General features: G+C 37.4%; 3 protein-coding genes across 3 annotated transcripts in view; 1 reads left to right on the top strand and 2 right to left on the bottom strand.

The window, feature by feature from the left end:
• Window positions 1-32,980: 32,980 nt before the first annotated feature.
• On the bottom strand, window positions 32,981-80,714 carry LOC140157552 (tubby-related protein 4-like). Its single transcript, XM_072180783.1, is given in 15 exon segments — window positions 32,981-35,472; window positions 36,334-37,220; window positions 37,223-37,294; window positions 37,297-37,530; window positions 39,811-40,051; window positions 42,435-42,625; window positions 46,569-46,757; window positions 47,595-47,649; window positions 53,804-54,028; window positions 56,505-56,641; window positions 57,720-57,851; window positions 72,108-72,291; window positions 76,280-76,441; window positions 79,655-79,783; window positions 80,227-80,714. Coding segments are annotated over 15 exon segments (3,207 nt in total). The 5' UTR covers window positions 80,479-80,714; the 3' UTR covers window positions 32,981-35,355.
• Window positions 80,715-83,676: 2,962 nt separating this feature from the next.
• On the top strand, window positions 83,677-85,792 carry LOC140158053 (uncharacterized). Its single transcript, XM_072181300.1, has 2 exons — window positions 83,677-84,073; window positions 84,681-85,792. Exons 1-2 carry the CDS (start codon window positions 83,677-83,679, stop codon window positions 85,790-85,792), a joined length of 1,509 nt encoding a protein of 502 aa, XP_072037401.1.
• Window positions 85,793-121,588: 35,796 nt separating this feature from the next.
• Window positions 121,589-131,113, bottom strand: part of LOC140157551 (sacsin-like) — a 38,441-nt gene continuing 28,916 nt past the window's right edge. The window contains 6 exon segments of the mRNA XM_072180782.1: window positions 121,589-122,929; window positions 122,932-123,494; window positions 123,496-124,571; window positions 124,574-127,860; window positions 127,862-130,370; window positions 130,373-131,113. The exon segment at window positions 130,373-131,113 is cut by the window's right edge and continues 778 nt beyond it. Coding sequence (XP_072036883.1) covers window positions 122,207-122,929; window positions 122,932-123,494; window positions 123,496-124,571; window positions 124,574-127,860; window positions 127,862-130,370; window positions 130,373-131,113 — 8,899 coding nt within the window. The 3' untranslated portion in view covers window positions 121,589-122,206.

Below are 131,113 nucleotides of genomic sequence, written 5' to 3'. Positions count from 1 at the left end.
TACTACACCTGTGGTAAATTGTGACTATTTTTGCATTTTTCTCAAAAGTAATAACACACTGGTAACAAAGGTTATGTATATTATTGGGGCAAGGAATCCAATTACTACACTGAAATTTCAGTGACTCAAGACAAGCGGTTCAGTATATATGACAGGAAATGAGGTACATCCTAGCGGTACCTTATTTCTTATCATAAATAGCGAACCGCTTGTCTTGGGTCACTGAAATTCCAGTGTAGTAATTGGATTCCTTGCCCCTATAATATACGTAACTTTTGTTACCAGTGTGTTATTAGTTTTTGAGAAAAATGCAAAAATAGGCACAAATTTATCGAGGGGTGTAGTACCCCCTTAAAACCATAAAGTCAAGTCATAATATATCTTAAAGCCATAATGTACGATCTTAAAATATGAAATTGGCTAATTGTTTTCAAACTTGATTTTTGTGTGCATATATTTGTAATATTTACACATATCCCAACTTGCACCCAAATGGAATCGGTCAAATTTGTTGTCTTTGTAGGTCAACAGAGTAAAGTTCAACATAAAGTCATTATGACTTAATGTCCTCCCATAGAACAGCATGGCCAAAATAACCAGTGGGATGTATTTCACTTTACCTTGTTATAAAATGGACAGCAAACCTTCCCAGCAGTTACAACTAGTATTATTTCAATATTTTAAAGAATAACAAAATTAAAATTTGACGGAAATCGTACATTAAGGCATTAGTAGTGGTAGAATAGAAAGTAGCTTTTTTAGTTTAAGGTTTATATCCCAGATGACATTTAAGGTGCATCACACTTGCAATCTCATTAGTGTTTTGGCTTGTTCAGCAAAGAACTAGACCATAGAAGCAGTAGCTTATGGGATGGAGTGCCTCAGACAACTCATAGGCCTCAGATCCATAGGCTGTTCCTTGTGGTGTTTTGTTCCGTGTTTACTTTTCCCATGTGACCTACCACACAGACAACGAACCGTAGCGCCACTAAGCAAAACAAAGGTTCGTTGTCTGTGTGGCAGGTCACATGGGAAAAAGTAAACACGGAACAAGGGCACACGCCACAAGGGAACAGCCTATGGATACGAGGCCTTACTGGGTACACCAGCTAAATGTACTGAACATCTACCAACATTTCCTGTGCATGTTATTTTTGGCTTATTTAACACCTAAATGCACCCTGATTATAATTGGCCAGAGGGTATACAATTGTGTGCGCAAACTGTGCCGATAAAGTCCTTTTTTAACTAGGTCAGCGGGAAATCTTTATTGTCCGCCTACAAATTTGCCTGGTTTATGTATTCATCAATGAGCATACCTGGGGAGGGATGTTTGCATGTTTCCCAAAGGGATGCCATGCACCTAATCTATTCGGACTGAGATTCATTTGTGTTGCAATTGTGTCATCAGACAGCTTGTATATACTTCTTGAAATACCAACATTTATGATAAATACCTCATTTTGAATCCATTCCATGGATGCACGAAAACATGGGGGTACTGTGGGTATAAGAAAGGGGAATGCTTTACAAAAAGAAACTCTGCACGAGCTACATACATATCTTTTTTATTCTGTTTATTTTGTATACTACGGTAATCAGATACTTTTTTGGTCAAAATAGAAAACCCATTCTGTGCTTTTATCTTACCATATTGCACCTAAAGGGCTGTGTAATGTATACCCCAGGGTTGTGAATTCTCAAAATGGTTATATAGCTAGGAAGCAATTTTAGACTTCTACGCTACTCAATTTTAGTACACTCACCGGAGCGCTTTCACCGGGTCAACCGGCGTCTTCAGCGGATGTTATTGCTCTGAAGATTTGTTGTTGCTAGTGATGTTGTTGGAACACCTCCGATGACGTCATAGATGTAGATGACGTCAAGCTTGAAGATGTGGTGGCGCATAAATCCAAAGCGGCCAGTTCTAAGTCAGCAATCAAGGAACATATTGACAGGAGCAAAGGGCACCAGATTGACTGGGAAAATGTTAAAGTGTTAGAGAGGGAGTCTAAGGACTTCCCTCATAGGGTCTTGGAAGCCATCCATATCAGAACCAAAAGACCCAGACTGAACCGTGACAAAGGGTTAGACATCGACCCTGTTTGGGACAACCTCCTGACCCCCGGAACCAAGGGGGCGCCACCACATCTTCAAGCTTGACGTCATCTACATCTATGATGTCATCGGAGGTGTTCCAACAACATCACTAGCAACAACAAATCTTCAGAGCAATAACATCCGCTGAAGACGCCGGTTGACCCGGTGAAAGTGCTCCTGTGAGTGTACTAAAATTGAGTAGCGTAGAAGTCTAAAATTGCTTCCTATTTACGTTTACCGCTACGTATGAATATACATCATTTATAGCTGTTTTATAACTCAATTGCTATTGGACATTAAAATACTCAAAAAGTCAATTCATTTGTCCAACAGTAATTTACTCAAGTGTAATGCCGGCATTGTAGGAAATAGCTACTTAATAACGTTATCAAGTATTATGATGGAGTCCCTGGATAAAGCCTCTATAGTTAGCCTTGCTTTTTGTGATGGTGCTGCTATGCTTGTTATAGACATGACTGTCATCATGTCTTATATTGCTGCAAATTAAAGATTATCATACAACCTTGTATTGGTTGGAACTGTAAGTGAGTCTATGTTTCCCTTTGTCTTGTGTCTTAGATGTCAAAGAGTGTTTAAGAAAGCGCAGTGATTTATAGTGCGCTACGCACAGGCACAACGCCTAGACGTTGATCCACAAGTCTCAGCACACTTTACAGGTTGTCGCTGACCACTACGGCCCACATCATTCCACAAACCATTTAACAGCATTTCAGGGACTTTGCTGCTTCAAGAGCACACACCCTAGAAATTCCACAAATAACCTTCGCAACCAGGATCAGCTCCCCGAGTTTCGTACGGGTTACAACGAGACAAATTAGCAGTGAGTTCCTTGTCCAGGGAATTTCAAGCTAACTCAATTTTTCCACGAGAGCGCATTAGGCACCGCCAGGTTCGAACCCGCAACTTCTCGCACCATAGTCGAACGCCTTATCGATTGAGCTAACTTGACTGCTTTAACAATGTATACTGCACACAAAAGGTATCTGTACACTTAAAGCAATTTCTTAAAGACATTTATACTAAATTGCAAAATAAAGTGGTCTCAATGTGGAATTGTGTTCTGCATATATTGATACTTCATTCGGCACAATTTAACTTAATTTGAATAAAAAAGAGAGCTTTTCAAAAGTGGCACAAATTTACATTGACTTTTCCCTTAAAGGAGGATTTCGTGATCCTAGCATCCTCTTTTTATGACATTTTTCAGTACATATCCATGAAAAAAGCCTATTCCCAAAATTTCAGTTGATTCCGATTTTGCGTTTGCGAGTTATGCATGATTATGTGTATTACACTGCTCCATATACAATGCGTTGTAATTTCGTTCTGGTGGACCAGAACAAAATTCAAATTTCACGATATCTTTGCAAAACAAATTAATCTGCAAGAAATATTTTGTACATAAACATTATGTAGGTTTCCAGTGATATAAAAATCTCAACTTTTTTTGAGAAAAGTGGGGGATGAGGCTGTGGATCACGAAATGCCCCTTTAAAGCACACAGATATTGAACACAATGTAGGTGTCCATCAGTCAGGCTGTTATGAGGCTGTAACAAAAGGAAGCAGACATTGCCTTGAGTAAATATTGAAACTCAAATGTGTATAGCTTGGTAGAATAAAGTCACATCATGCTGAATGAGGTCGCAAAGTACGCTTTGTTTGAAGTATATGGATACTTTTTGTACACTGTATATTACAAATATACCAACTTTGTACAGTAGGGGAGCGGCGGGTAATCCTGAATGCGGGGTAAACCGAACGGTGCTGTTGTAGCCGAGAAAGGTGACGCTATCACACTATGCAGTAAGGGAGGACAGTTTTTATGGTCTACTTAGCTCAGCAATGCTTTGCTGTCTTCGATAATGGTTCATATACGCTAGAGCGTTCGATAGGAACAAGCGAACAGTATACGAGTTTGCTGATATCTATCGGAGCAGAGCAGCAGGATTATAAACACAGTCGATGGTAAAACCAAAATCAATTTCCTTTGTGTTCAGTAAGTACATAACGACCCACTCATCAACTACTCAAGTGGTCATTAAATAAGCATGTCGTGTCTGCGGTCAATAGAAAGTAAATAATGTGTGTAAGTTTATGTTTACATAAAGTGGTGTAATTAGGTTTCAAGGGGTTGTTAATTCAAGCATGGTCGTAAAATTGATTCAATCGATATTTTGGTCAATGCGTTGTATCGGAGCCGAGTTGTCAATTGAGCGGAGCCTAAAAGAGTTTGCTACATGTACAGGCTTTAATGGGTTTGGGCTTTGATAAAACCCAGGTACCTCTCCGATACAATGCGCTATCAAAGACAGCAAAGCATTGCTGAGCTCAGTAGACCATAAAAACTGTCCTCCCTAAAAGGCTACAGAAAAGAGTAATGATTACGTGTGCGGGGTAACAGTGTTATCAACAGCTGGATATCAACTTATCTTTCACTGAGGTTCTAGAAATATATTAAAAGTTATAATCAAAACAATTCTTTTTAACACTCCAAATTGATTCTTCAATACGACTCATTTTATTTGTTTCATCATATATTCTAACTAATTAAGGTTGAGCTAATGAGAATGTGCTTATAATTATTACCCACTCTTAATATTGGTATGGTTTATTTGATCTCACATTTTTTTAATGTGTAGTAACAGGCTTCAATGAAAAGGTGTTCGGAATTAACCCACTCTCCCTACTGATCAAAGGTCTTCAACTTTTTTGTGGCATGGCAAGCGAGGCAAATAAATGCCTTACCGTCACACATGTTCATTTACTATGGTCTCCACAGTTCACCATTGGATGCAAATGTGTGGTACTTGACATGAAGTTAACTTTGCGTGTAATGGTGTGTACAATTGACACACCATGCAAATCTTAAATCAAACCAGTAGATAGCATACCATGTATGTCATCCACCCCCTTATCAGCAGTAAATAGCATACCATGTATATCATCCACCCCTAATCAGCAGTAGATAGCATACCATGTATGTCATCCACACCCTTATCAGCGGTAGATAGCATACCATGTATGTCATCCACCCCCTTATCAGCAGTAGATAGCATACCATGTATGTCATCCACCCCCTTATCAGCAGTAAATAGCATACCATGTATATCATCCACCCCCTTATCAGCAGTAGATAGCATCCCATGTATGTCTTCCACACCCTTATCAGCAGTAGATAGCATACCACTTATGTCATCTACCCCCTTATCAGCAGTAAATAGCATACCATGTATATCATCCACCCCTAATCAGCAGTAGATAGCATACCATGTATGTCATCCACACCCTTATCAGCGGTAGATAGCATACCATGTATGTCGTCCACCCCCTTATCAGCAGTAGATAGCATACCATGTATGTCATCCACCCCCTTATCAGCAGTAAATAGCATACCATGTATATCATCCACCCCCTTATCAGCAGTAGATAGCATCCCATGTATGTCTTCCACACCCTTATCAGCAGTAGATAGCATACCACTTATGTCATCTACCCCTTATCAGCAGTAAATAGCATACCATGTATATCATCCACCCCCTTATCAGCAGTAGATAGTATACAAATATATACTGCCATGAGAGGGTCTGGTTAAAACTATGGGCCCGAGGTGAGATCAATAGTACTATTTTCCTGAGGGGCGAGCCCGAAGGAAAATAGTATTAATTGATCTCAACGAGGGACCATAGTTTTAACCAGAACTTCAATAAAGGCAGTATATATTTGTTTTATATACTTCATTAATATGTTCTTTGTTCATTGATTTGGTTAAAAGAAAATTATTTGACGTTTTGACTCTCCAGCTTCTATCCTGAGTGAACAGCACGGCCAATTTAAGCACAACCTATATTTTGCCCTTCAAAAAAATCGAATAGGCTAAATCGGGCTAACCAATTACAGCAGCGCCGAATCACGCTATGGCAGTTTCAAGCGTGGCGTGAACTGTTCCGTCAAGATCGAATGCGCCGCACGCCGAAGGCATGGTCAAAAGTACTATTTACGGCTTGGAGGTACTATTTTACGGCTCATCCGGGATATTGAAAATACTATTTACGGCTTAGAGGTACTATTTACGGATAGGAGTACTGATGGTAGAACTATTTTTGGTCATGTGATCCACTCTTAACCAATCAATGAACAAGAATATATTAATGAAGTATATAATATACCATGTGTCTTCCACACCCTAATCAGCAGTAGATAGCATACCATGTATGTCATCCATATCCTTATCAGTAGTAGATAGCATACCAAGTATGTCTTCCACACCCTCATCAGCAGTAGATAGCATACCAAGTATGTCTTCCACACCCTTATCAGCAGTAGACAGCATACCAAGTATGTCATCCACACCCTTATCAGCAGTAGATAGCATACCAAGTATGTCTTCCACACCCATATCAGCAGTAGATAGCATACCAAGTATATCATCCAACCCCCTTATCAGCAGTAGATAGCATACCATGTATGTCATCCACACCCATATCAGCAGTAGATCGCATACCATGTATGTCATGCACACCCTTATCAGCAGTAGATAGCATACCAAGTATGTCTTCCACACCCTCTTTGTATGGGATGATCCCATCCCAATCCCATGCAAAAGATGGGAGTATGTTTCAGTAGCCGATGTTTCACGCCATCTTTTTAGTATTAGAATTATATGCTTTATGTATCCCATTTCTGTAAAGATGGAGTAAGGATCGGGGCTGGCCCATCAAGGTTGTGGTTTTACTCTCTATTGTACTATGCTTTTGTGCCAAAATCTTATAAATACCAAGGGACAGATATACACATCAAGGATAGTACTGCAGCACAATCGACAGAGTGATACACATTGGTGCTGGTAGTAAATTCCCATTTCTTTGCTTTACCTCAGTTGTTCGGCTCAAAATTAAAAGGGGACATATCTGATAATAAAAGCTAACATTTTATGGCAAAGAAATACTTATCTATTTTGTAAGGAAATGTTATAATATGGCTTTAACCAATTTCATATTATGGCTTTGAAACAATCCTGATATCTGTTCAAAATGGGTTATTCCAGTTGAAATCCATACAACCCCTGTGGAAAACATGGCCTTAATTTCCCACATAGGGAGTGTGTAGTTTCAATGGGGTTACCTGAATGGGTGACTCCATTTGAAATGTACATCCCCTGTGAGGAAGATTAAGGTAATATGTCTTCCATAGGGTGTATGGATCAGTGTTCAAAATATGCCTTAAAAAGTTACCGGCCAGCCGGGCCGGCAACTAGATGCCAGTCAGAAAAGTTACCAGCCAGGACAAAAAGTTACAGGCCAATGGCCGGCTGACCGGCCCTATTTCGAACGCTGGTATGGATTTCAACAGGAATAACCCAATACAATAGAAACAATGACACCATATATTTACATATTGGCATATCAAACAATGACACCATATATTTACATATTGGCATATCACATTTATTCAAAGAATTCACAGCTCATCAAATAATAGAAATGATTCTCCTTTAATTTACACAATAATGTAATTATCACATGATTTGTGACTTGCAAATACAACAAAGAGTACAGTCATGACATAAATTCATTATACATATTTGATTTACATGTAATTTGCCACATGGAATTAAAACAAGAAACCATATCAGATAATGATATTGTTGACATTTCTAGCAACCTTTTCATTGTTTCATGATTGAACAATTTTATATTATATGTGTACATCCATATCAAAAGCGATGACTTATGAAGCTTGCTACATGTGTCTCATTTCACATAATAGCTAAAATATAAACAGACTCATCTCAAGTGGAGATCACTTCAAATAATCCCCAAGTCACATTGTTAAGGAATGTGCTCCGTATTCCTAAACCATTTGACTTTAATGGGATGATTTGAAGTGACCTCCAATTGAGATGAGTCTGGTATTTATTCCTAGCTCATGTAAAATGAGACACATGTAGCAGCCGACAAGTGCATCGTTTTGATATGGATGTACACATATGTAGGATTCACAAAGAGCCACAATGGCCAGTTGCAATATACATGTATACATGAAGACATAGCCTTAATCTCCCACACAGGCCTGCCTGGGGTATATATTTCAAATGGAGCTCAGGGTTTGCACTGCATGGGGTTTGAAAGTGAGGGGCATTGAAAACCCCTAAAAGGCTCATTCAGTGATTTACTCATCCTGACGATAGTAAAAATCATTTATAACTGTGCTAACATAGCCTCCTAGTGGTTCAGCTGAAAGCTGTGCATTTAAGACTAATTTATATACCGAGGTGTGGTTTAGTGAGAACAATCTCGCTAGAACATACACTGTGTTATTTAATTAAACAAAAAGAATGTGTACCTGGTAGTTGTCATGGATATAAATCAAGCTCGAACAGAAAGTCTCAAAATTTTGCTCGCCAGACAATCCCTTTGCTTCATCAAAATCCCGGGGTCACTCCCATTGTGGCCTGTACACCATCCGCGATAATCATCTTTTGAAAAGCACCCTAAACAAGGATTTAACCCTTGGCTAAAACGACACCCTAAACAGGGATTTCATTCCTAACATCAAATTTCATACCCTAAATTTCATTTCCGCGTATTTAGAAATTGCAATTTTGCTACCCTTTTTTCCAATTTTTCATGTTTTTGACACCCTAAACGCGATACGCGCGTATCGTGCCTAACCACGAAAAACGACCCTTTTTACGCATTTTCATTATCGCGGATGGTGTACAGGCAACAATGGGAGTGACCCAAAACACAACTTATCGGAACCCCTGATGGAGTCTACCATTCAGGTAACCCTATTTAAAATTCACACTACCTGTGTGGGAGATTAAGGTCATCTCTTCCATAGGGTGTATGGATTTCAACTGGAATAGCCCAATGCATCATAATGGGTTTACATGCATGATGGATTCAAGGGCTTGGTTAGTGAAATGACCCATGGTTACAGGACCACACCCACAGAATTCAAACCAGAATCCCTATACCGCATTGGCGCCATCAGCTATAGGGTGAAAATTGGGGGTATTTGGGTCCTTGCTGATGGTGCATGGAAACGAGTGAAAACAATAAATGCGTCTCATCTGAAGTGTTTAGGTATCGCGTGCATGTCTCCTAATTGCATCTTCATGCAATATCGCGTTTACATGACAACGATTATCTTGAGCACATTCCGAGCTAAACCGAGTGAAATTTTTGCTCCATGCGTGCATCAAGATGGTGGTCCAGTCCGGGTTCTCTGGTTTCAATTCTGTGACCACACCAGACAGCTTTGCAGTCACACACATCAAATTTCAAAATCATATACCGTATTGGTCCGAGTATAGTCCCACTCGCTTTTTTAAAATAATTTTTTTTCGGTTTTGGAGTGTCCCTGGACCTAGACCTGAATGCTAGGATCATTCATGGTTGACCTAAAAAAAATTTTTAATTTCAAGATATTTTGTATTTTGAATTTGAATGCATTTTGATATCATTAATAGAGTATGACATGAAAACAAAGTATCAATTTTCATATTAAAAAATACAAAATATCTTGAAATTTTTTTTTTTTTTTTTAGGTCAACCATGAATGATCCTAGCATTTTTTTTTTTTTTTTTACAATTTCTGGAATTTTTCGAAAAATGGTTGGTGTGACTATACTCGAACGTGGGACTATACTCGGACGAATACGGTACATGACTGACTGGTAGCAATTCCAAATCATCAATTTGCACGCAACTTTTTGTACCGCCTGGGTCTGCCCACCAACACAGACCTAACCACCTATTCCCAATCACAAAACAATTACAAAATGATTAATAATCAATGGCGAAAACCCTTTTGTGACCTGGATCAAGTTATAATATTATGATCACCACACTATACTTGACACTCTCAATGCTCAACCATCCCACTAACCCTGTGGAAGATTTAGTCTTACACAGAGGGAATATCGGTTTCATATAGAATAGACAATTGGGTAACTCCCATTTCAAATTCTTACTCCATTTGTGGAGGATATATATATATATAGGTAATGCCATGTACAGGGGGAGTATTGGTTTCAAAATAAATAACCCCAGCCAATTTCATTTGACAACTCTCCCTCTGTGAAAGACTTGTGGCATCAAATGGAATAGCATGGTTCATGTAGCATTCATTGTAAGGTGTCACATGTGCACTATAGCAATGATTGACTGAATCACAATATCAAAAATCACATCTGTGTATACCGTATTTCGTCAAATAAACGCCCCCGGGGGCGTTACATTTTCCCAAGGGGGGGGGGCGTTTATTCAAGGTCAATTTTAGAACGATAATTCCAGTTAAAATCATTAGGTAAACTTAAAACTCACGCTAAAATGACGAACTATGAACTAGAAACACTGACTTCTGGTTCACTTCCGGGTTTCCAATCCAGATTTTCGCCCAAAAGTGACGCTATTATCGACCATGTGGGCAACTTGGTAAGCTTACCACACAAGATAGCATGGAAATATCGGCATTTTTGAAATATCTTGGTTGAAAAAAGTGGTGGGGGCGTTTATTTGAGGGGGGGAGGGGCGACTATTTGAAGAAATACGGTAGTTGTGCCACTTATATACTCTAATGAAACATGGCCAAAAGTGGTTAACTTATAGGATAAGATTTCAGTCTATTACAACAACACACACTTGAATGGGCATCACATTTTTTCAGCACTGCTGTTTGCCTCATGTTTGTCAATTTATCACATGAATAAATACTGTGAAACAAACCATTTTTCCTCATTTACCTATTCCTGTGAATTTAAAATATTTTTATGCTTCCCCCAAGATCACTAACAGTGCCTTGAACCCCGTGTACACTACCAGCCAATTATCAGCTCAAAGAACTATTTTGATTGGCTACAAAGAGGACAATATCATGTATTGAGCCAAACAGATATATGGTACAGGCAGTATGGCTAGAGGGATTAAGCTTAGAATTGCTATAAGAGATCTAAAAGCTGTATTTTGATTGGCTACTCAGATGATCATATGTGACACGATCTGGTCCATGGGGGCCAAAGGCGGCAGATTTGAAACTGAGATAAAGGTAAAAATATGTAGAAAAAAAACAATATAATACATAAGAAAATAGACATCAAAAAACTTCATAACTTTAGAACCAAGTATGCTAGACCTTTGGTGTTTTCAGTAAATGATAGCCTATTGTATGTATAATGTAATAATTACAGTAACTCAATTTTCAAAAATGCCTCCTTTGGCCCCCATGGACCAGATCGTGTCACATATCATGTAATTAACTAATAATAAGAAGCTCTCTAAAAAAAGGCAGTAGTGCTAACCCATACATTATGAGTATGAACCTGAAATGTCAACTGAATACAACTGTTTTACCATTGAAATGGGCAAGAAACTAGATACACTGTGATAATGGAATGAACACACCAAGGGACTGGCAGGTAAATGAGAACCTATATGGGCTATTCCATTTAAGATACATACTACCCCTGTGGAAGATATTAAAAATAACTCCCACGGGGGAGTAGGAATTTCAAATGGAATGAACACATAGGGCAGCTCCATTTGAACTTCATATATATACCGCATGAGATAAATTCAACCTGAATTTTTCAGAGGGAGGGTAAGTTTTATGCAGGTATGGTTAATGTGCTAATTCTATTTGAAGTTTATACTCCCCCTAGGGTAGATATTTCCAAAATCTTGTACAGAGTGTGTGTTTAACCTATTAGTGAATAGGTATACTTGGATTAAGCGCTACATTATTTTGTGCTTTTTGCACTCCAATCATCTGCCACAAAAAATTTAACTTCCAAATATACCGTATTGTTTGTAATAAACGCCCCGGGGGCGTTGCATTTTTCCAAAAGGGGGGCGTTTATTGGAAGTGAATTGTCAGTGATAAAAGCTTAAAAATTGTGTTCAATTTCCCGATGGTGCGCCTATTAAAAGGAGGGATTTACGCTATACATGATGGCGACGCCCACGGAATGATATTTTCGTGGGGAAAACAACAAAATTACACCTGTAAGTGCATGGAATTAGTGAAATTCTACCATAATTAGGCAATGAAATGGATGGGAGTTGAGTCATAATAGGTTTTGTCCATTCAATATAGCGATCGTGACTGACATGACTGATGCAAGTTTTAAGCTTACCTACACGATATGTCATGGAAATGTTCGCATTTTTGTCAATTTTTCACAGAAACATTGGAGGGGGCGTTTATTAGAGGGGGAGCGTTTATTACAAACAATACAGTATTCCTTTTTTGTATAAATGTAAAGACGCATAAAATCATGAAAATGAAAAGAAAAACAGTTCAAAATTGACAAAGCACTAACAACTTTTACAGATTGGTCAAATTAGCAGGCCGACTCAAAGCATACCTTAAGTGTGCAATATTTAAGAACAGCCTTCCACAGAGGGAGTAAGTTTTTCACACAGTTGGGTGAATTATTTTGAAACCCATACTCCCCCTGTACATGACAATAACCATATATTCCACAACTGGAGAGAGTATCTCATATGGACGTTAACCCATTGTTTATTTGATTTGAAACCCATCCTCCCTCTGTAGAAGAGTTTAGCTAAATCTTCCACAAGGGGAGTGTGGTATTCAACTGGAATAACCCAATTAATATCCAATGTGACTAAACCAATCAGGTAAACCAAAAGCTCACAACATTGCAACAAACAATGCTACAGATGTTAGGATAATACCTTTCTGAGGCCAAAAAAAAATTGTTTGTTTGTCCTCCACAGCTTTGAAAGAGGATGTGCGGATGCGGCGGCGATTTTTTTTTTTTAATTTTTTTTTTTCGGATTTGGCGTATTTCTGGACCTTGCTAGAGCTAAATGCTACAATCATTCATAGTGACTTAAAAAAACCAATATTTTGTTTCTTTAATATGCAGTTATAATTTGTGTTCATATGTCATAGTCTTTTAATGATTTGGTGGGCTTTTTTAATTTTCAACCATGAAAGATCTTAGCATTTAGCTCTTAGCTAGGTCCAGAGATACTCCAAATCTGGAAGAAAAAAAATTGAATTTTACTTAAGGGCTGGGGTATGAGCGTTTGGACAGTATTTATTTTGGGACATTAGAGCACATCAGACATATCGAATTGCATTCTGAATACGAAGAATGTCATTCTGATATCAAATAATTTTGATTTTTGAAATTAGCAATTTAATACACATTTTATGGCAAATCATTAAAAATTGATATTTTTGATATTTAACAGTACTTGAAGTAAACTTTATAAATCTGATGATTTATACTTAAAGTGTATGTAGGTGGGATGAAAAGTTGACGATCAATTGAAAATTTTGACCTTTAGTATTGAAGATATGGATTTTTTTACAAAAAAAAAAAAAAAAAATTAAGCCTTTTTGGGAAAAATCCATATCTTCAATATGAAAGGTCAAAATTTTCAATTGACCGTCAGCTTTTCCTCCCTGCTACATACACTTTAAGAATATATCATTAGATTTATATAATTTACTTCGAGGACTGTTATATATCAACATTTTGAAAAATATCAATTTTTTATAATTTGTCATAAAATTTGTATTATATTGTGATTTTCAAAAAATGAAAATTATTTGATATCAGAAAGACATGCTTCGTATTCAGAATGCAATTCGATAGGTCTGAGGTGCTCTCATGTCCCAAAAAATACTGTTGAAACGCAATAAACGCTCATTTTAGATCCCTTAAGTTTTATTTAAAAAAAAAAATTAAAAAAAAAAAAAATATTGGTCAGGCCTTCATCTGAGGAGCGGGCGGTGGAGGACAAACAAACAACTTTTTTTTTTTTTTGGCCTAATAAACACCTAAGAAATGTTGGTGCATATATGGTTGCGCTACAGCCCATGTGTGCAATTGATTTTAAAGTGTAACAACTGCACCAATATCCACCTCTTTACTGTACACGCTTACACCAAGTAGTGCATTATTATGTAATGTTTTAATTGGCTTCTGGCTTTGTCATATTTGACAAGGTTAGTTATTTATATATGTGGTACATGAACATGTCAATTGGTTACAGCCACAACACATCATCAAATTGATATGAACATGTGATGTGTCACATCATAGTATTACACCTTTGCCCATTTCTTTTACACAAATGCTACTGAAATGAGCACCATAGTAAGTCAAACCAATTCACTCCAATTACAATCCAAATTTAATCTTCATTCTTCTTAGTACTAAACGCATCCCAAAAAGAAAGTATCCAGCTTGATTTTGGTCCATAAATCAAAGATGGGGTCTTAAATCAAGACGTTCCAAAAGTATGTTACAGATGAATTTATTCCGCACAGTTTGATACCTCATTTGTCCAAATCAATGCAGAATTGATGACACAGTGATCTTTTAAATGCAATCACCCCAATTTTAAAAGTTGCAATAATCCCTATTGATGTGGTTTTCCTGCTTCTCAAAATTCTTCATAAAGGTACACAATAACAGAGACTGTTTGACTTCACTTCATGTGTTTTATGTAATACAGATACTTTTTTTACTCCTTCCTCAATGTTTTACCCTTCACAATTAACAGTCAATATCTGGTATGTCCTCCTGCTGCATCAATGACTGCCAGACATCTGCGGCGCATGCTCTTGATCTATCGCTACACATGTTGAGTAGCAGGACCAAATCAATAGGAATTTACTGCAACTTTTAAAATTGAGGTGATTGCATTCAAAGAGTCATTGTGTCATCAATTCTGCATTGATTTGGACAAATGAAGTAACAAACTGTGCGGAATAAATTCATCTGTAACATACTTATGGTAGGTCTTGATTTAAGACCCCATCTTTGATTTATGGACCAAAATCAAACTGGATACTTTCTTTTTGGGATGCGTTTATAATCAACACATCAGGTTACTAAGGCCAGTATACATCTCATCATTTTGTGTGGATTTTTGCAACTAACAAACTCTGTGTCACAAATTGTGCTGTTGCAGTTGAAATCCATACACCCCTATGCAAGACATGACCTTGATTTTACACAAAAGGTGTAGATATCAAAATGGGAGTCACCTGTTCAGGTAACCCCATTTGAAATTTGCACTTCCTGTGTGGGAAGATTAAGGTTATGTCTTCCATAGGGGGTGTATGGATTTCAACAGCCCACTGCTACTGCGTTTTTTGCAAAAAATTTTTGCTGTGACCAAAATCTGTCACAGCAATAAACTGTTGAGAAGCTCAACAACCTGAAAGCAAAATATTTGTGACGGAAATAGCAGAACTGAAAATTGCAATGGAGAACAAAAATCTCAGTGAACCAAAATTTGCAGCTTAGAACACAAAAAGCAGCTTTTGTTGCATCATGCACCCTCGGAAATCAGCTTCTAATCAATGTTTCTAGATCAGATAAAATGTGTAGAAAACGATAGGCAATGTTAACTAAATTCAAAAAGTGTCCTAGGGGTCAAAAGGGATCAAATTTCATACTACAGGGGTAAAATTTCAAAACTGTTCAGATTTTTTCCTCGGTATAGTTTGACCTATCTGTAGCATCTCATTCTTGATGTATGAGTAAAAAGGTCACAATTGGGTTTTTCTTGTCTTTTGCCCAGGGGTCAAAAAATAGCAATGCTCAGATTTCAATGAAAATGGCCTCAAATTGTTAGTCGTATAAAAAAAGGAATAGTTTGCACTATCTAGAATGCTTTGTTATTGCCAAAACCCAACAATAAAGGGCAACCCCATTGCAATCCCATAACATGGCGAACAATTTGAGACCATTTTCAATGAAATTGAGCCCTTTTAGTTTTTGACCACTGTGTGGCCAAAAACACTGACCACTCCCAATTTTGACTTTTCTGCTTATAAACTCAAGAATGGTATGTCCCAGATAGGTCAAACTATACTTTTTCTGAATCGTTATGAACAGAGACATGGTTTTTGACAAAATCAGAGCACTTTTGACAAAATCAGAGCAATTTTTAAATTTGAACCCTGTTGTATGAAATTTGACCCCTGCTAACCCCTAGGGACATTTAAAAAAAAAATTCAACATAGCTTATTATTTGCTATGCAATTTTTCTGATCTAGTAACATTGATTAGAAGTTGATTTATGAGGAGGGTGCATGATAGGCCCTTGTACCAACTGAACTAATTGGCCTGAAGCCAACTGCTGACTGACTTTTTTCCTCAACCCATGTCACAATATTGAAAATAGAGTTACCAATCAACATATGAAATAAATTCGAAGGAATTTTGAATTGTCAATTTTGCATAGCTTAAAAAATTCATTATCACATCGCATAATAACCAGTGCTGAGTGAATACTGTAAAAGTCAATATTTTCGCGATTTTGTCAATTGCGCAAGAATTAAATTTCACGGTTTTGATATTGATACAATAGAAACCTAATGCAAAAGGTTATTTTCGCGATTTTATGTCCACTCGCGAAATTCGCGAAAATAAAAACCTCGCAAAAATTTCTACTTTTACAGTAATTTAGCAAGAAAAGTAGTATCACTCAATGGTAAATACACCAATGGAACTTAGAGTTGTTTACAAAACAACAATTTTATACAAACTTCACATGATATGGCAATTTATTAAGCAGCAAACTTATCAGAAGTTAACTTTCACTCGCAGAACAAACAAACAACTAAAAATACATTCCAAGATCGTAAATCTTGTTTACAATTAAAGTTTCATAAAAATGCATCACACAAGGGGAAGGAAACCACTTAACTGTTGTTTAAAAAATTGTGACATCTTGTTGATGTCTTCTAATTGCATTTTACCCATGGCTTGGTTAAAAACTATTTACATAAATACACTGCACAAATCATGCATGTCATACCTCAACCAGTTTAAAATAAGGGGTTCATTGATAGAATTATGGGCATGATCCATTGTTAATGCCCGCAATTCTATTGATGAAATCTGTGCATACATTCCGCAACATTCGCTGATTTGATTATATCAAAATAATAACAAAATATAAGATGCATCAATGATGACACATTTTTCTATGCATCCTGCAATTGACACACTAAACAGGCTCTCATGCCTGCCATCAGATAATGCACATCAACATACTCATTCTTCAATTCTTTCACATTCTTATTCAATGGGTGCGTCTTGTAAAGAATTCACATAATTTGATTGGTTTTCTGGTGTATAATATCTCACAATAGTTGATAGTGATATTAGTCAGTGCGCGCGCCGCCATGCAACGGCGGCACGCTTGTTGCTCCTCAATGATCGCGTGATAATGCGTTAAGCGTAATACACGTGCAAGAACTAAAACGCGATTCGCTGCTTAGATGTTCGTGATGGTTTCGTTCATTTAAAACAACGGGATGTCCTCACAAAAGTAACTTTATTTTTTTCTGAAAAAAGGCAGTTTTTCCCGTAAAAATTACATTGAATAAGAATGAGAATAAAAGATAGGATTTTGTCTTTTGCCTATCCAATATTGTGTCATAATGGATGGGCTGGCCAATATTTTTATCGTAGTGGATACCGGCTGCACCGGCATCCACTACTCAAAATATTGGCCAACATTGAATCTTTTATTCTCTAAATATTGGTTTGAAATAAGTGACCTGTAACAGCAAAAAGTACCTTTATATATTATGCAAATTAAGAGTAATTTAATGTTGGTTTGGCACACAATGAAATAAGCCATCCTAGTTTCCATATCCATTGTGAATATATTTTACACATTAGTCTGGCCGCTATCACATCAACTCCAATACTAAACTGAGCTCAAAAAGAAACTTATAATTTTTCCACAAGGTCATATCTTGAAATCCTGTCCATCAAATTGAACCAAAATTACACACAGGTTTACTTCAATACTCTACTACTAACACATGTCAGTAACCAAGCAGTTATCCAACTGACACAACAGCAAAATGCACTGACATGGAACAGCTTCCTGGACCACATTCACAACCCAGCCCTGTTTCATGAAAAAAGTGTATGAAATGCAGAAAGCAGCACCGTTTTATCATCTGTGCAAGGATCTTGTGAGCATTCTCACAGATTTTTTGTCCTGGGTGCCAAATGTTGGGCTGTGAAAGTGAAGGAAGTCCAGGAAGCTGTCCCATGACAGTGCATTTTGCTGTTGTGTCAGTTGAACAACTGCTTGGTTACTGACATGTGTTTTGAGTAGAGTATTAAGGTAATCCTGTGTGTAATTTTGGTTCATTTTGATTGACAGTATTTTAAGATATGACCTTGCGATCACAAGTTGTAAAAAATTATAAGTTTCTTTTTGAGCTCAGTTTATAATACATTACCCAACTCACTTCAAATGACAGCCTCATTGGGCAGGCTATTCCACTTGAAATCCATACACCCCCTATATGGAAGACATGCCAAAATCTCCCATACATGGGGTGCAGATTTCAAATGGAGTCACCCATTCAGATAACTCAATTTGAAATTGACACTCCCTGTGTGGGAGATTAAGGTTGTGACTTCGAAAGGGGTGTATGGATTTCAACTGAAATATCATGGCAGATAATTTTGTTCTGAACTCTGTATACTGACAAATATGATTTGCACGTCTGTAAAAAAAAATTCCTTACTAGATGCATTCAATGTTATTAATGAGCTACTGAGGGCAGCATATAGGGTTAGTTTACTATGCCATCAGATCCCTGTTTACTAATTCAGTAGTAATTAGTGGGTTTTAGAGTAGAGATTCTGCGGATCAAAGTTAGCCGTCGGACAAGTTTAGAACTGTCAAGCTTTACGTCAAGATCTCTGCTTCTTCAACAGAGTACCTAAGAATGATACATGTGAACCGCCCCTTGTCTACTGATGACTCTGAAAAAGGGGCGTTCACTGAACTGCCCCTTGTCAGCAGAGAAGTCAGCAGTCTTCAGTGACGACTCTTTCAAAGCTTGACAGTTCTAAACTTGTCCAACGAACGAACCCGCTTAAAAACCCACTAATTGTTATGAATTCCCGTCGTAAAAGCCTATCCCACAATTTATTCAGTAGTATTCATGTGTAACATGATTTTTGCATGATGAATCACTATTTGTCATTCTGCAGAATTCACAATGTTATGCATCATCTATTCAATAAGATTGATCAAAAAAACATGAATACAACAGAGCAATACTTTATGGACAAATGAAATGTGAACTGAATCCACCAAGAGGGGTAAGCTCAGACTTCCCATAGACTCTTCCTTCATTCTTGAATATGGGTTGAGGTCCTTCAGCAGTGTCCAACTGCTCTTCCAGATAAATCACGAAAAAGAACTGGGTCAAGCCAGGGTCACGCGATGCTACAAAACTTGCCCGGCGAATGAGGTGATGATGTGATTCAGTTAGCCAATCAGAACCCCACTTCCATGTTTACACTGTAAACAAACACCAAATCGGTAGACTGCTGAAGAACCTTGTTGAAAACTAAAGTGTGTGCTTAAGGGATCTGGAATGAGCGTTTTAAACGTTTCGACAGTATTTTTTGCGGGACATGAGAGCACATCAGACATATCGAATTTAATGATTTGCCATAAAATGTGTATTAAATTGCGAATTTCAAAAAAATCAAAATTATTTGATATCAGAAGGACATTCTTTCGTATTCAGAATGCAATTTGATATGTCTGATGTGCTCTCATGTCCCACAATAAATACTGTCCAAACGTCATAAACGCTCATCCCTTAAATGATCATCTTTGATTGCATTCATGGCATATCATAGAACTTTTATACTTCACTTTTACCTGAGTTTGGTCTTGAAATAGGTACATATTTTATCTATGTTCTGGGGCACCTATACACACACATATTACCAAACTGTAGGTGTAAAGTGATTTGCTGTTCAGTGAATACATTGCACCACTAAGGCACCACAACCAAATTTGTTCCATCTTTACATCCACCGTTGATGCTGCTTCTACATTTTGAGTGCTTGTGTAGTATGTTGCTTGCACTATCTCTTCTTTATTTAGGCCTAAAAAAAATTTGTTTGATTGGCGTAACATAAAAAAAAAAATTTAGGGTAGGTAGGTCGGGATTCTTTTTTTTTTTTTTTTTTTTTTAATACTTTTTAAGCTGTAAATTTTGTTTGATAAAGGCTTTGGAACTTTTTTCCTTCTTTTTGTTTAAATTTATTTATTTATATTTATTTTTTTAAATTTTATTTATTTTTTTTGCAAAAAATAAATAAAAAAAGTTAGGGTCGCGTCTAATTTTAGGGTAGGTCGCGTTACGCCAATCAAACAATTTTTTTTAGGCCTTAGATACTGCTTTCACATGTTTCAGGCACTCAGATACATTGGGCTATTCCATTTAAAATCCACACTACCCCTGTGGAAGATTTCGGAAATATCTGCCACGGGGGGGAGTATGAATTTCAAATAGAATGAACACATTAGGCAGCTCCATTTGTAACTCTCCTCCTCAGTGGAAGATTCAGGTTGAATCTTTCTCAGAGGGTGTATGAAATTCAAATGGAGCTGCCTAATGTACTCATTCCATTCGAATCATACTCCCCGTGGCAGATATTTCCAAAATCTTCCACAGGGGAGTGAATTTTAACTGGAATAACCCATTTGTATCTTGAGCTATTAGTCAGATCATGACCTCCAAATAGTCACCAAAGTCATTGTAGTCGTGACTAATTTGATACCAACTAGTCGACTAAAATAAGGCCAAAAAAAAAAATTGTTGTGTTGCCCTCAACCGTCCTACCCTAAATCCTGAAAAATCAGGGTCGCAATTTTTTTTTTTTTTTTTTTTTGAATGATGATTTTTACCGATTTGTTCAAAAACTCAATGTTTTTCACTTAAAATTAATATTTTATTGTAAGACTAGTCTTTAATTGTTGTCTAACAGGTATCCAGAAGTCAAAATTGACAAATGTCCCTAATTGAACAAGCATTATTTAATATTTGAGGGGATTTTAAAAACTGAAGGTTTAAAAAAAAATTAAAAAAATAAAAATAATAATAATCCGACCGTCCTACCCAAATTTCCCATTTTTCCACTTGAGGGCAACACAACAATATTTTTTTTTGGCCTAATCTTAAGTCCTGCAACCCTAGAATACAACATTGCTTGTTCTGTGATCTCCTGCAATCACAATAATACCTGCAAGTACTTTCTTACCCACTTCATCAAATCAATGCTATTACTGTCAAATTTAAACCACATTATTAAAAAGATAAAATATCATTTTTACGCCTGTACCATACACAAAGTTACTGGGACCCAGGCTCTCTTGCAAGTACACAGTAAATTACAGGAAGTGAATATTTTTGTCACATAAAATCAACGGTATAAAAAATGACCAGTTTTAAAGCTAAATTTCAAATATATTATGTTACACAGCATAGACACATATCACTCTCATTCTTAATGCTTTATAAGTACAAATGTCAATTCTCAAGGATAAAAGCTTTCATAAAATGTACACTGACACTTTCTTTGGACACACATTTTTACAATATTAAGATTAGCCAGTTACAATGATGCCTCCTAACCAAACTAAGTTTGGTACGTTTACATTCAATCAATCCATCCATTGCATGGATAAAATTGCTGTCAAATTGCAGAGTATTACAAATTACACATTGAACTTTGCAATATGGTTAAATATTAACATTGACATTACAAAATTTGTCTTATGTGTACATTCATCATTGATTACAATGGCAGCACTTGTACAGAATCACAAGTGTTAACAATGTTTACACTTGTTACAATACTGAGAAAAATTAACAATGTCTGAATTATAATGACACCAACTTATTGTTTGGTTGAGACCGGTAGACGCAAGATTTGGCACACCTGTGGTGCTAAAGAGGAAGCCCCGCTTGGCCACTTCTGTGAAGAACTGACTTACACCTGTTACTTTGATGATAGACAGAACAGAATTTACATGGATACATGTGAAGAACTGACTTACACCTGTTACTTTGATGATAGACAGAACAGAATTTACATGGATACATGTGAAGAACTGACTTACACCTGTTACTTTGATGATAGACAGAACAGAATTTACATGGATACATGTGAAGAACTGACTTACACCTGTTACTTTGATGACAGACAGAACAGAATTTACATGGATACATTTTAACCTTGACTAATTCCCTAAGGAACTTAGACTAAAAGTGGGGCTTCATCTTTAAGTACAAACTTGCCAACTTTGTGCACACATTAACACTGCATACTGACGAATCTGAGTTTACTGTAAACCGTCCCTCTACATCCTGTGCCTTCTGAGATTCATCTAGTGTACTGTCAAAATTTGGAATAAGTTGAGAATATACTTGATATATGTGACCCCTCGGCACAACTGAGCCCGGAAGTCGCCAATCATCATTTTTGAGATATTCAACCAAAATATCCTGCTTGAAATTAGCTTTAAAATGATGTATATCATGTCTATAGTATTTACTTTACCACATAGATTAATCTTTATTTCTCCATGTCTATAGTACTTGACATTTAAGTAGTGAAACATCAATAAAACAGTCAATAAATCCTTTGTTTCCTATTGTTTATTGTTAAGTTCAATGGAGCATATCTCAATAGTGGCACTGGCGACATCCGGGCTCAGTTGTGGTGGATGTTCACATATACTGTACATTTTATTGGTGTGAAGGGTATTCAAGAGTTATGCAAACAATTGGATAACATTACCTGCACAATCAGAATTTGACTGTTGCATTTGTGTGGCTTATCTAAGCATCATTTCAGCACCGATATGGGTGTTGCTAGTAGACAAATTTCTGTGAATCGAGTCATGTGACTGGGAAGACGCACAACTTTTTCTGAGAATATAGATTAAAGAGCTAAAGATGGTGCACAGTCCCCATGCTTTATTATATGCACTGAGAATTCTTGCATATTCATAAGGGCTGATTATACAATTGACCGTGTCACTCACACACATGTTGCCTGCATTACGTTGACACAATAGAGCATTGTGTGCCTTTACGTCGATGGGGAAAATATGCGGTATGTGGAATAATTGGCCCTGATTAACAGATGATGCTGGTCCCATTGATGAATCGGTTATTATAAGTCAGGATGCAGACATATGGTTTATAGTTGTCTCTGCTATTCGTCAGTATATGACGTTTTCATGACGATAATTACGTTCATGATTCAATACACTGTTTAATATTCTGTCGATTGGAAAACACACATTATACTGCCTCAAAGATGTAATAATCACCTCACATCTCACATAGATACAAAGCAACTATCATAATTACTGCATTAAAAATTGTAATACATCAGAAATAGAAAATTGTATTTTACAATCCAAGGTGTTTTATTTGGTAACTTTGATACAGGAGGAATTTTGGAAATAATACTGGGGCTTACTTTTTGCAACTTTGCAATATTGTATCTGGAACCACCAGACCTCAAATGCCTTGCTGGACTGTCATGTGATAGACGGCTAGGTATCATCTTTCTTATCTAGTGATGGTTACTCTCCCAGATGGTGTTTTTGATGTGTCTCCTATGCCACTGTTCCTCCTGATCTAGGACAACAACTTGTTAATTGAATGTCCTGTACCCCTTGAATGGAGGTTGTGATGTGCCCTGAGTAATTTGATTTAATTTAATTATTTAACTTTGTTTACAAGCTGAAAGTATTTCATGAGATGGGAAACCCCTTGTATTTTGGAATTCCCCCAAATTATTGTAAACAAAGTCAGAGCTATGTTTAGAACTTGGAAAGCCCCAGTTCATTATTGCACCATCAGGAAAACCCCCCAGGAAGTGATGTAATGTGAATGTGTATAATTAATCTTGGGAAATCCCAAGATTGCAGCAATGTTGTGAAAATGTGATTGAAGTAATGGTTTATTAATAGATGATGGTTTTTTTGGTATGAGTACTGATATAAAAAGCTGGAGGTTTTTGTTGGGACTTTACAGAATGTCATGTGAGATTGAAAACTCCACATGTGTGTGATGGTCTTCGTGCTTCAAAAAAGAAGTACATTTTAACCAGTTTATATAGCCAATAATTGAGCTAATTTTAATACAGCAACGAAGAAGACAGCGAGCACACAAAAGTGCTCTTCCTCATCAAAGGATTAAAAGTTCTTCTGTCAAATTGCTGGAGTTTGCTGGGTTTGTGAAGGCAACGCATCTGTCAAAAAACAGTGGAGCTGTGTTAAAGAAACCTGTTCCCTGGAAAAAGAGGGGTTGGTGAAAGAAACACCATTTTTGGAGAAAGCAGCGCAAGGAGATATATTTGTGGAGAAAGCAGCGCAAGGAGATATTGTGGAGATAGCAGCGCAAAGGAGATTGGAGGAAGCATCATCATTTTCGTATGAGGATTTTATGTGCAAGGATTTATAAATGCAAGAGTACGATGGACTTCGCTGATTTTCGCAGAACAAGTGAATAAGGATATATTACATCAGTCGTCCAGAATATTGCAAGAACTCTAGAATCACCAACAAGAAGACCGCTGGTTAAGTACCTATAGAATAAAACTGATTGTGTGATTTTATTGTAATTGTTGTTATATGTACCGAGCATACTTTGTTTTCAATTAAAGACTTAGATTATGTTAGCTTAATCAAACAGTGTATTTGTGTTGTGCATTCGTGTGAGTTCGGGTAAAAGGTGATTTTGGCCTTGAGTCAAGTAATGCTCAGTAACAAAATTGGGGGCTCGTCCGGGATAATACACTGTAAAAAAGTTGACATTCATTTACTGAGTCTTAAAAGTGAAAGTACAGTATGGCAGAGTTCAAAGCTGAAGAGTTTCTTGAAACTATAGATTGGGAGAAATTTGATAAGTTGAAGAAGCCTGATTTATTAGCACTTGCCAAACATTATGACTTGAAAGTAAAGCAAACTACAAGAAGACAAAAAAAAAAAAATGTCTTGATTGAGGTTTTAGTTGATGAAGAGTATTTTGATGAATCCATTTTGGGCAAGAGAAAAGAGGTCTAAACTGAAATCGGTGGGGACTCTGCAGTTAAATTGAAAGAGTTGGAAATTCAATTAGAACTGAGGAAAATAGAAATGGACCAAAAAGAAAAACTGGAAATGATCAAGTTAGAGAATGAAAATAAAGAAAAACAAGAAAGGCTAGATATGGAAAAACAGAAAATGTTTATTGAAGAAAAGGAAAAGGTGGCAAAATTGGAACTTGAGAAACAGAAAATGGCAATGGAAGACAAAGCGCCATGAAAAGATGGCGTTGGAAGCACATTTGAAAGAAAAAAGAAATTGAGTTTGAACAAGAGAAGTTGGCTAAGCTAGGTGACAAATACTCATCAAGTTTCTCCTCAAAGTCAAAGTCAGGCTTTGATGTTACAAAGTATGTAAAGCTTGTGCCTAAATTCAAAGAGAAAGAAGTTGACGAGTACTTTCAACATTTTGAAAAGGTAGCTACAAATTTGAAATGGCCTCCAGAGCATTGGACCCTACTGTTACAAAGTAGTTTTGTGGGGAAGGCCAGGAAACTTACTCAGCTCTACCAATAGAGAAGTGTAATGATTATGAAGAAGTCAAACAGGCAGTTCTCAAGGCCTATGAACTGGTGCCTGAAGCATACAGACAAAAGTTCAGAGATTCAAGAAAGCAAGCAGATCAAACCCATGTAGAATTTGCTAGAGTGAAAGAACAAATGTTTGACAGGTGGCTTGGTTCAAAAGAAGTCAAAGATGATTTCGCCAACTTAAGCAATTAGTTCTTATAGAAGAGTTCAAGAAATGTGTCCACGTTGACATTAAAACCCATTTGGATGAAAGCGCTAGCAAAATTAAGACGCTAAATGAGGCGGCGACAATGGCGGACGACTATGGCTTAACTCACAAATTGAATGGGAGTAGATTTGGTCATAACAGAAGTTATTCAAACAGGTTCAGCCATAATCAACCTAGAACAAATCAGGGTGGTACACAAGAAGTGAAACCTCAGTCTAATTCACAGCATAGTGCTGGTGGTAGAGGGACCCCAGGGAGTTCAGGTAACAGAGCAAAATTTGGGACTGAATTTAAAGCCAAAGTAACTTGTACTCATTGTAAGAGACCAGGGCATACGATGACCCAGTGTTATTTCTTAAAAGGAAGACAAGACGCACAAAAACAGCAGCAAACTGCTAGTAATACTGTAGGATGTGCAGTGTCACTTGTGTCAAAGAAACAAGTCAGTCAAATCAAGAAACAAGAATTCCCACAAAAGGGAAGTGAGACAGACAAGGTGTGTGAAGAATTTGAACCATTTGTGTTAGAGGGAGTGGTGTCACTTGGTGAGAATGGTAGTCCAAAGCCCATCAAGATTGTGCGAGATACGTGTTGTGCACGGTCTATGATTCTGGAAGGAACTTTGCCCTTTAATGAGGCTAGTTCAGCAGGTAATGCTTTGATCCAGGGTATTGGGATGGAGATAATTAGTGTACCTCTCCACAAAATTAACTTGACATCTGACTTGGTTTCTGGTCCTGTAACCATAGGAGTTAGACATGAATTGCCAGTCAAGGGAGTGTCCATGTTGCTAGGAAATGATTTGGCAGGGGGAAGGTTTTCCTGACCCAATAGTCACAGATAAGCCCTGTATACAGGATGATAATAGTGAGGAAGAGGAGATATTTCCTGCATGTGCAGTGACACGGGCAATGAGTAAGAAGGCCTCATTAGAAACAATTGAGGACAACCAAATTGATGACTTAGGCTACAATTTGGAAGGCACATTTGTGTCACAGTTGAATGAGAAAGAAGATAAACTTCCTTCTCCTGGGGATAAAAATACCCCTAAAGATGACACAGCCTCTGAGCATGAACAAATTGGGGAAACCATGAAAGACCCATTAAGTCATGACAAGCTAATTCTGGAGCAACAAAATGACCCAGAACTCAAAGAAATCAATCAAAGGGCATTGACCCTAGAGGAAGCAGAACAAAATTCTGTCTGTTTTTACAAACAAGATGGAGTGCTAAGAGAAATGGCGCCCACCTGATGTGCCTGCCGATGAAGAGTGGAAGGTAGTGCACCAAATTGTTGTACCAAAAGTCTACCACACTGAAGTTATTAACATAGCACATGATAGTCCCATGGCAGGGCATTTGGGTGTTAAGAAAACTCATGAAAGAATTCTGAGACATTTCTGGTGGCCCACTCTCAGAAAAGATGTTTCTGAATATTGCAAAACATGTCACATATGCCAAGTAGTAGGGAAGCCAAATCAGAAAATACCTCCTGCTCCATTAAAGCCAATTCCAGCCTTTGATGAACCATTTAGTAGGGTTATTATTGATTGTGTAGGCCCCCTACCAAAGACTAAGTCAGGTAATCAATACCTTCTGACAATTATGTGCGCAGCGTCAACACGTTTTCCTGAAGCCATACCTTTGAGAAATATTAAAGCAGTGACAATAGTGAAAGCTTTAACCAAGTTCTTCACATTTGTGGGGCTTCCCAAGTCCATACAGTCAGACCAAGGATCAAACTTTACTTCTGGAGTATTTCAGCAGGTCATGTATCAATTAGGTATAGAACAGTATACCTCAAGTGCTTACCATCCAGAATCACAAGGTGCACTAGAAAGGTTCCACCAAACATTGAAAAACATGATCAGGACATACTGTTTGGAATTTCAGAGGGACTGGGATGAGGGAGTACACTTGTTGTTGTTTGCTGCTAGGGAAGCTGTTCAGGAAACTTTAGGATTTAGTCCTTTTGAGTTAGTATTTGGACACACAGTGCGCGGGCCCTTAAAGTTGTTGAAAGAAAAGTGGCTCAATGAGAAATCAGATATCAATTTATTGGATTATGTCTCCAATTTTAAGCATAGGCTTAACAGAGTAACTGATATCGCCAAAGAGAACTTGAAACAGGGTCAGGCCAAAATGAAACAATGGTATGATAAACATGCCAAAGAGAGAGTGTTCAAACCAGGTGACAAAGTTCTAGTACTGTTTCCAATTCCAGGACACCCATTACAAGCCAGATATCATGGTCCATGTGAAGTAGAGTCCAAAGTGGGTGAAGTAGATTATATTATCAAGACTCCTGGTAGACGCAAGAGCAGGCAGTTATGCCACATAAATATGCTCAAAGAGTATGTTGAAAGAAGTGACAGTGGCATTCCAAAACCTGTGTGTACAGTAAAACATGCTGATATTAATGTAGACAAACATGCCGATGTAGACAAAATCGCCAATGTAGACAAGAGTAAAGATGACAATTCTGATGTCACATTTGACCAGGATAGAGAGCTGGAGCACAAAGAGTATAATGTAAAATTGAACAATTCTGATGTGCTCACTAATTTGGACTCAAAGTTAGGTCATCTTTCTCAAGATCAACAAAGTCAAATTGCAAATTTGATTCACAAATTTGACAATATATTTCCTGATACGCCAAGTAGAACAAATGCTGCATTTCATGATGTAGATGTTGGTGATACAAAACCAATCAAGCAGCATCCTTACAGAGTCAATCCATTGAAAATGGAACATCTCAGAAATGAGATCAATTACATGCTAGACAATGATATCATAGAACCAAGTAGTAGTGAGTGGAGTTCACCATGCATTCTTGTTCCCAAGCCTGATGGTTCATACCGATTGGTCGCATGACATGAGAGCTGCAAATGTTCATTCAAAGACAGACTCGTACCCAATTCCAAGAATTGATGATTGCATTGACAAAATTGGGAATGCAAAATTTGTTAGCAAATTTGATCTTTTGAAAGGGTACTGGCAGGTTCCACTCACAGACCGTGCCAAAGAGATTTCTGCTTTTTGTACACCATTTGGTCTTTACCAATACAAAGTTATGCCATTTGGGTTGAAAAACGCACCAAGCAACCTTTCAGCGAATGGTAAACCAAATTGTGGCAGACATAGAGGGATGTGAAGCGTATGTAGATGATTTGATTGTTTACAGTCAAACTTGGGAACAACACATGGAACAACTCCATCAATTGTTTAAGAAGCTGTCTGAAGTACAGTTGACAGTCAATCTGGTAAAAAGTGAGTTTTGCCATGCCACAGTCACATACTTAGGATATGTTGTAGGTCAAGGTCAGGTGAAACCTATCAAAGCCAAAGTTGAAGCAATTGAGCAATACCCCACACCTGTAAACAAGAAGGCACTCATGAGATTTCTAGGAATGGTTGGCTATTATAGAAAGTTCTGTCCAAACTTTTCAGAGATAGCAAGTCCTTTGACTGATTTGTTGAAGAAAGATGCAAAATTCATTTGGTCAGAACAATGTGAAAATGCTTTTCACAAAGTCAAATCAATACTCATGAGTTCACCAGTACTTACTGCACCTGATTTTCAGAAGCAGTTCAAGTTGACTGTTGATGCCAGTGACATAGGCTGTGGAGGTGTTGTGATGCAAGAGGGTAAAGATCAAATAGATCACCCCATTTGTTACTTTTCAAGGAAGTTCAACAAGCACCAGAGAAATTACTCCACAATTGAGAAGGAGTGTCTAGCATTGCTATTAGCATTGCTACATTTTGATGTGTATTTGGGTACCACAGTATACCCTGTGCTTGTTTTCACAGATCACAATCCCCCCACCTTCATCAACAGGATGAAGAACAAAAACCAAAGACTGGTGAGGTGGAGTTTGACCTTGCAAGAGTACAATCTGGACATCAAACATATTAAGGGAAAAGACAATGTAATGGCTGATGCCCTGTCCAGAATTGCATAAAACCTGACAAACAAAAATTTCCTTTAAAAGGGAAGTTGTATGTGACAAGTAGTCACTGTGTATGATGAGTTAAATACTCAAAGTTGATAAATGTTGAAGTTGATGTAAAAGAAGAAAACATTTAAGAAAGTTTTCATTGCATTCGAACTTTCTTCTTTTAAGGGGGAGGGTGTGATGTGCCCTGAGTAATTTGATTTAATTTAATTATTTAACTTTGTTTACAAGCTGAAAGTATTTCATGAGATGGGAAACCCCTTGTATTTTGGAATTCCCCAAATTATTGTAAACAAAGTCAGAGCTATGTTTAGAACTTGGAAAGCCCCAGTTCATTATTGCACCATCAGGAAAACCCCCCAGGAAGTGATGTAATGTGAATGTGTATAATTAATCTTGGGAAATCCCAAGATTGCAGCAATGTTGTGAAAATGTGATTGACGTAATGGTTTATTAATAGATGATGGTTTTTTTTGGCATGAGTACTGATATAAAAAGCTGGAGGTTTTTGTTGGGACTTTACAGAATGTCATGTGAGATTGAAAACTCCACATGTGTGTGATGGTCTTCGTGCTTCAAAAAGAAGTACATTTTAACCAGTTTATATAGCCAATAATTGAGCTAATTTTAATACAGCAACGAAGAAGACAGCGAGCACACAAAAGTGCTCTTCCTCATCAAAGGATTAAAAGTTCTTCTGTCAAATTGCTGGAGTTTGCTGGGTTTGTGAAGGCAACGCATCTGTCAAAAAACAGTGGAGCTGTGTTAAAGAAACCTGTTCCCTGGAAAAAGTGTGGTTGGTGAAAGAAACACCATTTTTGGAGAAAGCAGCGCAAGGAGATATATTTGTGGAGAAAGCAGCGCAAGGAGATATTGTGGAGATAGCAGCGCAAAGGAGATTGGAGGAAGCATCATCATTTTCGTATGAGGATTTTATGTGCAAGGATTTATAAATGCAAGAGTACGATGGACTTCGCTGATTTTCGCAGAACAAGTGAATAAGGATATATTACATCAGTCGTCCAGAATATTGCAAGAACTCTAGAATCACCAACAAGAAGACCGCTGGTTAAGTACCTATAGAATAAAACTGATTGTGTGATTTTATTGTAATTGTTGTTATATGTACCGAGCATACTTTGTTTTCAATTAAAGACTTAGATTATGTTAGCTTAATCAAACAGTGTATTTGTGTTGTGCATTCGTGTGAGTTCGGGTAAAAGGTGATTTTGGCCTTGAGTCAAGTACGGCTCGTAACAAGGTATACAGACCAGTCCAATGGGTCAGTTGCCTCATCAAGTCTGCTGCTTCCAGATGCAATGTAGCAAAGTTATAAAAAAGTAAATTCCAGCATTTGATTTATTTCCCAAATTCTGTTTATAACTACTAGGTGACTAAAGAACATTCACTCATTTGATACATTGACTACGAATTCAAATTCCACTCCTATAGTCATATTTCAGGTATCTATAGTGACATGTGTCATGACAGATTGACCTGTTTTATGGGGATCAATGTACAGCAATGTTTCTAATCAAGTGATAGATTACCAAGGCAATTCTATCTGTATTCTGGACTCCACTGTGTTTGTGTGTCGTATTTCATATCCAGCAAACTTTGATTTCATGTGTGTGCTTTTTTATGTTATATGTTGTGTTGATAATGCACACAAAGCACTATATGTAGAGACCTCTTAAGCTTACACGTGACAATCATCTTTTCATTGTGGGTTTTTGAAACTATTTGGGTCCCATGCATTACAATCCAATATGGTACATTTACCATAGGATTACTGTAGAGGTTATCCGTGTTCTATAAGCTGCATATCCTACCAGCGACTCCTATACCTTGTTTAGGACTTTCAAAAGAAGTACCCGCATGTGCAACCATGACTATTTCAAAATAGCCCGCCAAAGTCATGCAGGTAACTCCTAGGTCGTGCATTGAATTAGTTTGAATGAGAAATACTACGGGAACCAGTGCCTTTTGTTAGAAGTCACGCATGAGTAAAGTGGATAACCTCTATTCTCAGTTTGGTCTACTCTCTTTGACTTCAAAGTGGTAGTTTGAGTGTAAGATTTTGGAACATGTACAGGTATGTCTTGAAGCGATCAGTTGGGTTGTATCACACTTCTTAAAGCATCTACAGATTTTCCAGCAGTGCACACTTCTGGCATCAATGTGAACTACTCTTGCATGCACATCACGCCATGAGCACCCTACACACACTGTAACACACTTACAATACACAATCATTTCCCAGACACCATGCAGACAATTGCTATTATTGCTGCGCATCCAAGAAGTGCACAATGATGCGATGGATATCTCTCCCATGTGGAGTCGCCAGTAATAATGCTAGTTTGTTTTTTCTTGACCTTTTGTCCTTAGCCTGGATGTAATCAAAACTCAACCGGCAGTTGACCGCCGGTTCCCTCCTGATTTCATCCCTTAATAGTTTTTATCAAACATATGTGACATGATCAAGGGGAATGAGTCACATGTCGACCTTGGTCGAAAACAAGTTTTACATAGGCTCCTAAAGAAGACATTTGGAGCTTTCAGAAACTGAAAACCCTATGTTGATACGACTTTCCTTTGCGAAGTTAGGTCAATTTATCAATCGCTGAAAACAATGTAAAAAAAAAGAATTTGAACACTTTCTTTGCCAATATCTCGAAATCAATATTAGCGACATGCGACTCATTTCCCTTGATCGTGTCACATATTAGTTTCCTTGTAAGAGTTCTACTGTGTTTGGATGAATGATCTTTAATAGATCCTTTCATGAATTTCTATGAACCAATGAGAATTCAAGAACCTTAGGCAATAGAAACAAATTAGTTGCATCTTTTCATCGGCCATTGATGCTTGTTTGATCCTTAATATTTATGAAATCAATTAATAGACTATTGTGATCAAATCTTTGCTGCCATTGATATTGACCATTATTAGTTGTTACTTCATTAGGCAAAAAAAAAAAGGTTTGTCTCAAAGGTCACAAGAAATTTAAAAATAAATGCGAAATGCGATTTTTTTAAATTTTTTATTCCCGACTTTTTTCATGGTATTTTGAGAAAAAAGTCTTATTTTCGCCGATTTTTTATGGAAAAAATTAAAAAAATTAAATTTTTGAAATAAAAAAAATTTCCGCATTTCTTTTTTGTCAAATCGATGCGATTTTACAAGCAGCTGCAAGCTTTGAGACAAACCTTTTTTTTTTTTTGGCCTTAGTAACAAGCAGCATCAACGGTTGATCCAAAGAATTAACAAATTTGTTTCTGGTGCCTTATAATTGTATTTCATCACCTTACCACTCTCAAGACAAAATATGTTGCAAGCAGGATGTAACATATCCGGGGCGGCTACTGGATATTCCCTTGAGAAAACCTTTCAAACTATCACTCTGACCTCATTTCTATCATTATATAGTGACAGGACATAAGTAGGGCACCACTTTGACACCTATAAATGTTATGTGTCTTAAAACTAGTCTCTGTGAGGATGGAATCATTCCAATGGTGGCAATCTCGCATTAAGTAGAGTTTGGCTGATTTCTTTTCAAACATTACACAATATTTATTGTAACAACAAATGGGCTATTCCAAAAAATAGGTGCACACCCCTATAGAGGAGTAAATTTTCAATCTAAGAAATGTCCGGATTTCCAAGTTTGCTTTCTGAAACGACCGGATTTCCAGTTGCCAATGTTACTGGAAAAAGCTTGGAAATCCAATCAAATGAAGGAAAAATCACGGAAATGTTAAAAATGAGCTCTCGAATTGAGGATTTCTGATTTTTGAACTATTGTTCTGCCGGATTTTTTTGCCTTTGGGCACTTTAAAAGTCTGGATTTCCAACAGTCACGACTGGACAAAAAGTCCGGATATCCGAACTCCTCTATTGGGGGTGTGCATCTATTTTCTGGAATAGCCCAATGATTAAGTCTTGTGATCCATAAGTTAGGCCAAAAAAAATAAATTGTTTGTTTTCCACAACAACTTTTCCAGAATTCGGTCGGTCAGTCAGTTTTTTTCTATTGAATTTTTTAATTTTCAAAGGCAGAATACACTACCTTGTACTGCAAAATCAACTGGCAATTGCTTGCTTGTTGTCCAGAAGTGCAAGTAATTTAAAACTTATATTAAAATTCAGTGTTATAAAACTGTTAAACCTTATTTGGAAAAGAAAATGTAATATCAAAGTAGTTTAAGAAAAAAAAAAATCTTTTTTCAGAATTTGACAATTTGGGTCGGTATTCTTTTGTACAGTAAAAACTTTTTTTTCAAATTTTGAACATTAGTGTCAGTCGGTTGTGGACAAACAAAGAACTTTTTTTGGGCCTTACAGTAAGCCTGACTCATAACTTAAGAACCACATATACTTATGAATTGGGCTACACCATAAATCCCTACACCAAATATGAAAGATATATGGCCTTAATCATCCACACAAGGAGCCAGGTAACTCCATTTGAAATTCACACTCCCTGTGTGGGAGATTCATAGGAATAGCGTATTTTGAATACAAGTGTACCCAAAGTCTGAGACTTGCCACCAGATTCTGGTGGCAAGCCTCGGACTAATTTTGCTGCCTGAAATGGCTGCTTTATTTAAAATTTGGAGCAGCTATAATCTGATAACTGGAACTGTGGAATCTTAATTCATTTTATTAATATTGTTTTTCTTAGAAAATTTAAAAGTGGCTGGGCGAGTGAGATTAAAAAGACAATGTGAATATGATTTGTAAAGTACATATTTCAACATGAAAAGGTTCAGTAAATAAATTTTGTTTACACAAAACCAGAAATTTACTCACGATTGACGGTTTCGTCTATCATGGGCGATAGACATCTTCAGAATGATGATGGTAGATCCTCACCACTTCCGGTTTGCCGGATCCCGACTGTAGATGGTGTATCAGCCAGGAGAGGATCATAGACGTGACTTAAGAAGTGGGCGCCCTCGTCTCTATTCATGACGCTGGCTCCCCTTTTCCTGATCCAGATGGATTCCTTTATGTGTCTTGAGTTGGGGTCACACTCTTTGCAAAGTATCCTCTCCTGGCTGATACACCATCTACTGTCGGGATCCGGCAAACCGGAAGTGGTGAGGATCTACCATCATCATTCTGAAGATGTCTATCGCCCATGATAGACGAAACCGTCAATCGTGAGTAAATTTTTGGTTTTGTGCAAACAAAATTTATTTAATCTGTATATCTACAAACCTGATGAATCTATTCAGTGATTTAAGGTTCAGTAAGGTTAAAAAGTCAATACGCATTTACATTGTACCTGTATTATAGTGTACACATGAACAATAAATATCCAGCCTATTTATTTTAAAAAGTGCATCACTTGTGTTAACCACAAAATAAATAGATAAAAATTAAAAGCAACTATTACATAAAACATAGCTTTCCGATAATCATCACTTTAAAATAGAATAAAAAGACCCTTGCCTAGCTCCACACACCTTATATAAATATGCCATAAAATAAATAACAGCCTCAAAAGGGGCTTATGTATATTAACAAATTACGTTTACAAAAACACCAGGATGATAAATTACAAGAGTATATAGGGTTGAGTTGATCATTTAAGACGCTGCGTAACATTGGCAAGAGCCACAGAGAATGCTTGTAAGGCCGAAAACGGGTACTGGAAGTCGAGAGTATAGGCGTGGCCATCAATGCGACCAAACTGCATAACCTGTGATAAAACAAAAAAATGTGTAAAAATAAGTTTTTTCAGATTGATCATTTTTGAAAATGATGTCATTTATTGATGCTGAAAATATTTGAGATTATTTGTGCTATCAGTCACATCCAAATATGACAGTTGTCATTTGTGATGAATGCAAGATATATACACACCCCTACATGCATAGTAACCCACACCCAAAACTGCCATTTTGTTTTCTTGTTTTGTGGTTTTTTTTAGCAAACGTGGCATAGCTAGGGGTTTTATGGCACCCAGGGGCAAGGATATACAATGGCACCAATACACCCAAGCCTAGTCAATGCGAAGTATGCCTAGGCCTGTCCTTTTTTTTAATTGAAAACGCATAGGTTTTATTTTGGTTATTAGAATAAATTGTTTTAATTCTTTCTAATTTATTGTTTGTTCAATACGATAATAATATAACACCAGCATACATCCATACTATATGTGTTGCGTTTTTGTAATCGGCCTACATTTTCTAAAAATGGGGGTTTTTTTTGCACTAATGCGCTTATAGTGGCCCGTCGCGCGGGATAGGCCTACAGCAAAGAAATTCAAGTAAATTTTAAAAAGATTCTTAATGTCTCATACTTATAAACATGCATCACATTGGTTTGCCATTTTTGTTATTATTGTAATTGTTTGATTTGTCTATATTTTATTTTTAGCCTAAATTTGTATTTTTAATTATATTACTATCAAACATTAAAAAAAAATACGATCGAATGTAATTTGATATTTTAAATGTGCGTAAATCTGATTTTTACAATGGCATTGTGAGTTTTTACATCTGTGCCTGTCAAGGGATTCCCTTAACTAAACTGAACTAGATTCAAAACTTTGACTGACCTGTTTCTGATGCAACTCCACTTGGAAATTCTTGGCAGATTCTTGGGTTACTCTTCCTCCAAAATCCAACTGATAAACTTGTGTATTCTCATTCCATAAAGGAGCTTTATTGTGCATCACAAACACTTTGGAATTACAGTCAGCATATTGCCGCATTAATTTGGCTTTGCGTGTTTTGGCAGTGCCTGCGGGTGATTCGTCCTCACTTGCGTTTCCTTCCGCTTCGCTATCAGACGTGTCTATTCTGGGTTTCTCTTTACACCCCCGTGATGGGCTACTACTGCAACTGGAGCTACGCCGCTTTGGTTTCTTGGATTTCTCGTGTTCTGAGGAGACAGCCTCCGACTCCGAGTAATGATTAGACGATTTGGGGGCTGGGCTGGCACTGTGAGAGTTACGGCGACTTTTAGATTTGGTCCGCCTTGGTTTTGTTTTGGGTGAAATTTCACCATTACCACAAGGACTTTCATCTCGTGAGCTAGACCTGTCTGTTGAATTTGCCCGACTATTATGATGCGGAGAATACGATCCCGATTTTCTACATTTGTTCTTAATTACGCTAGTTTTCTGCGACACTCCTGCCTCTCCCCCTGAACTAGAAGAAGTGTCGGTCCCCCTTCCACTTGGAATCACTTCTTTTTTCAAATCAACTAATTCTATTCCTAATTCTGGTGTTTCTACTGGTGATAATGAATCATGTCCATTCACTGCCACTTCTGGCGTATGAGCAGATGGTATACTTTGCAGCAACTTGGTGGCGCTATCCGCCCACCTCGGTAAATCCGCTTGTAATTCGCAAGGCTCGCCATCTATGATGGTCCCATCTACTATTTCAGTAGATCCATTCATGATTTGCGCATTGTCAACAACATCCAGGGCCCCAGTCGCCCAACAACTGCACTGCCAGCTTCCAAAGCGGCCTTACACCTATTTGATGCTCTTCGCTTTGGGATGGCTCCTGTTTAATATACTGGTCTTTATCACAGTCAGATCTAGTAGGGATGGACATGCCCGACTGACTTGCTAGTTCTGCTTTAGTTCTTGTAACACTAGGATTAGTGGCTGGGATGGTGGTAATTATCTGTGGCTCCTGGTCTATAAAATTGAGATCCTGGCTGGAGAAGCTCCTATTTGTGGTTGGTATAGGCGCTATTGGAATCGGATTGGCTCTCTTTGGAACTGGTGTTGTTGAGATGTCTGGGAATGGAAAGCAACACATATGAGTTAGAATAGATGCACCAAGTCTACACACTGGTTTAGCAATCATGAGTTAGAATAGATGCACCAAGTCTACACACTGCTCTAGCAATCATGAGTTAGAATAGATGCATCAAGTCTACACACTGCTCTAGCAATCATGAGTTAGAATAGATGCACCAAGTCTACACACTGGTCTAGCAATCATGAGTTAGAATAGATGCACCAAGTCTACACACTGCTCTAGCAATCATGAGTTAGAATAGATGCATCAAGTCTACACACTGCTCTAGCAATCATGAGTTAGAATAGATGCATCAAGTCTACACACTGCTCTAGCAATCATGAGTTAGAATAGATGCACCAAGTCTACACACTGCTCTAGCAATCATGAGTTAGAATAGATGCACCAAGTCTACACACTGCTCTAGCAATCATGAGTTAGAATAGATGCATCAAGTCTACACACTGCTCTAGCAATCATGAGTTAGAATAGATGCATCAAGTCTACACACTGCTCTAGCAATCATGAGTTAGAATAGATGCACCAAGTCTACACACTGCTCTAGCAATCATGAGTTAGAATAGATGCACCAAGTCTACACACTGCTCTAGCAATCATGAGTTAGAATAGATGCATCAAGTCTACACACTGCTCTAGCAATCATGAGTTAGAATAGATGCATCTAGTCTACACACTGCTCTAGCAATCATGAGTTAGAATAGATGCATTAAGTCTACACACTGCTCTAGCAATCATGAGTTAGAATAGATGCACCAAGTCTACACACTGGTCTAGCAATTTTTTCCAAAATTTCTACATTTTTAGATAACTGTGTCAAAACTTTGACAAGTTGCTAGTTTTTAACAGTTCTGACAATGTTAGAATTGTCAAAACCTTGTTAAATCAAAATGTTCTGTTTTTGTCTCTCTCTCTAGTAGTATACTGTCCTCTAATATAATGGTTCTGGTGTTTGATTGTTTTGTAATGCTTTCCCCCTCTTCTACCATACACATGATCAGCAGTGTGTTTCTATTGGTCATATGGTATTATTCTAGATGAAAAGCAAACTGCCAACCACTGAAGGTGTGATAAAATACCATGGAAATGCTTCACACCGCAGACTTCATAATTACAGGAGAAAGGATACCTGCAGATCTATGGCCATACATTGTGTATGCACCGGACCCTTAACAGTTAACCAGCTTTTTCCCAGGTGGTGGCCGCATTGCATTCTCTAAATTCAGTAAATTTTCATCGTCAACCGTGTAATTCAATGGAATTATTTTGAAATTTTAAAACGCTTGAAATATCACAAACAAATAGGCCTATGTTGATAAATAATATAAATACAAGCTAAAACCGTTGGGGTTCGATAATGAACCCCACAAAACTAACGGACTATATTGGAAAATGCCATATGGCCGGGCGGTTTCACAAGTTGCCAGCTCGATCATGTCATCCGCCGTCTGCTTTTTCCTTCTGCATTATTCTACTTTTTGAAAGATAAATTCCAGAGAAATACCTGAAGAAGATCATTTGTTGCCGCAGGATAGGTTTTTTACTGGGCTTTTTTAATCTGAATATAAACCTCTCTTATGCGGACCTCTTTTATATGGATCTCTCTGTTATCCAGATATGTTATCTTCAGACATTCAATGCAGAATTACATGTTATTCACTTATCCCGCCAATGCTTGGTCCCATCATGGCCTGATATTGCATTTTTTGACTTCATCCAATAGTTAGAGAATAAACGATAGGAATTTTTATTTTGCCTATCCTCTACCGTGTGATAGACGACAGGCAGGTCCAATATTTTGAGCAGTGGATGCCGGCACAGCCGGTATCCACTACGATAAAAATATTGGACCTGCCTGTCGCCTATCATAGAAGAGATAGGCAAAATAAAAATTCTATCGTTATTCTCATTCTTAGTCAGTTAAATATTATTTTAATAACTGTAACTTATTTTTTAAAGGAAAAATTAAGTTACCGTCATAAAAACTCCCCCTTTTCTAAAATGAACGAAACTTGTTTACAACTTCACATCTTTTGTTGCTTCTGCTAAGCGGCGTGCAGTATTCCGCACTGCGTCTCGCGCCTGGCAACGCGATACGTCGCAGCGCACCTCTATGAGCGTGTTACGGCGTTATCAACACTCATGATGGCGTGGGGTCGTCTACCGCCTGATAGACAACACCTAAAATCACGCGATTGTCCAATCAGATTATGTGCCTACTAATAGACCACTCCCACTGACTAAGAATGTTTACTCACCTCCCTGTTCATCTTCATCTTCACTGAACACATTGGGGTCAAAATCTTGATCTTCATCCCTTCTTGGTTTAGCCCCTGGTCTTAATTCTACCAGTGCAATGGTCATTTGGCGTGGTTGAAGGTGCAGAAGACTGGTACGATAGTTAACTTGACCCAGATTGGTTGGCAAGAATGGTGCTAGGCCGTGGATCTTGAACTTGGTGCCCCAAATGTTGGATGTCACTTCCACGAGCCTATTTTGCTGTATATGCAAATTAAACACAACAAAAATATTGTGAGCTTGGGGAATTTTTTAGATCAGTGTGCATCAAATATAACCAAGATACGGCTATATTAAATAAATTGTTTGTCTCAAAGCTCCTGCGCGCATTAATAAAATCGTGCCGTACATGTTATGTTCAATGAAAAAGTCAGATTTCATTTTTTGTACATTTTTTTAAAAACATTTTCTGTCCTGTATAATAGTCAACATTGTATCATCATCATATTCACATTTGTTCGTGATTCATTCTGGGTATACTTTTAAACTACGCTCATACCCTGTCTACCCACACACAAAAGATAGAGACAACACAAGATGAACCAATGGACGTAGTGCACCATCAGAGCCTGTCATAAAATTTTATATTAAACAAAAGGGATAAAAACACATTCCGCATTAGGTTTTTAAAAACTGAAGAGCAGCTTTGAGACAAGCAATTAAATTAATATAGCCTAAGTGAAAAGATCAAAGTGAGAAGGATCGGATTTGCTGACCACTGCTCAAGAAGTGAAGAACTGGTATCCAATCTACTTGACTTCTTCAGGACAGAGTACCTAAGAATGAGACATGTTGGCTGCCTACACTGAAGACACACCCTTGCCAACAGAGACAGAATACCTAAGAATGAGACATGTTGGCTGCCTACACTGAAGACACACCCTTGCCAACAGAGACAGAGTACCTAAGAATGAGACATGTTGGCTGCCTACACTGAAGACACACCCTTGTCAACAGAGACAGAGTACCTAAGAATGAGACATGTTGGCTGCCTACACTGAAGACACACCCTTGCCAACAGAGACAGAGTACCTAAGAATGAGACATGTTGGCTGCCTACACTGAAGACACACCCTTGCCAACAGAGACAGAGTACCTAAGAATGAGACATGTTGGCTGCCTACACTGAAGACACACCCTTGTCAACAGAGACAGAGTACCTAAGAATGAGACATGTTGGCTGCCTACACTGAAGACACACCCTTGCCAACAGAGACAGAGTACCTAAGAATGAGACATGTTGGCTGCCTACACTGAAGACACACCCTTGTCAACAGAGACAGAGTACCTAAAAATGAGACATGTTGGCTGCCTACACTGAAGACACACCCTTGTCAACAGAGACAGAGTACCTAAAAATGAGACATGTTGGCTGCCTACACTGAAGACACACCCTTGTCAACAGCGACAGAGTACCTAAAAATGAGACATGTTGGCTGCCTACACTGAAGACACACCCTTGTCAACAGCGACAGAGTACCTAAAAATGAGACATGTTGGCTGCCTACACTGAAGACACACCCTTGTCAACAGCGACAGAGTACCTAAAAATGAGACATGTTGGCTGCCTACATTGAAGACACACCCTTGTCAACAGAGACAGAGTACCTAAGAATGAGACTTGTTGGCTGCCTACACAGAAGACACACCCTTGTCAACATGGGTGTGTCTTTCTCTTTGCACACAACATTGGTTGGTTGAATGGATAAAGCAGTAATGGGCTATTCCAGTTGAAATCCAGAAGTTATCCATCAATGACTTGTCATGTTTCAATGGATTATGTAGTACAATGACTTCGCCATGCACGTATCCTTTGTGCAAGAATATTTTACGCTCACACAACTACCATACTTGCAAATGGCATGATTTTGCACTGCTGTAAGCATGTTTTAGCCTGTTTGATTTTTTGAAGGGCGAAATGTAAGTGAATAAAATTGTTTGTTTCAATAAATTAATTAATTTCATAGAATAAAATGTTGATATTTGGAAGTGATGAGTTAAAAAGTGATGCTTTTGAATTTGGTTAATAACTTTGCATCAGTTATATGCCGCACATTGTGAAAATCAATTGCAACTCGGAATATCCCTTGGGACATCAGGATATTCCTCAGTTCCAAAGGCAAAATGTTTGATATTTCACAATGCCCTAGCTGGAAACAACTGATGCACAGCTATTAACCTATAATCCATCCATAAAGGAATAACCTTGTCTTATCGTCTTACCTCAATTGCACTTTCTAGCAAGAAATCTCTATTTTTAAACTACGGAAACCTTTTTCTAATGGAACAAAAATGGTCTTCTAAATGGTATTAGGCCAAAAAAAAAAAAGGTTAGTCTCAAAGCTTGCGCGCGCATTTGTAAAATCCCACGATTTGACAAAAAAAATGCAAAATTTTTTTTATTTCAAAATTTTTTTTTAATAGTTTTTTCCAGAAAAAAATCGGCGAAAATCAGACTTTTTCTCAAAATACCATGAAAAAAAAAGTCGAGAATAAAAAAAAAAAAAAAAAAAAAAAATCGCATTTTCGCATTTGTTTTTAAATTTCTCGTGAGCTTTGAGACAAACCATTTTTTTTGCCTTACCTCTGGTAGGCTTTCCAGGAATAAATTGTCATATTCTTTCTCCTTCCTCCTAGGTGAATCAATGACACTACTGCTTAAGTCAAGACGTCTTTGGTTCTTGTTAGTGGTCTCGTCATCGCTGTCCTCTGACCCAGAACTACTACTTGTGCTGCATGTCACAGGTAATGCCGCTATTCTATCATCATCGTCTGCTGTAACAAAACAAAGTTAAGTTATCCAAAAGGATTAGATATAATTAAAGACAGAGATAAAAAGAATTTATCGCGTCTGATGTCACTGTCAATTACGATCCTTGATTGGTTTACACAGGTTAATCAGCGCGTAAAAGGAAGACCGATCTATCTGGTGCTGATCGGAGAAAAGGGATATCAGCAAATGATGAAAAATTACGTACTTTTACAAGGCAAAAAGCAGCTTTTCAAGGCATTGTGGACATGGTGCCTTCGGTTATGAAAGTTTCCTACTATAAAGATCTAACTTTTGAGATGGTTTGCATGTCGAAAGGTGCAAAATTAAACCGTGCTCAAGTTTGATTGACAGATTATGTCAGACGCGATAAATTCTCTTTATCTTTGTCTTTCATTATAGACTTTAATGCATCTGGACTATTATGTGTATTTATTCATAATATTTATAATAAAAGTCCCCTTGAAAAGACTTAAAAGTACTCAAGCACTTACAAGTTACATGCCAAATAAGTTGAATATGGCAAGTTATATCACAAGTTTTTGCATAGGTTTTGACAACCATCTTGATTGTTAATTTCAATCATCATCTGATGTCATCAATGACATATTTGGGATAGGTTCCAACATAAGAATGGTGGGAAAAGGGAAAAGAAAGGGGAAAAAGAAGATTCTGTGGAAAGCAATAACTTGAGCATCTTATATATACATGTAACTCATGGGATTTATTGCCAATATTGAAAGAATTCTATAATGGGACAAGATACTCAAATTGCATTATCTTGAGCATTAAACTAGGTCTATTAAATTTGGTCACATAATTAAAATAGTGCAATTCTGTGGTTCTGGCAGAAGCATCGGTATATTTATAGAAATGCATCAAACCTGAAATTTAAATAGTCTATCATGAATTTTCAAATGTATTAATTACCGTCAACTTTTTTCTTTTTATGTTACTGTAATCTATTATCTTTATACTCTGATCAACTGTAATCTTTATATTTTACTGTCATGATGTATCATCAACTTTAATGTACTTGTATGCATTTTGAGTTGATATGTGAAGAGGCCCCTGTAAGTGTGTGAACCCAGTCTGACTGCCAGGGTCTTCTGCCGCATTTACCATGCATCATACTGCATGTTTCTACTGACGGCCAAATTCCGTGCCGTGCTGTGTCGGGTAATGGTGGGTATACAAGCCCAGTAGAAACGATACTGGGTAATTGGTTGCCGGGTCATGCCGGGTTACATACACACCTTTTGTGATCCACCTCTTGAGGTGGGTCATGCCGGATTAAAGCATGTAATCCACGTAGTAGAAACGAGTTGTGTGATCGGTTGCCGGGTAAGGATTCGAGGTCATGTGTGATGGCTAACAGAAACACAAATTATATTCTACTTGTACAGTAGGCCTATAATGTAGCATGTTTCTTCTTTCTGATATTATAAAGTCTCAAAATGTCAATTGCTGCATACACTGGCCACATGCGTGACTCGCTTGAAGTAAAATGGATATGACTTTTGTACTTAATGAGTTGGTAATATATTTTGGCTGTAAATTAATCCGTAAATTAATTATCATAATAGCCAATTACTAGATCCACTGGTAAATTAATGTAATCATGGTAATGTAGATTAATGAAAACACAAAATTGTGATTATAGACCCTACGCCATGAGCTGCCTTGCGTAGGATAGAACTGTCATGCCTTGCGCTCGCTGAAATTTGCTTTCTGTACTTCCGGTTTACAGGAAAAAATGCCGTGCATCAGACGAGACACGGCTTTCTGGCCTCATTAGAAACATGCTAGGTAACGGTGGCCGGATTATGAACAGTATTTTGTACCCAGAAAATAGCGGGTCAAAAAAGCTGTACGCTCAGTATAAACACGCTGATAGTTTGGTGTTATTTGTGCAATTAAGGGAACTAAAATCAAGCATGTGGTAGCTATATCAGCAACTTTTTCTTCAAAGATACAACTCTGTGAGCTCTGCTTGTTTTATCTGTGTATCCGGTCAGAGACCAGGCCAGGGTTCTACTAGTATCTGTGGCCTGTGGATAAGATGTACAGTAAACAATCCAATCCTCAAATACACATCTTTGAAATGTGTTGATCTCTCTATGGCCCACAAAGCAAATCTAATTGAGAATCCCTAGCTGTCATTATGTAGCCCTCATAGTTGAAGGTGCATCTCTAGTACTAGCAAAGTGCTATGGATCCCAGCAGGTCAACCTATATGCATACTGTAATTCCAAGTGCTACAAAAGTCTTGATCATTGCCTATTATCAAGCTCACACATCCAATTTAAGTAGCTATTAGGACATTACATTGGTCTTGCTAAATGGCTTGAAACTTCAAAGTGTCTGATCAGTGGTAATGTAACGATACATTGTAGATTGGGGAGAATAAAATAGATATATGTATAGCCTAATGTCTCACTATGGACAAGCTGCTGAACATTTTCATGTCTGTTCTTGTTTTGTGGTTTCAATTGTGCTTAAGGGGCAATCAGAGACTTTCTGTACAAAAATATTTGTTTGCATTACATACCGTAACCATGTAGGTATGACACCTTTTTTCAAAACATTCAGGAAGCAAACGAGGGTCAGTCAGTATGTTTTAAGAGTTGACTTGTGACGTCATATGTGGATTGTTTTCATGGCATTTCTCAATGATTACATAAACACTGTACCTTTCTCTTTCAAACAACACATGTAAAAATTATATCACACACATGATTACGTAACAGCATTAGCATAAAGTCAATGGTCTAGAGTCACCTACTGAAATTGAGTCGTTTTTGTTAAGGGAAATAAGAGGCTGAAAAGAGGTATTGTTGTATTTTTTATATTTTCTCAGGAACTAACATATGGAGAATGCTGCCTTTTGGAACAGTAATAGAACACAAACTACCAGTTCATTAAACTATGTTTGTCGGGCTGTAAAGGGTTTAGTTTAAAAAATGCATGGTCAAATATGTCTTAGTTTTGACAAAAACAAGGCTTTTCTTTCTATAAAAATCTTGATATTGCCAAAAATAGCAAACATGGAAATTTAAGTTTTTTTGCCAGGTCTGTTGACTAATCTCCAAACATTAAAACGGGAGTCTCCCTAGAAAATATTTGAACCCGTGATTAAAATATAACTGTTATTCTACTATTGTTACAAAATTTAAAAAATCATTTTCCTTTATTTTATTTTTAATTAATTAATTAATTGTAGGGGGTCTGGCTCTCTTATATCTTTTTTTATGTTCGTCGTATAATGTTTGACAAGGTCATGCTTTTATCTACTTAATTTGCCCCTTATGTAAATATTTCTTTATTTTTGTTCTAAGCATATATCATTATAGCACCCACTATTTATTTTGATCTATTGGGAGTGTCAAATTTCAGGATGGTAATGACAAAAATATGATCTATTATATGATACCAAAAACTCATCAACAATATGAAAAATCGAAGGGATGATGCTGTTGATTGGGTTACAGGCCTTTTAAGGTTGAGGGAATGGAGGGAAAGGTTATTTTGGATGTGAAAAGGGGGACAAGAAATTTCTTCCCACACAATTTTGAAAACCATCAGCATGATAATATGTGATGTGATCAAGCAAAATGAGTCGGATGTCGGAAATATTGATTTTGAGATATAACTAATAATAGCATTGAACTTCTTTTGTATTTTATTGTTCTGAGCAACACTAAAATGGCCATATCTCTGGAATCGTAAGTCTAATTATGATGGGGTTTTCAGCAAAATAAAGGTCTGAGAATGGCTCATAAAATGAGATTGAAAACTGAATTTTGATTTTGATCGACAGCAGACTCATTTTGCTTGATCGCATCACATATAATCTAATCATTGCTACAATGGGGTTACACCGTTATTGAGCAGTGTTCTCACCTTTGGATCACATTTAAACAATTTATTTCCCTACCATAAGCTTACCTGCTTTTAGTTGTTCTCCAGACACTTTAGGGTCATAAATGACAAATTCTGGTCTAAGTTTGCTGACTCTGCGACCTTTAAGAAGAGGTACTAGACCCCCTAAGTACTCTAGGAATAGCGTGTAACATGGACTGCTGGCGCTGGACTCATCTCCAGTTCGAATCATGGTGCAGTGAAGCCTCTCATTACCTGCAAATGGCACACAAACAAGGATGTGTCAGGATCAAATTATTGCACTACTTTTTATTTATTTCTTTTACGCATTTTAGTTTCAGTGAAGTAATGTCAGCTAGTAGGGGCCATGGTCTCCCCAAATTTTGAGCAATTTGAAATGTATTTCTATAACATCATATAAATTTGGATGTAAACCCTTGTTTATGCACATTTTTGATGGCAATCTACCCACATGGCCGGTGCTGATATAAATCCATCAAAACGGAATATATTAGACCAGCCTGCCTGATTATCGTGGACCGAATTTGTCCGAATTTTGCCAGCCAACTGATACAGCTCGATACACCTAATGTCACCAATGTCACCTATTTCTACACCCAATGTTGCCTATTTCTACACCCAATGTTGCCTATATCTACACCATCACAGGTAGGTCAAACTATACTTTTTCTGAATCCTTGTGACCAAAGGAATACTTTACTTCCTGTAGAGGATTTAGTTGGCCACCCATAAGTTATTGCCTTTGACCCATAGAAAACACCTATATAGGCCAACCTTCTATAACACGCCATATTGCTTCAAAGGGCTTTGCTCCCCAGGTAGTAGGTACTCTTTGTTACACTTATGATTTGGGCAGTGTTGGGCCCCCCATTGCCCCTGGACCCCACCAAGTGCCCTTAATAGGGCCCCTGGACCCCTGGCCGTGAGTGCCGAGAGCTTTGCTCACTCCATTCACTACGCTTCATATTTACATTTTTAAATTTTAGATGTTGGATTTCGAATCTACCACTGCTAAATTCAACATGGCGTTACTCTTAACTTGAGACAAGACAGACTATATAGCCTACTTACCTGGTGGAGGTCTGCTCACAAACTCTCGTAACTTAGATGGATCTGGTATACAACCCTGCCAAACAAAGATAGAAATTTATCAATACCGTAGTATTGGGTGTATATACAAACACACCTCTGGCAATGAACAATTTGAAACACAAAAAATAGCACAAGCCACTGGCAATAACATTGTGAATAATATCACTGATATTGAAATCACAGAGACATCACAAACTATATTGGTTGATTGTAAACTCTGGTGTGTTATGATTAATATTTGAAAATTGATCAGACCAAAATTACCATGTGGGGGAATTTCACCTCTATACCAATTCAAAAAATTCTTCCTGAGAGCTTCCTTTTTATCATTTTGAAGTGCATGCAAAGTTACAGCAAAAATGTATTTTGCAAACGGTTATGTTGCACAGGGCAGAAGTACCCTCACAGGGTGATAGTACCCCTTCTAAAACTACTATCACCCTGCTATAATTCGGGATACTCTTACACAGTCTAATAATTTTGATGTGTAATGTAATGCAAATAATAGCATGAAAGAGTGCAGTCAGTGGAAGAGATGATTGCTGCACATCTCGAACCACAACACAAATCATGGCAGACACGCAGAATGAAATTCCACTGCAGTATAATTGACCAATAATTCCTGTGTTAGCCCTGGTAACAGGTGAGGATTTGTCCAGAATTATAGGAGAATATAGTGCTGACACCAAAAACCAAATCAAATGTGCAAAATGTATTTTCAAATTGAGTAATATCTGGAAGCAAACAGGCTACACATCTCATATCACAGCGGTGTTGGAGAGGTAACAACATTTTCATGGTAAGCTTCACACTGAAGTGTGGGTTGCATGCGTGGGTGTTCTATCAACAAAAGAAATCAAGGATAGCCTGCCTAGCCTTGACTAAGCCTAGCCAACTGATGCCTAGGTAGGCCTATGTCTCTTGGCCATACATACTATGTCTCTTGGCCATATCCCTTATATGGTTAAGCTGTGGAATCAGGAAGCTGCAAAAGTTTGATTGAAGTTGCTTTGTTTATAGCATCTCTTGGTGGCACTCAGGCTCAGTTTGGTATTTCTTGCTTAATAGTGCATATATTTAGTTTTTGGTTATTTTTCTTTATTTAAAGTGTTAGAGAGGGAGTGAGTGAGAGAGTGAGTGAGTGTGTTAGAGTGAGTGAGTGTGTTAGATTGTTTTCATAAGATATGGGCTATTGTATTTTTGCTGAGTTGGGGTGTGTTTTGGGTGGGGGTGTGAGTGAGTGAGTGTGTTAGACTGTTTTCATATGATATGGGCTATTGTATTTTTGCTTGTCAAATTGTATTATATTATGCTATTTAATTGTTTTTTATATTGTGCAATGTATGTAATTCAGCTGTTTGGCTGCGATATGCATTTTAATAAACCTTGAATAATAAATAATTCCTTTTGAGTTTAGCAGGATCTATACTTCCCAAGACAAGAGCCTGATTACAACTAGAAACGTCACGTCATGCCTCCACCATGGGGCGATTTAAATGTGTACAAATCCATTGTTAGTAATTTGACCTCAGATGACCCCTGAGTGACATCAGATGACCCCAAAATGACCTTCCAAAAATTTGGCTCTAAATGTTGACTGTACCTACCAAGTTTCATGCCCATACGACCAATTTTATTCATTTGACCTTGGATGACCCCTGGGTGACCCCGGATGACCCCAAAATGACCTTCCAAAAAATTGCCTCTTAAATGATTTTGGTGTCCCCCATCTGTAAGACTGTACATACCAGTTGTAAGAGACTGTACATAATTATGTAAAATCTTTGAGCTTCCAAAAAAGGGCTATACTGGAACAATATGCACACGGGTATTTGACACTATTTTGACCCATGATCAGGGTAAATTTTGGTGGAAAACAGCCTCTGTGCCCCTTTTCATTTCCTTTGCCCTCCTGATTTTCTCTTTCATTTTTGTCAGGGGGTACTTTTCTCTTAATTTTTTTTCCAGGGGGACACCCCCTCCCAGAACTGTCAACTTTTTGGAATTGCTTGGCGTGAGACAGAGGCGTACCGGGATTTGCCGACTACAATGTTCATTTTGTCCCGTTATTATTTGAGCCACGGCCCTCAGGAATCTGAAAAGTGAGGTGGGGTAGGGACAACAAATTATTTTGATGATGCGTGAGATTTTACTCATTTTCCAGCTTTTTGCGTGAGATTTACTACATAGGCGTGAGATTATACTACATTGGCGTGAGACCGTGAGAAAGTGACCCAATGCATGAGAGTTGACAGCCCTGCCCCCTCCCCACTTCTCATTTAAGAAGCACATACCGTTATAAAAAAAATCTTAATTTGTCTAAAATTAAAAACAAACAAAAAAGCTGTGAAAAGAGTTGTAAACCGGTTGATTCATTCCCAGCTGCTTGATCTATTTATTTATTTGTGAATCTCAGCAAAACAAATCAATCAGCTACATTTGTTATATTGTTTTCTCTTTATTGTTGTAACCTAATATGTTGGCCTTGAAGGAAAGAATTCATTATTTATATTAAAAACACATGACATGGTCATTTATTGTGTTACGAGTGCATGAAATATTCATTTTTTCTGTTATGGTTGACTTTTAAAAGCATTGCAGTTACTTATGGTGTTTATTTTAAGTTATTTTATTCTTTTGAGTCAATTATGGCTATCTACTCAATACAGTCCTGTGAATAATTTAATAACCGACATATGCATACAACTGTCCAATTCAATGTATTTCTTTGAATAATTTAATAACCGACATATGCATACAACGGTCCAATTGAATGTATTGCTCATGGACGATACAGATAACAGACCGCAAAAAATCAGTCAAAGTCTCAGCATCACACGATAATGAGGGTGATTGTTCCATGAAATGTGACAGGCGAGACTGCTACGCACTTACCGCGTATTTTTAGGTAATCACGAAAGCACGCAAGACTCTAACACGTATGCACGCAACGCTGGCGTGATTGTTAATCACGGCACGATCGAACAATCGGCCCTCATGAACATGCGAGAAAGTATACAATGCACGGGGACAATGCACTGGTTGTACGGGGTCTTTTACTCTTCCGTCCATGGTTTTGATAGAGAAAATATATACCTTCCCACAATGCAATATGATTTGGAAAAAAATTGACCCGTGTAATTCCAATGGGCACAGACAACCATCTTTTTTATAACCCTTCACATTTGTAAACATAAATAAATCACTGCTTCTATGCGTCGCATGTGTATACACCCTATAAGAATAGATTAGCACACACAAATCTGTCATGTGAAATCCAACTTGGTATTACTTGAGATGAGACATACTAATTACTATAGAGGAATCCAAATTCACGCATTCCTACACCTGACTAGCAGCCTTTAGTTGGGTCCCCGTCGGCTATTATGCATCCAAAATGTGAAATGTTTCGGCCTTGGCGGAAATTTAAAACTGCATTTCCATCACCCGTTTTACACCTTCCGCGAAAACACAGGTAGACAAAAGAATACAACACAATACAGTTCCCTTCGGCAAAACACAGCTTCTACATGGTCTATGTGACAAAATAATTGGGTTAACTACACGCGGTATCTATGCATTGAACCATATCATTCTGATGATCACTCGCACCTAAAAAAGCGGTATTGTATTCAATCTATGATTGCAGACATACACAGGTGATGAGTGCAACCTGCTTGTAGTGCATGTAGTGCACCAGAATATCTTGATTATTAGGCTTCAGAAAACCACCGAAAATACAGAAAAAAACTAAATAAAATTAAAATGATCAATAATCATCACTTCTCTGAAAAAATGCTAACAATCATAAACTTATAGGCCTATATTTACAATTTTTTTTTTGGGGGGGGGTGTCTTTAATACTTTCCAACAAATTATCTACATACTGCCAGGCAAAGAACAATGGGAATTGTGATGATGCTCACGTACGCATACTGCCAGGCAAAGAACAATGGGAATTGTGATGATGCTCACGTACGCATATACTGCCAGGCAAAGAACAATGGGAATTGTGATGATGCTCACGTCGCATACTGCCAGGCAAAGAACAATGGGAATTGTGATGATGCTCACGTGCGCATACTGCCAGGCAAAGAACAATGGGAATTGTGATGATGCTCACGCGTGCGCATATACTGCCAGGCAAAGAACAATGGGAATTGTGATGATGCTCACGTGCGCATACTGCCAGGCAAAGAACAATGGGAATTGTGATGATGCTCACGTAAGCATACTGCCAGGCAAAGAACAATGGGAATTGTGATGATGCTCACGTGCGCATATACTGCCAGGCAAAGAACAATGGGAATTGTGATGATGCTCACGTCGCATACTGCCAGGCAAAGAACAATGGGAATTGTGATGATGCTCACGTCGCATACTGCCAGGCAAAGAACAATGGGAATTGTGATGATGCTCACGTGCGTCGCATATACTGCCAGGCAAAGAACAATGGGAATTGTGATGATGCTCACGCGTCGCATACTGCCAGGCAAAGAACAATGGGAATTGTGATGATGCTCACGTACGCATACTGCCAGGCAAAGAACAATGGGAATTGTGATGATGCTCACGTACGCATACTGCCAGGCAAAGAACAATGGGAATTGTGATGATGCTCACGTACGCATACTGCCAGGCAAAGAACAATGGGAATTGTGATGATGCTCACGTACGCATATACTGCCAGGCAAAGAACAATGGGAATTGTGATGATGCTCACGTACGCATACTGCCAGGCAAAGAACAATGGGAATTGTGATGATGCTCACGTACGCATACTGCCAGGCAAAGAACAATGGGAATTGTGATGATGCTCACGTCACGATACTGCCAGGCAAAGAACAATGGGAATTGTGATGATGCTCACGTCGCATACTGCCAGGCAAAGAACAATGGGAATTGTGATGATGCTCACGTCGCATACTGCCAGGCAAAGAACAATGGGAATTGTGATGATGCTCACGTCGATACTGCCAGGCAAAGAACAATGGGAATTGTGATGATGCTCACGTCGCATACTGCCAGGCAAAGAACAATGGGAATTGTGATGATGCTCACGCACGCATATACTGCCAGGCAAAGAACAATGGGAATTGTGATGATGCTCACGTACGCATACTGCCAGGCAAAGAACAATGGGAATTGTGATGATGCTCACGTGCGCATACTGCCAGGCAAAGAACAATGGGAATTGTGATGATGCTCACGCGTCGCATACTGCCAGGCAAAGAACAATGGGAATTGTGATGATGCTCACGTACGCATACTGCCAGGCAAAGAACAATGGGAATTGTGATGATGCTCACGTACGCATATACTGCCAGGCAAAGAACAATGGGAATTGTGATGATGCTCACGTGCGCATATACTGCCAGGCAAAGAACAATGGGAATTGTGATGATGCTCACGTGCACGATACTGCCAGGCAAAGAACAATGGGAATTGTGATGATGCTCACGTACGCATACTGCCAGGCAAAGAACAATGGGAATTGTGATGATGCTCACGTACGCATACTGCCAGGCAAAGAACAATGGGAATTGTGATGATGCTCACGTACACATACTGCCAGGCAAAGAACAATGGGAATTGTGATGATGCTCACGTACGCATACTGCCAGGCAAAGAACAATGGGAATTGTGATGATGCTCACGTACGCATGCTTCCAGGCAACGAACAATGGGAATTGTGATGATGCTCACGTCGCATACTGCCAGGCAAAGAACAATGGGAATTGTGATGATGCTCACGTCGCATACTGCCAGGCAAAGAACAATGGGAATTGTGATGATGCTCACGTACGCATACTGCCAGGCAAAGAACAATGGGAATTGTGATGATGCTCACGCGTCGCATACTGCCAGGCAAAGAACAATGGGAATTGTGATGATGCTCACGTACGTACGCATACTGCCAGGCAAAGAACAATGGGAATTGTGATGATGCTCACGTACGTATGCATACTGCCAGGCAATGATGTCACAAGCCAACTCATCTGTAGTAGAAGCAACTAGTACGATCACCTTTCTTGTCTGAATATCATGCATGTGACATACATAAAATTATACAAACTTGGTGCAAAACATGTATCTCATATGAACTCCATTACACCAAGTCAGGGAAATCTTAAGATATAATTATAATGATGGATTAAGACATTAGCTACATGTATGTGTAACTTTACCTTTATTGTTACTGAAGACCGTTCTGTAACATAAGTCTTGAGACGGCCCGGGAGGGGTAATTTGTTGACATTCTTCTCGTCCGAGACTAGCCCAACAATAACTTCCCTGCATAGCACCTGAAGGGGGGCAACTCCCTTCTCCACCCATGCTACATGCAGGATGGAGCCACAGGCTACAAAAAGTCTTTGGTCATTGTGCCCCCATGTTAAAGCTGATAATGGTCTCTGTGGAGAAAAGTGGCACAAGTAGTTAGCAAATTAATCCTGAGTATTTGCCTGCAATATATATTCAAAATACTGAGAGGGTCCTCCTCAGCAATGTTACAATATGGGTTTAACGTGGCTGTGTACTCTAGACCAGGCCTTCTCAACTGGCGGCGCGCGCGCCACTTGTGGCACTTGGAGTCAGTCGAAGTGTCGCACGAAGTTCCGCGCGGTACTTTTAAATAATTTTTTCACATAAATTTTGAACAAAAAAGGGGTGAAAATACCCAATCTGGGCCTTTAAAAAACCTTAAAATCCATGAGCTTCCGGAGGCGCTGGACCCCCGATAAAGAACCACTGCACCTTAACCGCTATGCGCACGCGTTACCTCGCAGAGTCCTCCCTCAACATGTTGGCACTTCATGATAACTAAAATTTTCCAGTTGGCACTTCAAATAAACTAGTTGAGAAGGCCTGCTCTAGACATTGTAGCTTTTGCAAAATTGAGCTTTTTTTTAAATGTATGTACTTTGTTATGTTTTTTATATATACAAGGAGAGAAAATCCAGATTTGTAAACTCCAACTGCAATATTTTATGGATTTTATTTCACTATTCCACTCGTTTTGAAATTTAAAAGGAAAGAAAATCTTTGTTGTACCATTAGGTACACTCGCGCAACAACGCATCACGTTTTGTAGGCGCGCAATTTGGTAACGCACAGATACGCTACGCATACGCAACGCTTATCTGCATGCGTGGCACATCTTATGGAAGCACCACAGAAGCACTGATTTAGCAAAAACCTAGCGGTCAAATAGCTCCGTTTTAGATGATAAAATGTAATTTTTTCAAATTCTTTCCCCCTGATTTAAACATCAAGATATGAATAGATTTCGCCAAAACTTTTAAAGGGACTGTGGATTTACCCGATGTTCAAGTAATGTAAGGTAGAAAAACTAGAACTGCCGCATTCTCCTGTGAGCTTCGATCAAAATGCAAAATGTGACCACTTTAAACTTCAACGCCATTATTTCAATGTTCAATGTTCATTTTCTGGGTAAAATGATGATTTAGGTACACAATAACTCAATAAATACAGCATATAGGTAAGCAATATGCTCATCATAAAGAGCATGACCGACTCAAGAAACCGTTGTCTCATTTTTTTACATTTTTGTCTATTTCCAAATTTAGGCATCATATTGTGCAAATAGGCAATTTTAAAAAGTTCATTTTGATGCCTTGTATGGTTACTATCTCAAAAAATAAGGCCAATTTCAAAAAACTAAAAAAACGGTTTTTCGAATGGTGCTTCAAGATTAAGAAAAAAACAAAACAAACATTTTTGGAAAGAGTGTTTTTTGTTGTATCTGACAAAATTTGCCAAAAATTCACTTTTTTGTGATTTTCTTCATGATTGTTGTTTTTACACCAAATCTGTATATTGAGATTCATTGATGTCTTGCCTTTATAAAAATGTACTTTTATACGTCTTGCATGAATAATTACAAAGTTATGGCACTTTTACTACATGCATGTCTGAGAGTACACAGCCACCTTAAATAGATCTGGATAGAGGGGAAAGATGAGCTGTGTTTGTCTGGCTAGATCAAATGTCAGATTCCACGTAAAAGGAATAAAGGCATATTGTCTCTTTGCATTGATTCAATCATTCATTCATATTTGTTGTAACACTATCTTCACTGACGATGTGTACGCATGATGGTTCCAATTAGGGGTACTTTTCGAGAAATGTCCGCGGAATTTTCTAGGACAAAATTGTTCGCGATTGTCCAAATTAGGGGTGTTTTGGAGCAAAATTGTCCTTGAAATGAAAAATAGGGTGTATTTCTAGGACTTTCGTCCGCATTTTACCGCTACAGTTTTCGTTTTATATATGTTTTCTGTCCGTTTTTTAGTAGTTCCACACAAAAATTGATAGGGTTTTTTTTCCGAAAAAAATTGTCCTCATTTCCCTGTGAAATAGGGGAAAAAATTCAAAAGCGTCCTTGAAATGGTAAAAATAGGGGTATTTATTTTGGGAAAAAATATTCTCGATTCCTCGTGATAAGGGGGTGAAATGAAAATGCGTCCTCAAAATGATAAAAATAGGGGAGGTATTTGGGGCAAATTTTCCTTGATTTCGCACAAAATAGGGGGTAAAATTGCTGCAAATGTCCTCGATTCCCCGTGAAATAGGGGTCATTTTCAAATCCTGGAACGGTCATACGTCCTACCTTTAAATACAAACTGAACACACCGGGGACACTATACACTACTGGGTTAATCTAGTCTTTCATTTCAGTCTTGCATAAAATCAAAAGTGATTATCAATATAAGAGCTAGGGTGGACAAGTTACTTTTTGTGAGGTCTTTACATAAAATTACTTTGATATGTCAACATGGGGAACACATGCAGACAACACCACCTACATGTATTACAATTAGGTTGATATGTCAACATGGGGAAAACATGCAGACAACACCGCCTTACCTGTGACGGAATGTTTAATGTGAACCTTAGATGCCCATTTGTATTATAAAACTTGACTGCACTTATACTTTCTACAGGTTGAGTACCACCAACTGCTAAAAAGCCTCCACAGCTGCTCCATTCCATCTTGAGTCCTACTGCAAAATCAAATCAAGTGTTTCATTAATTGATGGCTGATGAAAGGAGTATTTTGTAATAAATCAAGTGTTTCATTACCGTATTTCGTCGAATAAACGCCCTCGGGGGCGTTACATTTTCCCAAGGGGGGCGTTTATTAGAGGTCATTTTTAGCACGAAAATTCCCGTTAAAATCATTAGGTAAGCTTAAAAGTCACGCTAAAATGACGAACTATGACCTTTTGACACCGACTTTTGGTTCACTTCCGGGTTCGGATGCTGATTTTCGCCATTTATTGCTGCTACTCATGACCATGTGAGCAACTTGGTAAGCTTACTACACAAGATAGCATGGAAATATCGAATTTTTGAAACATCTTGGTTGAAAAAAGTGGTGGGGGCGTTTATTTGAGGGGGGCGACTATTCGACGAAATACGGTAATTGATGGCTGATGAAAGGAGTATTTTGTGATTTTAGCATCTCTTCTTATATCCACAAAAAAGTTGACTCCCAGAATTTCAGTTGATTCAGATTTTGCATTTGCAAGTTATGCATGATATGTTTATTTTTATATTGTTCCAGATACATGTATTTAAGCGACTTTGTTGTAATTTCATTCTGTTCACAGAACATAAATACAAATACCGTACCGTAAACATTCGCCTAATGGGGCTATGGGCTCCTTTGACATAAGTGGCACAACCTAATTGCCCTCCAGTAAAATTCCAACCAGCTAATAAGGGCACAAAACTTAATTCTTGCTAGAATTTCAGAGGAAGGAGCTCTCCATTTGAACCGTAATTCCTCGAATAGTCGCCCCTACCGTACCCCTCCCGGGTGTTACATTTTCCAAAAGAGGAGCGTTTATTAGAGGTAATTTTTAGAATGATAATTCCTGTTAAAATCATTAGGGTCAATGAGTATGAATTAGTATGAATTTGTTTCCCCTCCCTAACCTATGAAATGTTTTTTATAAACTGGTCAAAATACAAAAACTGATCAATTTGTGAATCTGGATTCCCTGCAATATTCACAAAATGTACAAGCTATATGGTAAATTATGGGGACAGAAAAAAGATAAGTGAAATAATTCATACCTGTCATGCCAGTCTTGATGGAAATTGGTGTGAGATCATCATAAGCTTTCATTAGCTGTATTTCACCATCTCCTAAATGGACGGCCATGATGGGAGGGCGCTTCTTGCCACCACGATTCTTTCTTTCACTACCTGTACAATACACAAAACAAAGTAACATTGGTGATTATACATACATTACATAGTGTTACGAGTCGTAAATGACTCAAGGCCAAAAACATCTTTTTCCCAAATTCACTTCAGAATGCACAATTAAGTTAACAATATTTGAATCTTTTAAGGCCAAAAAAAAAAAAATGGTTTGTCTCAAAGCTCACGAGTGGTTTGAAAACAAATGCGAAATGCTATTTTTTTTTATTACCAACTTTTTTCATGGTATTTGGAGAAAAAAATCTGATTTTCGCCGACAAACTAAAAAATTTTTTTTTTTTTTTGAAATAAAAAAAAATTCCGCATTTCTTTTTTTCCAAATCTCACGATTTTACAAATGCGCGCGCAAGCTTTATTGAGACAAACCTTCTTTTTTTTGGCCTAATCAAAAACAAAGTTTGATTTAACAAGAATCTAGTATTTAATCATTTTACTTGGCCAGCAGCCTTCTTTGTGTTGTTGATTTTCTGATGTATAAATATGTCCTGATTCACTTGTCCTGTGAAAATCACTGTTCAGCGCAGTTCACTGAAGACTTTTATACCCTTTGCATAAAATCCTTGCACAGTTGCCCATCTCCAAAATGGTGCAATTTTCATCTTTCACATAAGTTCTTCAGCAAAACAGACCTGTCACCCTTATCAGCTATATTTCCACTAATATTGACAGATGTGTTGTTTCATAAACCAGATAGTTGGTTCGCAATAATCTTTCTTAGAAGGCATATGGACTGTAAGCACAATTAGCCCACAACAACACTGTAGGTCCTGTGTCATAAACTGGGGTACCTTTATGTTACATGTACATGTCACAAATTGTTGTGTGGTGTGGCATAAAGTGCTGTAACATTTTTTCCATAAATCTGACAATAGTAAAGTATATATTTTCGGATAGCTTATAATACAGGGATAATAACTTTTTGAGTTTCAAGTTGATATACAGGGTTGCCCAAAATATATACATGGTGAAACAAAAAAAAAGTGCTTGAAAACTTGTCCATGTAATTTACCTACCGTATTTCGTCAAATAAATGCCCCCGGGGGCGTTACATTTTCCCAAGGGGGGGCGTTTATTCAAGGTCAATTTTAGAACGATAATTCCCGTTAAAATCATTAGGTAAACGAAAACACACGCTAAAATGACGACCTATGAACTAGAAACACTGACTTCTGGCTCACTTCCGGGTTTCTGATCCAGATTTTCGCCAATTATTGACGCTATTATGGACCATGTGCGCAACTTGGTAAGCTTACTACACAAGATAGCATGGAAATATCGGCATTTTTGAAACATCTTGGTTGAAAAAAATGGTGGGGGCGTTTATTTGAGGGGGGGGGGCGAATATTTGACGAAATACAGTATTTATTTTTCACTGAAATGATTTTAGCAATACCGGTAATTGTGATATATTTGAATAGTGTAATGACGAAGCTTTCACAAAATATACAGTTTGTTTAAGTTTTACCTAAGTTAAAATATACAGGGTGTGCCAAATACCTGTACAAAATTTAAATAAAATATTTAGATAACTGTTTATGTACACATTATTTGGCCAATATTAACAAATGAATACCCAAATATACTCCAGAATGACTTGAATGTTGCAGATTACAGTAAAAATGTTACATTATGCCATAAAAATTATACAGGGTGTCATTAAAAAGTAACACAACATAATTTCTATGTAAATTATACAGGGTGTCATTAAATAGTAACGCAACATAATTTCTGCTATTTTAAATGTAGGACATGCAAATATGTTGTGAAAAGAAAAAACAGGTTTAAAACATGAACATGTTTCCTACATATACATCATCCCATGAAGCAATCCCTTATTAGGCCTACTTATTTTAAAAAGGAATGGATATTAGCCGTGTTTATACACTTCACCATACATGTATAGGGTATTTAACATAAAATTCCATGATTTGATATTTTCACAAAATTTTGTAAGTGATCTTTAACTTCAGACATACCTTGTTCCTTACAAAATGTTTCATACAGTGTAATTCCAGTGTACTTGGTAATGCTTAAGCATGTCAATAACTAGGCATGATAATTGAATACCTGAGTGGAAGAAGGGCCCAACTCCAATTTTTTACAAAAATGAGTTTGACCCAACATTCTATTGCCAACAGACTGTTCTTCCTTGTGTGTGAAAGATGAGTCAAAATCCACTCTCCAAATAGTCTTCCATGTACACTTAATCATGGTCTTTATGGAAGAAAGGCCCAACTCCATGGAGTTGGGCCCTTCTTCCACAAATATTGGAATATAAGAGAAATTTTGTTCACCCATGAAATCTGCTTTTCACTACAATAAACTTTCTTGCTAACATATTACATGCTTCTACTTGTGTAATTAATGGATAATTATCAAATTTATGTGGCTATTTATACCATATCTGCTCACGGAACTGGCACTTGCAGTATATTAGTGGAAGAAGGGCCCAACTCCAGCTCGTATTAAGACCTGTACCGTTGCCATGGAAACATCATATTTAATTTCGAATGTATGTAGTATTGTATGTTCATGTATTAAAGGTCCTGAAGATGAAAACATTCTGTCTATAAAACTTTTCCAAATATTAAGTTTTTTCTTAATATCTCAAAAACAGTTTTGATGGAGTTGGGCCCTTCTTCCACTCAGGTATTCAATTGAAATGTGTACAATATGCCCAATATACATAGGCCTATTAGAATTTGGAAGTTCAAAAAATAAACAAATATATTTTGAAAAGATTAGGGCCTATTTTGTGATACATTATTATTTATACAGGTAATTCTAGATTCCTAGAGTCAGCAGGTTTCCAAAAATGTATACTCTTACTATTTTAGGGTGATTGGATCAAAAGATTACTGAGTCTTGCAAAATGACAAACAGGATGGTCACCTGACGTGCATTTTCTTAAAAAATAAGATAAATAAAATAAAACAAATTTCAGTGTTTATATATATAGCGCCTTTTCCCAGATCTCGGAGGTTTGTAATTTCGCTGCCATGGTGAATCATCACAATCAGATCGCATCAACTAGGCTGGTTATCCCGAACCTGGCACAAACCTATCCACACGTAGATAGTAACATCCACCAATTATCTGTGCAGCTCCCCAAATTCCATTGAGTGAAGGAAGTTTTTGATAACCAAACAACTAATAACCGATTTTTGAAAGCAGAGGAAACCGGAGATCCCGGAGAAAACCTGCGAGAGCGAGCATGGACCAAGTGCACATGAGTCCTTGGGCCACGCCGGGGCTTTAACCCAGGACCTCGATGGTGCAAGGCGGGGGAACAACCGCTGCTCTCCCTAGGGGTTTTGTTATAATAAAATTCTAACTACAACATTTTCCCTTTAAAATGAGACCAAATATTTCCATTAAGGTTTGCTAACAAAAATTAACCAAATTAAAAATGATATAATGAAAAAGTGTGATTCTGCATAGACTGTACATACAGTCCCTCCTCCTAATCATCCTCCTTCTAATCCTCAACCACCCTTAATTGGCACATTTCATTTAAAATGTCATGAAAAAATAATGAAAGATGATTTGAAAATCACACGGTAGAGGATAGTAAAAACAAAAATCCTATCGTTTATTCTTATTCATCTTCAGTCCAAACAATTACATGTATCTGAAAAAAGATCAAAACCTGCCTAAGGGATTCTTCACATTGAGCCCTGAAATATTGAAATCAAATTTCATTTGTGTTTAGCTTGAATAGTATTACATTCTAGGTAAAATCATATCAACTCACACTATATTTAAAACTTGAAAATTTAACCTCTCCATGCAGGTGTCAACTGCAGACAGCAAGTTTCAATTTATTGTTTTATAAAAAAATATAAACATTTCAGAATTGTAAATTTCATGACCATATTCAGAATCAGAATTAAAATGCATTAAATGAATACAAACAAACCTACGATTTGTTCAGTGCTTGGTTCTTAAAATAGCTCTTGATATTTTAGAGAAAATTTCACAAAACTTGGAATGCTGTAAAGAAAGGATAGTAGTCCGGGGGCACTTCCATGACAGATATGCATCATGTGCCTCGGGATAGACCCCCTTTTCAAACCAGCTTGTACCCAAACCCCAGTGTGTTATGGTCCTACCTATTACCCAATGACCCCCTTTAAAAAAATTCATGTACGCAATGACCCCCTTTTCTATTTCCTGCTATACCCAATGACCCCCCTTTTAATTCCCAAATTTAGGTGGTATTTGTGTTCTCCTCCAGAAATAATGAGATTTTTCACATTTCCAAGGTGGCCAAGTTGTTTTTACGCAGTTTGGCACTTATTGGCAATCCTGTATGTACTCAATGACTCCCATTTTACTTTTTGTTACCCCAATGACCATCCTTTTTTCAAAATTTCATACCGAATGACCCCATTTTTATTCAGGTTGTGTACTGAATGACCCCATATTTTTGTAATTGTACATTTGACCTGAATGCCCCCTACTTTTAACAAGGCTGAGGCACATCCCTGCCATTTCAGATAGGGAGTGCCTTCCCATACATGTAATAGCACCACTATGCACAATCAACCCTTCAAAGAATGATCTTAGCTAATACCCTCATCATGCACACAGTGATCAGACTCATCAATTCAAATATGTCATCAATACTGGATTTGTGCTATATTAAAACCACAGTAAACAGTCGTCTCATCTCCAGTAACACACATTATCATTGATCAGCAGACATCGCTTGCCAGAATATTGACGACTCTATCTTAGAAATATGGCAGTATACAGCTGCAACATTCTGTCACCAAATGCAGTTTTCAGAAGATATCCCACCTTTCCCGTTTGGTTTTGGTAGGGACATGCCACTGAGATTTTGGAAGTAGACCCATAAATATCTATCCAATTTTTCAAGAAATTTGGACCCATTGATATAACAAAAGTCAAAATGTTCGGCCAAATTTACCCAAAATTGTCTTAGTTTTTACAAATTTTCCCAAAATTTTGGGGAAATTTTGAAAATTTTGGCTAGATTAAGGAAAAATTGGGCTGTTTTCCGAACAAATTGAGAAAATTTTGAAAAAGGACCCATTCATATACCAAAATAGGCTTTGAAAAAGGGGTCATTGATATACCAGAAGGCTGAAAATGCTACCCATGTTTATGCACGTCCCGTATGGTCATTTGTACTGAGTACCCCCGGCCACCTTTAGACAGACTCTTGTAGTATCACTGGCTAAAATCCATCTTTAGACAGCTCTTTCTTGTGTTATAGACATCATTTTTAAATATGCATTTATTTGGACTCTGTTGCAATGACATAGCCAGGGGGCACAAGGGGGAAGCTGCCCCCTGTGAGAAGTCTCCCCTTCTTCCCCCACCTCCACCTTGGGAGGTCTTTTTTGTAATTTTTTTAAGCCCATTTTTGACCATTTTTGTTGAAGTTTTCCCCCTAGAAATTGGCCCCTGTTCACTCAGTGGAATTTAATTTGGATTCAGTTTCTACATTCAGTAGATGGCATTTATTAGCAATTACTTTATGGACTCAGTTTCTATGTTCAGTAATAGACGGCATTTATTTGTAATTAATTGGGACTCAGTTTCCATGTTCAGTAGATGGCATTTATTTGGCCATGCATTTTGAACTACATTTCTTGGTTCACAAGAGTGACTAAAATGTGTCCCCTCAAAATTGTGTCAATTTTCGTATAAAATTATTATTTATTTTTCTAGTTACCCCGGTATATGAAAGGTACACAGTTTCTGAAAGGAAATTTCCCGAGGATTCCAAACATACTGTTATTTTGAAGGTAGGGTGAAGTGTAACAGAATTAATTCAAGTCAAGCAGCATACTTTTCATTTTTTTACTGTTACGCCCCCTGTCCAAAAAGACACCATATTTGAATTGCTCAGACCAATAGCTTTTTAAATATATACATTGTACCTTGCCTATACCTATCTGTTATAGTTTTTCCGATGTGTAAGCATCTTTGCGTCACGGTCAAATTAATGTGTGCTTAATTAATTTTAACAACATGTACCTAAATGTGTTTAACTTGTCTGAACATGGTAAAATGACAAACACTGAAATAAATTCACCTGCTAATATGCCGAGACTCACAATCCTATATACTTGATGAAATTGAACCCATAATGTCGCACTCATCTACTGAGCACTTTCAAATCATACGTATATTATGTGGATGCCTTGGAGGTTCATGTAAGTCAACCCCTACATATAAAACATTTTCTTTCGGTACAATTGCCTCTGTTGAAAGCCTTTTGTAGTAGCATCCATCTTTTGTAGTTTTTTCATAAAAACCTTTGATACTTGAGCACCCTGCATTGGGCTATTCCATTTAAAATCCATACTACCCCTGTGGAAGATTTATTAGCTCAAGTCTCCCACAGAGGGAGTATAAGTTTCAAATAGAATCGACAATTGGGTAACTTCCATTTGAAATACTCACTCCAGTTGTGGAAGATATAGGTAAAGCCATAATACAGGGGGGGTATAGGTTTCAAAATGATTGACTCTGACCAATTATATTTGAAAAACTTACTCCCACTGTGGACGGTATTTCCAAAATCTTCCACAGGGGGAGTGTGGATTTCAACTGGAATGGCCCATTGTACATGTGTCCATTATACTCGAACACAAATTTCATGAAAATTGATGTTTTAAAATTAAAGAAAACATGCATGACTGAAAACATGTAGTTGATGTTTAATTATTGATAATTACACAATATCATCATTTCTCAGTCCCAAGCATCACTCAATAGCATGTATAACTGCATGGTATCTGTCGGGAAATGTGTCGGCCAACTATTAATCTTACTCAGTCCAATAAGGTCCAATACTGATCAAAAATAGCTGTTTACAATATCGTCCTTAAACAAACAAAAAATGTGAAACAAGGTATTTGAATAGAAGAGTGTCAGCATAATTTGATAGACATAATGACGCATAGTGTATTTTTTACATATCGGGTCCTCCATATCGGGTCGTCAGCTCCCCTCCGTCACTTTTTTATATAAAATTTCATCATGAAGGCTACATTGAAGGGTTTCATTTGAAAGCACTCATCAAGAGCTTTAATTTGATAGGTAATTTGTCTAGGTAGGTAAAAGTTAAAGGCTTACAAATATAAAATCAGGACAAATAATCTCGCATAAAGACTTCGGCTCCTCAATTCAAATGCATCGGCTTGTACGAGTGACAATTCCCCCAAAATATGGTCCAATACTGATTAAAATTAGCTGTTTAATTCAATATAATATCCACATTGTCCTTTAAAAACAAATAAATAATGCATAACAAGGTATTTGAATACTTCATAAGGCTCTGGTTTTTTAAACAGCAAAATATCAGGTTTGGTGGTCAAAAATATGCTCTAAATGTAATTAATTTCATCCACATATATTGCTAATTCATATGTGAACAAGGTAATGATAACCAAGTACTCACATACCAAAATAAGTTTGATAATGCCTTTACTTTAAAAATGCAACTCTAGATACTTGTGGGTTTCGGATGTTACATTATTATGTTAACATGCATTATTTGCAGAAATCTGGCCCTATTTCTAAGCACACACTAGTTTTAAAATGTATGTGATAATCACTGTCAGATAATTAAAGCTATCAATTGCAAATTTAATCATCATAAAATGGTATAAATTTACTTCTTTGTGAAGAAAATATGTTTAATTTAGATACATGCATGTACTGATAGCCACATTTATTCATACAATGTACATTGTTACCTGCATGCTTATTGTAAATATGCACTGGACATCATAATAAATCAAATTAATTAGCTCCCTGAAGCATTAAGTTGATAATGCAAAGGCAACACCTTTCTTAAGCATAATCAGGCTCTCTTTTACACCTTCCCAACTTTGGAGTGTTTCAGATGTTACATTACGTTAACAGGCAATTTCAACCTAATTTAACTAAATGAGGGAAATATTTGTGACATTTCATTATTTCAGCATAAATACCAATCACTTTGAATCAGAAAACCTGCTGAAAATATTCTAATGATTCCAAATATGTACAAATACTGACATACATGTAATGAAAGGTAGTGATTCAGACGTTACATGCTGTTAACATTTTTACAAAGCTTGATGGTTGGAAGTTGAATAACAATCATGAGAACATTGCATTATATACAACAGGTATGTTGTCATGATGGAAACTCAGAAGTTTTTGAATGCAATTTGAAATCATTTATCATTTGAGAACACATATAAATGCAAAAACTGATGTGTATTTAAAAAAAAGTTCAAAGGGGCTGCCTTAACAAAAATTCCCATGAAACTTATTTTGTTGTTAAGAATATTTTTCTTAGTAGTTTATTTGTTTCAATTGATAATTTATTGTTTTATTGAACATTATGAAGCTATATGAAGCATAGTAAGTATTTCTCCTTCTTCAATTCTGGTATATGTACTTGTACATAGTGATTCCAATATGGGCCTACCATATGTACATAGTACATACGTGTATTTTATGTAAAATGATTACTTCTTAAGTTAATGCAGCTTTTTCAATCTTGAAATAAATGTTATGATACAAAAAACCATTTAATCATTTTCAATAAGTTATCAAGATATTGAAATTACAGCTTCATTTTTGGGTTTGTTTAAAACAAATAATGGGTAACATCCGAAACACATTTTAAATCAAAGTATTTTGTTAGTGTAATGGAGAAATATTCAGTGTAAGTTGCTTTTCAAATTTAAAATAAATTTCTTAGGATATGTGTATATGTCAGTGATGAAATTAATTTGAAAGTAGTGAACCAAATCAATTATGTTGCTTTTTATCTTATGTATTGTGCATATTAGACAATAGATATTAGGCCAAAAAAAAAAAAAAAAAGGTTTGTCTCAAAGCTCACGAGAAATTGAAAAACAAATGCGAAATGTGATTTTTTTTTTTTTTTTTTTTAGTCCCGACTTTTTTTCACGGTATTTTGAGAAAAAGTCTGATTTTCATTTATTTTTTCTGGAAAAAACTATAAAAAAATTTTTTTGGAAATAAAAAAAATTTCTGCATTTGTTTTTTTGTCAAATCGTGGGATTTTACAAAAGCGCCGCAGCTTTTTAAGGGCTGGGGTATGAGCGTTTGGACAGTATTTATTTTGGGACATTAGAGCACATCAGACATATCGAATTGCATTCTGAATACGAAGAATGTCATTCTGATATCAAATAATTTTGATTTTTGAAATTTGCAATTTAATACACATTTTATGGCAAATCATTAAAATTGATATTTTGATATTTACCAGTACTTGAAGTAAACTTTATAAATCTGATGATTTATACTTAAAGTGTATGTAGGTGGGATGAAAAGCCGACGATCAATTGAAAATTTTGACCTTTTCGTATTGAAGATATGGATTTTTTTCCCAAAACACCAAAAAAATTAGGTCTTTTGGGAAAAAATCCATATCTTCAATATGAAAGGTCAAAATTTTCAATTGACCGTCGGCTTTTTCTCCCTGCTACATACACTTTAAGAGTATATCATTAGATTTATATAATTTACTTCGAGGACTGTTATATATCAAAATTTGAAAAATATCAAATTTTTATAATTTGTCATAAAATTTGTATTATATTGTGATTTTCAAAAATGAAAATTATTTGGTATCAGAAAGACATGCTTCGTATTCAGAATGCAATTCGATAGGTCTGAGGTGCTCTCATGTCCCACAAAAAATACTGTCGAAACCCAATAAACGCTCATTTTAGATCCCTTAAGACGAACCTCTTTTTTTTTTTTTTTTATAGAGCTAACAACTTGTAATGATTTCCACTAGCAAGGTTTAGAAAGGTGAAATGGAGTCGGCAATATTAGCAAAATGAGAATGTACACCATATTTACTAGAAATTCACATTCATAGTGCATATTCTAAAATCTTTTTATAATTTCCCATTATTGGTCTCACTTTCCGTTAACATTTTGCCTTGTAACATCCAAAACAAACTTGACATGTTAACATTTTGCACACACAAAGAACAACCCCAGGTATGGCAAAAAATATTTCTGCTCTGGTCTTCCCATGATTTCCAATTCATTGGATCCTTTCATTTCCCTCTTATTTAAAAATAAGAAATTTAAAAAATAAGAAATTTAAAAATTTCTTCAATGAAATGTCACTTTTTCTGTGTTACACTTGATTCGGATGTTATCATTGTTAACGGAAATGTTGTGTGGCTAAAATTTTACACAAGGTCAAGAGGAAGTGTAATCATTTTTCATGTGGATACTTGTTGTCATGTCTACTTCAACTTAAGGGGGTACTACACCCCTGCCTAATTTTGTGCCTATTTTTGCATTTTTCTCAAAAATTATAGCGCTTTGGTGACAAGTAAGATATGTATATTATAGGGCAAGGACTACAACTACTGCACTGGAAATTTTATTTCAGCACAGACAACAGTTGTGGAGTTACAGTCAAAAATGAGGGAAAACCAATATTTGATCAATAAATCAATAACTACTTGCCTTGAGTTGCTGAATTTTCAGTGCAGTAGTAGTAGTTCTTGCCCCTATAATATACATATCTTATTTGTCACCAATGCGCTATAATTTTTGAGAAAAATGCAAAAATAGCCACAAAATTTTGCAGGGGTGTAGTACCCCCTTAATAATGAAAATTTAAAGCTGGTATTATTCTTCATGTAATCATAAGACAATTTGTATTCTTTCGGATGTTACAAAACTGTTAACGGAAAGTGGGACCCATTTAAGTAATGCTTCACCATAATATGCAAACATTCAACAGATACTAAATGTGCATTTGCAGTTATTTATATTGTCCTGAGGGATACATTAAAAGTATTTATGCATGTTTTACTAGATAAAACAATCACTCAGACCATGTTAAAAATAGAGCAAGATTGTTAACGGAAAATGTAACATCCGAAACATAATTTTCAAGTGCTCAATTTTTTTTCATGTTAGAAATTATTCAGGTAAATCTTTAATTTTCTGAATCTTGTACTAATATGTGTTCATAAAATATAGAACAGAACACTCAGAGTTGATCTGGTTTTATTTTGCAAACAAAACAAATTAGTCACTTTTGTTTGGTTGACAAATTTCGGTTAACAATTGGACATTTGGTCTTGTCTCAAGAAAAGAAAGAAAACAGGGACAAATTTTGTTAAGCTATGGGAGGTTATCCTAGGTATACACTACATAAAAGTATGTCATGCGTTTCTGCTGGGGTCTCCCAAAGTGCCTTTTAGCATTTTGATACATGTTTAAAAAAAACAGAGCCATAATATTCAGCATAATTAGATATACATATTGATTGACGCATGGTGTATTAATTTGTTTTACATATCGCATCCTCTATATTGGGTCCTCAGCTCCCCACTGTCACTTTTATGTCATTACTCATGAAGGCTACATGCTACATCCAAGGTTTATCCAAGGTGTTATTTAAAAGCACTCATCAATTTGATACATAATTTGTAGGTATAAGGTGAAGGCTTAAAAAAACTTTGACTCAGTGGAAGTAGCCGGCATTTACTTTCAATTAAATTAGACTCAGTTGCTATCTTCAGTAGACGATATTTATTGCACTTTATTTGGACTGTTGCTATCTTCAGTAGACAGACTTTATCTTCAATTAAATTTGACTCAGTTGATATCTTCAGTAGACAGCATTTATTGTACTTTATTTGGACTGTTGCTATCTTCAGTAGACAGACTTTATTTTCAATTAAATTTGACTCAGTTGATATCTTCAGAAGACAGCATTTATTGTACTTTATTTGGACTGTTGCTATCTTCAGTAGACAGACTTTATTTTCAATTAAATTTGACTCAGTTGATATCTTCAGTAGACAGCATTTATTGTACTTTATTTGGACTGTTGCTATCTTCAGTAGACAGACTTTATTTTCAATTAAATTTGACTCAGTTGATATCTTCAGAAGACAGCATTTATTGTACTTTATTTGGACTGTTGCTATCTTCAGTAGACAGACTTTATTTTCAATTAAATTTGACTCAGTTGATATCTTCAGTAGACAGCATTTATTGTACTTTATTTGGACTGTTGCTATCTTCAGTAGACAGACTTTATTTTCAATTAAATTTGACTCAGTTGATATCTTCAGAAGACAGCATTTATTGTACTTTATTTGGACTGTTGCTATCTTCAGTAGACAGACTTTATTTTCAATTAAATTTGACTCAGTTGATATCTTCAGTAGACAGCATTTATTGTACTTTATTTGGACTGTCGCTATCTTCAGTAGACAGACTTTATTTTCAATTAAATTTGACTTAGTTGATATCTTCAGTAGACGGCATTTATTGTACTTTATTTGGACTGTTGCTATCTTCAGTAGACAGACTTTATTTTCAATTAAATTTGACTTAGTTGATATCTTCAGTAGACAGACTTTATTTTCAATTAAATTTGACTCAATTGATATCTTCAGTAGACAGCATTTATTGTACTTTATTTGGACTGTCGCTATCTTCAGTAGACAGACTTTATTTGCAATTAAATTTGACTTAGTTGATATCTTCAGTAGACGGCATTTATTGTACTTTATTTGGACTGTTGCTATCTTCAGTAGACAGACTTTATTTTCAATTAAATTTGACTTAGTTGATATCTTCAGAAGATGGCATTTATTGTACTTTATTTGGACTGTTGCTATCTTCAGTAGACAGACTTTATTTTCCATTAGACTCACTTGATATCTTCAGTAGATGTCATTTATTGCACTTTATTTGGACTGTTGCTATCTTAAGTAGACAGACTTTATTTTCAATTAAATTTGACTTAGTTGATATCTTCAGTAGACGGCATTTATTGTACTTTATTTGGACTGTTGCTATCTTCAGTAGACAGACTTTATTTTCCATTAGACTCACTTGATATCTTCAGTAGACAGCATTTATTGTACTTTATTTGGACTGTTGCTATCTTCAGTAGACAGACTTTACTTTCAATTAAATTTGACTTAGTTGATATCTTCAGTAGACGGCATTTATTGTACTTTATTTGGACTGTTGCTATCTTCAGTAGACAGACTTTATTTTCAATTAAATTTGACTTAGTTGATATCTTCAGTAGACGGCATTTATTGTACTTTATTTGGACTGTTGCTATCTTCAGTAGACAGACTTTATTTTCCATTAGACTCACTTGATATCTTCAGTAGACAGCATTTATTGTACTTTATTTGGACTGTTGCTATCTTCAGTAGACAGACTTTATTTTCAATTAAATTTGACTTAGTTGATATCTTCAGTAGACGGCATTTATTGTACTTTATTTGGACTGTTGCTATCTTCAGTAGACAGACTTTATTTTCAATTAAATTTGACTCAGTTGATATCTTCAGTAGATGTCATTTATTGTACTTTATTTGGACTGTTGCTATCTTCAGTAGACAAGACTTTATTTGCAATTAAATTTGACTTAGTTGATATCTTCAGTAGACGGCATTTATTGCACTTTATTTGGACTGTTGCTATCTTCAGTAGACAGACTTTATTTTCAATTAAATTTGACTTAGTTGATATCTTCAGTAGACGGCATTTATTGCACTTTATTTGGACTGTTGCTATCTTCAGTAGACAGACTTTATTTTCAATTAAATTTGACTTAGTTGATATCTTCAGTAGACGGCATTTATTGCACTTTATTTGGACTGTTGCTATCTTCAGTAGACAGACTTTATTTTCAATTAAATTTGACTCAATTGATATCTTCAGTAGACAGCATTTATTGGACTTTATTTGGACTGTTGCTATCTTCAGTAGACAGACTTTATTTTCAATTAAATTTGACTCAATTGATATCTTCAGTAGACAGCATTTATTGTACTTTATTTGGACTGTTGCTATCTTCAGTAGACAGACTTTATTTTCAATTAAATTTGACTCAGTTGATATCTTCAGTAGACAGCATTTATTGTACTTTATTTGGACTGTTGCTATCTTCAGTAGACAAGACTTTATTTGCAATTAAATTTGACTTAGTTGATATCTTCAGTAGACAGCATTTATTGTACTTTATTTGGACTGTTGCTATCTTCAGTAGACAGACTTTATTTTCAATTAAATTTGACTTAGTTGATATCTTCAGAAGACAGCATTTATTGTACTTTATTTGGACTGTTGCTATCTTCAGTAGACAGACTTTATTTTCAATTAAATTTGACTCAATTGATATCATCAGTGACTGCATCATAGAAATTGGTTACATTGAGTATGTACCTTTTCTCTTCTTCTTGTCAGGTTTATCTTCTGATTCGCTATCACTCACATTTACCATGCGGAATTTTTCTGATGACCATAGCAATGATTTGATAGAGCGATCCTCAGCAAGGGTACATTGTGTAACTACTGCTCCATGTATATCCATAACTATGATTTGACCATCCGACGTCCCTAATAAAACCTGCAAAATTAGCATTTTGAAAAGTAAAAAATATATAGACCTACAACTGGAGTAGGTTCATTTCTTAAAGGAAATCTGTACCATAAACTAATCAATGGCTATATAGTTGCAGTAATAATAAAAACGACAAACAGTAAAAGTCCCAAGCTTATATACGTACAAATAAAGGAGAAATTCTTAATTCCTTACGACGATCAATGGTCATTTTGCAAATCCATGGCGGCGGCCATATTGATACCCGATGTATTTTATTACGCTGTAACGGTACCCCGATTTTGAAACCAGCGAAATCCGTGCCACCAGCACTCGCGCTCGTGAACTTTGGTGACACGGCGAATACTACCAAAGTTCAGATTCAACATTCGTTCAAAAGAAAACGCGACAATTTTTACCCATAAAACTACAGAAGAACATAAAAAAATGTATTTTAAGTAATATTTATGATCAACAATGTCTTTTGAGAACGAAAAGTAAAAACAGCACTAAAACCTAAATTAAGCTGTGAAATCGCATGAATGCCATAGCAACACTACGCTTTCGCCGGGGTCTGTGTGAAAGGTTACACTGTACCGCTTGTGGCAGAAAGGAGCTATCATGGCGGCTTCCATGAATCGCAGAAACGAAGGATTAAAAGTGCTTTTTCTTTGTTAGGAATATTCCGAAATTCATATAGACCGTCTGGTATGTTTAATTTAGGGGTATATAACTATATTAGCCATTGATTAGTTTATGGTACAGATTTCCTTTAAAACATATTCAAGTCCTCACAATTTTTGGAGTCTTCATGTTTGTCTGGTTAAAAATTATATACAAATAGGTTAAATTGAAATGTTGTATTGAGTACATGTGTTTGGATGCGAAATTATTTTACGGCAGAACTAAATACGTATTGATATTATGCAAGTAACATAAACTGAGCTCAAAAAGAAACTTTTAATTTTTCACAAGGTCATATCTTGAAATCCTGTCCATCAAATTGAACCAAAATTACACACAGGTTTACTTCAATACTCTACTCTTAAAACACATGTCAGTAACCAAGCAGTTATCCAACTGACACAACAGCAAAATGCACTGACATGGAACAGCTTCCTGGACCACATTCACAGCCCAGCCCTGTTTCATGAAAAAAAGTGTATGAAAAGCAGAAAGCAGCACCATTTTATCATCTGTGCAAGGATCTTGTGTGCATTCTCACAGATTTTTTGAGTAGAGTATTAAAGTAATCCTGTGTGTAATTTTGGTTCATTTTGATTGACACTATTTTAAGATATGACCTTGTGATTCACAAGTTGTAAAAAATTATAAGTTTCTTTTTAAACTCAGTTTACATAGAGTTAACCTACCATATTTCCTCAAATAGTTGCCCCCCTCAAGTACATGTAAATGCCCCCACCACTTTTTTCAACCAAGATGGTTCAAAAATGCCGATATTTCCATGCTATCTTGTGTAGTAAGCTTACCAAGTTGCACACATGGTCGATAATAGCGTCGATAATCGGCAAAAATCTGGTTGGAAACCCGGAAGTGGACCAGAAGTCACTGTTTGTAAGTCGTAGTTTGTAATTTAGGGTGATTTTTAAGCTTACCTAATGATTTTAATAGGAATTATCGTTCTAAAAATGACCTCTAATAAACCCCCCCCCTTTGGAAAATGCAACACTTGATTCGAGGAAATACGGTAATTAGCATCCCTAGACTTTTACGATTTTAAATAAGAAACCCTTTATTTTTGAGTTTCATATTTGGTTCAATAATACAGTCACATATTGTTGTGACATTTGTCCTATAGCTTCAATTTCTATTATCTTAAATTACAAATCTTTTGCATGAAAACTGTCCCATTTGACTTCAATGAAAAAGTAAACTGAGCTCAAAAAGAAACTTATAATTTTTTACAACTTGTGAATCACAAGGTCATATCTTAAAATACTGTCGATCAAAATGAACCAAAATTACACACAGGATTACCTTATTACTCTACTCAAAACACATGTCAGTAACCAAGCAGTTGTCCAACTGACACAACAGCAAAATGCACTGTCATGGGACAGCTTCCTGGACTTCCTTCACTTTCTGCTTTTCATACACTTTTTTCATGAAACAGGACTGGGCTGTGAATGTGGTCCAGGAAGCTGTCCCATGTCAGTGCATTTTGCTGTTGTGTCAGTTGGATAACTGCTTGGTTACTGACATGTGTTAAGAGTAGAGTATTGAAGTAAATCTGTGTGTAATTTTGGTTCAATTTGATGGACAGGATTTCAAGATATGACCTTGTGAAAAATTATAAGTTTCTTTTTGAGCTCAGTTTATAATAGATCTAATTAGCACCCCATGATGAATAACCAATGCATCTGTGGCAATACCTTAGGGAACAAACCAAAAGATCGATGACATCCTAAAAACGTAACTAGTATCCTTTTTCAGCTGACCCTCCCTCCAGTCTTGGGATGTATTTTTGCGCCCCATTTTGAAAGGTGTGGTGCAATTTTTTCACATTTTGACACATAAAGTCATTACAATGCCGTATCGCAAATTTGCACCACACTTTTATTAAATCTGTATTGCAATAGGTGAATTTTGGGGTGCAAATTGCACTGCGATATATGGCTTATTTCAAACGATGTCCCTCCCAGAAATGTAAATAATGAAATGTTGAAAAATTTAGGGTTATTTTTAAGGGGGCACGCAGGATCACTCAAAGTGGGAAATTTTAGACATTGTTTTGTATTGTATCTTTAAAAGTAATGATGATAAGTATATAAAAGTATACATTTTCAGAAAGGAAATTATGCAAGGAATCCAACTAGCACAGTGGATTCCTGCAAAAATGAGCAGTTTTTGAGAAAAGCGCCAAATTTAATTTTGTGTCTATAGAACACAAATATGCAATTTTCATCAATTTGAATATTTAGGGTAAGTTGTTATGGTGGACCGAAAAAAATTGGCATGGAAAATCAAATTTGGCGCTTTTCTCAAAAACTGCTCTCATTTTTGCAGGAAACCCCTAGTTAGATTTCTTGTATCATTTCCTTTCTGAAAATGTATACTATTATATTTATCATCATTATTTTTAAAGATACAATACAAAACAATATCTAAAATTTCCCACTTTGAGTGATCCTGCATGCCACCTTAATTTAGGTATACTAAACGGTGTAGGCCTATATTTTTAGTGAACATTAAGGTTACTACTGGTATTGCTGCGGATGGGTATAAAACCGGCATATCCACCAAAGACAAAGTCACCATTGCATAATTTTATGATAATTTTATGTGCCCTCAAATGTTTACATTAATTTAATCAACTGATAGGCCTACAAATTGGAAAATTATTGCAATTATTTATTTGTAGATGATTTTGAAAATGGTTTTGCAATGCTTGTTTAAGATAAAATAATAATTTTGATGAAGAAAGCTTACAAATATATAATGACAAATTCTTCAGACCGAAGTTTTTTTTTACTAGTTTTTTTTACTAGTTTCATTTATAGGATGTCATTGATCTTTTGGTTTGTTCCTTAAGATGCCAAATGCAGTCAATGAATCAATGAATGAATGAAAGGAAAGGAATAGAAAGGAAAAGAAAGAAAGAAAGAAAGAATGAATGAATGAATGAATGAATGAATGAATGAATGAATGAAAGAAAGAAAGAAAGAAAGAAAGAAAGAAAGAAAGAAAGAAAGAATAAATTAAAATAAAATAAAATAAAATAAAATAAAATAAAATAAAATTTAAATTAATTAATTAATTAAAAGAAAGAAAGAAAGAAAGAAAGGAAGGAAGGAAGGAAGGAAGGAAGGAAGGAAGGAAGGAAGGAAAAGAGAAGAGAAGAGAAGAGAAGAGAAGAGAAGAGAAGAGAAGAGAAGAGAAGAGAAGAGAAGAGAAGAGAAGAGGAGAGAAAAAGAATGAATGGTGACAGAGGGCAGGAGGGAGGGAAGGCAAGATGGAGGGAGATAGTAACTAGATGAGAAAACAAATACTTTACCTGTTTATCATCTGGTGCCCAAGCCCCACATAGTAACTGAGCTTCCAAATTCAACATAGAAGACCAGTAGCGTTGACCAGTGACTGATCCAACAAGAACAAAGCCGTCTTTATAACAGATAAGAGCCATACGACCATCATGACTCCAGGCAAAGTCACTCACCTATAATGTGTAATAGGAAAGGAAATCATCACCATTATTACCACCTTCATCATCACTGCCATCACCGGTCATCATTCTTACCATCATCATCAACTCATGTACATACATGTACATTACTATGCAAAATTCATTTTCTTCATTAAAGGAAGTCTCCGGCAATCACAACATTATTCCTTATATGTTAGAAAAATAATTATCAAGCACAAATCACATGGTTTTATTTAAAACAAACTCATAGTGACCATAAAAACGAATAAAAACATCCGTTTCTCAACACGCGATATTCGAAATTCCCGGGCGCCGAGTGCAATGACGTCCCAGTAATACAATGAAGGCTGACGACAATTGAACACAAATAACCGTTACGTCATTGCACTTAGACAATTTCGGTAGCGGGAATTTTGAATATCGCGTGTTGAGAGCCGACTGTTCTTATTCGTTTTTATGGTCAATATGAGTTTGTTTTAAATAAAACAATGTGATTCGTGCTTGATAATTATTTTTCTAACATATAAGGCATAATTTTATGATTGCCGGAGTCCCCCTTTAAGCACTGTCATCATCACTACTATCATCAACATCAATGTAATCACTATCATCAGTGTCTCATCATCATCATCATTGATCATACATGTATGTAAGTTAAATTCAATCGTTTCATCATCATCATCAGTCGGCTGCGGAGCAGGCGACTACAAGCGTTTCACACATACACAATTTTTCATTGGAAACGGACACATTTGGGAACATCATTCCTAGAAGATTTAGTGTTTGGAGGGATTAAGGTTTGAAACTGCAGTTGTGTCAGAGACTGCACAGTTGTGTCAGAGACTGCACAGTGGTGTCAGAGACTGCACAGTTGTGTCAGAGACTGCACAGTGTGTCAGAGACTGCACAGTGGTGTCAGAGACTGCACAGTGTGTCAGAGACTGCACAGAGGTGTCAGAGACTGCACAGTTGTGTCAGAGACTGCATAGTTGTGTCAGAGATTGTGCAGTTGTGTCAGAGACTGCACAGTGGTGTGCAAATTAACCTTTTGACCTGGGCCTTTTGACCATGTTTGATTTTACACACAATACTTTTAGAATAGCAGCATGTGGTCCTGAAACAATTCACTGTCGAAGTGATGTAATATTCGGATTAACTACCATAACAATACACCTGTACAAACAATTCTTGATTATATCACGCTGCACTAGTACATTCATGTGGTACCTCTTCATTGAACCATACATGTTAAAGACAGTGTTCGAAATATGCCTCAAAAAGTTACAGGCTCCGTGCTTGACCTTAAAAAGTTACCGGCCAGTCGGGCCGGCAACTAGATGCCAGTCAGAAAAGTTACCGGCCAGGCCAAAAAGTTACAGGCCAATGGCCGGCTGACCGGCCCTATAATGCTGGTCAAAGATCAGGGATAAAGACTGGGATGGTAATTCTATAAAATATTCATATCCTGCTTAGGATCACTCGCACAGGTAGTATCTTTGCAAAGAGCAGTATTGTATTCAATCTATGAACAGGTGATGAGTGTAACCTGCTTGTAGTGCAGTGCGATATAATCAAAAATTGTTTGTACCTATTGCTATGGTAGTTAATCCGATTATTACATCACTTCGACAGCAAATAGCATGCTAGAACACAGACACCAATAGAAGCCGTGATATGGCGCATGACTACATGTACCGTATTCATTCCAATAAGCGCCCAGTGTGCTTAACAAAGTCATTTTGGGTGGGCGCTTATTTTTTACCTTGTTTTTGAGTCATCAATCACCGTCTTCTGGTATTTAGTTACTCACAGTTAGTGCGCCCTCACAATTAATTTAATATTATATTGACAAAATGTTTTTGATTTTTGAGGGCGACTAACAAATATATGCGTGACATGCCATGCAGCAAAAAATACTGAATTTGAGACAGAATTAGCTCAAAGTTGGCCTTTTAAATGCATTTGCAGGTGGTTATTGTGAAGTATTTTTAATATACATCTGCCCACTATGAAATAGGCCTGGCATTTTCGGGTAATTTTGTACCCGGGTACCCGGCGCATTTTTCGGGCGGGTAAACCGGGTACTCGAAATTGCAAAAAAAAAAAAAAAATGTTTTTTTTTAATTTTTTTAATTTTTTAATTTTTTCGGTTTTGTAGTGTCTCTGGACCTAGACCTAAATGCCAGGATCATTCATGGTTGACCTAAAAAAAAAAAAAAAAAAAAAAAAAAAAATTCAAGATATTTTGTTATTTTTTATATGAAAATTGATAATTTGTATTCATGTCATAGTCTATTAATGATTTCAAAATGTATTGAATTTGAAAATGTAATTTTGTACCGGTACCGCCGCAATTTTAAGAGGGGTAACGGCACCAAATATAAAAAAAAAAAAAAAAAAAATGTTTTTTTTCAATGTTTTTTCGGTTTTGTAGTATCTCTGGACATAAACATAAAAAAAAAGAAAATTCATAATTAAAAAAAAAAAAAAAAAATTCAAGATATTTTGTTATTTTTATATGAAAATTGATAATTTGTATTCATGTCATAGTCTATTAATGATTTCAAAATGTATTGAATTTGAATGCATTTTGAAATCATTAATAGACTATGACATGAATACAAATTATCAATTTTCATATTAAAAATAACAAAATATCTTGAATTTTTTTTTTTTTTTTTTTTTTTTTTTAGGTCAACCATGAATGATCCTAGCATTTAGGTCTAGGTCCAGGGACACTACAAAACCGAAAAAATAAAAACTTTTTTTTTTTTTTTTTGAATTTGGGTACCGGGAGGGTATTTCCTACCGGGTAATGTAATCTCGGTGGTAATACCCGTTTACCCGACCGAAAATGCCAGCCTTACTATGAAATAGCATCATAATTTAATTTTGGTGCACATTTTGGGTGCTTTTGATGCTCAATTTCCCTCATGCATGCATGTAAAATCACTCGACAGGTAAGCTTACTGGAAGTATTTTGACAACATTGGATGGGCGGTTAATAATTTCATGTTGTGTTTGTTGCAAAGTCGCTGGGTGGGCGCTTATTGGGGCATGGGCGCTTATTGGAATGAATACGGTACTCACATTTTTCTGTTGTCACTACAAGCAATAGCACAAATAACATGCACAGATGTAGACGATTAAGGATATATTCAGCCTTAATTTAAAACCAATTTCACTTGACAACAAGAAACAAGAACAATATGCAATTTGTCTCACCTGGCATGAACGGTCATTGACCAGTTCAATTGACCACCGGCCCTCATATTTTATCCACACAAAGATGACCCCTTGAGCATCACACGTGGCCATCTTTTGAAACGGCTCATTCCATCGGACTAAAATTACCTAGATGGAAAAAAAAAACAATGATGGGTCAGATCCTTTTTTTAAATAAAATAACTAGATAGTCAATGCATTCAGTAAATTTATGCACTGTTTCACAAAACACATAATGATGTAGATGCATTAGCATGTAAATGTTAATATTTTGAAAGAGTACCTCTTATCATATTACTCATTGAGATTTATTTTAAAGCATGTCATATTTTAATAAAATCACCCTCATATCATTTTGGATATTTTATTTTGCTGTTTCAACGAATGAAACGGGTGAGTATTGCCAAAGGGCTTATTTTGAGGCTTGGTTTTTACTGTTCAGAGCATGAGAATTTGATTGGGACCATAGGGTGTGTACATATATATGCAAAGTTAGCAACTGGGTAGGTGAGATAGCCGTGTGCCACTAGCTATCGGCTGGCTGTGAGAATACTTGGTTTACATTTACTCACCTCACTATTATGTCCTCTCAGATTGAAATTTGTTCTTGTTGGAGGTGAATTACTTTTGTGACTGTGACTTGTTGCAAATGTAGCACCTACAATTCCTTTCAGATTCCCTGTTGCCAACCAGCCTTCTGTGTAGCAGCGTTTTCGTGTGTAACTTTTCTCCTTCTCACTCTCCGGCACCGTACCCTTCCAGGAGAGTGACAGTATGGTGCAGTCACTGCGAGCCGCGGGGTTGTGTTCAAGCACAGCGTACATCGCTGTGGTTTGTGTGCGATTGAAAGTGGTGATTCAAAACACCAAGCTTGTGTGGGACACACACACACACAAATATAAACACACGCCAAGTTGTACAAAATTACAACTTAAAAAATTCTCATATTTTGATATTTCATTTGTAATAATTCCATGTGTTAACAGCTAATAATATCCATATGGTGGTATTCTATTCCCGTGTATTCCTTAATGTTTCCATTCCAACAGTTTGCTCAGTATTCCTTAAATGTGCTGTATAAAAAAAATAGAAAATAATAATTAAATTCAATCAATGTACTATTTCAACATCAAATGTGACCGTCCCACGGCGAATGAGCCGTAAATTCCTCCCCGGTCAATTTTGTTTTATTTCGTGTTTAAAAATAAACATCATAAACTTAAAATGGTATATCATTTGACTTCAAACGATATCCAGATGGTTTGATAAACTTTGCTCCTTCAACAAAATTCAACATAATTAGCGGTCATTTCAAATCATCCCCAAGTCAACGAGGTTTAAGAAAGTTCTCTCATTGTTAATTGTTGGTTATGCATACCTGTACAAAATACAATGCCTGGTAACCCACCACTTGAACAGGATTTAGCAAAAGCAAACAAAGACCGGAGCTATTAAAAGTTCTATAGCCATCTAAGGTAGAAGCTTATTATCCACTTCAACAATAGAATTATTGATTACTTTTTGACTATCAAAATAAGACGGATGTCGGGCCAACTTAAGTTACCGATGAATATGACCTTCGTACACATTTTTTACACCGTAACTCAGAATACAATTTAGGGAATTTACGGCTCATTTGTGCTGCCGGGTCACAAATGATACGTCAGAGAAGTGTTTGTCTCGTAAAATAAGAAAACTTTTCGAAGTTGAAGATACATGTAGGCCTACAGGTAAGTCAAAGAAATATTAACCCTTCCCAGAATCCTTTGCAACATGTTATAATGCCTTATTTCATCAAATAACACTGCCATAACTTTGTACGGATTCTCTTTTATTTTCATTTTGAGATTAGACTGGTTAAACATGATGGGTGGATAATAACAAATTAACAGATATTTTGCAAGATCTGGATGTGCTCCGTTCACCGAGGTACATGTACCGTAAATATAGTCACTATTGTTCAAAGACTTTTCAATTATTTCAAAGACCCCAGTTGAATTCAAATACTTTTCAAGATTTTCAAAGACTGCAACGAACCTTGTAAAAAAGTAGAAACTGGCCTCTCTGGGCTTTCCACCGCATATCCTTAAATAAGGCCGACAAAGCCGGCTGCTATCTTATCTTATCAGCTATAGCCAATTATGATTCAAGGTCCCGACCTGCGTTGATTAATGTTTATTTCTAAAGTCTACATGTAAGCAATAGTTCTCTACTGATCGCTCTCAAACCTCCCTATTGGAAACAATTCACTCAAAAATAAATAGCAGGTACGAACACGGCACACACAAAACGTATTAGCACATATAGTAGGCCCTGATGGTGCGATATCTATTGACTTGCCAAATGTCTATCGGTGCAGCAAAGCAACCCTGAAAAGTAAATATTAAGCAACGCCTCTGTTACAAAATGCAATGGAATCGCCAGATCATGGAGTTTGTATTATGATCAGCTGACAATTTGCAAATAAGACTATTATAAAAATTTTCCTAACAAATTGCTCCCAAAATCACAGTTTCCTGTCTGAATTTTCCCAAACAATCATGAAGGATGCAAAGATCACCACCTCAAATTACCAGCTCATTTGCTCAAACAACGTAGCAAGAGAAAGTAAAAAACCCAAGACAAATTTGGTCTATGACAATAGCTCCAATTGAGCCAAAAACAGAACTTTCGACTGACAAGTAAGTGCTCTTAATATGCGGATCTCGTATTAGACAGTTTATTTTATGCAGTAAATGTCTTCAACTTTGAATGATTTTGTTCTTACATAAAATGTGTAGCAGTGTTGCGTCCTCTTTTAAAGTTTAACAATATTGGGCAAGTTTTTTCATTTTCACCTGTTCATATAGCCAATAGATATGTTCACATAGGTGGGAGCAATGTATACGTATATCAACTAGAATTAATCAATAAATTCAAAACAGGATCGTGAAAATGTATTTCTCACAAAGCTATTGCAGTGAAATGCACACGGCAGGTACGGTGCAAAATTCGGGAGACTAGACATGAAAAGTCACCACTTGTTGCTCGAGCGCTATTTTTCATAAGTTGCTCGCACAAATCTTCAAAAGTTGTACATGGTCATAAGTCTTATGGTGGGACCCAAAAATACCTGGTGGCGTTACTTTTTTCTGTCCTCTTTCTGATTTAACTTGTTGTCACAGCTCTATTCTTGGTCCAATTGCATCAAGTTTGGGCTCATTATACAGCTTTATTATTTTATGTTTCACAATTTGGAATTCAAATTTGTTTTTAAATTACATGTACAATGTAGTGAAAAATATTAAAATTTTAACGAAGATAAACCCGGTTGATAAGTGGTAGAGGGTAAGTGGACATAGCAGCATCATTTCCTGCTTCAAATGACATTCAGCTTAAAATCCGCTGGCTAGCCCTGTGTTAGTGTGTTACTAGTTATCCACGTCCAACTTAGTTTCGTCAGGACAGTATTAAGGTAGGGACTGAGTCCCGGAATTTGAGTCCCGCCTGGTAGCCGAGTTTTTTTTAAAGTTTTTTTTTTTTCGGTTTTGTAGTGTCCCTGGACCTAGACCTAAATGCTAGGATCATCCATCACTGACCTAAAAAAAAAAAAAAAAAAAAGAGGCAAGGTCAAGGTTCGGTCATGCAGATCACACGATCATGACACAGTGGAGGACGCATGTGCGGGGTTGCAACACAATATTTTCCTCTCCCGAAAATCTCAGTTTTTATCATCTTTACTTGAGATTCTGATATCCCACTAACTGTCATCTGGTGGATATTCTTGCTGTTGCATCGTAGAGTTACTTTGTTGTGCAAATTTTTCATCGTGAGTCATAAATAGCGTGTGATTTACTACCTATTCTGGCTACATCAAGTTCCAATATGGCCGACCACACAGTGAATCTGCAAGTGTTCCAAATTCTGCTACCTTTGTTCATCATGGAGTAGAGCTTTTGGCCATACGCGGTTTTGCTGCTTGGGGGCGGTCACTGGGTCAAGATTCTTCAGGTGAGATCTTTCCTGTTTATTTTGTTACCAATATGGAGTTCAGAGCCACATTAATGTTGATCACCTCAGCGTTGGTACTGTGTAGAGTGTTACATAACATCAGCAGCCATTTTGATTCTGTGCAGGCTGAGCATTACTTCAACCACACTGGGTGTGGTCACAAATCACCATCGAATATCACTATATGTCATGGTATGACCTCAACACTTGAAAACCAGAACTACTTAGCTGCTGTATTGTCAAACTGCAAAACTGCTTCTAGTAATGGTAATAAACTTATCAACCATATGTTGTCTAATCACGGAACCTCTCAAAACGAAGTGCTGTTAAGATTCCTTTGTACAAACCTCCTGCTGCTTGCAGGAGACCTTGAGAGTAACCCAGGCCCATATAAATCTAAGTATCCTTGTACCGTCTGCAACTTGGCCTGTAAGTGGGGACAAAAGCAGTCCGGTGTGATAGTTGCAAACTGTGGACACACGCCAACTGCATGGGCATGAACTCAGAGAACTATAACTATCTATGTAATACCAGTATTACTTGGATGTGCTGTCAATGCGGCCTACCAAATTTTAGCTCGTCATTGTTCAACAGCTTTGAACTTACCATGTCAAACCCCTTTTCACCCCTTGATGAGAACCCGTCGCCATTGCATCCCGAACCATTAGCCACTTCATCACCCAAGGCACCTAATGTTCAGGGCAAATTCAACTTTAGTAATGGCAAGTCTACTAAAACCTCAAGTGATACCACAATTTCTTCATCACGTAGGAAACTGAAAGGGATTAAAACTCTGAAGATAATTACCGTCAACTGCCAAAGTATAAGGGGTAAAAAAACTGAATTTCAAAATTTACTCCTCTCAACTGAACCCAATATTATACTCGGCACCGAGTCCTGGTTAAATGACTCCCACACCAATAGTGAGATCTTCCAGAGAATTATAGTGTGATAAGGAAGGACCGTGTTACTGAGACTACTGGTGGTGGCGTCTTCATCGCACATAAAAATGATTTGATTCTGACTCATCGTCCAGATTTTGATAGTGACAGCGAAATATTATGGGCCCAATTACAACTTCAGGGTGCTAAAGCATGGTTCATTGGCTGTTTTTACAGACCACCATCCGATGGTGAGTACAGCTTGAGCGAATTTGAAAAATCCCTGGATAGCCTTGCTGAAAAGTCAAATACTAAGAACATGTTGATTGGTGGGGATTTCAACCTCGGCGATATTGATTGGGACTCCCACTCTGTCCCCAAGTATGCTAATCACAGCAACCTGTGTCATAAATTACTTGCTATCAGTAATGACCACAACTTATCGCAGATGGTTACAGAGCCAACTCACAGAACCGACGATACAGAAAACATTTTAGACTTGATATTAACCAGTAATCCTACAGTTGTTGATAATTTGTATCACATGCCAGGTCTTGGCGTTTGTAAGCATGATGTAATCATGACACATGTTAACATCAGCCCCCAGAGAGCTCGTACACCACCAAGAAGAGTTAGCATGTACAAACATTTGGACTCTGAAGCTTTCACTAATGATGCTGAAAAACTGAAAGACTCGTATTTCCAATCTGATCCTGAAGGGAAATCTGTCCAAGATAACTGGACCTTTTTTCGTAACGTTTTGCAGCATCTAACGGAAAAACATATCCCTACTAAGCTTGTGAGACCATCCAGGGACCTGCCATGGATGACGAGGGATCTGAAGCGTCAAATTAGGAGGAAACAAAGGTGGTTTAAAAGAGCCAAGCACTCTAAGGGTAGACACGTTTGGGAAACATACAAGAACATACAAAAAGCTACCAAACAGAGTTTCCGCAAGGCATATTGGGACTACATCAATAACACGCTTAGTCCAAGAATGGAAGAAAACCCAAAAATCTTTTGGAGATTTGTTAAGGCACTTAAACGCGATAACACCAGTATTTCTGCGCTAAGAGACAATGGTCAACTTATCTCCGAGCCTAAGGGGAAGGCTGAGGTTTTGAATAAATACTTCAAGTCCGTTTTTACTCGTGAAGATATGACAAACATCCCGGAACCAACAACACCTGAATTCCCTCGCATGCAGAACTTCACCATCACCGAGGAAGGCGCTTTACAAACTCTTGGCAAACTTAGATCCGGCTAAAGCTGCTGGTCCTGACGGACTACCATCTAGAGTTTTGAAAATCCTTGCAAAACAAATTGCTCCGGTGCTCACTTCCATTTTTAATATGTCGCTCCAACAAGGACAGCTCCCAGAAGATTGGAAACATGCCCATATAACACCCATCTTCAAGAAAGGTGAAAAGGTTGACCCGAAAAACTATCGGCCTGTTTCATTGACGAGCATCTGCTGTAAGGTAATGGAACATATTATAGGCCTACACAGCCAGATGATGGATTTCCTTGACACCCATGAGATCCTTACAGACAGCCAACACGGGTTCCGCAAGCGCCGATCTTGCGATACGCAGCTGGTTCTTACTGCCAACGACTTGTCGCAAGCACTGGATGACAAAAAGCAAGTTGACATGGTAATATTAGATTTCAGTAAGGCTTTTGATGTCGTGCCTCACTGCCGCCTTATCAACAAACTTCAGTCATACGGCATCAGTAACCAACTGACACAATGGATAGGATCATTCCTCGCAGGTAGAACCCAGAGAGTTGTGTTGGAAGGACAAACATCATCATCGCTTTCTGTAGACTCTGGAGTTCCCCAGGGAACGGTCCTTGGGCCGCTTTTATTTCTGCTTTATGTTAACGATTTACCTGATAATTTATCCTCAACCACACGTTTGTTTGCAGACGACTGCTTACTTTACCGAACCATAGACTCACCAGAGGATTCTAATGCCTTGCAAAAAGACTTAGGCAAGCTTTATAACTGGCAAAATAAATGGCTCATGCGCTTCAATGCATCCAAATGCTATGTTATGAACATCAACAGAAGTAGATCTGTCACTCCCCGTACCTATAAACTTTGTAGGCAAAAACTGAAGTTGTTACATCACACCCCTATCTCGGGGTGCACTTTCAGAGCGACATGGAGTGGGACACTCAAATATCACATGTCACCTCCAAAGCCAGTCGTGTTCTTGGTCTCATGAGGAGAAACCTGTACAGCTGTTCAGAAAAAATCAAAGAAACAGCATACACAGCTCTCGTAAGACCCCACGTGGAGTACGCCTCGGTTGTATGGGATCCATACACCAAAACCCACACCAATAAACTTGGAAAAATACAAAGGAATGCGGCTAGATTTGTTAAGAACAATCATGAACGAACCCCAGGAACAGTCACCAAGTTACTGTCTGATCTGGATTGGCAATCATTACAACACCGACGCCAAGATGCCAGATTAGCATTGTTATACAAAATCAACAACAACTTGGTGGACATACCCAGTGACCGGTACCTGACCCCTGCAACCCGGCAAGGCCTTCGTCATCGCAACAACTACAGTTTTCAGATACCATTTGGCCGCCTTAACATTCACAAGAACTCTTACTTCAACCACACCATAAAAGAGTGGAACACACTACCAGAATCAATCACAAGCTCACCAAGTACAGAAACCTTTAAGACTCACTGCACAAATTACATCTAGAACTTCTCAACCCCCCGCACATGCCTGGCTTTAATGCTCAATTAAGAGCCCAGCCAGAAATCGAGCAGAAGCAGAAAATGTTATCCTATGAAAAGTATGCTGACGCAGAAGGCACATCCACGGTCGAGAATTTGTTATTTTGGCTATATCCATTCCAAGGGCCTCAAGGAAGAACAGATGATTAATTGTGTTTTCAACTGATTGAGTGTCCCAGGTTAAAGAAGAAATAAAACAAACAAACAAAAAAGGTACTGATGAACACAAAAAATGACAGACAATTCCGCCGCGCTACCCTTCACAACTTCATATATGGATATAGTTCTCCCCCATAGTACTTTGAGTTCTTTTTGGTATCATTGTCTAAGTTTCTTAATGCTCATTTCAGTGATACCAAATTTTTAGATGTTTATGGCTGATAAATGTGTACTACTCACTGTACTAGAGTCTAGACATTGTCATGATCAGGGTTAGCGGTGACCTGCCGAGTCCAGGGGTCCAAATTAGCAAATAAAGGGGTCCAGGCATCTAATTCTACACAGATGCACAAAATTAAGGGGTCCAAATCACGGGGACCTGCAAAAATCAAGGAGTCCTGGACCCCAAGACCCCTTAAAACGCTACCCCTGGTCATGATTGTAGACTTTTTAATGTACAGTTACATGTGTAGTTATTTGTACCAGCGAAAAAAATCTCAAATTGTGATGGCATCAGAAACGCACGAAATAAAAGCCAGTTATCGTTATCGAACGCCTATACGATGAAGATAAACTCCATAAACGATACCTTGTGATCCTGCGATTTATTCTCATGTTTTGGATTTTTTCACGAACATTGACAATAACGTCATCAGACAATAACAAAGCCTTTCCTCGACTCAGCACTGCAGCATTTTCACACACACAAAAATCCGGATATGATGATTATTTAAAGGCACGACAGACAAGAAACACCGTTCAGTCTGTGTTTATATTAATCAATTACCATCAAGAGATATAATTATGATTATTTATAATTCAAATTATAGAACGTTAAATAAAGATGCATTTCATTTTTAAAAATATAAAAATTCATATTTATACATTTTTTTGGAAAATTGTGATAAAATGAATTTAATCTTTGGTATACAATCAAATTTGATGTCGATATGGACAATCGTCAAAACTTCGGTTGATTTTGACCCGAATGAAAACAAGGGTGAATTTTTAAGTTTTTCAAAACAAACAAGAACTGTCTGTAAAAAATAAGTCCCCCATGGTTTACAAAATTTAATGCATCAACACTCTATGCAAAACTTGCGAGCATCTGCTCGACAAAGGCCCAATTAGCCTCCAATTGGTTCATTAAGCACGGGATTCCGTCGGCGTATTTTTCGTTTTTGACAAAACTTTTGCTGTTGGTGGCTTTCAAAATAAATTTTCTTGATCGTCGGACGGTTTCATATTACCGGTAGGCCTACACTTCCTTTTCAAGAACGCTGGTTATAAGCACGTATTGTCTCATTTCGTAAACAAAGACCACACACAATTGTTCTCTAGCGCTCGCCCGGAGCGCTCGCTTTATAATCGTTCACCCAGCTGAAAGTATAATCCAGCTCATTGCTCCATTGTACGTGTAAAGCAGACACATACCGGGTATGTTGTGTGTATTTAACCAGAGAAGATCAGTTGAGCTGTTTTCAATGAGTGTTATCTTGGTATATAGCCTACGTCTAGCCCTTTTCTATTCACAGATTATCCATTGTATTCCTTTTGTTTAAGGTTCGTTACCTCAACCATTACCTAGAGTAATGGAGGTAGCTACATGTACAAGGGGGTGACACTAAATTCACGGTTGTTCTATTAGCAACGCAAAATCTATGAAAAATTCAGCTGGTTTACTAGCTAGAAAGTGAGGCCAGTTATCGATCCGTTATAGCTCGTTATGAATAATTCATGTTCGACCCCTTGGATCATGTTAATTGAGTTTGGCAAATAACAACGTTGTTAGTTTTGCGAACTTTGCCTGTTCAATGAGAGTATAGCGCGCCCCCAATACATCTGGGCACAAACCACACGAAAACGATCCAGTTTAAACAATGTTTAATGAAATGGCGGACGCCGGGTATTCCCATCAGGCACCAGTGATATGTTTTTTCAAAGAAAGTCTACTAATTTAATATGAAATCACATTTTGCAATAGCAAAGTCAAAATTAGGACTTGCTGTCAATAATATGAAGGAAATATGTGACAGAGGCAAGGTGTGAAAGTAGTATTTAAGTTATAATAACCTTTGATACCCGACCTGACCTTCGATCATGGCGCCCTATTCGTCCCTGATTCGTCTTATGTATTTCTATTCATGATGCTCTCAAGTAAAATAAAATACCAATCTGCACTGAGCAGACAGAATGTTACTTGGCTCCCAGCATGAATTATTGATTTTATACGGAGGTAAACAAATGCACAGTGTATGTGCAAGCCGTGTAACAATACTCTGAATATTTAAGGTAAATCTGAATAGTGGTCACATGTTGACTATCATGTGGTCGGGAAATCACGTGGCAACATTTTAAGATTTCAGGATTGTTTACTAGTTAATTGCCATTTGTACTCTTTATTATTTATCTTTGTTAATTAACATATATTTTAAATGCTGATAATTCGTGGTTGGCTGCCCATGATATCTGTTAAATTCAATGTTTTATGAATATAATTCTACCACGCAGAGGGGATCACGCAGCAGAATTTCACATCACCTGACTTAGCTAGATTTCGGAGCTCTGCTCTTCAAATTCATGTAAATTTCAAAGTTTTATACATTTAATATATTTAATATGATACTAATTTTTTGTTATAACCAACTGGTACACGAAATATACTAGCTTATTACCTATACAGAAAGGTGATTATCAGCCTTCACTCAGCAAATTGACATGCCCGGCATATGCAGCCATTCTCCGTCTGGATAACATGACTGTCGCCCTCAATACATCTGGGCGCAAATTTAAATAACAATACGCTATTTACTTATCAATATGGCCTCATGCTCAGATAGAATTACGGAACAAATGCATTTACAGCTCGATTTAAATGCAAATGTTACATGGCAAGAGAAAATTATAGAGGGCTCCTGCAGTCCGTATAACAGTAATTCATAACACCACTGGTGCGCATTTAAATTTATGCAAATTAAATTTTAATTAGCATAACAAAGTAAATATTCATAATTAAAAAGTAACCGTTTCGTTGAATGTAGGCCTATACTCAGCACATGTATATAAACTTGCCATTGGTTTTTAGAAGGGAATCTGTCTTTATCCTTGCCCAACCCAAAAACGCTCAACGGCAGTCCATGCTAATTAGCTACTAGGCAAGAGCCCCCGGGATACTACCCGACCAGGGGAGCTTCGCAACTAATCTGCGGTACTCATTACAAGTCAAGAGGCTGGGAGTGCAAAGCCTTACCAGAGAGTTGATATTCTTGAGAGGGCACTCTATTCACGTGGTTTCTTTTCCAACGCTAAAAGATCACGAATTTTGGTGGCTTGCAAATAAAAAAAAGTGTCCGCACTATCGATTGATTACGTAACTGTTATGAATAATTTATTAGGTTTTTCAATGCAATCGCCTCGACCCATTAATACATATTATCTGTATTTATCAAAGTACTTGGAATAGCAATCCGATGAGTTCACTGAACTACGCCCTAATACTGATGGCGTTTTAATGGCGTTTAATGGCGCTAATCCTCTCCATACACAGATGAACAAATACAATAGATGAAGGTCAACACGTATGACCTCCTATGTGACATGTTATATGTGATGTACAAAAACCTGAATATCATAAAGATCAGTATTCGTTTGTGCATATGAACTGCACATTTACGTTGCTAGATATTACTCATTATATATAATGACAAATATTGGTATTATGACAATACGGTATATACATTGTATATAAAACGACTAATAGATCCTACTATCATGGCGTCAGGTCAATGTTCATCATACCCCGTATGTTTCTTAAAATTCATTCATATTTGAGACAAATTGCTGTGCCAATTTTATTGGTGCACAAGTAGATCCGTGTTTTTTTAATTTTCATTTCCTTTTAATGAAAGAATTAAGGTTTTCCACTGCACGGTGGCCACAAGGGTGATACTAATTTTAATGCTATATTTTCAAAACGAATACGTGCTCCCGGTTGGCTCTATAGCGATTTCACAGAAAAGGTATTTCTAGTGCAATGCAGCGTCGGACTCTAGCTGAGAGCGTAGCCTAAGTCATTCCGGACTCCAAAAAGGGCTCTCCATACACAAATGAACAAACACAAAGGAGGGTAGTCTCCTCCGTGACCGGCTTGATTTCGATGGAGCGGAACCAAATTGGCTGCGGAGGAGACGGGTCATTTTTCCATGCAAATTTTTCAGTGTCAGCCGCCTGGCCTTACTGTGACCATGGAATAATTGATAGGAAGAGGCACTCCCTAATTAGCATGAGGCCGCATTCTTATTTAAATTAGCCATTGTGTTATAAATTCATATTCATGTTTACCAGTAGCACTTTACACCACCAGGTAGGGTAAGCCATGAATAATTTAGTGTTGTAAAGTCAAATTAATAAGCTTCATTCTTTCCAGTCTTGAACAAAATAGTAGGCGGAGGCGGGAATCGATCTCGGTACCTCTCGGTTGAAAGGCACAGCGTACGACCATTACGCCAAGTAACTATCTGCTGTGAGACGTGTGATTTTAATCCTTGATATTGCTCAATGGAATAAATCGTGAAATTAAATCAATAATAAAAGAAGCAGAGTTTTATTTTGGGCTCAAATTGGAGACAGCTCTACTAGAGAAAAGGGAAAATATTTGTCTTTGCTCTAAAGAAAATATTTAAGTTAGAAAATAATCAAATAAATTTAAATAAATATTTTGAAACAGAATGTTATGCCTCTATTGGAAAAAAAAATATATTACAATAACTTGTGTGTACTATAATTTATTATATATTTATTATTAATTACTTACTTACTTACTTACTTAATTAATTAATTAATTTATTATTTAATCACTAACATTTATACTCACTTCATCACTCACTCACTTAAAATTAATCTCATTCTGATGACAAAACAACCCAATTAATTATATCATGAACAATATTATTTAAATTATTAAAATTTTGTAAATTTGACCAAATATTTTTATAATTGTCCCAGAAAGATTAATTTGATTGTAGGTGCATGCAGTAGAAAATAGTCTAAAGACAATATATGCACAGTTTAAGGCCTTTTATGGTGGGTATACTTTTTGAGCTACATTTTATTTCAGGTCGAAATATGGTGAAAAAATGAAATGTGTAAAAACGCGTTTGAAAATTAAAAAAACGTTGTTTTTAAATTTTTTATCCGATTTGCATAACTTTTGAAAGTTTGTTTAATGTATTATCAAAAGTGCATTATGTTAATGTGTCTAATAATGAAAAACACATTGATATAATCATATAATGATGATTTTTTTATTTCTCTTGACACCTGTCTCACTTTAATTTCAAAATGGTAATTTATTGCTCGCATTTATTTCAGAAAAATTTATTCATCCACCAATGCCAAGAAATCTACCGTCACCACTGTCTATTTTACCATAATGACAGATTCAGTAATCATCCATCTTACAAAATAATATTGTGTGAAATAATATTATGGTCATATCAATCAACCAATCAACTCCCTCCTCTCAATTACTCTTGCATTCATTCATTTACCTGTTATACCTTCACACTTTATTCCAACAATCAATCATCAATCAATCAATCAATCAATCAATCAATCAATCAATTCATCAATCAATCAACCCATACATCAACATATCAATCAGTCAATCTGTCAGTCATTTAGTCTCACGTCATCACAAGTCATAAAATTAAAATTGATCGACAACTTGATTGGTCGATCAGTTCATTGTTTCATTGTTTGATGGTTTGATAAGTCTATTGATCGAAATTGACTATTATATAATTATTAATATTGTTATTGTTTGATTGATTGATATCTTGAAGAATTGATGTATCAATTAATTCGTTGAGCCGTTGCAAGTGAGTACGTGAAATGTTTAAGAGCTGAGTTACTTCAATAGGCCTAAATTAAATAAATAAATAAACAAGCAAATAAATAAATTAATAAATGAATAAATAAATAAATAAATAAATAAATTAAATAATTTATTAATTTATTAATTTATTAATTTATTAAGTAATTAATTCATACATTCATTCATTAATTAACTAATTAATTATTAGATGAATAAATAAAAGTTGTGCAAGAAAAATCAATGCAATAATGTCCCATTTCGTTTACGGCTATCTATCTGTATATTTGTTTTGTTTTCATAAAATTGCTGTAGGCCTATTTCTCTTTTGAAATCATTAGGGGCTGTGCAATAGTTATGATCCCTGGGGGAGGGTAAAATTGGGGGGGGGGGGGGCAAGAATTTTTGGCGAGCCGCAAGGGGGGCAAGCAATTTTTGGCCAGCCGGGAGGGGGGGGAAAGCGATTTTGGCACACATCCACGGGGTGCGTTTTAAATAAAACGCTCTAAAAAGGCTTCGAAAAACAGTACGGAAACGCTTTAATATGCAAATTTTCCTGCTCGCCGCGCTCGCAACATAATAAGCCATACCGCATGATACCCGCAAATCATTGGCATGTGCAAGAGGGGGGGGGGCTAAGAATTTTTGGCGGACCGAGAGGGGGGTGCAAGCGATTTTTGGCAGGCTGAAAACGATATTTGGCGGGCCATTCGGAAATTTTACCCCCGGTAACGTACTGTTATCCTAAGCCTTTTTTAGAGCATTTTATTTAATAGGCGTAGGCCTACCATGAATAGGGCCTATGTGCAAAAAAAACCCTCCCCCCCCCGGCTCAGAATTATTACACAGCCCTTGATAATCTCCGGGGATAATCTCCAAAATCATTCAATCATTCTTTTGATAGACCTAAACTCTTCTAGTAGGCCATAGATTTTAAATACTATGAGTAGGCCTCACGTATTCAGCAAGTGACATGTACAAGTGCTATAAACGTCGTGCATCAGTGTGTCACTTCATTAATATTACTAACCGGCTCACACGCTGTAGTGTATAAATCAAAATTCAAAACACTCGGGTGATTACATAATCAGTGGCCTCAGCTCAATTGAGGGCGTTTCAATTTATTACGTGATTTGGGAAATGCACAAGATCAAATAGAACGGCGAGTAATGATTATTTACTTGTTTTTAAAAACAAACTGCTTAGGGCGGTAATACAACGTGTACGTCCGATAACTATAGATTGAATGATATTTATCATCACACGAGGAAACAAAAACAAACGAGGTCAGTGGAGGTCAGTGGTCTCAGCTCTCAGAGGGGGCGCACTTTCAAGCTTGGTACTCGCATTGAACAGACAAAGTTCGCAAACTGAATGGCGGCTTTATTTGTCAACCGTAATTAACATAATCAAGGGGTCGAACATGCTAATATCCATAACCGATCGATAACTGGACTCATTTTCTACCAAGCAAACCAGCGGGATTTGTCATAGGTTTGCGTGCGTAATAGAATAACCGTGAATTTAGTGTCACCTCCGTGCCGGACCTACCCATAATGGGGAGCACCATTGGACACAACGTTACTAGATTTTTCAAATATCTGCTTATACTCACATTTTTCTAAGATATAAATTTCATGGTGTTGAAACAGATCGTATAGTGCAAACGTTGACAACTCTATACAATTTGCATTATTCATTAATCATTTGAATAACAATGGTCACGGGGTGGATACACTCCATCGGATTAATTATGCAGGTGAATAACCTACCAAACCACTTCAAATACAGGTTTCAATTGAAATCAATTCTGTATTGATTTGATTAAATCACTGGCATTTGTCATTAAATAGACTCGTAGACTCGCACGCAGGACACATGGGAAGAATATTAAACTATCTCGGGGTGTTTTTATTTTTGGAAAAACCACAACTTTTACAAAATACATCAGTATTTTCCATTTTGTTTTTTGGAAAATGAATACACTATCACAACAAATTCGTTTATTTTGGCTCGCCGTATATGTAAGATAAACGGTTCAAAACAGACCATTACCATAGATAATCGGTGTCTTGTTGAGGTATGGTTCGCATGTTAGTCGCTCGGAAGGCTCGAACCCTTCGGGGTCTCGCCTTCCGAGCCGACTAACATGCTCACCATACCTCAACAAGACACCGATGGTAATGGTCTGTTTCTCGCCCTTTATCTACTACTTAATAGCTTTTAATGGGGTTTAAGTCCTGCAAAGGTCGAGTTGAATTCTACTGTAGACATGACTGCATCATGCGGAATCAAAATCTACAGAATATTCTCTTTCCAATCAGGTGCGGATCCAGAGGGGGGCGGAGGCCCCCCGTAAAAATAGCAAAAGTAGGAAAGATGGGGCGCGTGCCCCGCGTAAAAATGGGAAAAGGGGAAAGAAGAGAAAGAGAAAAGGAGAAAAAGAGAAGAGAAAAGCGAGAAAAGGAGAATGAGAGAAGGGTTAAATTACGCATAATTGGGCCGTGCATAAAAAATGCCTAAAAACGCAGTCGGGTCGATCGAAGGCCTAATAGCCCTACGCATGTGATTATTTTAGGCATTGTTTAAAGGCAGGTCCCCAGCCGGCCTAAAAGCACGTGAAAATCATAGTAGCCTACTGCGGCGAGCCCGCTGATCTGATAGGCATATGCAGGACACGGCACATGTCACCGTAAAAAAGTCAGTATTAACAAAGAGTCTGACATCAATCCATGCATGCTTTAGTATGCCTAATTGTGTGTCTCGAGTCTTACATGGTCAGTGGACCAGTGCAACTTTTTTTGTTTAAAGCAATGATATAAAGGGTGTAAAAATGATGCACCAAATCAAGGGCGTAAATCGGATGGGGGACAGGGGACACGTCCCCCTCACTTTTTAAAGTGGGGGGGGCACAATATCAAATGTCCCCCCACTTTTTGGTCCCCACCCCTAAAAAAAAAAAAAAAAAAAAAAAAAAGGAAAAGAGAAGAGAAAGGGAGAAAAAGTGAAGAGAAAAGGGAGAAAAAAAGAAGAGAAAGGTTAAATTGCATGTAATTGAGTATGCCCATCATGATCACTGCCCATGCCTACAAAAACCACACAGTCGGTTAGGCCCTTTACAATTAATTCTTAGTTTCCTGTTTCCCTCGCGCGTCCAAAGTAGAGAATTGCAAAATATTTAATTATTTTATTTTTATTTTGGATTTTCTTTAAAATAACTTTGAATGACTTCCATTTGATACTTTCTGACTTTGCTTATATCAACTATAATGATGAATAAACAAAGAACATAACTGTACCATTACTTATGTATAAAATCAAACATAGTTGTAAAATAATTAAATGCATGTTCCTAGTCAAAACAGGTTGGTGTAGGATGCGACCACTTAAAAGTCGCCTCATCGCTTGTTTTCAACCATGAAAGAGGAAACTAAAAATCAATTGTGAAAGGCCTTATATATAGGCCTGTGGTTATTTTAGGCATTGCGTGAAGGCGGGTCCACGGCCCATAAGCGTGTGAAAATTCCTGCGGGCCCGTCTATATGCAGGGCCTGTCACATTTTATCACCAAAAAAAAGTCAGTATTAAGATGGACTCAATGCTGATTTCAAGATTAATCCATGCATGCTTTAGTAACTTGTGAATTTCAAATCTCAAATAGGGAAAACTTTTCCACAAAAGGCTTCATGGACCGTCATTTCACAAATTTTTGGCTTTTTTAAACTAAAATTTTACACACTAATTAGACACCCTGCGTAGTGGGTAAACAAGTAGCCATTTTCACTTCTGCTTTCCACATTTATGTAATTTATAGGCCTACAATAATAGGGAAAACTTTTCCACGAAAGGCTTCATGGACCATCATTTCAAAAAATGTTGGCCTTTTTAAACTAAAATTTTACACACTAATAGTGCCAAAATGGGCCATCAAATCGCTTCAATTAGGTATTCATTTTGCAAAAGTTTCTTACTTCTGAGGGGGGCACATTTTTCGCGGCCATTTTTTACTGTATTTATTGATTTCCCCAACTGTCAGTGTGCCCCCCCACTTTCACAAACGGATTTACGCCCCTGCACCAAATGGCTTCAAGTGGACCTTCATTTTGCAACATTTCCCCTCTCACACACACCTACGTATATGCGTAAACAACTGGCCGTTTTCGTTTTTGTTTCGGACACCCGTACACTTTAGGCCTATATTATTTTAAGTAATAACTTAATGATTAGGCCTACAGTAATAGTGAATAATGGTCCACGAATGGCTTCGATTGGGCCTTCATTTTCACACATTTTCGAACTTTATCTAACTAAACTTTTACACAACAATAGTGTCAAAATCGTCCACCAAATGGCTTAAATATTGGTCCTTCATTTTGCAAAATTTTCCAACTTCTCAGGGGGGAACATCCCCCCTCAGACACCCCCCTGCGTAGAAGTTACCCTTTTCTTTATGCTTTGGATACCCGGAACTTTATGTTTAAAGCAATTGAATTCATACAATAATATTGAAAACTTGTCCACGAATGGGAAATGAGCTCTCATGGTCATTTCACAAATTTCCGCTCTTTCAAACTCAAATTTTGGCATAACTACACAATACCCACCACACCATGGGCACAGCCCCGAGCTGCTTCGAAGGGAATAGCCCCCTCAATTTGATATTTTCTTGTATTTTGACAAATAATCCCCTATAGTCACATCATAATTTCTTTTACATTTTGGTTCTTGGACAAATGTCTTCAACGAAGCGCCATCTATCTAGTAGTTGGACCAATAATCCCCCTAGAGTCACGACGTGGCTTTTTGGATTCTGGTATTTGGACAAATAATTTCAGACAGAGAGGGCGTGTTGGTTGCAAACAGCCCGACGGTGTTGGTCGGCGTAGACGCAGTGTCTTCAACGAAGCGCCATCTATCTAGTAGTTGGACAAATAATCCCCTACAGTCACGACATGGCTTTTTGGATTCTGGTATTTGGACAAATAATTTCAGACAGAGAGGGCGTGTTGGTTGAAAACAGCCCGACGGTGTTGGTCGGCGTAGACGCCGTTGAAAACTCATTATTTGAGTGCGTCCAAGGTTCCACACCATGGGCCATGAACCAAGTGCGTCCAAGTCCAAATAGGATATGCACGCAATTCTTGGTTTTATGTTGGCGCAGTCGGCGCAGACGTAGTTCTGAATTCAATAGAGGGCTTATTCTTGGTTTTATGTTGGCGCAGTCGGCGCAGACGTAGTTCTGAATTCAATAGAGGGCTTATTCTTGGTTTTATGTTGGCGCAGTCGGCGCAGACTAGACGTAGTCCTGAATTCGATAGAGGGCTTATTCTTGGTTTTATGTTGGCGCAGTCGGCGTAGACGTAGTTCTGAATTCGATATGGGGCTTTGAAAACAGACACACTTGCGTGTAGGTCTTGGTTTTATGTTGGCGCAGTCGGCGCAGACGTAGTTCTGAATTCGATAGAGGGCTTATAGGTCTTGGTTTTATGTTGGCGCAGTCGGCGTGGACCATAGTTGAGAATTCGCAGTGTTCCGTAATTAATGGACACACTTGCGTGTAGGTATAGACCTCATAGTTGAGAACTCGCAGTGTTCCTTTCTTAAACACAAAGCACGACTAAACATAATGTATGAGGGAATGGCTCGTTCTAACAAGAAAGCCCGACTGCGCGTTGGGACGAGAGACCTTATTTTTTGTAGTATATTTCGAATCAATCGTATCAAATTTTTAATTGAGTTGTAAAAACCATAAAAAGAGTCTCAATCAGTCACATTAATTTTTATGTATTTTGCTGTTTCTTGGTATAAGAAAATATGTAATAGTGCAATGCATCGCAACAAGACCAAAGTCATATAATTTGGATTCTATTATTTTCCCAATTTTAACGTGATAAAATGGACTTTACAATCCATACCCGATGACCCCCCCTTTTTTTTTTTTTTTTTTGCAGCTACCCAATGAACCCCTGTCTTTGGTTGCGGCTACCCATAACCCCCTTTTTTCTTTAATAGCATCATCAAAATGCAACTAAAAAATGCCGAAACTGTCCAATTTTGCTTCATTTGTCCAAAATTATGCCGAAAGTTTCAACATTTGGCTACATTTTCTCACAATTTTCTACCCGATGACCCTTTCTTTAAATCTTATATTCGATGACCCCCTTTTTTATTTTGTTTGTACCCAATGACCCCCTTAGTTTTAAAAATAACGCTTTGTACCCGATAGGCCCTATACTTCGCGACTCCGGTAGGCACATACCCGTCACTTCCAAAATTGAGTGCCCCCCCCCCGAGGTCCAAGTTGCATATGGTATACAAATGTGACTCAAAGACAGAGATATACACAATTATTGTTTCATTCTTGATGGTTTATTGATAGTAATAACAAAATATACTTACAAAATTGGATGCAAATATAAGTGAGATGCTTGTAGTCATACAGTTATAACAAGATTAGAATGTACACGAATTTGTTTGCCTTATTAAGAAATACAGAAAGGTGTACAATAGAGTTGATAATGGTAAGCATGGCTATGTGTCATTCATGTTAACTGTGTTTTCTTTTGAAAATATGCAAGCTTCATAAGCATGTAATTGAAGATTCCGCATGTTTTGAAGGTGATAATGATACTTTTTTTTTTTTTTGGCTATGGAGCACGGGCCCAAAACGGGGAGGCTGTATTGCACGCCCCACGGCTGGTAGGCCTACCAGAGGATGATTTAAGCACTTCCCAGCAAGTCTTGCGGTTAGCATAGCTGTGGGGTGAACATGACACCACTGCCCGCCCACTGCATACACACGTACACGTGCATGGTTAAATTTGAATTTGGACAGATATATTACAAAAAAAACACCTTCAAAAAGTTGGTCGATTTCACATTTTATATGTTATCTTATCTACAGAAGGTGTGATTTATCCTTCGTGCATACATCACTTTACATCTGAAATCGACCAAGTAATAATGACACACGGGCAATTCTTAAACAACATCTTTTGCACAGATGGGATTTGAAAAATATAGTGGCAGTTGAAACTCTACTGATACACTTTTACAGTGCATGATGGGGCTTCCTTAAATCATCCTCTGGGCTGGTACGTTCAATCTCAGCCCATTGGGCCATTCCAGATAAAGAGTGCACAGGGGGTATAGAGGGCGCTTATATATGCATGACTGAACACATCCCACAATGCACCCTGTCCAAATAAAATTACCATATCAAACAATGGGTTGAGCCAAGATAAACACTTGTTATGTAATCAAAATGAAACTTTGACCTTCGAGGTGAATATAAAGATTCGGCTCAAACCTTTTGAAGATATGCCCTTTTGAATAAAAGTACCCGTTTTTCACTCTGTCCACGGATAGCAAACAGAGTGGTTGGGATGGCTCATGCTGTGGAGTGGCCTGCACGATCACCAGACCTCACACTTGATTTTTTTTCTTCGCAAACGTATTACTGAATGCATTTGCAAGTATCCGGCGCACAAGATGGTACGCAACGCAATTGATGCAATGAGGACCAGAGCTGAAACATGTACGCCAAGGATTCAACCAGGTAGAGGGCAGAGCAGTACAGTAAACTCACTTCAGAAGAACCAAAGACAAACCGAACAGCCTTTTAGGGCTACCTTTTATCCTAAAAAGATAAATGACTTATGTTGTAAATTTAAAAAAAAGAAAGCAAGAAACAACAAAGTAAGAAAGTAAGAAACATAATAAAACAAAAAAGGCATAAATAACCAAGAAAAAGCAAAAGAAGTCCCATTCGGCATCCATTTTACCCACAACTTAATGACAACAAAATCCATTGCTAATAAACCCACCGGTAAAGCCCATTCCATAAATAAAGTTGTTTTATAAAGTTATCATTGAGGAATGTTTGATATTCATGCATGGTATGTGTACTCCTTTCAATCTTTGAAGTAGCCAAACCTTCTCCGTGGACAGAGTGAAAAACGGGTACATTTCTTTAAAAAAGCATATCTTCAAAAGTTGAGAGCCGATTGATATAGTTGTTTTGGTTTATTAAAGCTAACGACTCAAGGTTTCTTTACATTTCAAAATATAGGCCTATATTTGATCAACTTTTCAGAAATAGGAGAAAAAGAGGGCGCAATGAGGGACCTCTTTTTTTTGGGACACCCTGTACCATAATATTGAAAACTTGTCCACGAATGGGAAATGAGCCGTCATGGTCATTTCACAAATTTTCCACTCTTTCAAACTCAAATTTTACACAATAATAGTGTCAAAATGGTCCACCAAATGGCTTCAATTAGGTCTTCATTTTGCAAAAGTTTCTCACTTCTGAGGGGGATGTGCACACACCCCCTTCATCGCGCAAAACGCGACGCGGCCATAGGGTTCGTCGCCCTATATAGAAATCTCACTATTCTAGAGCCCTAAAAGCAACCTTTTTATGATTTTTCAATTTTTCCGCCCTTTTTCTTTGCTAATTCGTTTTGCCGCCCCTTCGTTTTTGCCGCCCCTGCTTTTGCCGCCCCTTCTTCTTCCGCCGCCCCTTCGTTTTTGCCGCCCCCTACTTTGACCCCGGGGGGCCAAAGCCCCCAAAGCCCCCCAACCCCAAAATACGCGCATGGATTCGCTATACGAAATACGCTCATTCGATCAGGCTGAGTTCATATAGGAGTATACTAAGTGAACTCAACCTGATCGAATGAGCGTATTTCGTATAGCGATTAGCGAGTATAGGCATTTTCTTCGTCTAATCAAATGCTTGTAACTTTACTTCTTGAGGTCACATTGCATTCAATGAGGTGTCATAATGTGCAGAATTCAGCATCGAAGTGGTTACGTAATCCTCTTGGTTACCGGATCACGCTATTTTGGCATGCCTTCGAGTGCCATATACTTTGTGTGGTGATTGTTTCGATCGTGGTTCATTACTCAAGAGCGTGATCCCGTTGACATAGTAACATTACGTAACTTTGATACTGAATTAGATAGTGCATCTATTTAAGGGCTGGGGTATGAACGTTTGGACAGTATTTATTTTGGGACATTAGAGCACATCAGACATATCGAATTGCATTCTGAATACGAAGAATGTCATTCTGATATCAAATAATTTTGATTTTTTGAAATTCGCAATTTAATACACATTTTATGGCAAATCATTAAAATTGATATTTTTGATATTTAACAGTACTTGAAGTAAACTTTATAAATCTGATGATTTATACTTAAAGTGTATGTAGGTGGGATGAAAAGCCGACGATCAATTGAAAAATTTGACCTTTCGTATTGAAGATATGGATTTTTTCCCAAAACATCAAAAAAATTAGGGCTTTTGGGAAAAAATCCATATCTTCAATATGAAAGGTCAAAATTTTCAATTGACCGTCGGCTTTTTCCTCCCTGCTACATACACTTTAAGAATATATCATTAGATTTATATAATTTACTTCGAGGACTGTTATATATCAAACATTTGAAAAATATCAAATTTTTATAATTTGTCATAAAATTTGTATTATATTGTGATTTTAAAAAATGAAAATTATTTGATATCAGAAAGACATGCTTCGTATTCAGAATGCAATTGATAGGTCTGAGGTGCTCTCATGTCCCATAAAAAATACTGTCGAAACGCAATAAACGCTCATTTTGGATCCCTTAAACAAAAATGAATTTACCCACATATGGTTTAGTTTTAAAATTAGGACGGTATACGCTGCACTAAAATCGAACACCACGATTCCCACTATACTACTATACGCAGGTATACGGCCTTTTCGAATAGTCTGAATAGTGCCCTCTTATGTGACCCGGTACTATGAAATTACCTTGCTCGATTTAAGCTATACGCGTACACCTGCAAAACGTGCACCGTATACCCGAATAGTATACTTCTATGTGATCGTAGCCTTATGTGACCCGGTAGGGCCTACTATGAAATTGCCTTGCTCGATTTAAGCTATACGCGTACACCTGCAAATCGTGCACCGTATACCCGAATAGTATACTTCTATGTGAACGCAGCCTAATGGGCCGCAATATATCACTAACCGCATAGTCCGAGGCAAGGTTCATTATTGTCATGGTTAGGGTCTTAGGGTTAGGGTCTTATGGTTATTGTTATGGTAAGGGTTAGGGTTAGGGGTTATGGTTATGGTTAGGGTTAGGGTTAGGGTTCGGGTTTAGGGTTTAGGGTTTAGGGTTAGGGTTAGGGTTAGGGTTAGGGTTAGGGTTAGGGTTTAGTGTTAGGGTAAGGGTAAGGGTTAGGGTTAGGGTTAGGGTTAGGGTTTAGTGTTAGGGTAAGGGTAAGGGTTAGGGTTAGGGTAAGGGTAAGGGTTAGGGTTAGGGTTAGGGTTAGGGATTAGGGTTAGGGTTAGGATTATATTCGTATTTATTAGTACTAATATACTAGTAATAGTATATTGTGTGTATGCATGTTTATGTATCATAAACAAACACCTTTCTGCATGGCACAACGAATCATGGCACAGTCGTGTAGGCATAAGGCTGCGATCACATAGAAGTATACTATTCGGGTATACGGTGCACGTTTTGCAGGTGCACGCGTATAGCTTCAATCGAGCAAGGCAATTTCATAGTACTGGCCCGGAGTACTGGGTCACATAAGGCTACGATCGCATAGAAGTATACTATTCGGGTATACGATGCTGGTTTTGCAGGTGCACGCGTATAGCTGAAATCGAGCAAGGTAATTTCATAGTACCGGGTCACATAAGAGCTATTCGAAAAGGCCGTATACCTGCGTAGCCTATAGTATAGTATAGTGGGAATCGTGCGTGTCACATAGGGCCTCCACTTTGGCTCGTTTTTTGCAGGTTTACATGGTCCAATAATCACAAGATGACTGACATGTGGTAACAAAGGCAACAGTCACAGAGTCACTGCTATTTGATTACTTCGCCTGTGATTGGCCATCTTTGAGCGTGTTTATAGTGAGCCAGATTATGCGGTATTTAGCTGGACTGCCACGCAGTCTATATTTGTTTATGTTTTACTAACCATTGCAAATCTAGACTACGCGGTAGTTTAGCTAAATAACGGAAAGATTGTCTCACTATAAACACGCTCACTGTGAGCGTGTTTATAGTGAATATACCGCATTTTGAGTATACCGTACACGATAATCCTTGTATATATACCGATACCCTTGCTGTTTATAGTGAGATACAGTTACCGCACAAATATATACCAACTAACATTATCGTACATTTACAATGACCCCGAGGTCACACGGGGAATGTGTAAATATTGTGGCGCGAGCTATAAACAGCCCATTCAACAATATTATCATGGCAGCAAACATGTAGCTTCTGTTTTGATAATTCTCGGGGGTGAGAATCGTTCCGAATGTCCTGCGCGCATTCAACGCATCATGAAGAATCTCCTGCTTCCGGTAATACCGCACACAATTTATACTGGTGTGTTTATAGTGGGAATATCTCGCCACAATATCCTTCGGTTGAGAAGGATATCGATGTACCGTACATACATATACTGCTAGTGTTTATAGTGGGCAAGTATCCGGATAATCTCTAACCGGGTACCGCACATCTGCTCCCACTATAAACACGCTCTGTGATACGATGGTCAAAAAACCAATAGATGACTGACATGTGGTAACAAAGGAACCAGTCACTGCAAGTTGATTAATTCCTGTATGACTGGCCATTCAATACATGCCTGTGATACACTATAGCCTTTTCAAAAATGTAATACCTGTTTGCTTGACTGCATTGACTATACCCGGGAACAATACGCACAGTAGGGGCCTATATGCATTGGACCAGGGACTGTGTATGAAGGGACTCGAAACGGATTATAGATAGCTATTGTCAAGCTATTGTTATCAGGTTATCTTTTATGGCCTTTGATTACATGCGAGTTGCATCGAGGGCGTGATGTTTGTTTTCTTATTATTTACTCATGTTGCCCTATTCTAATATTTCTAAAGTTATGTCAAATAGAGTGCTTGCACGAATGGTCATTAGTTCAAATCATCCTCCAGACAAGCTCCATAATGCATGGAGTACAAAGATTTACTTTGATCTATAGGCCTACCAGTTTACAGGTGATTGGTATTGTACTCCATGCATTTGCATATGTCTTCTGGAGCGTATATCTGGAGGATGATTTGAACTTATGATCTTCCGTGCAAGCACCCTATTCAGTACGACAGCAACTTAGCTCACTTCCGGTAATTTTTACCGGCGTGACCTCTGCTGTTACGTAACGCAATGTTGAAAATCAGGTGGCAAATACGGTTTTTCAGAAAACATCAAAAAAATGGAATACACGAGTCGTTTCTCCCTTCATTTCCATATTGAGCCCATAGATAAGATATGAAACATGAGTATAAGGCAAAGAATAACGTGTATAAGTTGAATTATTGTGGAAAAAATGAATGCTTTTGGTGCGCGAAGTACCGTAGCCTAAAAAATGAGAGAAAATGCATGTCACGATAACAAAAATGGTTATATCTACAGCTTTGAGGAAACGCCGGTCTAATGCTTTTCTGTTATGATAAACATTAATTAACCACAGCTTGTATTAAAATTTCAGCGAAAATGAGCGGTGGAATAACCTACTGTCTGTTCAATTAGCTTAGATTCTTGTTTTAATTCGATATTTGACAAAGTAGCGATAAATGTGAAAAATAATGAATTAAATGTTGCTAAATATGGTCAGACCCAACAAGTTTTCAAGTTGCACTTGACAAATTTGATGATAAACACTCAATTCTTTACAAATATCATTATGGGTGTTTCCCGCCATATATTTGTAAAAATCTGTAGAACGTCAGGTACCATAAACTTTTCTGACGAACTCTGGACTGAACCATTAGTTCAATAGGCGTGGTAATCACTGTTCCACTTGATTATCGGTTGAGCTGTGGCGATGCTAATATCCAAAAAAAAATAAAACCAACCATAGGCCTATATGGACCGAATAATAATTTGGGTGAAAGTGTTGTCAGAAAATTTTATAATTTTTTTAAATATTTATTTCTTTATATATTTATTTCTTTCTTTCTTTATTTAATTATTTATTTATTCAATTATTTTGTGTAGGACTTTGTATGCAGCACTGAAGGTTCATTGGTGTGCTTGTTTAAAGTATAACCATTTTGGCCTAATATTATAAAACTTATACTGGCTGCAGATAAACTATACGGGTAGAATATTTCCATGTAATAAAAAAAAACCTTTCTTGTACAGGAAAATAGTATCTAAACAAATCACGTAATGTGGGCCTACATGGTTCCCAAAAAGAATGGCATATGGAAAACAATATTTGTGTTAATTCAACTGACATACTGCTTAATATTTAGGAAGGAAAAATTATATCAATCAATTCCATTTCGATTTTACCCATGAAACCAGTAAGAAATAGTAAGGAAACCCATATATTTGAAGGAATTGTGCATGCAAAATGTAACAAAAAGTAATTGCACATGGAAGGACATCACCTCACGACACGTCACCGAATTTCTTTGATTAGACCCGTTCTGAACATCACCACCTGTTTATTATAAATTAATGTATAAGAAAAAAAAAAAAAAAAAAAAAAAAAAAAAAAGAAAAGAAATTATTCATTCATTCATTTTAACGTTAATAATACAATCACCTCCGAATCACCTCCGAATCACCTATTCTTGTCATTTGTAAAGCCCTTTTACTGTAATCTCGATTACCTGGTTTATCTATCTTCGCGAGTTCTATATAAAGCCATCAGTTTGGTGATATCAGAGTCGTCCGACAAGGCCCGTAGAGCTGGCAAAGTATTTGCTCGCGGGCAACTCAACCCAAACCTCCACGTGGTGTCGGATGGATAACGCTAACTTGGGCTCTGGGGACCAGGCTTGGATGCGAGGAAGTCAAGCTAGCGTAGGTTCATGCAAAGTAATTTGACCACGTTTTAGCCCTTCCTCGGCTGACTCAGCCTGGGGTGGCTCTGAAGAGACACCGTTTGGTTTTTTACCACGTCGACAAGGAAACAAATTCGGATTCATCGTACGAGCATACAGCAAGAGATTTACAACGAGCTAGGCATGAAGAAGATAGAAATAACAAAGATGCAGTGAAGCAGATAATTATGTATTGTGACTGAATGGAGTTATACAGGTGCAACTTGACAAAGGAGTGAGTACTGGCGCAAATAACCGCAGTAGTTGAAAGCGCCATACAAATCAACCAAAAACAAAAAAAAAAAAAAAGATATCAGAGTCCCACTCTGAAAATGGGTAAAAAGAAAGCGCTCACGCCGGAGCTAAAGCAAGCTATTTGGAACCTGTATCAGTACTTTGAAGATGAGTCCAAGCGAGGTCGACCAAGATATAGCAATATTTATCAACGAGTTAAGGGATCTAAAATGAGCGTTTATTGTGTTTCGACAGTATTTTTTGTCGGACATGAGAGCACCTCAGACCTATCGAATTGCATTCTGAATACGAAGCATGTCTTTCTGATATCAAATAATTTTCATTTTTGAAAATCACAATATAATACAAATTTTATGACAAATTATAAAAATTGATATTTTTCAAATTTTGATATATAACAGTCCTCGAAGTAAATTATATAAATCTATTAATGATATATTCTTAAAGTGTATGTAGCAGGGAGGAAATGCCGACGGTCAATTGAAAATTTTGACCTTTCATATTGAAGATATGGATTTTTTTCCCAAAAAGACCTAATTTTTTTTGGTGTTTTAGGAAAAAAAATCCATATCTTCAATACGAAAGGTCAAAATTTTCAATTGATCGTCGGCTTTTCATCCCACCTACATACACATTAAGTATAAATCATCAGATTTGTAAAGTTTACTTCGAGTACTGTTAAATATAAAAATATCAATTTTAATGATTTGCCATAAAATGTGTATTAAATTGCGAATTTCCAAAAATCAAAATTATTTGATATCAGAATGACTTTCTTCGTATTCAGAATGCAATTCGATATGTCTGATGTGCTCTAATGTCCCAAAATAAATACTGTCCAAACGTTCATACCCCAGCCCTTAAGGGATCTAAAATGAGCGTTTATTGCGTTTCGACAGTATTTTTTGTGGGACATGAAAGCAAATTTCAGAAAGTCAGCGATAATTTTCGGACGGATGAAATGCTTGTATTCAGTACTTTCTTAAGGTTTCCATGGCAACGGTTACGCTATTTAAGGATTGTCATTTTGTTCCAAAAATGTCACATTTTAAGTAGCAATTTCTTTAAAATTAGAGTCAAAACATCATATTTGGTGTGCAGAATTTGATACACGGATATTTGATATCTATGAAAAAAGGCATCGCTTAATACGATAGGCCCTATATTTCATTTAATTTGATACATTGCATATAATGGGCGAAAAGGCCATTTTTTGGTGATTTTTGCGTAATTTTCACTAAGAAATTTAATGTTTACATGGATATGGGCAATTCTTGGAATAATGAAGTAGGCCTATGCCCCATGTGTGTTAATTTTTAAATGGGTGCTTGGATAAATAAAGTTGATCACAACATTTGTATGTGAAGGAAAACTTTTTTATTTTGTAATATTGGCCTGATTTGTAAAATTATTTGTCAAATAAGGCCAATTTTGGACTTAAATGGCTTTTTTGCCAAAAAAATAGTAAAAATTAAGATTGGTGGGGAATATTAATAATATTTATTGTGTGCCAAATTATGTTTGCATTATGCACAAGTAACTTTTTGTATACTGCGTTGTTTTCAGGGGGAGGGGTTCGGTAACCTATGAACATATTATAGCATTAAACGAACCACTTTCCGTAGGTTTAGCTTACATTGCATCAGGGGTCAATATAATTAACAGGCAAGAAATCCAGAACTATTGAAATTATTTTGATGAATAAATTAGGTCAAAATAAGCATGTTTGTATGTTTAAGTCTATTTGAAAATCATAATTTTCAAACCTTAACATTTTGCTTTCATCTGTTTTAGGGATACTATCATGGAACGATGGGATATCGTCGCGTGCCGTCATAAATATGTGCGTCAAATACGCAAATAGAGGGCTGAGGGGCGTCAAGTAGTATATGTTGATGAAACATGGATTAACGCCAACCACACCAGATCTAAGCGATGGATTGACAGCGCAGAACCTACTAAAACAATGTAACTTAATCCACCATCTGGAAAGGGTCAAAGGCTCATCGTTCTACATGCTGGAACAGAAGAAGATGGCTTCGTACCTGATGTTGGGTTAGTCTTCCGATCAAAGAAGGATGGGGACTATCATCACGAGATGAATGGCAAACACTTCTTGGAGTGCTTTGAGGAGCAGCTACTACCCTCTCTCGTGGAGCCCAGCGTGATTATTGTTGATAATGCGTCATATCACAATATCAAGGTGGAAGGTACCAGTGCTCCAACATCAGCAAGCACAAAGAAAGTGATGCAGGATTGGCTGACTGATCAGAACATATCTTGGGATGCAGGCTTGCTTAAGGTAGGTTGAAAAAAATATTGAATGTTTGTACCCAAAATTACTTAAAGCATACTGATGAAGTGTACTACCGAACGTCATTGTCCCAGAGAAGATACTTTACCCTCCCCACAATGCATTTGTCCCATTTCAATATTCTGTACTGATTTTCAATCGAGTGAAATATGGATCGATAGTTACGAAATGTGCTGATGTACAGATCCCTTCCATATCCGGCAAAATGTGTTAATTTCTTGACTATCAACCCATTTTTAGCAGGGGCTCCATAGGCCTACTATGTTCGTCTGATCGATGTAAGCCTATGCTTGATGTGGGGTGACATGTTGGGCGGGGTGTTGATGGAATTGATGTATAATAATGTATATTTTTGTATTTTCATATTATATAGGCAGAGTTGTATATGAGCTGGTGAAAAAGCATAAACGACCTCCCACATATGAGCCGAGAAAAAGAGATAGAGAAGCGACACTCTGTACAAACTGCCTATATCATGCTATACAGCAGTTGAAGACATGCAATTCGCAAGCGTCGTCGCCGGCCAAGTCTTACTACGAACGTGTAATGAGAAGATACCATAGAGTCCTACATAGAGATCTGAGGAAGAGACGGTCCGAATTGACCTAGTGACCTATAATTTATTAGAGAATCACATTTTTAGAGTATAAGTCCGCCCACCGCTGTCAATCATTCTAATGAACAAATGAAACAAGCTCTGGCATTCTGGCAATGACGTAATCCTAATTATAAATGAGAAAATCACATTGTACATGTAACTGTCTGCTGTACTTCATGTCTTCCAACAAGTGCCGGAGTGTCGCGGCCCTGATATGAGACAGACAGGTTGGCACAACTTCATGGGCACGTTGTTCTCAGATGTCCAGTCAGACATTGCGAGCTCAACGCAATTGAGTTCATCTGGGCCCAGGTAAAGGACTACGTAGCGGTGCACAACACCAACTTCAACATCAAGGATGTCCAGAAACTGTATGAGGAGGCTTTGGCAAAGGCGAGTATTTATGATATGGGCATATATATACAATACATGCTAAATGTTGCCCCAACATTATTTGAACGTTTCATTGTTTTATATACCCCCTCCCCCCCCCCCCCGAAAATATGGTTTTGCCAAAAAACCTTAATTTTGACCTTTCGCGGCTCCCAAAGACACCCTTTAACCAGTTCGCCGTTGACCCTCCCATAGATCCATCATCAAATTCCAGAGGAACATACCCACCAAAATGGATGATATGCACCCCCTCCCTAACAACTTTTAAGTCTTAAAAGACATAGACTTATCATTAAGTTTGCCGTTTAATACCAGGTTGACCAAGACGCATGGAGGAAGGCTGTTCACCACGTCATTGGAATAGAGCAACAGTATTGGGACACAGACGGTGTGATGGAAGATCTGTTGGAGCCTATTATCATCAGTCTCGACAGTGAGGATGACGATGATGAGGATGACTTCTTTTTTGTTGAAGATGACGAGGGCGATGCTGATGAATAATTTTGCCATGTTTTATAATGTGAAAAATAATGATCTAAATGTTTATTTTAAAATGAATGATTGAGTCATCCAGTGTAGTTTTAAACAGTTTTGGAATTAAATTAGCAACTTTAATTGAGTTTGACAAGCTAAGATAAGCAATAATTGTCTTCGTAAATTAATTAATTTTAAACAAACATTTATTATATAATATATTTTTTTGACATTTTCTCCAAACTTGATCACTTCACAGACATATGGATTCGTCAAGTGTTTGTCATTCTAAATATGTATATACTTTAATAAACTTTAGACCAACAATTTAATAAAAATTCCGATGCCCAAACGTTTTCATAATTTCAGGGTTAGTGCCGGGTGAATCTACATGTCTATTTAAAAAATGTCTATTGCTCTACTTCTGTGTTAAAAAATAAATTCTATATAACAACACGAAAAGACACTATGTTTTAACTATATACATTTTTGCAACATGCACGATGCATGGAAGTCGTGTAAATTAGGTGTCAAAATATTATAACAATCATGAATACTGCGGTATGGGGGGGGGGGGGGGGGGGGGGGGTACTGAAAATGCAGGTAATCCATTGATTTCCGCGCATACGGCTTGCCATAGGCCTACTGCTCATATTAACGCTATTGTTCAAATTCACGGGCCTACACTATTCATATCTACACTTTGGCGTAATGTCCTCCCTGAGCTGAGAATGGACCATCTCAATCGATCAGTGTCGAGGTCGCAAACTTATTCGGTGGACCCAGATTACCTTCGATATGCAGCCAAAATAGGGCAAAATTGAATAGAAATGGGGTTAAAAATTGAACTCTGGAATTTCAAAAGCATAAATCTTGTCGGGTCTAAGAGTGTTCTATTACTTTTCTTTGATGACTTGGACCAAAAATTTGTATTTTTTCAATTATCTAAAAAAAACAAGAATCTAAGCTAATTGAACAGACAGTAGGAGGTGCTTTGCACCAGAGCATGCAGGGTGGCTGTCTATCAGTCATTGCATGGATATACATCCTTGCCAATTCCCCTACCACTATAATAGCTTCCAGTTCCAGGTATAAAATATTAATATTCAGATGGATTAATATTCACATTGTATGAATTTATATTCTTACTGACTATCATTCATGTTACAGTATGTAGTGAGAAGTTAAGCCCACTAAAAATTATTAAACAATACCGAGCATATAGCAACAATACCGAGCATATAGCCTCTAAATGAGTGGTTTTGACGAAAGGCAGTCACCCTCCACGAAAACAGAATAGATTAGTCTTACTGTTTACAATAAGTCATGTTTGTGCAGCCGTCTGTATCAGTATAGTTGCTCAAACTCCAAATAATGTTTTTGTGGAGGGTGTCTGCCTTTTGCCTCTTTCGTCCCCCAACTCCCCCAAAAAACCCTTATTTAGAGACATAATAATATGTTTGTAGATTGAATTAAACAGTACAGCTCAACTTACCGTACTTTGCCTAACCAGACAGTCCATGCCAAAATTGTTACTACACCTTTACATTTCATCGAATCTCTTTTTGATGTCTGTCATTTTGAACATCACACTTGAAAGATGTATGGTATGTAGAAACTTTATTTTGCAATTTCATAATTTGCATATTATTAGCATATTTGCAAGAATAAACATGAAAATCAATAAATACCTATATTTTTCACAATTTCAATATTTTATTAGAAATTAAGGGATCTAAAATGAGCATTTATTGCGTTTCGACGATATTTTTTGTGGGACATGAGAGCACCTCAGACCTATCGAATTGCATTCTGAATACGAAGCATGTCTTTCTGATATCAAATAATTTTCATTTTTGAAAATCACAATATAATACAAATTTTATGACATTATAAAAATTTTATATTTTTCAAATTTTTGATATATAACAGTCCTCGAAGTAAATTATACAAATCTAATGACATATTCTTAAAGTGTATGTAGCAGTGAGGAAAAGCCGACAGTCAATTGAAAATTTTGACCTTTCATATTGAAGATATGGATTTTTTTCCCAAAAAGACCTAATTTTTTTTTGGTGTTTTGGGAAAAAAAATCCATATCTTTAATACGAAAGGCCAAAATTTTCAATTGATTGTCGGCTTTTCATCCCACCAACATACACTTTAAGTATAAATCATCAGATTTATAAAGTTTACTTCAAGTACTGTTAAATATCAAAAATATCAATTTTTAATGATTTGCCATAAAATGTGTATTAAATTGCAAATTTCAAAAAATCAAAATTATTTGATATCATAATGACATTTTTCGTATTAAGAATGCAATTCGATATGTCTGATGTGCTCTAATGTCCCAAAATAAATACTGTCCAAACGTTCATACCCCAGCCCTTAAGCATGTAGGCCGTTTGTTATGACTTGATGAATGAAGCTGTTAAAACGGATTTTGATATTTTTGCTTATTTTTTCTTTTTTGCCCCAAAATGTGTAAAAATCAACATTTTTGGATGACCTATATTTTCTTTGAATATTTATCAAATTTCTTAATTTAGGTATAATACAGTGCAGAAAAAGATGTCAAAAAATCTGTTAAAACAGATTTCCAATAAATTGTTCCATTTTCCATTTTGGGTTAAATACTCAATTTTCATGCGCGGGATATTTGAAACATAAAATGAAAACATGTCCATTGCACTTTTTCCTCGAGATGTACTATAATATCAAGGTTACGGATATATTATAATCCCTTCTTATCTTCACTGATCCATCAGATACCTATTGTTATGAATGATCAATGAAAAGGTTCAGAACTGGGCTACTAATGGTCTGTCAAGTATCTATAGTTATTTTCATGACTGTGTCAACTCAAAAATCATGCAAGGTCGAATGTAGGAAAAGTATGATCAGTTGAGCTGTATTTGTACCCATGACTACTTGAAATTACTGACCTAATTCCTAGGCACTAAGAAACAGGAAATTTGACAAAAGTGATGATTGGAACCAATTGGGTAATAGTGAACTTGACTAGGACCAAAGTCAAATAAATCTGTTGACAGAACTTTTGTGTTTCTCATCTGAATTTTATTAAAGACATTACTCATAATTGCAACTTAAAGATGTATAATTATTCATCAAAATACAAATATAACACCATTAGGCGACGAAAAAAAGAAATCCTGTCCTACGGGCGGACAAACCTTTCAAGTAGGGTCGGTCGGTCGGCTTTTTTTTGTTTTGTTTTGAAAATGACCCAAAAAATCACCAAAACTGTAAATAATTTGCAATTTGAGAAAAAAAAATTTGTTCCTGAAATTTCCGAAATTTGGGTCGTCATTCATTTGTACAGGAAAAATTTTTCTCCCAATTTGTTCAAAATCTGGGTCGGTCGGGCCCGTAGAACAAGGTTTTCTTTTTTCATCGCCTTACCAATTAAATTATTCATGAGAATTAAAAACATATTGGAAGAGTAAAATCATGAAAATACCAGTGATTATCTTATTGAATATCGTTCACATTTTAGATTGTCATTTAAAAAATATGTAACGAAAAGGTGATTTATATAGTTTGCTATATATATCCAACCAACTGGTAGTATCACATTGGACAGAAAATGGTTGATTACTAGAGCCCAAGATTTCCTTGATATATGGGGAGTTGGGGACTGCTGTAACACTTGCATCTCAATGTTGAACCTTTCTTACAAGAGCCTTATTAACTTGTACTGGTTCATTATTTAAATTAAGGAGGCACATAATATACATAAAGACTTTGATAAAGTATATTTATTTTAATTTTAAAAGATAATTTAACAAAAAGTACAATGATATGGAATGTAATATATTGCATAAACTACAAGTAATATAAAATGGTATATATTACAAAAGTGCATTAAGGTGTATTGTATATAAATGCAATTATAAACTAGAGCGGTTCTCGGGTTGCGCGGTTTTCGGCATACGCGGTTGGTGTGTAAGGTTGTTGGGTGATGGTATGGTAGTGGTTGTGTTTAGATGTGAGTTTCTTTTCAGAACCCTGTATGGGCGAAGCCTGGATGGTGGATGGGGAGTGTGGGGTGATTAAAGAAGGAAATAATATGGAAATGTAATAGGCCGCACGGCTGTGTAATGTTTATGTTTTACAAGATGCCCAGAGCACGGGTTGGGATATGGGATATTCGAAACTAGTTTCGTTTATAGGACGTCATTGATCTTTTGGTTTGTTCCCTAATACTCGGCATCATCGCACATGTTGACTGCCAAACTTCATCACAACATAAACTTCGAAAACGATCCATTCATACTGTCCCATTTATTGATACCTTCTGTTTGTATCAATTGCCAGTGAGCAAAATACACGTGCTCTGTTCACTATACACAGCAAGGTATAGGTAGCTATGTGCACGATATTACAACCTCTACCTTGCTGCATTTGATTTGCAGTTCTGACATCTGGCCTGCGCCGGTTTAACAACCAGGTCAGACCTTTGGAGCGGGGCTAGACAGGGATGACAGAATGCTGTGTCGTCATAAATTAAATAAAATTTATTACTTTTGGTAAACAAGGGTTGTCTGAGAAGAAAAAATGTGGAAAGGTGAAAAGCAAAATGAAAAAAAAGAGAAGAAAAACAGAAGGGGAAAATGGGGAGAAACGGGAGGGAAATTATGATTTCCTTTCTCCATGCTCAAAATAAAATGTTGAGATTAAAGTTTTCATTTTTCATTGGAAAGGGTGTGCCCGAGTGATTGCGTATTAAAACAAACGTTAACAAACAAAAACAAAATTCCCTGAATTGTTATACCAAAATAAATTTTTTTTTTGGCTCTATGTAAAGTTTGGAAGGATTTTTGTTTAAAAAAAAAAAAAAAAATCTGGGGTCATAATGAGTCAAAAGATGTGTTTTATACAGTAAATGAAGTAAAAATTATGATGCGCAGTGATTATGCCACGTTATTAAATTTCTAATCTTAATATTTCGTCTTTTTGTCAAAATTCAAAAAGTATTCAGTTTTGTTTAGTTGTGGCGTTAAAATACCCAAACAATTAAGTTTCTGACGAAACAGTTCTTTCAGGGACACCCTGTATATAGCATGTTTGTACTACAGTATCGATTTTATTGAAGGTCACTGGTAAATAAACACTTGATAGTCTGTGCCTCGGGCCAGACTGTATGTAACTATCACGATGTTTGTTCGGATCGCCCGACACAAATTGGCTGTGTAGGAGATTAGGTATGTGCAAACAAATTAACGACTTTATAGCGGGCGCGAGTGTTTCCAAAAAGCAACACAAAAGCAAACAAAAAATACACCCATTGCCCGCTATTTACCGTACGAAATTAACGACTCTAATCATGTACCGCACGACATGAACGACTCTAATCAGCTGCGGCAATTCCCCAATGGTGGATAGGCCTATACTATACACGTATTCTTATTCGTGCATTTGACGGACTTGGGTGTTTTTGTTTTTGTTAAATATCTCCTCTCCTGAACACATATTATTATAGAAAATCTATCTACTTCTTCATTCGATTACATACTATATACCCTGCAACTTTCAATCTATACAGTGGCTAGATAAACCCTTAAACGTGCGAACAAATATTGCAAAACAAAATTAAAGTATGGCCCTCCGCCTATGGCTCCGCCCATACAAATATGTTTTAAAGTCCAATCCACTACTCAAAATATTGGACCTGCCTGTCTATTACATGCTAGAAGATAATAAAAACAAACATTTCAATCGTTTATTCTCTAAATCTACCAGGGATCAATCATAAAACCTACAAGATAACAATAAATATATACAACTTATCTCTTTATGACTATGATGTTCATTTATTTCCCCAAAGTTTGATACAGATAAGACATCAGAAAGGTATTGAGACATTTATTAATGTTGTCAAGTATTTACATATTTGAATTGCATTATCATTAATTTGAACTTTTCAAGGCAAGATTGGTCAACACTAGTTTTCAGCACAGTACTTCAGAGGTCTGCCAATTTGGGGCAGTATATGGCATATACGGGGTGGGGTTTTGATTGGCTAATTGAATCACATCATCATCACATCGGCACCTCATTCGCTAGTCAAACTGCGTAGCATCGCGTGACCTAGTTCTTTATACGCGATAATCAGACAGAGCAGACGGACACCGCTGAAGTAATTTGCTGAATAGTATAACAGACACTTCATTTCATTCACTGAATGTCCATTGTGACAAATTTTAGTTGTGAGGTACTGATTAAAAGGGAGTATTCCAATACAATGTGAACATCCGCTACTGTATAAGAATTAATATATAAAATTAGGTTACACAATTAGTAATAAATTCCATTTCAAATTTAGAATATTCATTAGTTTGTTAACAGTGGAAACTGATTAACACAAAATTGCCCAGGCTGTTGAATTTACTTATTTTCTGTTATCAGGAGTTTGTCTCATCAGGTTTGTTAATGTATAAACATATATCAACTTCAGACTTAAAATCACCGCGTGTTATCGTACCCTGGTGTGTGTGTTGAACTTTTGTGTTAACAAGTTTCCACTGTACCGAGTATAATATCAGCTAAAATGATCACAAAAGTGCTATGAATTTGGTCAAGACGGAAATATCAACAAACAACTTTGATCCCGTACTTTGATCCAATTACTGTCACTTGCATACTTGTCTGTATTGTTTTGTGACAAATATTATTTGTGAAGTACCATGCGCTTTGGGGGCGCCAGCCCCCGGGGTCAAAGTAGGGGGTGGCCAAAACGAAGGGGCGGCGGAAGAAGGGGCGGCAAAGAGAAGGGCGGCAAAAAGAAGAAGGGGTGGCCAAAAAAAAGTAAAGAAAAAGAAAATTTTTTGAAAAAGTAGAAAAAATGGTACTATACATTGCCTTTAGGGCGCTAGAGCCTAAAATCATTTTTTTTTGCTCTTCACTTTTTCAAACCACCGAAAAAAAAATTGGGTCAACCTTTTAGGGCTGTTGAGAAAGGGCGGCAAAATTTAATTTACTTCAGCCCCCCCCCCCCGGGATAGGAGCGGTCACAGTACGCCACTGAGTACTGATTAAAGGCAATCCTGCAATACAAAGTGAATATTCTACTGTATGAGAATTGATATATGACCGCACACCACGAATGAGCCGTAAATGTCCTCAATTGTATTCTGAGTTACAGTAAAATGGGCATGAAGGTCGTATTCATAGGTACCTCAATTTGGTGCTACGTGTACCTCATTTAATGAGATACACGTAGCACCAAATTGAAATACCTATGAATATGACCTTCATGCCCATTTTACACTGTAACTCAGAATACAATTGAGGACATTTACGGCTCTTTCGTGTGTGTACGGTCACATATTACATTATTTTATTTTTTCATTTTTTATTCAGGAAATTCTATCAATACAAATGTACCAGTGTTAGTGAAAGACTATGTAAGAATATAGAAATAGATATTATACAAAATTTATAAATCAAGCATGAATCAAAACTGCAGTCAAAATGAGGAAAAACAAGGGCTTTTGAAAAACTATTCACTCTACCAAAAACTCCTATGCGCCTAGATATGTTTGAAGTATTAAATTCAAATATTCATCCAATTCGTCGTCTGTATTCCATAGTGGCGTATAGTGGGGCGCCGCGAATAAACAACTTTTCGAGAAAATCGGGTTTGAAGAAATGCCAATTTAAAATCGAGTTGTGTAAATCAGACATTCATTATATTTTGTAAATGATGTGAAATTTCTGTAGTAAACTAAATAGATTTTATTGTTATATATTTTTCAAAAGAAATAAATACATACTATTGCTGGCAAACTGAAGATAAAACTATACGTCACTATGGAAAACAAACAAAACGCAATACTCAAACCTAACGTTAACAGTACGCCACCTCGGTCGCCGTGTAATCCCTATGGCGTTACTTTTCGTCGTTCGTATTCCATAGTGGCGTATAGGTCCGATACGTGTACGCCACTATGACATACGATGTTTTTCATTTTTGCCGATATTTCATAATTATAAAATGTGTATAAAAAGTGGCGTATGGTCGATACGCCACTATGGAATACAAAAAATGTCACTTTGTAACTATACGCCACATTTAATTAATTAATTACTGATTAATTAGCTACTTATGACTGATGAGATTTGATGATAGATGTGAATTATGATAGATGTGAATCAAAGGTAACTCCTAATTGGTTATACCTTTCTACTCTTTTCTTTTCAGACAGATAAGAGCTTGCCTTGCCGTGTTCTAAACAACACCAGTTTAGCTTTCATTATGTTCAGGTTAAATTGTTAGCCTGGACCAAAATTAATAATAAACTGCACTTAAAATTTTGAATATCCAGTAACTTGCTACTATATAGAGCATAATATCAGCTAAAATAATCACAAAAGTGCTATGAAGTAGCATAATAATGGTTAAGTAAGATTGCTTAAAAAATTTGAAAAGAAATACAATCCAAATGGTACCCCTCAAGTACTTTTACCACTTGATGAAATCTATACAAAATATTAATGAAATCTATAGATGAGTTGACCTCAATGTTTATCAACAAAGGCAAGGGACTGGTATATCGATATGCTTGAGTGAACCCCATGCAACCACTACACTATTCAATAGCCTTATTGTGATGTGGCGGAAGTTTAAAAACACGAAGCCCTAAACAAAATATGATGCGCGCACATACTACCAGGCAAAATACAATGGAAACCAGGCATTGACGTCAGAAGTCAACTCATCTATACGAAGTACGTTTGCCACCATCCATGAAATCTTTACAAAATATTTAAAAAAACAACAATTTCTTTGATGTACATAGTATTCGCCCAAAATTTGATACAGAGAAGAATATTAGCAACTTCTAGAATCATATTGAGATGTTATATATAATGGGATATTCTAGTTGAAATCCAGACACCCTCTAGGCATGACCTTAATCTTTCACACAGGAAGTGTGATTTTCAAATCGGGTGACCTGAATGGGCGACTCCATTTCAATCTACACTGTGTGGGAGATTATAGAGGTCATGTCTTCTATAGCTGTATGGATTTCCACTGTAATAACCGAATGGCAGGTATAGAATGCATCTATATAACGACTTTTTACTCACTTTCTGACTATCTCTGATGACTCTGGGATAGACTTTGGCTGTGTTGACACCAAGGAATGTATATTCATTCACATTGCTGGTTGTCCCTCCAAAGCATTTCACTGTGTCATCTGACGATTGCCTTTTTGGCATGAAACTCTAGTTCACCACATAAACTTGTATGGCTCAACATTCGGACCGCTCGCCATTAAGTTTACTGCTTTCTGTGTTTTAAAATTCGTTGACGTTTTAACGATCCCCGATTCCCGGTCGATTATTTTAGCTGTGTCACGTCACATGACGCTAGTGGGTACCAACCAAACTTCAGAAAAAAAATCTCGATCGCCGATGTGATATGGGACTTAGATAGGACATGGAAGAAAGAGATGAGAAGGAACCACAACGACTTCGATCGGCCAAGTTTTAATCCGCTTATCCATTGACGCATGAAAAGAAAAGCTATCAATGGTACTTACTTTCATGTATGATCCATTTACCGCGATCGATGCTTGGCGAAATCATTACTGGAAAAAACTATAACAAACCCATCCAAGAACAAACAAACGCTACCCAGAAGTAAGATTATGGAATTTCACTGATGCTCTGAACATGTATAGTAGCTTTGTTTTGGGATCTACAGTCAAACTGTTTTCTTGATCGTGTTGTGTAGAAAATGTCCTTTAACACGTCGAAAAGGTCATCAAAATCGGCCGTTTATTTGCTGAGTTTCATCTTTAGCAAATAAGGTAAGATTTTGGTGACTTTTTCGATGAAAAATAGATGCAAAATGTTCTTAAATAATGCACAATGTTCCGGTTGAGTCCGGTACATGAAACCTGTTTAATTTAATAGTTTATATGTGTATAATCGTAACTAGCTAACTCGTTTCAGTGCCAAAGACTGCCAACTCTGAGAAAAAGTCATCAAAGTTCGGGAAAATTGGGCGAAATGGAAGAAAAAGATGTAGGCCATCAATGACCGATGATCACGTCACCAGAGAAAATCCTATAGAGTGCTTGCACGGAAGGTCATTAGTTCAAATCATCCTTCAGACACGCTCCAGAAGACATGCAAATACATAGAGTACAATACCAATCACCTATTTAACGCGGGGTATTGATCAAAGTAAATCCTCATGAATAACAATGTCAATTAAATGTCGGTAAAGGGAGTGGACAAAGTGAATGTGTTCGTTGTGGTTCCTTCTTATCTCTTTCTTCCATGGATAGGATTACACAGAAATATTTCTTGCCCAAATTTGACCATTTCTAGGCAAGTTGGCCCTACTTTGTCTGCGTTATATGAAAAAGGACAGTCTTAAGTAAGTATAAGTGCAACGCTTTTGATGTTTTGATGTTTCGGGAGACTGGGAGGGATCAGAATCAAATGATGACGGAGCCTATTCTTGACTGTGTAATATTCCTTCACCACATTGCCGTACGTCTTATACGATGGACAGATAGTATCAGTTTGTGAATGAGGACATCGTATAAGTTCCTTGTACTAATGAAACTCGACTACCTATTCTTTGAATTTTTATACATCTATATACATATTTGAGTAGTTTTTACAATAGATGCAACCCAAAATGTTGTTGCATATTATCATTATGAGTTTGGCAGACAGCCGAATCCAGATTCGTCTATTTGTTAAATTCATTTGAGAACATTTTTTAATGGTGTTCAGCGTGAAAAGTAAGCAAACGAGGGCGGCAAACAGGGTTAGCTAATGGTGCAGTGCAGCACGGTCGATGCTGATCACCATTAAACACTTTCAAACAACTTCTTTGCTCGGCTAATCTTTTAACACATTTTGGCCTTGTTGTTGGGATTTAATATAAATCTAAAATTAATCTGAGTTGCCGAGAATTTCATCTGCAATTTCAAGAATGCTTTCACAAACTTTGAGCGCCTTTGATGTATTAAATGGCAATTCCTCATAGACTGCTCCAGTTGTTTGTGAATATTCTGGATAGCGAGGTCGAATTGCATCACATCCTAGTTGCAGCAGTTGACGGACTGGATCCCTCAACTTCGTGGCATGTTCTGCACCTGATGTATGAGCATTCACATCAGATACTAGCGCGTACAAATTGTGACTCATCGTTTGAGTGCCATGCAGTTGAAAGATGACAGCTTTCAGAGCTTTCTCAGCAGCTTGATGAAGAATGAAAGCTTGCCACGCTAACGACGCTGCGCATTCGCTCTCAAATATCACTTTCACCGTTTTAAAATCTTCCCAAGCTTGCCTTTGCCATAAATTAGCCTTCACTGGGTCAGGTGTAGATATGTCGCTGTATGACAAAGGGATGGCCCTCGACAATTTACTTCGGATTCCAGAATTGATTGAGGCTTCAGCAGTATCAGAGTGTTCTTGATCAACTTCTGCCGGGACTTCTGCAGATCGCCTGAATTTGAACAGCTTGTCTGCACTGACAACAATGGGCTCAAGTCCACCTATGTCTATTTTATACCTCCAATGGAGACCTTTTGATTCGCCAGCATTTTTCTGTCGAAAATACCGCCGATTAAAGAAAAAAGGCCAACGTTTTTCACACCTTTTGATTCTCCAGTCATGTCATCAGCAGGAGGAATACTTTCCAGAATTTTGACATAGATAAAATAGTCATCATCATCATCATCATCATCATCATCATCATCATCATCATCATCATCATCATCATCATCATCATCATCATCACCATTGTCGTCATCATGTGCGGACTTCTGATAAGCTGCCATTTCTCCAACCTGGAACCTATGAGAAATGTCATGTTCAAGAAGGCGGCAAACATCTTCTGGAATGATGGAGCCTGGACTTTTGGTAATTAGATGTCTATATTCTGGAACTTTGTATGCTTCAAGGACTCTCTTTCTTTGGATAGGTGAAGCTATGAGGATGTCCTTCAATATACACACATGGAACTGATCCAGCCCTAACTTGCAAATCCGATCGATGCTCTGAGCCAACGGAAGAAAAAATATCGAACCGCTCTCTGTATCTTCAGAGATATCTGCGTGACCAATGTGAATAACAAAGTCCTGACTATCTACGCCGGATGAAGACAGCAATATATCCCTTGATCGAGATCTGTCACTTATACGCTTTCCGCTACTATCAAAGAATGCTGTCTTCAAAGCTATCAAACTTGCGTAAATCGGCAATTTTCTGTTGCTTTTCTTCGCTTGGATATTTGCTTGTTTGATGGTAGATAATCCTGAGTATAATTATTTGCAAGTCCTCTGAATGCACTAGCTCCTTCATTTGTTGTAGAATTGAGCACTGTGAGCCTCCACTACAAGGAACATTGGTGTCTAATGGTTTCTCTTGTGTCACAAGCTTCTCTGGACGAAGATGTGTTGGCAATAATTCGATCAGCTCTGAATAATTTGTCACATCTATTGGGATGGAATATTCGAAGTCATAAAACATTGCTTTCACAGAGGCAACCAACTCGATATCTTGTTCTTTGCCTAGCGACTCTATCTCATCAAGATCGGTGTAGTGAAGACTCGTAGATTGTCTTAGCTTGTTCTCTGTTGTAGGCAGATAAAGGGTTACGTCATTGCCTAGATCATCTTGATTGTTGTCTCCTTTCTTTGAAAACAAGATGAGCATGTTTCTGACAGCAGCGTATGCACTTCCTTTCTCGCTCTCACTCATGGGTTCATCCCTACATCTATCGTGTATTTCTTCCAACACATTGGCTAATTGTAGAAAGGTGGGTTCCTTCTCCGCGCCAAGGACACACAGGAGGTTGTCAAAACCGCCAAGATGGCGAGGAGAACGGTAGAGGTAAGGTCTCAGATGGTCTTCTGAGGATTTATCTATGTCTTCAGCAAGTTGATTTGCTCTGACAAGCTTGTCCCTTTTATCCCCTACGGTGCATATGGGCGTCTGCTGCAGTTCCTCTTTAATTTGTGTCTCATTACCGTCTAGCTCGTTCTCCAAATACTCCATTATCGTTGGGATTGTTTGAATATGCTCTAGTCTCGCTTGGTCATCCAGTTCGCCATTCTCTTCTAAAGTATTTTGCTCTGCTGCCTTAATTTGTGTACATAATAGCTTCATGTGTTTCATCACGATCTTTAGATCTGGCACTGTCGCTATTCCTAAATGCTTGTGGATGTTGATCTCTCCAATTTTTTTCCAAGATTTCTTTTTGCTATGTAATGGTAATATCTCCTGTGGAACGCCAGGTGAAGCGATCAGAGGGCAACTGTCCACGTTAGATCTTTATAGGCTTCTGGAATAGACTCTCGAAAGCAGATAAAGTCACTTGGTTCTACAGTCGTTGTGATACCATTTTGAGGATCGATTCTTACAGAAGGTACGAACCTGATTTCGGATATGCCCATTAGGGTGTCTTCATCCAGGAGATCTTCATTCTTCTGCAGCTCTTCTATGAGTTTGAATGATACGGTTGTCAAGTCATTAATTTCTTCTGACCCTACATGTATGCATGTATTTGCTTTCTCCTCAATTTTCTTTGCTAACATGATGAGAATGTCTTTACTCATTGAATGCTTCAAACCAATGTCAATCAGGAATTGATTCCATACATCTGCACGGAAATTCTGAGGTAGTAGTTGAATGGGATCCAGTAAAGCTGAGAAAAAATAGTTGTTCGGATCGAAGAAAGAGTTAGCTGACCGCACCTCTCCATTCTGATCTTCGATGAATGCAACTTGGCTAAGATGTTTGTAAATGTGCTCCTTTTCTTCTTCTGAAGATTGTGCAATAATTTCATCTCGTATGAATACTGCATGCCGTAACTTATCATTGAGACAACATCGCTTCATTTCTGGAAGAATGAATTTCATGTAGATACGTGGCAATGTAATTCTTTCTATACCTAATACTTCATACAATTTTTCCAAGTGCTTGTTGTGCTTCAGGAATGTGACACTTGCAGTGGATTCCACCAATTCCAAAGTTGCAGATTGGTGGATGTCTTCTTCTATAGTGTAACAGTCGGTGTGAATGCTCTCTCTTGATCCAGTCTTGACTAGACAGAACAGTGGGAGCTGCTTAATAGTCTGGATTTCATCAGCAGATAACTTTTCATCTCCTTCTTGGAAGTATCGCAGCAGTGTGTCACATTCATCGTCGTTTAGTTTCCCTGGCACGATTGCTTTCCCCTCCTTTTCAATCATGTGTTTGATCAGCTTGAGAATCTCACTACGGCTATTCGGTCCAACCAAATACTTCCGCAGAATAGCTTTGATACTCAAGCTTTTTGAGTGGGCGAGATAGTGCGGGCCCGTTATGCCCTTTTCGTCCACCACCGGGCAATCGAGTTTCTGAAGTATTCCCAGTAGGCTGCCACCACCAATAAAATCATCAGGAAACATGACAGATTTGGACATTCTAAGTGTCACGAGATACCCGGATGTAGTCGGAATTACAGGCCAGTCTGCCAAAGCTTGAAGATCACAAGGGTTGTCTCCAATTTGCGATAGATATAGGTAATTCCAAAGATTTTGTAACCAGTAGGCTTGTGGGAGACTTTCTCTACTTAGTTGCAACCACTGCAGATGATGTGGTGGGTTTTTCCAATTTGGCGGAAAATTCGTATGCATAAATTTCGCCAACTCGTGTATGGTGAACTCTTTTAGTATGCCGGCTTGGTAGAGATCCATTTTACTGCATTCTTTCTTTTCCTCTTCTGTAATCTCTCCTCCTTCGTCTTTACTTTCCTTTGCTTTATCTTTTCTTCCTTCACTTTCCTTTTCTCTCCCATTTCCTATTTCACCTTCTTGCTTTGATGTACCTTTTCCGCCTTCACTTTCTTGCTTACCTTTCTTTCCTGTATCTTTTTCTCCAGCCTTTTCTTTGCTTTCTTTTGCTTTATCTTCTGCTCTTTTAGTTTCTTCCTTTATGTTGATATTGTCCGCCCACTTGTGCAAGAGAGCAACAACATCAGCGTCAAGAAATAGACCGTGAAGGGTTGGCAGAAGTGAGTGATTAAATGATAAGTACTTTGGGTCACGTGTTGAAAACACGTCTAATATACCATGGCCATCCAGTTGGAAAGCTAGTCCTTGTAGGTCCTCAACCTTGCCTATCCCATCGAGACAATATTCCACTACAATTTTGAAAGCATATGCATTCTTGAAGGGCGTATCATCTATTCTGCGCGGTAACCCATGAGTCAGCGTATTTTTGACATATTGTGTACAGCATTGGGGAGAAATGAATTCTGCTTCTACACCAACATCTTCACCTTTGAAAGACTTGCCAATGCTTTCGCTACAGGATATCAAGTTGAACCCGATTTCCCGTAAGAAAATCCTGAAAGCAGACGACACTGTTTTGACACCCTGGCTTGAAAAGGTGTCAAGTTTGGACAAATCATCAAAGAACGCACCACCAGTCGTGTTCGAGGGATCGCCGGTACCTCCTTTTGGACTAAACCATACAACGGTAGATTGGCTTGTTTTACCGTTATAATTCTTGATAACTGGCAGGACTTTCAGATCTTTCATATCTATGTACTTCAAAACCGAAATGCCAACGAGTTTCCAAATATCATGAGGCATAGAGTACGTCGACGTCATGTTTGGAAACAACTTATCATACTTCCGACAACGGAACTGTTGACTGGCTTCATCTAAGCGCATTGACTTGTGTAGAATCCTCCTAGCCGCAACAATGAGGTGTGCATAAGCTGGCCCGATAACGTACATCGCCAGCAACTTATTCCATTTGTGTATCGGATCTTTGTCGCCTTTCTTGAGATGTTGACGTGAATGATCAAGCCGGAATGTACCATTCACATGAACTGGTAGATTTGTATTGATATGTAGCGGCAGGAAACAAAAGGCTTTGCCAGACACGCCACCATGTATACATGCAGCAACTCCTCCTCTAGGCAGATATGTTTTCGTCATAAATTCGCCCGCATCGCAGTCCTCTTGGGTTGCAGCAGCAGACTGATCCAGACCAATAGACTGCGAAATCATCCATGATTCTTTTTTCTTGTTTGAGTCAGTCATGTTGATGGTGTAAACACGATTTATCTCAGGTATTTCTTTGATTGGCACGTTCTTGTACTCTTTCAGATGTGTGCCGAGTTCGTTTCGTTTTGCCTTGTCTTGTGGTGAAATATCAGCCGAAACACGATACCGTAATTTCAGTTTACCGGTCCGTTGATCGATCTCAGAAATGGATATCTTGGCTATGTTGTTCAGAAATAGCAAAGCTTCCTCAGACACCTTCTTAAAATCTGCAAGTAAATCTTTGACTTGGTCAGTGCCGTAACATTTATCTGAAATCTCAGATTCTGTGCCGTGAGGTCGAAGAGGAAATCGAAACATTGTGCCTTTCTCAAGATCAAATTCGTTGAACTCCTGAAGATATCCTTGCGTCATATCGGGATAAGTTTCCAGAAATCGTCGGTTCCTGCTTCGGTCATCGTTGGTGTATAACTTCCCTGGTTTTGCCATTGTAGCACGAGGAACATATTTGACATGCGGGTCAAACACACACAGCTTTTTTCTTATTCTGAGTCAGAAATGTAGGGCAATCTGTGAGCAGATACATGGCATTGAACCCAATACCAAAACGACCAGTTGTTGTCGTATCAGAGATTTTCCCACCAACGCCAACATTTTGGATACCTTTGATGTCCTCTTCTGTGAATGGCTTATCATTGTAGACACATATTGCTGGTAGTGAGTGAATAGGTCTCCAAGACTCTCCTGCTATCTTGGCACCATCATGCTTTCTTGGATCATACACCACATGTATTTCACATGCCCCAGCGTCGTCAGCATTCTGAAGAAGTTCCTTCAGCACATCAGGCTTATGAGAGTATTCTGATAAAATCCCTCGCAAGCGAACAGTCAACTTCTCACGTTGCCCGAATGGGTGTTCAAATCCTTCATCAACTGAACACTGATCATGTTGAATATCTCGGCAGGTTCTGATTCCGAGCAGTCTGGCCTGATGGTTAGTTATACTGTCATATTTGTACATGAATCCCTCGAAACTGTCAGGTGTTGAATCCTCATTCTCATATTCGGTGTCCCCATTGTAGACTAATTTTGCACATGGTCGCAGCACACCACGAACGTCAGGAACGAGCACTTGATCACGTATTGTGGTCAGGTCTTCATAAGAGGTCAGGGCCTTGATAATATCCAGTACAACCGCCATGTCGGTATTACTAAGTGCCATGTCGTTGTGGGACTGTTGTAGATTCTTCAAGATATTTAGGAAGTCTTCTGCAGCAAAAGATTCTTTCACACCTAACTTCATCAGCATGGTCATAACTTGCTTGTGTTCATCATCTTGCAATTGTGGTGGGACCACAAACAAAGGAGCTTTCAGGTTTCCAAGCTGAATGCTGCTGTTAAATGCTATCTTGTCTGGTGTTGTGAAGCCACTTCCATGCCACACCCACGACTTGGCTTGTAACAATTCTCGGAATGTTTCCAGGTGTTGAGTATCATATGAGCACTTGTCAGCCATATACTTGTAGATCTGTTCAACCATCGGCCCCATGCCATGTGTAACGCGTGAACATCTTGACAGATTTATCAAGTGTGTGGCGACATCATTCACTGAACAAGCTGACGTCAAGTTTTGATTCCATCCAAAAAACTTTGAAAAGGCATCATCATGTTCCTTCAAATCAAGAAGTGGAGCTACAGATCCTACAAGTGGTGCTGCCTCAATAAGTTTGACTTGGTTTGGTTTGTGGAGCCTCTGGGACGTGCCATACCAAGGGGCAGAGGCTGGGTACGTTGGCGGACGCGTGTACTCCCCTGACACCCATGCTATGTCGTTGAGACGAGACCCTAGTAACCCGTATCGTCCTCGGAAGCTAAGGACAGACTTAAGAATGTAGGAGTATCGGGAAATATACTTCAGAAACGCTCTGCTCCTTGACTGATCGCCGGTCTTTTCCATTTCCTTAGCTAAGTCAAATAGCTCATCTGCTGTTACTTGTGATTCTGATTTCAGCATTCTCTTTAGCTGGTTTAGTAGCCTTCCGGTAGCGTAGATACCAGTTGGAAAAACTGGAGAATTTTGGAACAACTTCATCAGTAACTTACTGTCAGGCTCAAACAACTCACTGGGACTTGAATATGTCTGACTTGAAGTTAGAAGGAATCTCACGTCTTTAACGTCGTCATCAAATTCAGTATTTGCCAATACCCATGTCATAAGTCTGTCACATTCCTCCTTGCTATAGACAGAATGACCGCCAACATGTGGAAGTACGTGGAATTTCACTAATCTGTACTTGTTTAACGTTTGTATGCCTAACGTTGTACATAATCCAGTAGTCACGTGATCCAATACTACAAATGGTGTCTGGAGTTGTTTTGTTTGGATCGGAATGCCGTAGAGCGCTGACGGAACCGCGTATTTGCATTCTGTGGATGTCACATACCTGCCGTTGGTTGCTTTGAAGATTGGCAATTGACGGATAATTGTTATCCACTTCGAAGGGAAAGACTGGATCTCCGAGGAAAGAAGTGAAGCAAGCTCGTCTTTCAGGTCTGCTGATGCTTGTGTTACCTTGTGCGGCAGGTCTTTTGCTTCCCCAAGATTTTCTAATATGTACATAACACCTTCTCCGTTTCCAGAGCGTATGTATGTTGAGATATCTCCATGCTGAACGGCAAATTCTGGGAGATCTTCCTTGACCACAACAGCTCCAAGGGATTCCAGAAACGAACAGATACTATTCGAAAGCTGTTTACGCGAGTCACTGTATCTAGTGTCCTTGTTGTATATCAATGTGTTTTGACGAAGTCGTGCAAGATGCACCGTATCAGCGGTTTCTTTCAGTTGGATAAGTGGGAGATTGTCGAGATCATCCAGCGATACTGCACTATACCGAAGCCATGTCCAGAGGTTCTTCAGCCAACCCATTCCCAAAGGTTGTGAACGTGATCCGGATCTCCAGATGACAACTCCGGTTCCATTGACCCAGTTGGGAGGCAAGTTGCCTTTAAGTATAGATGGTACATCACTTGTATACAGTTTTTTCAGTTGAGTAGCTGATATGGCGTTAGGGAAGTCAGCTCAACGGGACACTCGCTAGAACAAAATCCTGATTCCATGTTGGGGAAAATGTTGATCGGGATAGCTTTGTCCTGCAGATATATGGGTATTGAGCGTTTGGAGCTGGAGAATGCAGTAAATTGATGATTTTGTAGCGGAAGCAGATGCACACCTTTTAAATCCGAAAACCTCTTGTCTTGTAGGATATACTGAAGTAGAGACATTTTTTCCTCCTTTGACAACCATTTCAGAGGATCATTCCTGACGACTTCCCTGATAAGGGCAGGTGTTACCTTTCTAACGTTGACCCCTCCCCATTCTAAGGCTCGTAGTACATGCACAGGTGCATGTACAACAGGATGTCCTCGCTTCTTGTCATGAGTCAACACCTTCTGAATCAATGGATCTTGGTCCGTGTCAACGTATACTTCAGCTGGAGTTCTCCATGATTTACCACCGGCAGCCTTCGCGTATAAGATTGGCTCTCCACCAAGTTTCTTCACCGCAGATGTGACTGCTGTTTTCCACGCTCCGTCAAGACGGTCCACTTCTGGCCACAATTGGTAGACCATGTCCGATGGTAAATTGTGCCTGATAGCTTCTTTGATTATCTCTGCATAAGCTACGGGTAAATTATCCTCAACAAGCTGCTTGTTCCATATGGCGAGTTTGTCGTGTTCCGAGTCATGATCGGGCCATTTGATGCTTCGTCGGTTTTTGCCAAGTCCAAAGTAC

Source organism: Amphiura filiformis, chromosome 7 (genome assembly GCF_039555335.1).
Source record: "Amphiura filiformis chromosome 7, Afil_fr2py, whole genome shotgun sequence".
Taxonomy (NCBI): domain Eukaryota; kingdom Metazoa; phylum Echinodermata; class Ophiuroidea; order Amphilepidida; family Amphiuridae; genus Amphiura; species Amphiura filiformis.
The sequence above is the reverse complement of the archived record's forward strand: the minus strand, read 5'-3'. Positions and strand labels throughout refer to the sequence as shown.

Excerpts from the sequence above, each read along its gene's own strand:
- LOC140158053 (XM_072181300.1), top strand. The coding sequence starts at position 83,677 with ATGGAGTTCAGAGCCACATTAATGTTGATCACCTCAGCGTTGGTACTG. Across the intron at positions 84,074-84,680 it reads TACCGTCTGCAACTTGGCCT|ATTTTGATAGTGACAGCGAA; the intron begins GTAAGTGGGGAC and ends CTCATCGTCCAG.